The 121,896-nt window shown below is 39.7% G+C and overlaps 1 protein-coding gene, 1 long non-coding RNA gene and 1 pseudogene across 10 annotated transcripts, besides 5 other annotated features; 1 reads left to right on the forward strand and 2 right to left on the reverse strand.

Moving 5' to 3' along the window:
- On the reverse strand, positions 10,089–83,034 carry MKX (mohawk homeobox). Of its 9 annotated transcripts, none has more exons than NM_001242702.2 (7): positions 82,922–83,034; positions 80,443–80,709; positions 78,560–78,719; positions 72,436–72,589; positions 71,671–72,006; positions 12,736–12,769; positions 10,089–12,630 (listed from the first exon to the last, which is right to left on the reverse strand). In NM_001242702.2, exons 2-7 carry the CDS (start codon positions 80,628–80,630, stop codon positions 12,444–12,446), a joined length of 1,059 nt encoding a protein of 352 aa, NP_001229631.1. In that variant the 5' UTR covers positions 80,631–80,709; positions 82,922–83,034; the 3' UTR covers positions 10,089–12,443. The 9 variants fall into 9 exon arrangements, with proteins under 9 accessions (NP_001229631.1, XP_016871597.1, NP_775847.2 ...); XM_017016108.2 differs by having other exon boundaries at positions 10,089–12,625; positions 80,443–80,712; NM_173576.3 differs by having other exon boundaries at positions 80,443–80,712.
- Positions 71,318–72,517: an enhancer, noted in NCBI's record as "CDK7 strongly-dependent group 2 enhancer chr10:28023032-28024231 (GRCh37/hg19 assembly coordinates)". NCBI's record gives its function as "activates an origin of replication core promoter dependent on BRD2, BRD4, P300/CBP, MED14 and CDK7 cofactors, with strong dependence on CDK7, by STARR-seq in HCT116 cells {active_cell/tissue: HCT116}" and the evidence as "EXISTENCE:reporter gene assay evidence [ECO:0000049][PMID:35650434]".
- Positions 79,415–79,634: a silencer, noted in NCBI's record as "silent region_2247". NCBI's record gives its function as "represses an Ori minimal core promoter by ATAC-STARR-seq in GM12878 lymphoblastoid cells {active_cell/tissue: GM12878}" and the evidence as "EXISTENCE:reporter gene assay evidence [ECO:0000049][PMID:35858748]".
- Positions 79,705–79,824: a silencer, noted in NCBI's record as "silent region_2248". NCBI's record gives its function as "represses an Ori minimal core promoter by ATAC-STARR-seq in GM12878 lymphoblastoid cells {active_cell/tissue: GM12878}" and the evidence as "EXISTENCE:reporter gene assay evidence [ECO:0000049][PMID:35858748]".
- Positions 80,105–80,174: an enhancer, noted in NCBI's record as "active region_3189". NCBI's record gives its function as "activates an Ori minimal core promoter by ATAC-STARR-seq in GM12878 lymphoblastoid cells {active_cell/tissue: GM12878}" and the evidence as "EXISTENCE:reporter gene assay evidence [ECO:0000049][PMID:35858748]".
- MKX-AS1 (MKX antisense RNA 1) lies at positions 81,830–105,014 on the forward strand. Its single transcript, NR_121652.1, has 2 exons — positions 81,830–82,163; positions 104,573–105,014. It is a non-coding gene; the product is annotated as an MKX antisense RNA 1 (long non-coding RNA).
- Positions 82,525–83,115: an enhancer, noted in NCBI's record as "H3K27ac-H3K4me1 hESC enhancer chr10:28034239-28034829 (GRCh37/hg19 assembly coordinates)". NCBI's record gives its function as "activates a minimal SCP1, AML or CMV promoter by ChIP-STARR-seq in primed H9 embryonic stem cells {active_cell/tissue: H9 hESC(primed)}" and the evidence as "EXISTENCE:reporter gene assay evidence [ECO:0000049][PMID:30033119]".
- RN7SKP132 (RN7SK pseudogene 132) lies at positions 121,061–121,268 on the reverse strand (annotated as a pseudogene).

Genomic DNA, 121,896 nt, shown 5'->3' on the forward strand with positions numbered 1-121,896 from the left:
TGACTAGAAGCGAGGAAGGTTTGAAACAACAGAAAAAACAATAATCGGATTTGCAATTGCTGAACTGAGTCACCTGAACAAAGAAATAATCTGTGAGAACTAACACACTTCACTGTAAGCCACTTTAATTCCTGCCTGGGAGATCTGCCCACCCTGGAGAGAGAAGGTCTATCCTCATGTAGAGACAGAGAAGATTTACTAAGAAATATGAGCATGGTGTTGTTCTAAGATCTGCCATGGACACTGTGCCCTCCTCACCCCCACAACTATTTTTAAGCAAAGAGTATTAGTAAGTATAAAGGATGAAAAGTGAGACTTGAATGTTATTCTCAAAGAGGAGAAAAGCAAACATAACAAGGTGAAAGCAAATGAAGAACCTGCATGAAGAGCAATTCTCCAAGGAAAGAAGAAAATTTCTGACAAATATTACTCTATATACTCCAAAAAGTTAAAGAGGAAATAGATTTTGAAAAGCAAGCTCAAAGAGGGGATGAAAGAGAAAACAAGCACGGAGGGGAGAATAACAACAGTGAGCTTCCTGAGGACAAGGAAGAAATGGAAGATAATAAACAAAGCCAAAGCAAAATCAAGAGACATGAAAATAATACCATGAAAACTTGATACTGCTAAAAATAAGTATGAGAGACCGAGGCAGGAGATTGATCGAGAATTGTACTGCACTTTTTTATTCACATTACTGAATACCCAACACTTTTAGCAAAGTGCCTGGCAAATGCACTTATGCGATAAGTAACAGTTGAATAAACTGTTAATACAGTTAAATACAGGAAATTGGCTATTTTGAGAAAAATAACAGAGAAAAGGAACTTAGGAAATAATTTAGATCTAACAATTTTTTCCTGAAATTTAGATATAATGTTTTTTTTTCCAGATTTCAGTCTGTAAATCCATGACATATCCTGGTTAAGTGAGTAAACTTTAGGTATAAATAAGGAATTCTGTGTGCCCTCAGGCAAAGCAAAGACAAAAACAAAACCAAAGCCAAAACAATCCAGCAGACAATGTATCAGGCTGATGTCAGAATTTGCCACAGCAATATTCAATTAGTTGTGGAGCAATAAGAGTTCTGAAAGCAAAAGTAATAGCTCAGACTTCTATATCTAGTTAAGTTATCAGGAGTATATAAGGGAAAAGAAGACAGCTTCAAGCTGAGGGAATACAACATCCCCATGATAAACTTTAAAAACAAAATTAATGATAACATCCATCTAATCAAAAGAAAAATCAAAATAGAGACCTCAAGAAGGGGAAGTAGCATAGGGAAGTATTCCCAGTAAGCATCAAACCTATTTCAGTAACTGTAAGAGTTATAGTTTCAGAGAATAATTTAAGTAGCATAAATACTGACAATGTAAAATTAACAAGAAAGTGTTAAAAATGACATGTGAGAATGAGAAGAAGTATCAAAGTTCTAGTTACTTCACCTTTCATATTGAGGATTCAAGGTTTGTAGCTTAAGAAATTGAGATTGGAAAAATGGCCACCTTTGTGTGCCTCGACTGCCTTGCTTCTCAAACCCAACTCCAATTCAACTACCTCAGGGAAGCTGCTCTTGAAGTTGTTAGGCAGAGCCTGCAGAGTTGAACTAAGGACTTGGCTCTGCAAGGAAAGATGTAGGAGAGAGAAGAGGAGAAGAGGGAGGGAGGGACAGAGATCATTTGTTAGTTTCCCTCTGTCAAGACTAGAACCTGGATTGCTATAGAGGAGAATCCCCAAATGGGCATCAAGTTGTAAGTTCTTAAAAAAAGAATGGCTTGTGAAAATACAGAGGCCTCTGAGAAGAAGGCGGCACTAGACCGTGTGAAGTCTTGACCCTCAAAGTGCTGTGGGATTGCTGAGTAATTGGCCAAGTTCTTCTTTCATTTGCGGTTATGCAGCATGGAGTGCAGAAGGGATATGTCTTGGTGCCTTAACAAGGGAGTACGGCTTGTCAGCTAGTCTATTTCCTGATCACAAGGGCTGAAAGTGTCTGCCCCATCCCTTAACTCATAGGATTTCCACTGCTTAAGGTGGATTTGGGTTTCAAATCGAAGAAAGTCTTGTGCATGCAATGAAAAATGTTGATTGAGCAGCCGAAGAGATAAATGAAACACAATATCCCAGATACGCAGTTTCTACTGAAATGGAACCTTTGGAGGTTCTATTACAACCTGACAATAAATAATTAGTCAAACAAATGCATTTAAGGAGAATCAGTTGTAGCAAGATATTTTTCTGGAAGACATTTGCTATCTCTCTCTCTCTCTCTCTCTCACACACACACACACACACACACACACACATCTGACAAAGGATTCATATCCAGAATATATTAAAGAACACTTAAAAATTAGTAAGTAAAGAACAAACAAAAATCTTGAACAGTCACTGCTATAATATCCAAATAGTCAGTACTTATCAAAGAACACACATTGGGGAAAAGATAGTTATCCAGAATATATAAGTAACTCAAGCAACTCAACAGCCAAAAAAAAGAAATAAAATAAAATAATCTGATTTCAAAGGGGAAAAAATACTTTAAAAGACACTTCTCAAAAGAAAACCTAAACAGGGCCGACAGGTATATAGAAAAATGCCCAACATCACTAATTATCAAGGAAATGCAAATCAAAACCACAATGAGATGCCACTTAACTCCAGTTAGAATGGCTATTATCAAAAACACAAAAGAAAACAAGTGTTGGTGAGGATGTAGAGACAAGGGACACTTACGCATTGTTGGTGAAATTATAAACTAGTACAGCTATTATGGAAAACAGGATGAAGCTTCCTCAGAAAATTAAAAACAGAACTACCGTGTGAACCAGCAATCCCACTGCCGAGTATATATCCAAGGGAAATAAAATCAGTATATCAAAAAGATAGCTGCACTTCCATGTTTATTGAACACTAGTTATAATAGCCAAGATATGGAATCAAACTGTGTCCAACAATGAGTGGATGGAGAAAGAAAATGTAATATATATATACAATTCAGCCATAAAAAAGAATGAAATCCTGTCATTTGCTGCAACATAGATGAACCTGGAAGACGCCATATTAAGTGAAATAAGGCAGGCACAGAAAGACATGATTTCACTGATATATGAAGTCCATTTAAAAAAATGTTGATATCTTAGAAGCAGAGAGTGGAACAGTAGTTACCAGAGACTGGAGAGGGAAGGGGGAAAGAAGAGGCTGGGCAGAGGTTGGTCACTGGGTACAAAGTGACAATTAGGAGGAATAAGTTCTGGTATTTGATTGCACAGGAGGGTAACCTGCTTAACAATAAGGTATTGTATGTTACAAAATAGCTAGAAGAGAGGCTTTTGAATGTTCTCCCCAGAAAGAAATGATAAATGCATGAAGTGATGGATACACTACCCTGATCAGGTCATTCTACAACATATATACATTGAAACATCAAGTCGTACCCCATAAATATGTAAAATTATAATGTCTCAATTAAAAAAAAACTTGAGGCTGGGCACAGTTGCTCACAGCTATAATCCAGTCACTTTGAGAGGCCAAGGCAGGTGGATTGCTTGAGACCACAAGTTCAAGACCAGCCTGGGTAACATGGCAAAAACCTGTCTCTACAAAAAATTAAAAAAATGTAGTCACAGCTATTTAAGAGGGTGATTGGGGAGGATCACCTGAGCTAGGGAGGTTGAGGCAGTGAGCTGTGACTGTGCCACTGCACTCCAGCATGGGCGACACAGTAAGACCCTGTCTCAAAGACAAAAACTTGAACAGGTACTGCCACAATATCCAAATACGACATATTAAAATCACCAATTAAATATCAATTACATATTGATATTAAACAATATCAGTTTGTTCTTAATGTTAAATCATAAGATGCCTCTACAAATCTACTATAAAAGCTAAAACATTAACATCTGAAAATACCAAAATTAGCAAGTCTATGGAGCAACTAGATCTCTCATACCCTGCTTTGGAGATGTAAACTGGTGTTACCAGCATGGAAAAGTGTTTGATAATATCCACTACAACTGAACATAACTCAAAAAGTCTAGCTCCTGTCTACCAGAAATGCATACATAAATTTACCAAAAGAAACATATGAGAATGTTTATAGAAGTGTTATTCATCATAGCCCCCAAAATGGAAAACCCACATGTCCATCAACAGGAGGATGTATAAATAATCTGTTTTATATTCACATAATGATGCAATTATATATAGCAATAAAGAAGAGTGAATGGATGCTACAAGAATGAATTCATGCAACAAGATGGTGGAATTTCACAAATATAATATTGATCAAAAAGACCTACTCATCTGACAAAGGGCTAATATCCAGAATCTACAATGAATTCAAACAAATTTACAAGAAAAAAACAAACAACCCCATCCAAAAGTGGGCAAAGGATATGAACAGACACTTCTCAAAAGAAGACATTTATGCAGCCAAAAAACATATGAAAAAATGCTCATCATCACTGGCCATCAGAGAAATGCAAATCAAAACCACAATGAGATACCATCTCACACCAGTTAGAATGGTGATCATTAAAAAGTCAGGAAACAACAGGTGCTGGAGAGGATGTGGAGAAATAGGAACACTTTTACACTGTTGGTGGGACTGTAAACTAGTTCAACCATTGTGGAAGTTGGTGTGGCAATTCCTCAGGGATCTAGAACTAGAAATACCATTTGACCCAGCCATCCTATTACTGGGTACATACCCAAAGGATTATAAATCATGCTGCTATAAAGACACATGCACACATGTTTATTGCGGCACTATTCACAATAGCAAAGACTTGGAACCAACCCAAATGTCCAACAATGATAGACTGGATTAAGAAAATGTGGCACATATACACCATGGAATACTATGCAGCCATAAAAAATGATGAGTTCATGTCCTTTTTAGGGACATGGATGAAGCTGGAAACCATCACTCTCAGCAAACTATTGCAAGGACAAAAAACCAAACACCGCATGTTCTCACTCATAGGTGGGAATTTAACAATGAGAACACATGGACACAGGAAGGGGAACATCACACACCACACACCGGGGACTGTTGTGGGGTTGGGGGAGCGGAGAGGGATAGCATTAGGAGATATACCTAGTGCTAAATGACGAGTTAATGGGTGCAGCACACCAACATGGCACATGTATACATATGTAACAAACCTGCACGTTGTGCACATGTATCCTAAAACTTAAAGTAAAATAATAATAAAAAAAGAGATAGAAATATGAATGTAACTCTATGATTCAATTTACTTAAATTTCACAACTAGGTAGAAGTCAGAAAAATAGTTACATCTGGGGTAGGAGCTTGGGGAATACTTATAATGGTCCTAATCTTGATCTTGGTTTTGCTTTCACAATTATATTCTCTAGGTTAAAATTTGTTGAGCTGTACATTTATGGCTTGCAAATTTTTTACATTATAATTTAATAAAAAAATGTTTGGGAAAATATTCAACATCCATTTATAATAAAATATTTTAGTCAATCCAGAATGAAACAATATTGTCTTAAAATATGAAAAAGAATAATTCTCAAATCAATATCCATTACAGCTTAAATATTTAAACACTAGAAGTGATTCCATTAAAGTAGGGGAAAACACAAGAGAGCTTACCATCTCTGTCATTAAAAATTGTTCTGGAAATATCAGTCAATACCACAAGGAAAGGAAAGGAATACAGTATAAATATTAGAAAAGGATCAGTAAATTTTCATTATTTAGAAATAACATGATGGTATACCTCAAAGTCCAAGTGAAATATTTGGAATATTAATTTTTAAAAAAGAATCCTAATTAAGTGTCTGGCTAACAAAAGTAATATTAAAAAACCAATAGTTTGTCTGCAAACAAATGATAATTAAGATTACACAAAAATGGAAAAATTACACTGACAGATGCAAGACAAAAATAAACACCAATGAATGAAATTTATGAGAAATAGGAAACAAAACTAAAACTCTGCTGAGATCAAATGAAAAAAGAAAACTGAATAATAGAACTCAATATTGCAAAGTATAAACTGATCTATATATTTATGAACTCCACAAATGCCAAAGTTATTTTGGGGGCAGTAGGGATTTGATAACGTAATGTATCATGTATATCCTTAAAAGTTAAGATGTAAAAAGAGCCAAGAAAATTCTGAGGAAGAATGATATTGAAGAATTTATATTCACTACTATAGTAAGGGCCTGAAGAGAGATCAGAAGCAAATACTAAGATCAGTGGATTATGTAGTAACCAGTTTTGAGACAGCTAGCTAGATTTTCTTCTGCTGGGAGGCTCAGGGAGAGAACCAGATACCTAGCTTACTTCTTAGCCAAAATAAATCACCAATGGATACAAGATTTAAATATACAAAAATAAATCATAAAACTGATAGTAGAAAACATGGATGAATCTTTTTACAATCTTGGCACTAACTATATGCCAGGTAGCATTGTAAGTACTTTATATATAATAACTAATTTAATCCTCACAGCACTAAGAAGTAGATATTATTATCAACCGTCTTTTACAGAAGAGGAAACTGAGACATAGATGGGTTAAGTGTTTTGTGCAAGTTAATAGAGCTAGTAAGCACAAGAGAAGTGACCTGAACCTAAGCAGTCTGGTTCCAGAGTGTATGCTCTGAACTACCACATGACACTGCTTCTATGATGACCAGATAGATGCAGTAGCATGCTATGTACCCTAAATATACACACAGATGAAGCTTAGCCTTCTGCATTTCAAAATATGATAAGTGAAGTTAGAAAACCCTAACAAAGTGGGAAAACATAGCATATATTACAGACAAGGTACTAAATTTTCTTTAATATATGAAGAACTCATACAAATCACTTGCAAATGGACAAGTAAAGGGAAAAAAGAAAGAAAAAGAAAAACATTAACAAGCAGTTTACTGAAAAGAAATACTAATAAGCTTATACGCAGTGCCACTCATCTTACACAAGCACAAGTGAAAACCACGTTGAGACATAATTTTTATCAACCACATTGTCAACTATTGAAAAGTTTACTACTACTCAATGTTTTGACCAGGTTGAGGGAAAACAGGCTTATTGTTGGAAGTGTAAATTGGTAGAATTTTAAAATACTAATTTGGTAACATGCATCAAAAAACTTAATGTGCTTATCATTTGACCCATTAATTCCACTTCTAGCTGTCTATTCCATAGATGTATAAGTGTCTGAAGACATATAGGCATAAGAATGTTCATTGAATCATTGTTTTTTGTTTGTTTTGTTTTGTTTTGTTTTGTTTTTTGAGACAGAGTCTCACTCTATCGCCCAGGCTGGAGTGCAGTGGTGTGATCTCAGCTCACTGCAACCTCCACCTCCAGGTTCAGGTAATTCTCCTGTCTCAGCCTCCCGAGTAGCTGAGACTACAGGCATGCACCACCACACCTGGGTATTTTTTTTTTTTTGTATTTTTCGTAGAGATGGGGTTTCACTGTGTTGGCCAGGCTGGTCTTGAACGCCTGACCTTAAATGATCCACCCGCCTCGGCCTCCCAAAGTGCTGGGATTACAGGTGTGAGCCACTGTGCCCGACCTGAGTCATTGTTTATCAGTGCTGCTTAATGTAAATCAACTACATTGCTAAGAGCACTGTACATTCAGCTGACTTTTTTTCTTATAAGAAGATTTTCTTGAATGAAGAAAGAAGTCCATTTTGTTGCAAGCTCCTTATCCCAATGTGAAATAGCACTTTGAGTAGCACTAGTTTATAATAATTAAAAATTGGAAATAACCCAAAAGTTCATCAGTGGGCTATCTGCTAAATAAATTATAATAGATCCAAAAATAATAGATCCCCATGTAGGTGCTTTTTATCTTGTACCCTTCTATACTGTTTACAATTTTCTACAATTAGCATAAATTACATCTATAATTTTTTAAAACACTTGTAATTAAAAATTTTAATTTTGTTTAAAAGTCAAAAATATCTGTCAGATTAGACTCATTGTAGGTCAAATTTCCAGAAACTGGCTTTGGACTAAAATTTGTTGTAGAAGACCTAGTGAGACCATCTTACCTGGGGTGAATTCGCATGGAGTCATTTGTACAAAATGTAAAAACACCTCAGCTTTTTTTTTGTTTCCAAACTCAGAAATCTGTTTTTCCTCTCCTTGAGAGAAAAAGTTTATTGTGGCCAATTCACACTTCTCCCAAACCAAAGTTTTAGTCCATCTCTAAGATGGGTCTCAAAGCTCGGAGTGGTGAAGTCAGGATTCTACTCCTGCAGTGTGGCAATCTATCTTCTAATTCCAATCATAATGGTTACAAAGAAGAGCAGGACTGACTGGGCACGGTGGCTTACGCCTGTAATCTCAGCACTTTGAGAGGCTGAGGCGGGTGGATCACCTGAGGTCGGGAGTTCGAAACCAGCCTGGCCAAGATGGTGAAACCCTGTCTCTATTAAAACTAAAAAATTAGGCAGGTGTGGTGGCACATGCCTGTACTACTCGGGAGGCTGAGGCAGGAGAATCGCTTGAACCTGGGGGGGCAGAGGCTGCAGTGAGCCGAGGTCGCACCACTGCACTCCAGCCTGGGCGACAGAGTAAGACTCCATCTCAAGAAGAAAAAAAAAAAACAAAAAAAACAGGACCAAGAAGTTCTTAGTGCTCACAAGGACCCAATGATGGTGACCCTAACACACATTTGACAGAATCTAGGGGTCCTATATGCTTCATGGAAACTACAGTTTACAGTGCCAGAAAGTGTGAGACATGAGGCCTTTTAGGGCTGCGTGGAATACGGTCATAATCGCTAACATTTGTACAGTGCCATGCAGTTTGCGAAGTGCTTTTATATCGACTGCCTCATTGACTCCCCACAACAGATCGTTGGAGTAGGTAAATTTCACAGGTCTAATTTTATAGGTGCAAACAATGGGTATAGAAAGAAGGCTTATGCTTATTTCCCAAAGGTACTAAGAAGTGAAGTAGCAAAGCCAGAGCATGCCAGCCCAGGTTCTTACCACCACAACACACCGCCTTCCAAGGCATGACTTTCCTATGCCATCCCTGGCAGGACAGCATGGGTGGCTTGCTCTTCTTCTCTGTGTTTATTTGCATGCTGTGACACCACTGAGCTGGATAAGTTTAAAAGCAGGCTATGGCTGTTGCCACTGTTTGTTAAACATTGCTACTTGGAGCAGACGGAGAACACAGGCAGCAGCTTGAGTTTTTCTTAGCCATCTTGAACAGTATCAAGCAGGACAAACAGAGGGAAAGCAATTCTTGTTTATCCCAAAGAAGGAAGTGACAGCACATATCGTGTTTTCTGTTGGAATGTCTGTTCTGCCTTGGCTTCGCAACGCTTTATGCTTTTTGCCTGGAAGTTTTAAGTGATGATGCTAAAATGATCTTCCTTGAAGGCCTTTCTAACTCTGATACCAATTTTCACCATTGCACAGCAGCTTTTCTTGTCAGGCATCTCTCCCTCTCTACAGCTGTCCATTAAACTACCCATGTCTTATGTTCCATTTATTTTAAATATTTCTACTTTCTTGTGCATAAAGCCTGAATAGAGGAATTGTAACTATGCAATAATATGTTCCAGTTACCAAGCACCTATTATCTGACAGACACTGAGGTAGGCACTTTATGTATTGCATTTTATCTCAATCTTAGTGCAAACCCTACAAGGTATAGCTCCTTACTCCCACTTTGCAGATGAAGAAACTAGATAAGAATGACTAAGTAGTAAGGGACAGAGCTGAGATTCAAAGGTAGTTCTGTCTAGCTTCAAAGCCAAGGTTTTCTCTCCAGTGCAGAGCACACCACAAATAATGCTAATTGTATTAGTGAGGGAAAGAAGGTATTACCTGAAAATGTTCATTTTAAAGTTAGGTATTTTAATAGTCGGCATCACACTCCCTTTTCCTCAGTCTTTGAAAGCTGGATTGGTGGCCTAAGGTGATGAAATTCAAACCTAATACAAATGCAGCACTCCCATATCATATCCCTTAACAGTCTAAGGAGAATTGCTGAATATAATGGGCCCGTCTGTTCTACTGCTTCATCTACCTGGTCAGCTCTCAAAGGAAAACAAAATCCATACGATCATCGAGGTCTAGAAATTAACTTTTATTTTAAATCTGTCAAGAACTCCTGGCAGTTATTAATTTTATTAAAATGATTACATATGGCAAAACAAAGAATAGAGGTAATTCTATTTCTCTACAACATAAATTATGAGTTAGATTTTCAGCTGCCGGCTCAGCATTGTTCAAGATTCTTTTAAAGGACTGGGGGGATTTTAATATCCAGAAAATGTTAAAGCAGCAAAAGAAAAAATAAATTAAAAAGTCATTGCAATTGGAGATATTACCAAGGATGTGCTTACTATAAAGTCTTCTTGACATGTTAATTATAAAATCTTCCAACCTTTGGTATTAAAAAAAATCATGTGAATAGTTGTCCTATATTGCCTTGTCATCTATAATTTATAACATAGAAGAAATTTGCTGATTTTTTTAAAAAGATGGCAAACATGAATCATGACTCATTCAAATAAAATACAACCAGCATTCATTCATTTAACTGAAATATGTCAAAACAAAAACACTTTTATTAACATATTTAATACCAGAATAACTTATAATAGTATGAAAAAGAGTGAAGTATTTGTCTTTAGTTTTCATTGACATGCTCACATTTTGGCATTTTTGTATTGTTTTGCAAAGATTCCAAAGTTTTTATCAGAGATCTCTAACTATTTAAGGATGCAAACCAAAAGAACTCATACTTCATCTGATCATACAGTCATAACTTATATATTTTGCTTTGCGCTTACTGTTACTGCAAACAGCAATTTAGAAAACAAAGTAAAAATATATATATATACACAAAATATTTTTATATCAAATTATCTTCATTACACTAAATAAACCCAATCCCCAAATGTTATGTTACATGAAAAAGTGTCCTACAATTTAGATCAAGACTGATACTGTCCATCAACTAGAGCAGCCTTTGGTTTTAAAAGCATTTTGCAAAATAAAGAAAAATGTCACCACTGGCTGCACTATTGACCCTCATTCACACTGACAAAAATGCTTTCCAGTTTAAAAAAAAAATAGATTACATACCCAGAAAAAAAAAATCCCATCATAAAAAGTCAAACCCTTTTTACTTCTCTGTAGCACATACCCTCTGTTATATTTGGCATTTCCACTGCTTATTCAAGTTTCAGGTCTTCCCAAGCTGATTGGAATATTATTGTTTAGTTGAGAAAGATAGTCTTCTTTCTTGATATTGATTATTCTCACTCAATGGTAGACTAATTTAGAAACAAAATGTTTTCTTTCAATGCATGATTTCACTTCATTTTTACTTTAATGTCCAACTTGGCAAAATTCAAACTGTTCAATGTTTTGTTTTCCATATGTTTTAAATTTAAAAATCAATTTTATGTATGTATATGTATAGCCGCACAGAGATACATTTCTTTCATTCTGTTGTTCTCGCTGCAATACAAATTGTCCATCAGCAATTGTAATTTGAAACAAACCAAATAAAAGATTTTTAGTCATTCCATACGAACACAGTTTCCATCACAAAAAGACAGTGAGCTCTAATGCAAACAGGATTATGTTTTAAAACTACAGGTTTAGTTTTACACAGGAAAATTTTGAGTTATTTGTATAATAAAGTTTTTTTTTAAACTTCAGCAGAACTTGAGAAACAAATCCAGATTAATTCTAAAGGGCTTTGTGGTGCTTTCCAACAGTGCTTGAAAAAAAGTTTTCCTGGTCACCATGTGTTCAATGAAATTTTAAATTAGCTTGAAGGAATCACTTCTTAAATGTACAACGTTCTGTGGATCGCTGCACCTTGAATTTTGGAAGTTTGTAACATATCAAATATGCAGGCAAGATACATGCATAAAATTCTCACCGTCACTCTGAAAAGCACATTGAACAATTTTCAATAATGTAGACGTTTTTTAAAAGGAAGATTTCATTTGGGCTGAACAGATATCCAAGTTTTAACATATGAATTATTGAATGTATTTCAAGGGCTTTCAGCGATTCTGGTTTCAGTCCTGGAATGATTAGGCCCGTCTGGAATGATGCACACAGGCTAATAAGCATATGGCGTTGGCATTTTGAGGCATAGCTTGTTCAACTATGCCCACGTTGGAGCTTATTGTCGGGAAGCAAGGCACTTACTGTAATGGTAATGCAGATGTTTTATGCATAGTTTGAGTAACATAAAATAAGTTAATATTTTTGATTAAAATGAGTTTTTTATAATTTATATGTCTTTTATAGAAGCAACTAAATGATATATTTGGGATAATTAAAAATAAGAAGAGGTTTGGGAGAGAGTCATTTTCATCCCTGCTTCGGCTCTTAGGATGAGGGTTGATGAAAACACCGGAAAGAACATCCATTGGATCTGAAAAGCAACAAGCTCTTAAAACTGCTGCACCAGCGGCACTTTGACAGTCTTTACTTCTGCTATATGGGACGACTTCTGGATGATGCAGCTGGTAGTTCCCTGCAGTTTGTCCTTTCCCTGTGCAAGATTTGTTAAGGCCATAGCTGCGTTGATCTCCTTCCAATACGTGTCATCCTTGCTTGGTCCTTTTCTGTTAGCTGCGCTGGAGTTAAGCAAAACAGAAAGTAAACGATCAAACTCACTGCAGTTTGCATTGAAAATGCCATCGCTGAAAAGCAGGAACGGCCAATGGGAACATTTTGCTCACCTTTCACCCTTATTGGATCCGTTTTCCAGAGTGTCTGTAAAGAAAAGCAAAAATTCAATTATTTTTATGTTTTTCCTTTCTTTTCTCATCTCAGGAGTTTCATCACTAATGACCAGAAGTAAAAGTTCTTCAGGAAATATGGTTGAAAATTAGTTCGCTTTTAATAAAGATAAAGCAGTTTATATTAAGATGCAAAAAAAATTGCAAAGGGGCAGAAGTAAGATGACAGTGGGTAGTAAAGAATAAAAGGTAGCTCTCATAGATACACAAAAATCTGAAGTTATTTACTCTGAGAAATTGGGCCTTTTGGATCAGGAGACAAACAGCATAAGGAAAAGAGTGCTGACTGTACCTGGGGCCAGGTTCTGGCCTTGCCCTACTACCCACTTGCAGTGTAACCTGGGGGCAGATTATGACCTCCCACAATGTCAGGGATTCAGTTCTCTAACTATAAAATCAGGGAGCTTTGGCTGGGCACAGTGGCTCATATCTGTAATCCCAGCACTTTGGGAGGCCAAGGCGGGGGATTGCTTGAGCCTAGGAATTCGAGACCAGCCTGCGCTACATAGTGAGACCTCATCTCTACTAAAAATAAAAATAAAAATAGCTGGGTATGGTGGGTGTTCACCTATATTCCCAGTTACTCAGGAGGCTGAGGTGGGAGGATTGCTTGAGCCCAGGGGGGTGAAGGTGCAGTAAGCAGTGATTGTGCCACTGCACTCCAGCCTGGGCAACAGAGCAAGACCCTGTCTCTAAGAAAATTAAAATAAAAAAGGGGGGGGTTCTAGAAAATCTTGGGGGTGCTTCTGGCTCAATGATTCTATAATTTCATGGTTATCAAATTTTCTTTTTTCTTTTTCTTTTTTTTTTTTTTTGAGATGGAGGCTTGCTCTGTTGCCCAGGCTGGAGTGCAGTGCTGTGATCTCGGCTCACTGCAACCTCCACCTCCCAGGTTCAAGCAATTCTTCTGCCTCAGGCTCCTAAGTAGCTGGGATTACAGGCACCCGCCACCAAGCCCGGCTAATTTTTGTATTTTTAGTAGAGACAGGGTTTCACCATGTTGATCAGGCTGATCTCGAACTCCTGACCTCGTGATCAGCCTGCCTCAGCCTCCTAAAGTGCTGGGATTACAGGCGTGAGCCACCGTGCCTGGCCAGTTATCAAACATTTATTTCAGACAAAGGATGGGCAAATAGTTCCCTCTGCTAGTTAGCAAATGAGTAACGGACCCAATGGTGATAGCAATACAGGATTTCCTGGCATATTTATTAGAAGAAGCAGGCATTGGTCCTCAATTTCCAAAACAACGCCTCCTCCTGCTGCTGCAGGAAATGAAAGTTAGGATGCTAGCTTTTGCTTCTGCACTCACATCTTTGGTTTAGATTTGCTGCTTCACTCAGAACACGAATGTCTCCCAACACCACATAAATATAAAGAACCCACGAAAATGGGTTCTCAAGCTCCTTAGGCTAAAAGAATCTGGTATGAGTAACACAAAAATTTACCTACTGAAGGGAAAGATGTAGGGTGGTAGGAGAGAGGCTACTGGCATGGCATCCGAGCAAAGGAGTGGGGTTGAGACTCCAAAACCAGATAGTGGGTAAGCCCCTCTTCATCATCATCGTCATCATCATCCACAACAATAATCAATGTTACTGGGGAGCTACTGCACTTGGCACTGTGCTGCACACAGGAAACCTGGAAAACGCAAGGCCCTCTGCTAGTTCTACGGCCTTTGCAAAACTGTCTTTTCCTGCCCTTAGTCCTCTCCCTTCCTTTTACGCCCCCTGCCCCTGCCAACCCAATATTTCTCACAATTTCTTTTTCTCTGCACTGCTCAAGGCTAGTTAGGAAATGCAACCTAATTTCCAATTCTGAGCTCTAAGACAGTCACAGAACTAGAAGAGGTCTGAGAAGAATAACGTCAACATGATCGTCATATAGTCTAACCAGGGCAAAATTTCCCAGGAAGAGATAGTCAAGAGAAAATAAATTATATGCCCATGAGGCAGCCAAGCTTCGATGCCCTCTCTGAAGGAAAAGAATGGGGAAAGCCTGCTGACCTATCCTGAGTTAAGCCTTAAGGTGTAGACCACGAGACAATCATGGGTCACTCTGAGCTCTTTTCACAACCCTTCACGTAAGGAACTTAAATAAACAAGGCGAACAAACAAAACAAAAGGATTTAGTGAACAAATGGCAAGGTTGTTGTGAAGAACACATGAGATCATGTGTGTCTGGCCCAGAATGGAACAACAAGTGTTAGTTCCTTTGGTCTCCTTTCACTGACTACTCAGGCAGCATTTTATAAGGTTTTAGGGATCCTTTGGGGGAAATAATTGGATCTGTGAACAGTTAGATCGTTACCTTCTGCAGCTCTGCCAGCTTCTGGCTCTTACAGGGTCAGCCTGGATGCTTAGCTATACCTCTGCTACTTTCCATAATTTTGCAATATAAAGTAACTCATGTAAATGCAGGAAAAGAATGATCATTTGTAATTTACAGAACTCTGATATGCTGATTTACAGATCACTTACTACGTGCCAGGCACAATTCTGAGTACTTTGTGTCCTAATTTATTTACTACTACTGACTTTGTGTATGGATAGCATGTCTCCATAGTATCTGCGAAGTCATTTTTTATTGAGTTCTATTCTCCTATCTGTAAATCTTCACTCAGTAAGGACAGAGACAAGGCGCTACCAGAACAGAGAACAAGTCAAGGCTTTCGTTTGGGAGAAGGAAAGCCAGCAAATTGGACATTTTACAGAGGAAAAAAAAATGAGTTAGGCCTTTGCTCCGTTTTGCCCACAAATTGCAACAATTCTGTTGCCAAAGTGAAGCAATAGGTTATGGAGATATTTATTCAATGGAAAGACTTGGCAAAAGCAGAATAATTTCCGTGAGGCTTAAATAACGTTAGGGAAATAACAAAACATAATTTAGAGAAGACTATGTAACTGACACTCTGGCTCCCAGATGAAGCCATCTCACATAGGCGAAGGAGACCAGAACCCTGTTCCCTACCTGAACTGTCAATCTCAGAGTGGTTACTGCACAGACAAGAAGAAAGCCTGTGGCTATCAAATATGTTATGGGTTGCAGAACCCGTCAATGTATCAATGCCATCAATGCATGGAGCCTGCACGTGGAAGGAGAAGATGTAATTCACGGCTCAGGTCCACGGAGAGCTTCTATTTAAGATGAGGAGTCAACTTGTATGTCTTGCAGCCCCATGAGCTCCTGGCTGTAGCTAGCACTCCCTGTGGCTGACTCCTTGAACTTGTTCCACTGAGAAACACGTTTACTGCAGCCAACTGTGAAATTATAAAATTCTGCTTACTCTTTGGGTGTATGTGTTTGACACTTTGGTGCCTATGAAAATACCTTTGAAGTGCAAAAACGTAGACTCAAGTCCCCATTCAGGTATTCTTAATTGGGTTTTACAAATCTCAGCAATGTACTACACAGGATTCAATAGACTGAATTCTGTATTTTATTCTTCAGGCAGACGGGCACATTCAATGTCAGTAGGTATAGATTGGGTTCCTCTCCAATAACAGAAAAAAATCATCTTACATCACACACCAGGGCCTGTCGGGAGGTGGGGGGCTGGGGGAGGGAAAGCATTAGGAGAAATACCTAATGTAAATGACAAGTTGATGAGTGTAGCAAACCAACATGGCACATGTATACCTATGTAACAAACCTGCACGTTGTGCACATGTACCCTAGAACATAAAGAATAATACAATGAAAAAAAGAATTTCTATTAAAAACAAAGTAATGGAGAATAGTGTGAAAACTGCATACAACAAAGCTCAATCTCAAAGACTGAAATCAACAAGGAAAAGCTGCTTACCACCACTTGGGAAGGGCCGGGGGTGGGCAGTCTCTGTGTTCAAAGTGATTTTAGTTCAAAAAATGAATTGATGTTAGAAGGGCACGCTTTTCCTGAGGCTGTTACTGGTGGGCTGCTCAGTGTCACTAGGGTATTTTGAGTCCAAGTGCCACCTCCTGTGGAGTAACGTGTTCTGGTTCCCAGAATAGCCAACCCGGCAAAAGGAAGACAGCAAACAGAGCCCTTTGACTCTGAAACATTTGTGCTTTTTTAGGAAAGCAAGGACTCTAAAGATCTGGGAGTCTGGGGAGTTGTTTCTTTTTTTTCTATTTGTTGTGCTAAGATGAAATCTGGAGAAATGTCGCAGCTTTTAGAGAACTGATATCATTTGATGGGAATTCAGAAAATTTACAATCTTCTCATTATACTAACTGGTTGTATTAAGTGTTGTAATTTTTTTTTCTTATGCTCTTTCCCTTTGAAGTAAAAACTTATCAGCTCTTCTCTGGCTCAAGTGTGCTGTGTGTTGTGTCTTTGCAGCTCATGGTCAGTATTTGAGGAGCAGTGGGTCTGTGTACCCACCACTGGCGGTCATAGGGGTCCTGACACATCTGTCCACTGCTGACAGGTGGTCTCACCGGCTCCACTCGAGAAGTGGCACCTAGTAGCTCCAGAAACAATCAGACAGGAGAGGGAAGGATTGTGCATGTTGTGAAAGAGGGAAAATGCAAGTTGGAGCTAGCTCCTGGTATGTAGACTCTTGAGAGCAGTTCATTAGCATGCACAGACTCAGGGTCTGACTGCCCCACATTTGGCTCGGCTATATCTCTTACTCTGCAAGTAGCTTGGCTCAGCCTCTCCAAAGTCTGAGCTAAAATGCCTTTTTAGATTCCAAGGTTCCAAAAATCAGCTACACTGTCAATTACCATAAAAGCAACTGGTTGGCAGGAACAGCTTACTGAACCAGCCAAAAGAGCGTGTTTTAAGACCAAAAAAGAAAAGAAAAGAAAAAAAAAAAAAAAAGGTGTGTAGTTAGGAAAATCTTGGATGCTGCAAAACCCAAACCATGTTGAAACTTAAAGTGGGGCTATCCTCAGTTTGGACATGTGTTTCCTTCTACAGTTAAGTAGAGAAAAAATTATACAGAAAACTCAGTTCCAATGCAACTTGAGATAGCTAAGCAAAAAGCTCTGTGGCCAACTGTGAAAAATGCAACTCAGAAGCACATTAATTCTGATATATATTCCTGATGTTATATTTGTAGCCATAAAAAGAGACCAAAACGTGGCCAAATCTTTTTCTCTGAGGTTTTTAAAAAATTTAATAAATAAGCTGTAAAGGGAAAAATGTTTTTGTTTCACAGATGCCACTGAAACGTAAGTAAAATGAGGTGAGACTTAGAATTCAGGTTTTTAAATTAAATAATCCAAAAATTATATATGTTTCCCTAAATTAAAATGGAGGGAGTAGAAGAAAAAAAACTTTTGAGATCATGGAAAGGGAAGTAAATGAGTCAGTGAGAAATCATTACTGAAATAGCTCGGCCAAGGGGGAAAACAAAGACAGACCACTAGGATTATTTGAGTGGGAAGAGGAAGCCACTCATATTTTAAAACAATAAAAGAAGGTACAGTTGTGCGCCACCTAACGATAATTCGGTCAGTGGCAAACCATACATACGACAGTGGCCCATAAGATTATAATGGAGCTGAAAAATTCCTATCACCTAGTGACATCGTAATGTGGTCATGCCACACATTGCTCATGTATTTGTGGTGATGCTGGTGTAAAGAAACCTACTGAGGCTGGGGGTGGTGGCTCACGCCTGTAATCTCAGCACTTTGGGAGGCTGAGGCGGGTGAATCACTTGAGTTCAGGAGTTTGAGACCAGCCTGGCCAAAATGGTGAAATCCTGTCTCTACTAAAAAATACAAAAAATTAGCCAGGCGTGGTGGTGCATGCCTGTAATCCCAGCTACTCAGGAGGCTGAGGTGGGAGAATTGCTGGAACCCCGCAGGCGGAGGTTGCAGTGAGCCAAGATCTCGCCATTGCACTCCAGCCTGGTGACAGAGCAGGACTCCATCGCAAAACAAACAAACAAACAAACAAACACACCTACTGAGCTGCTAAATGTATAAAGTATAGCACATAAATTATATACAGTACATAATACTTGATAATAATAAATGACTATGTTACTGGGTTTATGTGTTTACTATATTTTTTATTGTTATTTGAGAGTGTGCTCCTTCACCTTAGATTTAAAAAGTTAACTGTAGCTGGGCATGGTGGCTCACGCCTGTAATCCTAGCACTTTGGGAGGCCGAGGTGGGGAATCACTTGAGGCCAGGAGTTCGAAACCAATCTGGCCAACATGGTGAAACCCTGTCTCTACTAAAAATACAAAAAAATTAGCTGGGCCTGGTGGCGGGTGCCTGTAATCCCAGCTACCTGGGAGGTTGAGGCAGGAGAATTGCTTGAACCTGAGAGGCAGAGGTTGCAGTGAGCCGAGATTGTGCCATTGCACTCCAGCCTGGGTGACAGAGCAAGACTACGTCTCAAGAAAAAAAAAAAAAGTTAACTGTAAAACAGCCTCAGGCAGGCCCTTCAGGAGGAATTCCAGAAGAAGGCATTGCTATTATCAGAGATGACAGCTCCATGCGTGTTATTGCCCCTGAAGACCTTCCAGTGGGACAAGACATGGAGGTGGAAGACAGTGATATTGATGAGCCTTACCCTGTGCAGGCCTAGGTTAATGTGTGTGTTTGTGGCTTAGTTTTTAACAAAAATGTTTAGAAAGTAAAAATAAAAAATGAAAAATTTTAATAACAGGAAAAAGTTTATAGAATAGGATATAAAGAAAATATTTTCATACAGCTGTCCAATGTGTTTGTGTTTTAAGCTAAGTGTTATTACAAGAGTCAAAACTTTTTTTAAAAAGCGTATAAAGTAAAAAAGTAACAGTAAGCTAAGATTAATTTATTGTAGAAGAAAAAAATTTTAAAATAAATTTAGGGTGGCCTAAGTGTCCAGTGTTTATAAAGTCTACAGTAATGTAGAGTAATGTCCTAGGCCTTCACATTCACTCACCACTCACTTACTCACTCACTCACCCAAAGCAACTTCCAGCCTTGCAAGCTCTGTTCATGGTAAGTGCCTTACACAAGTGCATCATTTTTTATTTTTTACTAGCGGTCCTCAACCTTTTTGGCACCAGGGCCTGGTTTTGTGGAAGACCATTTTCCCACGGACCAGGGATGGGGGTGCGTTTCAGGATAAAACAGTTCCACCTCGGATCATCAGGCATTAGTTAGATTCTCAAAAGAAGCGCACAACTGACCAGGCGCAGTGGCTCGTGCTTATAATCACAGCACTTTGGGAGGCCGAGGCGGGTGGATCACAAGGTCAGGAGTTCGAGACCAGTCTGGCCAATACAGTGAAACCCCGTCTCTACTAAAAATACAAAAATTAGCCAGGCATGGTGGCAGTCACCTGTAATCCCAGCTACTTGGGAGGCTGAGGCAAGAGAATCGCTTGAACCTGGGAGGCAGAGGTGGCAGTGAGCCGAGATCTCATCGTGCCACTGCACTCCAGCCTGGGCAACAGAGCTAGACTCGGTCTCGAAAAAAAAAAAAGAAAAGAAAAGAAAAGAAAAAGAAGCGCACAACTACATGCGCAGTTCACAATAGGTTTTGCGCTCCTGGGAGAATCTAATGCCACCGCTGATCTGACAGGAGGTGGAGCTCAGATGGTAATGTGAGCGATGGGGGAGCAGCTGTAAATACAGATGAAGCTGCTTATCTCCTGCTATGCAGCCTGGACCACTACCGGTCCGTGGCCCGGGGATGGGGGGGCCCCTGTTTTATACCATATTTTACTGTGTCTTTTCTATGTGAAGGTATGTTTAGATACATATTTTTAATGCTTACCATTGGTTCCGATTGCCTACAGTAGTCAGTACAGCAATCTACTGTACAGGTTTGTAGCCTAGGAGCAATAGGCTGCAGCATGCAGCCTCGGTATGCAGAAGGCTATGCCGTCTAGGTTTGTGTTAGTACACACTACGAGATTCGCACATGATGAAACTGCCTGATGATACACTTGCATTTCTTAGAGCACTTCCCTGCTGTTAAGCAACACATGGCTATATTCACCTTGCTCATGAGGACTGGCCTAGTGCCCTTGCAGAGCAATTAAAAATCCGGGGCCTGTGATAATGATCCAAAGCAAGTCAGAGCTCCAGATGCTTGAAAACTGTGCTTCTGCACACCTATTAAGTTTGGGGGCCATTACTTTGATAGCAGGTGTGCAGAGCCTGCGTCTAGTGTGTTACTGACCTCAGAAGTCCAGAGAGCCTCTGGGGATACCAGATCAGTTTCTGGAGTTATTCACATACTTGGAACAACTGAGGATAAGAACAAGACTCTGGTGAGTAGGGCAGGTATAAAACCTCCCTGAAGATTCTGAAATACCAATTGCTGTGAAGTTGCAGTGCCTTACCAAATGACCCCCAGGGCTCACAAGCAATCCCCAGGGCTCCCTGCTCACATTGCTGCAGTCTCCATCTCTACTTCTCCATACCTGGAGACTGAAGCTGGGCTTCCATACCCATCTACAAATTGGTTCTACAGTGACTATACAGTTCTTTCTTTTTATAAATAGCATTTGTTGGCTGGATACAGCAGCTTATGCCTGTAATCCCAGCACTTTGGGAGACCGAGGTGGGAGGATTGCTTGAGCCCACGAGTTTGAGACCAGCCTGGGCAACATATTGAGACTCCGTGTCTATTAAAAATTTTGAAAATTAGCCAGGCATGGTGGTGTGTGCCTGTAGTCCCAGCTACTTGGAAGGCCGAGGTGGGAGGATCATTCAAACCTAGGAGGTCAAGGCTGCATTGAGCTGAGATCATGCCACTGCACTTGGGCCTAGGTGACAGAGTGAAACCCTGTCTCAAAAAAGAAAAAAATATATATATATACAAACACACACACACACATATATAAATATAGCATTTGTTGTTTTTCTTTAATAAGAAAGTAATACAGCTTCCCTGCAGAAAATCTAAGAAAAAGTGTAAAATAGAAAATAAGGGGCAATCAGGGATAACTAATATTAACATTTGAATGTATGGCCTTCCAAACAAGTATTATACACATTTTTTAAAAAGGCATAATTCTGGACATGTGTTATAACCTGCATTTTCTACTGAACTTCTGTGTTCACCTTACCTTTTGTTAATAAATAAGACAATAATTTACCCCTTGGCCTTTCCCAGTGTGGCAGTGGATTTTGCCTGTGAAATAGAAACAGCCTGAAAGAATTCAAAATCCAGCTTCATCCAACTTAAACTTGAATATTAAGCAGTGCAAATGTTGCAAGAAGGAATTATCTTTAAAACAACCAGGGACTGGTTTCGTGGAAGATGATTTTTCCACAGACCGGGGAGCGGGGGGTTTGAGATGAAACGATTCCACCTCAAATCATCAGACATTAGTTAGATTCTCACAAGAAGTGCGCAACCCTTGTATGCACAGTTCACAATAGGGTTCACGCTCCTATGAGAATCTAATGCTGCTGTTAATATTTATTGAATGCTTATTCTATGCCAGACACTATGCCAGAAACGATACAAATGTTATTTGGTTAAATGCCTGCAATGACCCTGTGTGACAGCACCACCACCCTTATTTACAAATGACACTGTAGCTTAGAGGGGTCCAGGAACTTGCATCTTTGCAAGCTGTGAGACTCAGTGCCAGGTCCCCTGGCCCTGGCCCTGAAGGTCATGTTTTTAACCCCTGCATGGCATTATCCAAGTAACCTCTGTCAATAAAGCCACCTGCAAAGACCATGGCAAGGCTTAATGCATTGTATATGAAAGCCTATGGCAACAGAACCTATTAAAAATGGATTAAACTTTTCTCTGTACTTTTTGCTAGGATATTAGACCACAAAGAGACCAAAACCAGATTTTTTTCTCCTTATGATTTAATATGTAATATCAAGGAATCTGTCCAGATTGTAGAATAGGGAATTCAAGTAAGTTGTCTTGAGATCTTCTTTATACTTTCAGCAGAGTGATTTTTTTTTTTTTTTTTTTTTTTGAGACGGAGTCCCGCTCTGTTGCCCAGGCTGGAGTGCTGTGGCACGATCTCGGCTCACTGCAAGCTCCGCCTCCCGGGTGCACGCCATTCTCCTGCCTCAGCCTCCCGAGTAGCTGGGACTACAGGCGCCCGCCACCACGCCTGGCTAATTTTTTTTGTATTTTTAGTAGAGACGGGGTTTCACCGTGTTAGCCAGGATGGTCTCAATCTCCTAACCTTGTGATCCACCCGCCTCCGCCTCTCAAAGTGCTGGGATTACAGGCGTCAGCCACCACACCCGGCCCAGTAGAGCGATTTCTAATCGAAGTGTGATATCCCTGTAACCGCTCCTCTATAGCCCTGAGTGAATAACTGCTAAACAGTTCCTAGGCAGCTGCTGCTGCGTCACTTTCAGAGGAAATTTTTGTGGTTATCCTCTCTTTGGGACAGTTAGAGCTTTTGAATGAGTAAAGAGAAATCATTCTAAGTGATATTTGCCAAAAAAAAGGAAGAAAAGAAAAACCACCCAACAACCCATAACAGTTATTTGCTGATGACCAAACTCTTCTACCAGTCCCACTGACCAAAGTGAGTTTTACTTTAAAACTTTGGCATGACAGGAAGAGACTGCAACTAAAGCCTGGTGAAGATCAAGGCTACTGAAGATGAAAGAGTTATTAGAAGCCTGGATTTTGTGGATCTGGAGATAGGAGAGCTTTGGAAGCTTTCTAAATGGTGAGAAATGAATAATAAATAATAAATGAATAAAATGAAACCCACCCCATCTTCATGGATGGACCTAGTATTTTTTTTCTTCTTACAATAGACTAGCTAAATTATTTATCCTCGGGGTATAAACAATGAGAGGCATCCGAAATTATTTCAGAATTTGAAGAAGGAAAGAAAGAAAGAAGGAAAGAAAGAAAGAAAGGGAAGGGAAGGGAAGGGAAAGGAAGGAAGGAAGGAAGGAAGGAAGGAAGGAAGGAAGGAAGGAAGGAAGGAAAGAGGGGGAAGAGAAGAGAAGAGAAGAGAAAAGTCTTTTCTTTCTTCTGAGACAGTCTTGTTCTGTCACCCAGGCTGGAGTGCAGTGGTGTGATCTCGGCTCACTGCAACCTCTACCTCCTGGGTTCAAGCGATTCTCCTGCCTCAACTTCCTGAGTAGCTGGGATTACAGGTGCCCACCACCATGCCCAGCTAATTTTTGTATTTTTAGTAGAGATGGGGTTTCATCATGTTGGCCAGGCTGGTCTCAAACTCTCAACCTCAGGTGATCCGCCCGCCTTGGCCTCCCAAAGTGTTGGGATTACCAGCATGAGCCACCGTGCCCAGCCAACTCTTTTCCAAAAATAAAGCCAGTGTTGCTTCCAGCCATGACTTCCATATTCTGGCCAGAAATTATTTTCCTTTCTGCCACCCCTCATGTGGGCTGGCCCCTCATGATGGCTAATGATACCCAGATGTCCTGGATCCACAGGGTCCTCACCTTCAACTGCCTTTCTGTCAATGCATAGTCCCCCCAACTAGCTCCTGCTAGAGAATAAAAATTAAAAGCCACACCTCTCTCTTTTTTTTTTTTTGAAACGGAGTCTCGCTCTGTTGTTCAGGCTGGAGTGCAGTGTGGCACGATCTCGGTTCACTGCAACCTCCGCCTCCTGGGTTCAAGTGATTCTCCTGCCTCAGCCTCCTGAGTAGCTGGGATTACAGGCACGCACCACTACGCCCGGCTAATTTTTGTATTTTTAGTAGAGACGGGTTTCACTATGTTGGTCAGGCTGGTCTCGAACACATGACCTCGTGATCCACCCGCCTCGCCCTCCCAAAATGCTGGGATTACAGGCGTGAGCCATTGCGCCCAGCCCACACTTCTCTATTTTGAACCAACAGTGAAGAGCTCCCTAGTTAAAATGGGGATATTTTCATATCTCGAAGCTCTCAGGCTAGGTTATAATTCCATTAATAACAACAATAGGACATCTTTCTTTCTACAAGAGTACCAATGCCTCGGGTCGATGTGGGAAAGTGCTGCTTGGCTCCTTATGTTAGGGAGCTACAGCCCTGGCTGGTGGCTCTTTAGTCATTTCCTGATGTTTATTTTTTTCTGGTAAAATGCACAGCTCTTCTGGCCTCGTCAGTCTGGGCCAGTGGAGGTGCAGGAAGCGGGACTTGCAACTTAAAAGTAGCTTTTCAGAATAAACAGACCACCACCCAGTGATCGTTTTCACTAAGCACATTAAATATTCTTGATGCTAACTCATTCAGCATAGTCCCACTTTCCAAGATTGCTCCTCTGTGATCTCAAAGGCTCCATCTTCCCCAAGTTTAAAATGTTCAGCCTGAAGTTTCACTTTGAAGATTTGAATGCAGTCTATGGGGAGGCCAGTGTCAGCGGGGGATGAGAAAGAGGGTCTGGAAATGTTAAGTATTCTCGTTTCTATTCTTGGCTCTTGGTATTCACCACGAGGGTGGTCTGGAGGGAGACTTAGAGGCCGTGTAGTGTAATGGTCAGAGTCCAGACTCTAGACCTAGACAGCATGAGCTGCACCTCTGCTCTCTCACTTAGCATCAGCGTGCCAAGCTGGCCAGCTGCTTGACTTCTCTGCATTTCATCTTTATCACCTATTAAATGAAGATAATAGTACCAGAGTCATAGGGTAGTTATGTGGACCACACGAGTTCATATTTTATAAAACACTTAGAAGAGAGCTTGAGCACATATACCAAGCACTATGGAAGTCCTTGTTAAAAAAAAAAAAAGAAAGAAAAAGTTAACCTCCTCTCTCACTTTAATTTTCTACATCTAGAAAATGGAATTAAATGCAGTCACCAGAAAAATTAGTGTTATTCGATGATTTAATATGAAAACCATTATGTAAGGAGAAAATATTTTAACTCTGGGCAAAAGCCCATCAGCTCAGATTAATGGATTAAGTGTGCAGAATCTATCATCTTCAAAGACAAAAATGGCTTTTCTGATGGTCCTTTGTGCCAAAACACCACAACATGCCAAGACAAAGAGACCTGGAGCCACATTAAAGAATATCTATTAGCTTTAAGTGTCTAATGGATTTTGTTACTTCATTTTCTCAAGGGGAATATTGGAGATGTTACCCAAAGTGTTTCATCCATGAAACCTAGATTTCCAGCCAAAGTCTCAGAAAATGACTTCCTAACTATGCATGAATAACTTCTGTGTGTGCTTGTATGTTGCAAAGAGCATTGTTTATAAAAGCACTCCTTTTTACATGCAGGTTGAGCTACTAGTTCTGAAACCTAAATGCATTTATAGTGCTTCTTAGCTAAATCTTAATTTTGTCCCCACATCTTAATATTGATATTCATCCTTTCAGTTCTATATAGCCCAAGGGTTATTTCTCCCAAGATTCACTTTATAGTTACCACACTGCAGTTTTAGAAGGGTTGACTTGTTTAATAAATATACAGCTGAATGGTGTTAGGCTACAAAGGACTAATGTGACTTCAGCAAAAAAAGACTTTTTAAATGGAAAAAAATGTGCATTCATGATCTAGAAGTTGGCTGGAAAGTCTGTCTCCTCCATCTATTTTCAAACTCCTCAGTATCTCTGAAAAACCATCAAAAAGTATTTTTCCTTTGATACATGAACTGTAGTGTATCTTTGAATTGGCTCACATTATTGCCATGCTTTTCAAATTCCTCAAATTACCATCTCCAGAAATGACACTTCAGACTAGGAAATCTCCGTGTTAAACCTGTCTGACTGATTAACACCAGAAATGACACAATGAGAGAGGTGACGCTCACAAACTTCTTGGCTCTTCACAAGAGCGGCAAACGGCAGTTTTTCTACTCACTGTTCATCTGCTGTATTTACTACTAGAAAAAACCCCCACATTTTAGACATAAGATGAATACTACTACCAAGTCTTTCTTCTACATTTTAAATATGCTGCAATGTTCTTAATAAACTTAAACCTTAAAACTCTACTTGGCATGTCGGTGTTCTGGGTTCACACATTTCTATGTTTAAAGGTTCTGCAATTTTCTGCTTTTAATTTAGGAACAGTATTTAAAGCCTAAACTGGGGTGAAGGTATACTTTGAAATGAAAATTGGGAAGATTTCTGCTGATGGTATCGAAGGGTATAAATTAAAAAAGAACCATGCATAAAGGCGGGGTAAAACTCCTTGCCCGTGGGAAGGTGGCTGGAGCTAGAGGTCACAGAGCACCCCTAGTCTAGCAGTCCTCCCATGACCCCTTTTGACCAAAAGAACACTAAATAACTCATCTCCACTTTAAATCTTGCCAAGAGATCTACTCTAAATTTTGCCCAGGGATGTACATCCCAAACCAAGAAGAAAGGTAGCCTCCAAAAAAAGGAAGAGACCGGTCACCCCTACTTTTAAATGAGAACCACTCTGCTCCTAGAGAAAGATTCCCTGCCAAGGAGAACCGGTTCTGGCTGAAGGAAGCCACACGTGGGTGAGTGGGGACAGCTCTTGCTAACCGGAAGCATCTGATTATGTTCCTTTCCTATTAATCTATTAAATACACACCTATTAAATTCCGATGGCATACAGATCCTTTTTCCATGATTACCACCTAAACTTAGAATACAAGATATTGCTAGAAAAAAGTAAGGGATAAATTGCTTAAACCTAACAAGTCAGCCGGGTGTGGCGGCTCACGCTTGTAATCCCAGCACTTTGGGAGGCCGAGGCCAGCAGATCACGAGGTCAGGAGTTGAAGATCAGACTCACCAACATGGTGAAACCCCGTCTCTACTAAAAATAGAAAAATTAGCTGGGCATGGTGGCATGCACCTGTAATCCCAGCTACTCAGGAGGCTGAGGCCAGAGATTCATTTGAGCCCGGAGGCGGAGGTTGCAGTGAGCCGAGATGGCACCACTGCACTCCAGCCTGGGCGACAGAGTGAGACTCCATCTCAAAAAACAAAACAAAACAAAACAAAACAAAAACCTAACAAGTTCATCTTTTGGGAGGAAAATAAAAAACATTTCATAGATCCAAAACCACCTGCTTATACAGTATTTGTCTGAGGCACTGGATTTGTGGGAACATAGTGGACTCACTAAGTACGTGACCTTGGGCAAGTTATTTACACACACTATATCTAGGTTTCTTCACCTATAAAATGGGGATCATTGTAACACCTACTTCGTACGGTTGCTGTGGGGATAAAATGAGGTATTAAATGGAAAGCTCTTGAAACAGTGCCCAGCATATAAGAAGGGCTGTGGCACTCTGCTCCCTGACTTGAAGAAGTCAGGGTGCAAATCATCCTTTGTTAGCCAAGGGGCCACTCCAAGCTCCATAAAGGTACTAAGCCCCCTACTGGGTCTCTCCTGTCATACCTTAGGCCTTGATATGGTTTGCCTGTGTCCTCAAATCTCATCTTGAATTGTAATCCCCACATGTCGAGGGAGGGACCCAGTGAGAGGTGATCAGATCATGGGGTGGTTTCCCCCATGCTGTTCTCATGATAGTGAGGGAACTCTCATGAGAGCTGATGGTTTTATAAGGCAATTTTCCCTGCTCTTGCTCACTTTTCTCTCTCCTGCTGCCTTGTGAAGAAGGTGCCTGCTTCTCCTTCCGCCATGATTGTACATTTCCCGAGGCCTCCCCAGCTACACAGAACTGTGAGTAAATCAAACCTCCTTTGTTTATAAATGACCCAGTCTCAGGTAGTATCTTTATAGCCATGTGAGAATGGAAAAATATAGGCCTCTTACTTATTTTCTTAGGATGCTCTAGAGAAGAGAATGAAATTGTCTGGGGAAGTCTTCAAAGGGGAAGGTTCCTGGATCCCATCTCTGAGATTGTGTTCAGGTAGGTAATAGCTATGGCACTTGAACAAGCTCCTCAGGTGTTCCGATGTTGAGGGTGAAGGGGCTACCCTATGAGAACTATGGTGTGGGCCATTCAAAATGGACTGTTTTAGTAAATAACCATGCTGGAATTCCTGGTGTTCACTACGGTATAGCAGCACAAGGCACTATTACCTTGTCATAGTAAAAATATATATATATTATTGGATTTCTAATATTCCAGTAAGGGCCAACTAGCCATCTTACGCCTGTATCGAATGAACCAAGATTTTTTTTTGTAATAATTTCAACTACTATTTTAAATTCAGGAGGTACATATGCAGGTTTGTTACACAGGTATATTGTGTGATGCTGAGGTTTGGGGTATGAAGGATCCTGAAACTCAGTAGTGAGCACAGTACCCGATAGGCAGCTTTTTAGCTTTTGCTCTCCCTCTCTCCACCCTTTTGGAGTCTCCAGTGCTTATGGTTTCCTTCTTTGTGTCTATGTGTACTCAATGCTTAGCTCTAATTTATAAATGAGAACATGTGGTATTTGATTTTTTCTTCCTGTGTTAATTTGCTTAGGATGATGGCCTTCAGCTGCATCCATGTGGCTGCAAAGGTTATAACTTAATTCTTTTTTATGACTGTGTAGTGTTCCATGGTGTATATGTACCTCACTTTCTTTATCCAATCCACTCTTGATGGACATCTGGGTTATTTAATGTGTTTGGTATTGTGAATAGTGCTGCGATGAATATACAAATGCATGTGTCTTTTTGGTCGAATGATTTATTTTCCTTTGGCTATATACCCACTAATGGGATTGCTGTGTTGAATGGTAATCCTGTTTTAATAAACCAAGTTCTTGATTCTAATTAAATATGAATAGCAGATATAACACTTTTATAAGAAAATATCGCCCAGAAATTGGTAACTCCAGCTTCAAAAATACTATTTATTGTCTATCTTTGCTTAAATATGGATATAATACCTCTAAAAATTCTTTTTGTCAGGTGAGGTGGTAAAACATCTCAGTTTACTTGCATTTCTTTTGCCCAGTTCTTACAATTTTTGCTAGGCTATGACATATAAATCTGGGAGAATTATTACTAATACAAACTTGAGAACAAAGGAATTCAAGATTTTCATTGTAATATATTACAAGATACTTCAGAATATGCAAATCACCCTCCTTCTTCTAACTGGAATAGCCATGGTAATGACATACTGTTATGAGATCTGTGTTTTCTGTTTTGAAAATAAACATGTGGCCCAGTGCAAAATTGTTGTGCTGGTAGGGCCTTTTATTTTTATAAGTCTTTGACTTTTTTCTTAATCTTTCCTTTGGGAAAGGAAGGTGACAAATAGTATTCCACATGGAATCATCAGAAACTAATTATTCAACCTAACATAGAATTTCTTTCTAGGGTAGGATAATAAGCTTTTATAAACTAAAGTGAACTTAGTTTCTGCTGCTCTTGGAATATTTTATTCAGGCCTGCCTCAAAAAGAACAGAGCATTGTTTTATTATACACTGACATAGTGATGAGGTTTTATGAACAGAGTATTTGGTTATTTTTAGTCTGTTATTTCTAGGTCAGCCCTGCGAGGTAGCTGGAGCTACATGGTCTCTAAAGAGGAACAGGGACTAGGGTAGAGATCCACCAGGCGAACAGCTTGGCCACTGCTCAACCAAAACGACTGAGGCAGAGCACAGAGGTTAGGATCCTGGATTGAATTGTGATGGAGGATAGAGAGGATCCTATCTAGGCCTTCTCATGGCTTTGCTTTTGAACAGCCACAGAATGTCATAGCATCAGCTTCTGGAACCATAGGGCTGAAGAGGACTAAACTGCTAACGGTGGCCATCTGAAAGCCACCTATATGTCTAGGGACAGAGCTTGAGATCTGAGAACAACTCTTGGCTGTGTGTGTGCTGAGAGATGAGCTGGGCTTGTGCCTCCCCCAGAGCCTGTGGGGTCATTCTATGCTGAGACCACTCCTCCCAATGGCCAAAAATTAAACATAGCAGGTCTAAAACAATAAGGATCTATACTACAGAGTTAAGAAGTGTAATATGCAGGAGAGGTATTTCTGTAGGCATCACCAGGCATTCAAACTACAGTACTTAAGCATGAATCAAAGAAACTATAAAGAAAGAAAGGGAAAGAGAGAGAGAACAAACACCATGATGATCTTAGGTTTAAAAATACCCCCAAACAAGAACTGAATAATTACCAGGAAAAGGCAAGAACAAGTATAATACACAGAAAAGTTTTTGCAAGGCCATTTCATGGAAATTTAAGTACAAAAGAATGGCATGTTCATATGATTTAAATGAATTTAAATGCCAAACGACCATACATACTGTGTTACTGATGTCACATATGGTTATAAGTAAATAAGACACCTATAAATAAAAAAGAAAACATATTTGTTTTAGTCACTAAAAGTTACTGATTTAGAGAAATGGCCAATGAATGTAATACTTCTGGGGGATTAAAAGCAATTTTCTGCTTTTTCTCATCTTTTCTACTCTTTGTTATATCTTTTGATGACTGTTATGGTTTGGCTGTGTCCCCACCCAAATCTCATCTTGAATTGTAGCTCCCACAATTCCCATGTGCAGTGAGAGGGACCTGGTGGGAGGTAATTGAATCATGGGGACAGGTCTTTTCCATACTGTTCTCATGGTAGTGAATAAGTCTCATGAAATCTGATGATTTCACAAGGGGTTTCCCCTTTTGCTTGGCTCTCATCTTCTTTTGCCTGCTGCCATGAAAATGTGCCTTTTGCCTTTTGCCATGATTGTGAGGCCTCTCCAGCCACGTGGAACTGGGAGTCCATTAAACCTCTTTTTCTTGATAAATCACCCAGTCTTGGGTATGTCTTTATCAGCAGCATGAAAATGGACTAATACAATTATAGAGAGAAATGTAATATTTTAACAACCACTAACATACTCTTACCAGTTTTAAAATAAACAACAGAAATAGAGGGAAAGGCAGAAAGCTGTGCAAAAGAGAAAAGGAAGCAAACATGACATTTCCAGAACAAACCAGATCCATTTATCTATACTTTTTGGGTTTGGTTTTGGAATATACTACACATACTCCAAAGTGCTTTAAAAATTAAATCCCCAGGCTGGGCACGGTGGCTCACGCCTGTAATCCCAGCACTTTGGGAGGCTGAGGCAGGCGGATCACGAGGTCAGGAGATCGAGACCATCCTGGCTAACACAGCGAAACCCCGTCTCTACTAAAAAAAAAAAATATATATATATATATAAATTAGCCGAGTGTGTGGCGGGCGCCTGTAGTCCCAGCTACTCGGGAGGCTGAAGCAGGAGAATGGCGTGAACCCAGAAGGCAGAGCTTGCAGTGAGCCGAGATCGTGCCACTGCACTCCAGCCTGGGCGACAGAGCGAGACTCTGTCTCAAAAAAAAAAAAAAAAATTTAATCTCCCAATTCTAAATTCTCTCCAGGCATCCAGAACTAGATGGTGAATGAGCAATGAGAAACAGATAGTAGTTACTGCCTTGAATCAAAGTATCATACAAAAAAGCCTGGCACTCGTACACAAGAGTAAACAGACTACATATTTTCATCATAAAAGCACAAACAAATTGCCTTTTTTTTTTTTTTTAACAGCAGCCAGGAAAACCCTCCATTCCTTGCAAGAGTCCCAAGCTCCTGCAGGTGTGTGGTAGTTCTAGTTACTTTTCCACCACTCAGAAGGTGGAAGCAAGAGTAATTGTTATAGCCCAGCCTTGCATTCAAGGGCAGAATGGTTTCTCACAAGAAACCAGGAACTGTGAGGACCTCTGAGCCTCAAAATGTGTCCCAGCACCATTGCTCCTGACATCCTCTATTATTTTCAATGTCTACCCAGTTAGACCCCTCCCAGTTAATGGCCAGCAGTAGCGTGCCACTGTCTGCATTACATGTGGTTTGCACATGAGTCCGAACCCAAGGGAGCAGAAGACATCTACTGAACATAGAAGGAGAAACGCTCCTTCCCAGGCCACCCACAGTGGAAGCTGAAAACAAGGCATGACACAACACACACGAAGAAGTGAGCCACTGTCGCAGGCCTCTGGGCAATGTTAATTACACCGCCCACAGTATAAGACAAGAATAGGAGACAGGAAAGGAGAGATGCTCAGTAAGGCTTAACAGAAAAAAAAAAAAATCTCATATTTTCCATGCACTCAGTAACCAGTTCTATTATCCAGCCAATTTTCAGCTTAATTTAGGAGGTTTATAAAAATCATCCTACAAGATAGATGGTTTGTTAGGCAACTTAGTATATAGACTCTTATTTGGACAGGAAGATGCACATAAAATGAAAAATACTTCCAATGTGAAAGGAGCAAGGAATCTATATTTATGTTGACTTTTAGGAGCTCATGGAGAAGAATAAAGACAGGAGAGATAAGGGATGAGGAAGGGCCCTACTAAAGGTAAAAATGCATTTAATTAATTATTCACGTGACTAATCATAATGATAATAAAGAGAATAGAAAAAACAGAAAGTGGGCCAGAGTTGGAAAAAGATGATTATTTTTATACTGAAGAAGAAAAGGGTAATGAGAGCTGTGTGGGACAAGGGCTGGAAGCATGTATCAAAAGGTTACTTTAGAACTGGGAGTTTATGATTAATTGAAGAAGTATTCAAATGGAAATTCCATGCTAACTTTAGTAGTTATAAAGACACAGAGAAAAATAATAACCTATTAGCTATTTGAATTCCTAAAGCGGCTTTCTTGTAGGATTCATGCCTTTTTTGTTGTTGTTGCTTATCTTGAATTAAACACCCTTGTTTACTGCTAATCAGTACAAACTTAACCACACTCTATTCCTCAAACGGTAAGTTACACTGGAAAGATAATAGATTTGGGACCTCCGATATTGGGGTTTGAATCCCAGTTGTGCTGGGATTTTATTCAAAAAGGTTTGGGGCAAGTTACTTAATCTCTCTGAGTCTTATTTTTTCTGCTCATCTGTGAAATAGATATAAGAGTAGCAAACAATTGGTACTCTCGTGAAAATTAGGAATAGTCACTGTCAGACACGGGTACCCAATAACATTCAATGAGCTGCAGCAATAATTACTCCACAACTGCAAACATTGTTTTTGTAGAGACAGCACACTTTTAAGATTTACCTTGAAATGGATCAGAAAACAAGTAATGCAACAATCCAGAATAGTTTTTGTATTTGAATTGCCTAAGCTGGGTCAAGGGCAGTTATGTTATGTCTATGATTGATGCTTGAGTGTGGAAAATTCTCAAAAGAGCACAAGCTGCATATTACAAAGTTTCCAGTTTTAGAGACTCCTTGGAGAAGGTCACTTAAATTGGTTAGTAGCCATAATATGCAAAACATTAGGATGGAATCTTCACCGAGAGTGAGAACGTGCATACCAAGGCTAATTCCAAAATTATGTCAGCAGCTAGTCTTCTGCTGTTCTCTTTTAGAGCTGGTGCATGAACTAGCATCCTACGTATATCACCCACTCAATCATATAGGTATGTGACAGTGTTTTACTCTTAATGGCTTGGAGACAAGTTTTAAATGTAAAGGTTCTTACTCAAGAAGAGTATGGCATTTGAATGTAGGTGACACCTTTGGAAATTCCCAATTTTTAAAAGCTACTTCTCTAATCTGTTGGTAAGAATTTTCTGTGAGGATCTAACTGTTATACCCATCCTTTTCACAACTTTTCACAAAGTAACCACGTGTTACCTAAAAGACTTAAATTGTATCACTGCTTCATTCTTAACCAGTATACTTGGTATTCTCAAATTCTCAGATTTACTGGTGCAAGAATGTATATATGTTTTCAAATACTCCTGGTATTTTACAAATAGGCTGACAATCCCAAAACTTCTTCCCCCTGCCTTGCTGAATGGGAAGAATATTCAATTTTCCTTGGAATTATTGTTGCCATCCTTGGATGCCTGGCACTTAGATAGGGAATGTGTAATCACATTACAATGTATCTGAAATTATTCAAATGAGAACAAAATTATCTTTTTGTGAGTGTTGTATGGAAAACTATACTTTGCATGCAGAATGTTGCCTCTTTCTCCCCCTTTTTGATATAATAAAGGGCCAGGACACCTTAATACAACCTGTGATGATAATAACAGTATTTAGTGAGCATTTTGCAAGTCATAAACCTGCAATTTATCTCATTTCTTATTTGTGCACACTTCCATTATTTTCAAAACAATCCCCAATTTATAATGTGGAAATTGAGCCTCAGAGAAGCCCACTGACAGGTCCAAGGCCAAATTGTTAGTCAACAATAGGGCTAGCACTGGAAGTCAGATCTTCTCATTTCAAGTGTAACAGAATTTGCTCTTCTCCATGTTGTCTTTGTTTACTTATTCACAGGTTCATTGGTTTATTCAGCAAACATTTACTGAATGTGTGCTGTACACCAGGCACTGTGACAGGCCCTCAAAATACAAATTGCAAATGGATCTCATTACAAAGAAGCTCACTTTGTGGTGAACGAATGGTATAGCTCATTGTAGTAAGTATGGTGGGAACAGAGGGGGGTTGGAGCAATGGCAGGGATAAGGAGGCAGTGGTCATGAAAATTGCTCTAAAGAAGATGATACCAGTGGGGCAGCAGGGAAGAGACCCCAAGCAATTGCTTCCAGCAGCAGGCAGCCTGTCCTGGTCTTGCCAGTGTGCCCAACCAAGGTTATCATTATCTGAGTGCCAAGACATGGAAAAGATTGGAATGCCTCAGCCTGAGGTCAAGGTGAACAGGAGTTACTGAGATGAACAGATGGAGAGAAGCAGCCCAAGGAGAGGGATGAGCTGTATGAAAGTGCAATGTCTTGACTCCTCTGGGAAAGTGTTTGAGTTTTTGTTTGAGCTGAAATAAATGGAGAATATGAAAGGGCAGCTGGAAAATGAACCGAGAGAGATCAGCAGAGACCAGGCATTGAGGGGTTTGTGGTTCTGTGTGCCAAGATAAGGAAAGTGAACTCTATCCTGACAGGCATGGGGAGTCACTCACTAATATTGAAATAATAGGATCAGATTTGGATGTTGGAAAGATTCCTCTCGCCCTGGTGGAAGACCAGATTGAAGGAGCCAGGCGGGATCATGGCAGGAGCCCAGGGGAGATGCGAGGAGTCCTGGGGATTAAGGGAGTAGCAGGGGGGATGGAAAGGCAAAATTCGAGAGATATTTACAGGAGAGACTTCTGGAATGACCACATGGAGTTGGGGGAGTGGGAGCTGGGAGTCTGAAATGTTTCTCAGATTTCTGCCTTGGGTGACTGGGTGGTCGGCAACGGCATTGTCTGAGGAAGGGGGGCAAGGAAGAAGGCCAAGCTTCACTTTGAAGGACGCAGGACATAAAGTGTTTGATTTGGATGTGTTGAGAGTATGTGGTGTTTTCAGGACCTTCCTGTGTAGCTGTTGATGTACTCAGAGATGTCTGATGCAGCTTTTTGCAAAAAGAAAACCGCGATGCGAAATTACTTAGCAACATATTTGGAAAGACAGGGTGTTTTGATATTTTCTCCTCAATGCATTCCTTTTAATGTGGAAAGTCAGTCGCATATAGAAAAAAAAAGAGGTATGTAAATCAATCAATCAATAAGAGTTTTATATAAATCTAACCACAGTATAATATCTTACCACATATATCTAAATATTTTTCCATATGCTCAGCTAATATTATTCAACATGTGATTTTAAAAAAGTGTAAAATACCAGTCTTGAAAGATGAATTATTTAAAAATATTTATTAGTCACACATCCTTAATCCATACTCTATTTACTCTCAGAAAGAAATGTACACCCAAAGGGTGAAGCAGAAAGTAATAGTTTCCTTAAGCGAAGAAACAGAAAGAACAGAGGATCTGTCTGGCGAGCAGCCAGTCAGAGAATATTGAAAAGCTAGAAGTCTCAAGGCAAATCTCTACTAATCCATCTTTTACCAAAGTTCTCACTTAAAGTCCCACCTTTTGACATGAAATATTTAATAGGAGTTTTATTTTAGCCACAAGGTGCCCTTAAAAATTTAATATTGGACTTCATACTAGACTAAAAGAAGGAGTTATTCAGTGACTGAAAAGAAACATGTATGTTAAAAAGAAAAGGAGAAGAAAAAAGGGACTTGTGGAAAGTGCAAAGAAGTTAATGAGAATTTCTATTGAAAACCAAAAGTTAATGACAACACAAAGCTCCTTTCCTATGGAGGACAGATGCTTCATGAAGAACGAATACGTCAATAACGTTCACTTGCTATTGGCATATGGAACCACAGTTGTAATCTGTTGAAATGGCACAAAGACAAAAAATTGTTTTTAAAAACCCACAAAATACAAATAAACAACAACAAAAAAGGCTTTCTTATAGAAAGAGACTCCATTTAATTGGCTTCCACACGCGCCTTCCCAGTTTCAATTCAGCTCCCTAACATGGGATTAACTCCCTCAGAAAGATGGTCTTTGGGGTGCATGTGTGACGGTCATTTGTCTTGCAGCTAAAAATTAGAACATAACAAGCTTCTAATCATCACTTGTTAATTTGAAACAAAAAAATTCTTCTTTCCATTGAAAGCAGATTGTAGTAAGAATTCAGCATTCTCCAAGGTCATATGCTATTGGCAAAGCTCAGAAAAACCTTGTAGTCCAACTTGCTTATGTTCAGCTGTGTTTACTTAGACTTAACGTGACAAAGTCTGCCTCTGATTATACAGAGCAGTCATCTGCCCGCAGATAAATAGATATTACACAAACTTTTGGAGGGAATGACATTTGGCCTCCATAATTCTGGAATAATTTACTATGTACCCTCAACTTAAAACAACAAAATGATTCACAATATGTTTTTGGGATTGAAACATAAATATTTCATTTTACAAAGGGAGCAGTCTCCATGACCTTTATGGATTTTAGATGATTTACTAACAAAGTATGGTATTACTTTGGAAGGTGTGGAGTAGCCCTAAAGCAGGCAGTTTCAGGCAACATTTATTTCAGTCTTTTCAATAACCATCAAGATTTCAAGGAATTTCTGTAAACAAACTGTCACTTAAACAAAATAACTTTCCATCAATTTTTGCAACAAGTCTCCAGAACAGAACATGCATATAAAAATAAGAGTTACCTAAATTATTTCCAGAGACTACATCTTGGAGTAATGTTTACACTATCGGTAAAAATCAAAAGCTCAATGTTTTACCACTGTATCTTACACTAAATGCAAAATTGTGCTTTTGGAATAATGTAAACCATTTCTGCTGAATAGAGCCTGTTCCTCATTACCCAAGAATCGATTCTGGCCCTTCATGCTTTCTTTGCTTGCTGTTATATCTACATAACAAAAGATAGACATACTTTCCTCTTTAAACTAAGAGTGTTTCAAAGGTGGAAGTACTTATTATACTCCCTAGTGATCGATCAATAAACCGATCAATCAACAGATTTTCATTGCATTTCGTTAACAGCTAGTAATACAGTAGTGAACAAGAGGAAGGTGGTTTGTGTCCTCTGAAGTTTACTTAGCGAGAAAAATCATCCACTAAACACATACTCTCATTTTCTAGGTTGTTCATTTTAATTTATACAATAATAAAATGTTTTCCCCTACCAAAATTAACACATTGTCTTCCCTGACTCCTGTTCTGTAATTTTTTTAAAAAATTTTAATTTTTGTGGGTACATAGTAGGTGTATATACCTATTTTATTATTGAATAAACTTAGGGATGAAGCCCTTCATTTGGAGTAGTGGTCTGTTAAAGTAGCCACAAATAATTTCCTAGGCTGGATGCCTCTAGCAGTTCAGGCTATGTCTACAAAGGGGTTAAGTTTTTAATGGATTCACTTAATTGTTTCTATTTTGACTTTTATTCTAATTTACTAAATCTGCTTTGATAAGCACTCTGTGAAGTTAGTTAACGTAAGTGATGACACTGCTACTGTTGGAACAATTGCTACGTAACGTTTTAATAAACAAGGGTTTTCAAAGGACTTTCCCTCTAAAGAACTGAAGCGGTGCACATCACGGCACGCAGCGCATTCTCACGTGATTTTATCTCATTATGTTTGAGCTTTGAGAGTCACAAAAGATGATTTTATATATATATATATATATGTATAAAATTATAAAATATAACAGGTTTTACTATAGATAATATATATAAAATACATAAGTATATAAAAGATTAAAATTATATATAAAAGGTGTATAAATATATAATATAATATATAAAAGATATATTATATTTAATATCTTTGTATGTTTATTTAGATATATAGATATAAAATAATGTATAAATGTATATATAATATAAAATTATTGTTTTTAATATTAAAAATAATTAATATTAAAATAATAATATATTTATATATTATATACTAATATATTAATATGTTATTTTATATTGTATAAATATATTAATTTATATTTATATTGTATATGACATATTTATATTATATTATATTATATAGAGAATTATATATTATATATAAATTATAATATAAATATACATAATATAAAAATAAGTTTACAGTTATTTTGTGTGTGTGTGTGTGTATATATATATATATATATACACAAAGAAGGAATGTTTTCAAATGTACATGTGTATATATATACACACACAAACACACACACAAAAAGAAGGAATATGTTTTCAAATATGCTTTCCTTTAAGGTCAGTAAGCTAATCCACAGCCTGTCTGGAGACTAGAATGTCCTCCTCCTACCAATCTCCAGGAGAGAATACATTAAGACCTCATTAGCTTTCAATGCAAAACTGATCTCCACTCCTTCCACAAAGGGCAAATTCCTTCTATTCAAAGTTAGCTGTAGAACTGAATCCAGGAAAATGAGGGAGTACAAAACTCTCTTCTGAAGCCAGGCACGGACAAAGCCAAAAGCATCTCCCAAAGCCACTGATAGGCCAGGAAGCCAAGGGAAAAGGCTGCTGCTGGAAAAACAACTTTCCCAGCTGGATACGAGGTCCTAAGAGAGAGAGCTGTCTAAATACGAAGGTTAGTGGTATTAGGAGACACAGGGACATACCAATGACCACACATATTACTTTTCAAGCTAGATGCCTGCATGGGAGGTGCAGGGTGGGGGCAGTTGATATGTAACTAAAAACCCTTGAAGGAGTGAAGCCACTTGCTGGTGGTTTCTTAAAAAGGAAAAGCAAATTTGCAAATTTTATCAGATTGGAGCAGGACACAAAACTCTGCACAGAAACTAGTTATGGAAGCTCATTTTTCAAAAGGAATACAAACATCCTACATACCGAAGTTATTATATATTCAGTCAAGGCTATCAGGAGGCAGTGTTGTGTCTAAGGGTGAAAGAAGAACCACTGTCCTATCTCTAAACATGTAGTTCATTCTCTACCAAATTTAATGCAAGAGAAGGAAAGAGAAGGAAATTTAATGCAGGATCGCAGATCAGAATTAGTTTGCAGAAGACTTACAGCTGAATCAAACTTCTATGGCCTTCTCAATGTTAACCAAAGTGGAGGGGTGGGCGGGGGAAAGGAAAGATTTTCACAACAAAAAATCTTGAAAAATCTCCTATATTTTCTGGTTTCATTTTTCCCAGAACTGAAACACCACAAAATAACAACATGCCAGTGCACTCACTTCCAGCTCAGTCAGGAAGTTCTGAGGTACATAAACATTTTTTATTTCACTTTTTTACAAGAAGGTGACCAACATTTTCTTAGGCTTCCGAAAAGCTTCAGGTTTGGAATACATTTTGGTTAAATGTCAGCAAAGGAATTTGCTCATCGTTCAAAAAACACTTTTTCTTTCCAGCCTTGGAGTATATGTAGAAAATGGAATTACAAAAAGGCGCAGGACCACAAAGGGAAGTCCAGTTTTTTAATTCCTAAAAGAGTGCCATAGAAGAGCATTCTCTGTAGGAGGAAAAAGGAATAACAAGGAACTCTTATATAGCACAGTTTACCAAGTGCTTTCTCCATCGTTATCATATTGGAACCTTGAAACAGCCCTGGGAGGTGGGTATTTGTATTGCCTTCATTTTATAGAGATGAATGTAAATCAGAGAAATTAAATGTTTCACCTAATGTTTTTCAGTGATTGGCAGAGAGAAAAATTGGAACCCAGGTCCTCAAAGTCTAAAACCATAATATGAGCAGGCATTGATTGAAACCTGAAGGCCAGCAACTTACATAACACCACTAAGGTCAATGGAAGTAAAATTCAATGCAATAAGCTAGAGAAAGACATCTATGGAAAAAAAAAATAAAAGAGGTGGTAAAATCATCACTCTTTGCAAATATGATTGTACTGCTAGAAAACACAGAAAAATCAACTAAAAGACTTCCAAGTTGGCAGGGCTTGGTGGCTCATACCTGTAATCCCAACACTTTGGGAGGCCGTAGCGGGCGGATCACTTGAGGTCAGGAGTTCATGACCAGCCTGGCCAACATGGTGAAACCCCATCTCTACTAAAAAATACAAAAATTATCCAGGCATGGTGGCGTGCACCTATAATCCCAACTACTCAGGAGGCTGAGGCAGGAGAATCGCTTGAACCCAGGAGATGGAGGTTTCAGTGAGCCCAGATTGTACCATTGCCCTCCAGCCTGGGCAACAGAGCGAGACTCTGTATCCAAAAAAAGACTACCAAAATGATCAGCAAATTTATGATGGTAGCAAAATACAAGAAAACACAGAAAAATAAACTAAAAGACTACCAAAATGATAAGCAAATTTATGATGGTAGCAGAATACAATATTAATATATAGAAATGTATGGCTTTCTTATATAAAAAGCAGTTAGAAAATGCGATGGAAGAAAGGACCTGCTTATAACAATAAAACAAACAGATAAAATGCATAGGGATAATTTTATAAGAAGTGTTCAAGGCCAATTTAGAACATCTTAAAACACTGTTAAAAGTGACATAAGAGGACATGAACAGACATACCAAGTGTTTGGATAAGAGGATTCTACATCCTAGAAATATTGATTTTTCTATAATTACTTTGTAAATGTAACACAATTTCATTAAAAGTAACAAAAGCATTTTTTAAATAGACAAGTTGTCCCTAAAGTTAATATGCAAAAATAAGCTAAGACTGGCTAGAAAAACTGTGAAAAAAGAACAATGAGGAAGAATAAGCACAACCAGACATTAAACATATCCTAAAACCTCCATAATTAAAACAGGATAGGACAGAAACATGAGTAAAAAGAAAAATTAATAGAAGAGAATAGAAAGACAAGACCAAAGAAAAATTAATAGAAGAGAATAGAAAGACAAGACCAACTCAATTTAAAATATGGTATTTCCAATTAGGGAGGACAAGAAAGACTGGGCAATAAATGGTGTTAGAATAACTGGGTAACTGTGGAAAAAAATAAAGTTGGACATTTTTGTCACACCATATTATACTATACCTCAAACGAAGATATTCCAAATTGATGAAAGATGTGAAGTGAAAATTGAGACCATAGAAATCCTTGAAGAAAACTTGCAATACTCCCTTTAAAGTTTTAAAATGAGGAAGTTCTCGCTATCACTTAAATTCTAGAAGCTATAAAAAATAATCAGTGTAATTACATTTCAAAATGGCTACATAAGGAAAAAATCTTTATTAAAATAAATATATACAATGATATATAACTAATTTGGGCAAAATATTTGTTAATGAATATTACAGGCTCATCTCCCTCCATAAAGAGCTGTTCAAATTAATAAAACATTATCCATCAGAGTCCGTATCAAAAGAAATATGAATATGTGCACACAGGAAAATGGAATTATGAATGGCCCTTAAACATACAGAGGTGCTCAGACTCATTCTTCACCAATCAGATGGATAAAATAATTAATGAGTTTAATGACACTGCATCTACAGGCTGTAAGAAAACAAGGATTCTCATCCTTAGTTGAGTGCAAACAGATTCCGGGCCTACAGAGAGCTACTTGGAATTGGGATTGAATGCTACACAGCTGTAAAAAAAAGAATGTGAATACTCTCCATGTGCTATTATGGAAACATCTCTAGCATACATTATTAAATTTAAAATCTCAAAGTAAAGGGATATATATCTGTTTTTTTTGTTTGTTTGTTTTATACAGAGTGAGTCTTACTCTGTCACCCAAGCTGGAGTGCAGTGGCACGGTCATACCTCAGTGCAGACTCAAACTTCTGGGCTCAAGCGATCCTACTGCCTCAGCCTCCTGAGTAGCTGGGACTACAGGTGTGCACCACCATGCCTGGCTGATTTTTAAATTTTTTGTGGAGACAAAGTCTCACTATGGTGCCCAGGCTGGTCTTGAACTCATGGCCCCAAGCAATCCTATCACTTCGGCCTCCCAGAGTTCTGAGAATACAAGTGTAAGCCACCATGTCCAGCCATATGCTACCTTTTTAAAAAAGGTAAAACAAAGTAATTTTTTATTGTTAGTATCTGGACAGAGTACCAACTGTGGCTATCACTATTGTTTTTTCTGGCTATGAGATAAATACACTAGTCATCATAGTCCAAATCAAAGACAAATAATTCTAGCCTATTAGCAGCCTGTATGATCTGAAATCGTTTTGATGAAGACTTTCTTTAAAAAATGGTGGCAAAATATACATAACATAAAATGTATCATTTTAACCATTTTTAACTGTGCAGTTCTGTGGCATTAAGTACATTCACATGGTTGTGCAACCATTACCACTATCCATCTCCAGAAATGTTTTCACCTTCGAGACTGAAACTTGATATTCATTAAACTATCACTCCTCATTCCTCCCTCCCCCAGCCCTGAGTGACCACCATTTTTTTTCTGTCTCTATGAATTTGACTATTCTAGGTACCTCATACAAGTGGAACAATACCATATTTGTCATTCTGTGACTGACTTATTTCACTTAGCACAATGTCTTGAAAGTATATCTATGTTGTAGCATGTGTCAGAATTTCCTTCCTCTTTAAGGCTGAATAATATTCAAATATATATATATATATCACATTTTGTTTGTCCATTCTTCTGTCGATGGACAACTGGGCTGCTTCCACATTTTGATTGTTATAAATAATGCTGCTACAAACATGGGTATACAAATATTTGTTTCAGTCCCTGACTTTAACTCTTGCTGGTATGTACCCAGAAGGTGCATTGCTGGATCATATGTCAACTCTATTTTTAATTTTTTGAAGAAACACCATACTGTTTTCCATAGCTGTGCCATTTACAATCCCAGCAGTGCTCAAGGGTCCTGATTTTTCCCCATCCTTGCCAACCCTCGTTAATTCCTGTGTGTGTGTGTGTGTGTGTGTGTGTGTGTGTGTTTAATAATAGCCATCCTAGTGGGTGTGAGGTGGTATATCATTGTAGTTTTCATCTGCATTTCTCTAATGATTGGTAATGCTGAGCATCTTTTCATGTGCTTATTAACTATTTGTATATCTTCTTTGGAAAAATGTCTATTCAAGCCCTTTGCTCATTTTAATTGAGGTGTTTCTTTTTTTGTTGTTGAGTTGAATGGCCTACCTTTGATATAAAAGAGGGGAAAAGAAGTATCTATATTTATACTTGCTCTTAAATCCATAAAGAATCTCTGTAAGAATATAATAACAGTTAAATATTTTAAAGATGTATTTAGATGAGATCTCTCTGTCCCGTGCTGTATGCACCCTGTATTTCTGTGTGGCATTTTGCACACTTCCTTGTTCTATGCTCATCTACCACAAAGCACTGTTCGTCATGGTCACCGCGTCAGCCCCAACTCACAGAAGAAAGGATTCTCAATGATTATTTGTTAACAGATTGATGAACTGATGGGGAGAGATTAATTTAATACTTTAGCATACAGCGTGTTATTAGGATGCTAAACTGTCAGGTGACAAAATAGCAGTCCCTTTGGAAAGCAAAAAGATGTGCCCCAGGGGGTTAAAAAAGTGGGATCAGGACTGCATTATGACTTTCATCAGCTCTAGGTACTTGTGCTTTGGTGCACTCTTTCCTACATAAAAAAAATTAAAAATGATATTTTACAAATGCATTGGTCTATAGGTGCATATAATCCAGGCTTATGATGTATTCATTATTATTGCATTCATTTTTCTTTTGATTAAAAAAACGAAATTGAAATATTTTCATGGGTCCTGGGCACCATGCTACTGTGCCTAACTTGGGAAGTTGGCCTTGGGTAAGGTAACCCAGGAAAAAATAGTGGGTGTGGGTATCTCTTAAAGAAATCAGGTCTGTAATGCCCAAGGTCGTGGTCCTGGGTAATTAGGAGGCAACATGAGGACGCGGGAACCCAGCACTGCTGTGGAAAGGGGAGGTATTAATAAAAGCAACATAAAAATTCAGCCTCTTCCAGGCTTGCCGCCCTGCGTCCACACTGCTGCATCCTCTCTGACAGTTACTGGCGGCAACACTTAGCATCTATTGGCACTAAGTATGGGTTAATTCTGCAAAGCTAACTTAATAAGTTTTGAATTTCAAAGAAAAATGAAAATAAAATAGAACTTTCCTTCCACCCAAACTGAAATGTTCCTCTAGCTAATCCATTTGTGTTTTTAAGGGAATTTTATTTTTTAAAAAGCATATTTTTCTAAATGGAAGCTTATATCCTCTAAACAAAAATGCTTCTGTTTGAAAGTACAGTGACTTAATGTCACACAAGTGTAGATGAAGGTAAACAGGTCTCTGCATTATTCTATCAGAAGTGAGCAGGTTAAACCAAAGCCAACTTTGTATCCTTAAAATAGTGGGAGAGTGGGAGATGGTAACCTTTATACATTTTCTAAATAACGTTCTTCTACATTTTGTTCTTAAAGAAGGAAACTGTTACTTCTCTTAGTTGATTTAATTTAAAAAAAACTAAGAAATCCTTCCAACCATAGAATATTGAAATATTTAACAGCCAGTATGGCATTCACACCAAACAATCACAAGAGATGCTGGCCGTAGAGAACTCAGAGCGACAACTGGTGCATCCTGGCAAGTATCTCACCCCTTGTAAAAAGTACTTTACTTCTCACTTCACACTTTTTTTTCCCTGGTTTAGCTCACTGACCATCACAAGGCCTTCTCCCGTATACCTAAGCCCACAGAAATTAATAATGGTTTATTGTGCACCATTAATGTATTTGTTCATTTATTCATCTATACATTTTCTATTTCTTTAATGCATCAAAAAATTGACTATAGGCCGGGCGCGGTTGCTCATGGCTGTAATCTCAGCACTTTGGGAGGCCGAGGTGGGCAGATCACGAGGTCAGGAGATCGAGACCATTCTGACCAACATGGTGAAACCCCATCTCCTTTAAAATAAAAAAATTAGCTGAGCGTGGTGGCGTGCGCCTCTAGTCTCAGCTACTTGGGAGGCTGAGGCAAGAGAATCACTTGAACCGGGAGGCAGAGGTTGCAGTGAGCCAGGATGATGCCACTGCACTCCAGCCTGGGTGACAGAGCGAGACTTCTTTTCAAAAAAAAAAAAACGACTATTGCCAGATAATATGTCGAGTACCAGGGATGAATGAGACAAATCTATACAGTTGGAACTCCATGTCTGCATCTGCAGATCCAACCAACAGTGAATCGAAAAATATTTGGAAAAAAATAAACAATAAAAAGCAGCAATACCGGTTGGGTGCAGTGGCTCACGCCTGTAATCCTAGCACTTTGGGAGGCTGAGGCAGGTGAATCACCTGAGGTCAGGAGTTCGAGACCAGCCTGGCCAGCATGGTGAAACCCCGTCTGTACTAAAGATAAAAAAATTAGCTGGGCATGGTGGTGGCTGCCTGTAATCCCAGCTACTTGGGAGGCTGAGGCAGGAGAATCACTTGAATCTGGGAGGTGGATGTTGCAGTGAGCTGAAATTGTGCCACTGCACTCCAGCCTGGGTGACAAAGCGAGACTCTGTCTCAAAAGAAAAAAGTAAATAAATAAACAACAATACAACAAAAAATACAGATAAAAAATACAGTTTATAATACAAAAAAATACAAATTAAAAATAGCAACTATTTCCATAGCATTTACATTGTATTAGGTACTATAAGTGATCTAGAGATGATTTAAAGGATACAGGGGGATGCGTGCAGGTCACATGCAAATACTATGCCATTTTACATAAGAGACTTGAGCATCTGTGGATTTTGGTATTGGTGGCAGAAGTAGGGTAAGTTCCTGGAACCAAGCCTCCCAAGATACAGAGGGATGACTGTACTGTAGGGTAGTCAACATTTAATGAGGCGAACAAACCAGTTCTTCGCACTGATTTCTGGTAGGACTGGTAACAATAGCAAAACAAGGGTGAGCTGATCTGAGGATGTGGCTCTGTTCCACATGTGTGAGTGGCCATGAAGACAGCAGGGCTTCCTGAAGATGAAGATCCTGTGCCCCTCTGGAGTGGGATGAAAGGGATACTAGCCAGTTTTAAGCCAAATTAAACTCTGACTTCCCTCTCGATGCCTCTTCTTTAATATGAGTTATAATAAAAGCCCTTTCCATAAATTTCCTCCCACCACCACCACCATTTGGGAAGCCCCGTGACTCTAAGGCAGTGCTGTCAATAGAATTATAATGTGAGCTACATGCAAACCACATAAGTCATTTAACATGTTCTAGTAGATGCACTTACAGTAGAAAGAAAAAGTGAAAGTATTTTTAATAAAATATTTTATTTAACCCAATATATACAAAATAGTATCATTTTAACATGTAATTAGTATAGAAATTATCAATGAGATATTTTCCATGCTTTCTTTTCTCATATATTTAAACATATCTCAATTTGGACTAGTCATATTTCACATGCTGGGTTGCCTCATGTGGCTATTGGCTACCATATCAGACAGCACAATTCTAAGGGCTCTCTAGGCAGAATGAACAAGTGAACCACTCTGTGGGCTGTTCCTTAAATTTCATAGTGACATAGTGAATCCTGAGGATGCCTCAGAAGTTCAGAGATGCCATAGTTTCCTATAGCATTCCTGTGGAAGCAGAGATTCCTAGAATTGTCCTGCAATGAAAAAGTTGAAGATGAGCTAGGGCTTGATTTGTGGCCACATACTTTGCTTCCTATTCTTGATCCCTGGTTTAAAGTAACTTCTTATTCTGGATTCACTACTGACTGGTCACAAGGACTGGATTCCCCCTCTCACCAGCTCATCTTTAGTTTCTGCATTAGCATGAGAGGGACACACTCCCCAATGTCCTCCAATAGATCAATCAGAGAGTAAGCTAAAGCCTAAGGCCCAGAAGGGACTCCTCCTCTGGGGGCAGCATGGGCAGGGCCAATTCCCAGTTTGAGAATTTCTACCTTTTCCACACAACTGCAGAATTGGCAATGGGTCTAATTCCATTTCTGGTCTATCTCTAACTCCATATTTCTGCTAGTTTTTAATTTTTTATTTTTATTTATTGATTGATTGAGATAAAGTCTTGCTCTGTCACCCAATCTGGAGTGCAGTGGTATGATCTGGGCTCACTGCAACTTCCACCTCCTAGGTTCAAGTGATTCTTGTGCCTCAGCCTCCAAGTAGCTGGGATTAGAGGCATGAGTCACTACATATGGGCTAATTTTTGTATTTTTAGTAGAGATGGGGTTTCACCATGTTGGCCAGGCTGGTCTCAAACTCCTGACCTCAAGTGATCTGCCTGCCTCGGCCTCTCAAAGTGCTGGGATTACAGCCGTAAGCCACTGTGCTCAGCCAGTTTTTGTTTGTAAACATTTGTGCTTACCAATTATATTTATAAGTCATATTATTGGACTGGCAAGAGTTTCCTTTAGAAACGTGTTCAATCTTAGCCCAATCATATCATTACTTTTCAAGTAAGATGATAATAATTTTTTTGTACTATCCATCACAGGTATGAATAAAACTAGATGTGCTAGAATACCCTGGAAACAGAGATAAATCCCAGGCAACAGTGCTTTAAAGTCACAGACCACCAACAAGAAGAGAAGCTTCATCACTGGGAAAAGAATGCATCTCTCAGAATAACATAGCTTCATATTTGAATCAAATTAAAAATACATTAATATTTTAAAACATTTCTTTCCTAAAAGCACTATCTACTCTTAAAATGCTATTTTATGTCATTATCTATTCTTATTTCATAATTGTCACTTTTTTCTTTTCTTTCTTCCTTTCCTTCTTTCCTTCTTTCTTTCTTTCTTTTCTCTTTCTTTCTTTCTTTCTTTCTTTCTTTCTTTCTTTCTTTCTTTCTTTCTTTCTCTCTCTCTCTCTTCTTTCCTTCCTTCCTTCCTTCCTTCCTTCCTTCCTTCCTTCCTTTTTCTTTCTTTCTTTTGTTCTCTTTTCTTTCTTTCTTTTTTTCTTTTTTTTTCTGGGTCTTGCTTTATTGTCCAGGCTGGAGCGCAGTCGCACAGTCATAGCTTACTGCAGCTTCGAACTCCTGGGCTCAAGTGACCCTGCTGCCTCAATCCCTCCCCAGTAGCCGAAACTACAGGCGCCCACCGCCGTGCTCAGCTAATTTTTAAAACTCTTTTTTTTTTTTTAATAGAAATGGGGTCTCGGTATGTTGCCCAGACTGGTCTTGAACTCCTAGCCTCAAGCAATCCTCCTGCTCTTGGGTGCTGGGATTACAGGCATGAACAACTGTGTTCATCCTTCACTTTTTCTTATAAAACAGGTATCATTTCCCATAAAGGACAAGAAGCAGGTAGACTGATAAGCATGAACCAAGGTAGATTTTTGTTGGATCAACTGACCTGTTTTCTTTTTTCCTAGAAGTTTCCATACCAACCTCTGCTTCTAGATTGGCCAGGTGAAGGAGACGGGCAGGGCCATAAGCATGGGATCCCGTGGTGCCCCACACCAGCTGTCCTGGCTTGGATACAGCTCTGGAGTGGTCAAAAGAGCGCTCTGTCCCTAATCATCAACTCTGCTCCAAAAAGGAACCTGAAAAAAGCTCTAAACTCACAGATCCAAGAAGCCCAGACATTCCCATTGCTGTCTTCGAATGGGATTCTAAAGCCAGGGGGATGATGTTTTAGGGAATCCTTGAAACTCCTACAATTATAAACAGGTGTGCATGAAGAAAATACACTACCATTTAATGTCCCAAACGCCTTATAAGGAAGGTGAAGGGGACCTAGAAAGCCCCTTAAGTTCGCTTAGCATCTCAGTAAGTGGTCTGAGCATGGAACAGAGTTTGGGAGTTGAAGCAGGAGAGACCTGGGTTACACTACAGGTAAAGAACATGGGATTTTGAGGCAACTGGGGATTAGGAGGTAAAAGGAAAAGGTGGGAGGGGGAAGAGTAGAACCAGTGAGGTGCTGTGAGGCTGGAGACCCTGGGAGGTGAAGCAGGCAAGGAAGAGTCCCATGTCGGGGTGGCCAAAGGGCACTAAAGAATGAAGACAAGTAGTGCTCTGTAGGAAATCATATAAACTGCTGTGCCCAGGCACAGTGGCTCAGGCCTGTCATCCCAACACTTTGGGATGCAGAGGTGGGAGGATTTCTTGAGGCCAGGAGTTTGAGACAAAACACGACAAGACCCCGTCTCTACAAATAAAATGTTAGCAAGGTGCAGTGGTGAGTGCCTGTGGTCCTAGCTACTAGAGAAGCTGAGGTGGGGGGACGGCTTGAGCCCCAGAGCTCAAGGTGGCAGTGAGCCATGATCATGCCATTGCACTGCAGCCTGGATGACAGAGCAAGGCCCTGTCTCTAAAAAAAAACAACAATAATAAAGTCATATGAATTGCTGTGATGGAAGGTCCTCCTTCACTCCCTCTGAATCTTCCTTCAACTGTACCACGTGCACAAGCTTTCCGAGAGTGGGGATCTTCTGGCGTTTGAGGAAGGGAGTATATTTCACATCTGAATCCACGCGATGAGGAACAGGGAGCACATATGTGGAATGGCAACACGACCCAAGCACCAAATATACCATATGCTTAGAAGATGGAGCCCTTGGGCATCTCTAGAAATCTTCAGAAGTGTCTGACCTTCCATAGTGTGCAATCAAGTATTTAAGGGATTGCTATTTAGATCAAAAGGATCAGAGATACCCTTGTTGCCATCTGGGCTACACAACAGTGTCTATGTGTTTGTGTGGGTTTAAGGGGGTGGATGTGCATTTTTCTGAAGAAGGATGCAAGGCTTTTTACCCAATTTTTAAAGCAGTCCATGTACAAAAGGAAGTTAAGAGTGACTGCTTTAGAGAGTTCTATTCCGTAAATGATTTTTTTATTTTGAGTTGACTTAACCAGGATGGAAAACACAGTAAAATCAAGTGGAAAGAGCCTGAACCAGGAGCTTAGAGACTTAAATTTTCTTTCTGGCTCTGCCATTAAGTAGCTGTGCAAGAGATGATCACTCCCTCCCACCCTGCATGAAAGCAGGAATAATTATCCTTATTTTTACCTCATAGAGTTATAATGAGGATCAAATAAAATAACAGATGTTCAGGTACTTTCTACAGTACACAGTGCAACACAATATACGGTATTATTAGATCTAATCTGGCATTAGATTTGCTAATCTAATACCAGAATAGTAAGTACAAAAATGACCTTAGTAAAAATATTTTTACAATTCAACCGTGGATACCATGGATGTTATTGCCCTCTTCTTGCCATGATAAACAATGGCGTTCTGCTTTAGATGATATTTTCATCATACATTCAACATTTGGAGTTTCACTGTGTTCTAGCCTCACTTTACAACTTCTATTTTGTGACTTTTCTTACTTCTCACCTGCTCCTCTGTAGGCGAGTACAGCAAATTTGTGCAAAGACCAAAAAAAAAAAAAAAAAAAAGAGGCTTTGCTTGCTTTTTCTCTGCATGGCAACAGGCATGACATTTGATCTGACACAGGGATTAAGTCATTCATGAGTGGAGCCCAAAGGGAGGAACAGCTCCAAAAAGCAACCAGGCTCGCTGGTACTACAACATCCAGAAATTCACAGTCGCTTCTGCTACAGTTATAATTTGTAGTCTGTCTGGCACTGAGAAATCTAACTGCAGTCTCTGTGGTTTAAATAAAATGTATGTAGAGCAGCTTGGAGCCATGTTTTAAAATGTTCCATGTTATTTTAGTTCAAGGACAAGCTTTTAAAATTTAAAAAAACCTTTGGCTTTAATGATAGATTAAAAGTGAAAGTTGTTTTAAAGGAATGTCATTGAGTCCCATTGTTAGAGAAAGCGCTTGACATTTTTTAAAATTAATTATTCTCTTAAAGTAACAATCTTCATTAATACAAGGTGATCAAAAACAGAGTATGTACTCCCTCATCAAGACAACATTTTTGTGGTTTCGAAACTATGGTAGTCACAGTTTGCCCACTTAGTATTATATTTTCCAGTGATTTCAGTTATATTTTACAACCAGGATGCAATATTTTAATAGCCGTTACTGCCGACACAATGACAGACTCAACCAAAGGAAGCTGATATTTCTGGTTAACATGAAATGTAAGAAAAACTCAGTATCTTAGAACCTAAACTTATGAAACAGAAGTTGACTTATGCTGTACATATAACAAAACGATTTATGGCAAGATTAGTTTAAAACACCAAGTGTCTGCTCTGTCCTTAAACCTTGATTAGATGTAAACCTTTTGTTTTTGGAATGTATCTATTCTGAAAATCAAGGTGCAACTTTATTTTCTGTGGATTTACAGAGTGATGTGAAGTAAAGGGTGTAAGTCGAATCTACAGGCAGGGGCAGTGACTGAGGGCCTGGACCCTAGACCCCAGGCAGGGTCTCTCTTCCTTTCCTGCCTTTGGCATTCTGAGGCCACTCAGATCTTTAGGCCATAGGAAGGAACTTGACTGCAGTCTTGTTTTCTTAACAGACTTGCTGTCCCTTTCAAAGGAGCAGCTCTCCCCACTAATAAGGAGCCTGTAACCCTTGTTCCATGCAATTGCTGTACTTTCCTTTATCATAGTTTTGGCCTCCATGGCTCTCAGGAGAATTGCTGCAGGCAGACGCTTGCTTTGCCCTGGACACTGTGTTATGTTGCTGGAGTCCCTCTCCTCTCTACAGAGATGTTCAGTGTTCTCTCCTGGGATTCTAAGACCAAAATGCCACCGGCCTGTGCTACAGAGAAGGCTTGGTCCTAATGGCATTCTCTCCAGCCTCAAATGCTCACAGTGGCACTCCGGGAGAAAGGATCTGAAGTAAGACGAAGGAGGGATGAAATAAATTTTAGACTGAAAGTTGTTACTGAAGATGAGGGTGCTACGTGGCTGATCCTAATCTTCTAGAATGAGGAAAGGATTAGGATGGCCTGGAGAAGCCAAGGACTCTCCCTGCAAACTCTCTCACACTGTTAATCCCCTCAGAGATTTAGAAATTCTGCCTTCAAAATACCCTGTGGGAAATGAGGATAATAAGGTACCTACTTCATGGGGTATTATGAGGCTTGAGTAAGAAAATACATGTAGGGCACTTAGTGCAGTGCCTGGCACAGGGATCCCTAGCTATTTTTGTCATTATTATGCCCTGGTATAAGCTATTTTGATGGTGCTCCTTTCATACTTTACTGACGTCAGCTGCCTGAGATGAGAGCCTGCCATTCTCGATTGACAGATGGAAAACCACTTACTCCAGAAGATCGAAGGGCAGACAGAGGACCTATGGGATGGGCTGGGGGCTGGGCATAGCATAAAGACATAGGTTGCTCTGGGCATAGTGGGAAAAAAAGGTAGAGGAAGACATAAAAGCAGGTCTAAGGATCTCTCAAAAATAAACTGCCATCTTTTCCCAGGATTGGGAAAAAGTAAAAGATAGTGCTGAAGAAGGTTTTAGAGTCAAACAGATATGAATTCGAATCATGGTTCTGCAACATCTCAGCTTATATGGGCACATTCTGCTATTTAAGTCTGTTCCCTCATCCTTAAAATAAGGATAGTAATATGTACATCACAGAGTTATTGTAAGGACTAACTAAAATAATACATGCAAGTGTAGCACATAGCACAATGCCAGGCACATAGGAAATGCTTGATAAATAGCAGCCATTATTATGTGTGATAAACATTCATCATGCCATGGGGAATAATCTAGCCAGCTACCTTAGAAGCACATTGTCAGGCTACTAGGGAGGCTGAGGTGGGAGGATCACCTAAGCCCGGGAGGATGAGGCTGCAGTCAGTCATGATCATGCCACTGCACTTCAGCCTGGGTGACAGAGTCAGACTCTGTCTCAAAAAAAAAAAAGCAAAAAAAAAAAAAAGCACACTGTCAATTGCCTGATGCTGGCCTGCATGTGAAAATGCCTACTTTATGTTATGAGATAAAATACAAGTAACCTTAAGGAAAGCAAGATTGACTGAATGGATAAAGAGAACACGTGTTTTCTGTGCTCATATGTAAATAATTATGTAAATTTCAACTAACTTACTTAGACAGGATTTGATTACTCCATTTATAGATTAGCCATACCAAAAGCATTTAAAGCGGTACATTTTTTTGTACTTTATAAGCTCACACTCATCATAATGTTAATTGTCTAAACATTTGTGGTTGTACGGGCCAAACCTTACCCAAATCCCGCTGCCACATGATCTATGCTGGGGTAGGAAGAATTTTGCCCTCATGACTTTTCAACCTGGTATTACATCTGTGAATATGTTACGTTCCATGTTAAAAGGAACTATACAGATGTAATTAAGATGATCAATCAGTTGACCTTAAATAGGAAGATTATCTGGATGGGCTTGAGGTAATTACATGAACCCTTAAATGCAGAGCTTTTTCCTGGGGGAAGGCAGGGGGAGAAGTCAGAGAGGTTCAAGCCTGAGAAAGACTCAACATGTGGGTGTTGGTTTGAAAGTGCCAGGAGGCCACAAGGAAGGGAGTTGGGCAGCCTCTAGAAATTGAGAGGCAAGGAAATGTGGGTCTCAGTCCTATAGCCACAGGGAAATGAGCTGTGTCATTGGCCTGGATAAGCTTGTACGTGGGTTCTCTCTTAGAGCCCAGAATGACACCTTGATGTCATCCTGGTGAGACCCTGAGCAGAGAACCTAGCTATGCCATGCCAGACTTCCGACTTCCAGAACTTTGGGCTCATAAATGGGTGCTGTTTAAAGCTACAAAATTTGTGATGATTTGTTATGCAGCAAGAGAAAACTAATACATATGCATTAAAAACTGTTCTCTGATTTATAACTGTAGTCATCAGTTTTCAACTTGACATTGTTAATGAATTCAGAAACCACATACTACATTCCTGACTGCTGCATGCAAGCTGTCTGTTCCTGGCCATGTAGGTACCATGATCTCAGGCTGGACGTCTGGCATTTCTCTTGCCCTTCTTAGCTGCAGAGGTTTCACTTAATATGTTCGTAGAATATGTGTGTGGAGATGACATTGCCCATCAGCATCTCCAACAGGATATACAGAAACATTGGAAAAGAAAACCCTTCAAATTCCCCTATTCCCAGGGAAAGCCTGGTGGAGGAGTATGCTGCAATTGTTAGCTAGAAATTAGGTCTGGATATTTGCTGTTTATGATTTTTGCCCAGTGGCGAGATCAACTAGTGATAACATGTAAAACTCGACCTCATCAGCGTGATTTTAGCACCTTAAAGGATGAACCAGAGAACTAGCTCTATAATTCAGGGAAAGACCCATGCAGCATAACAGGGACTGCCTAACACAATGATGATAAGTGCCCTGCAAACAAAGGACTCTAGAAATATTAGTTACTCCACTGAAAGCTTGCTGCTCTTGGAAAGATCTTGGGAACAGTGGCTTATTTTAAATTCGTTACTGTGTAAGCATCATAGTTTCCTCCTGGTGACAGATGAACAATCAACCTTATTCCTGAAGGAAGAAAGAAAACTCACAGAAAAATATTCTGTGGTCAGTTCACCACTGCTCAGGGACATAGAAGTATGGTGAAATACTCAGTCATCTCATTCACAGTCAAACAAACCAACGAAGAATCTAAAGCGCTAAGCAAAGACAATACACTGTATTATTACTAAGAAGAAGAAGAAGAAAAAGAAGAAATAATAATGAAGGTATTAGAGGAAAGCAAAACTATTTTGACATTTTCACAATAAGCCAAATATGCAAATTTAAATATGTACTTTATTGATATGTTTTCAAAATATGATAATCTTTTCCCTCCCATGGTTTTGTTTTATTTTGATGTATAATTTTAGTCAATTACATTTGTAGCGCTAGCGAAAATTATTAAAATAACCCAAGTACAAAAGGGTAAAAAAGCAATATGAAGCATATGATATTTAATTTTCCATTAATCAATAATTTTGCTTGAAGGAAATATTGGCAAGAAGGAGTGGAATTCTTAGCTCCTTGTTTTTACTTTAAAAAATCCCAGGAGTCCTCACTCAAAGAACCTAAGTTTTCCACTGGAAAGACAAAAAGAAAAGTCAGGTCTAGTGTGCTACAAGCTTAACGACATAGTAAAATAGTATCCACTTGGACTCCAGTCACATTTCAAAAGTACAGTACAGATTAGGTGCACAACTGCCAAGTAATAATATATCATATTATTATAATTATGGCTTTTTTTATTTAACTAAATTATATTTATCTCTTTATTCAAGCACCATAGTTCAGGAAGTCTTACCTATCACAATGCATCATGTTTTTGTACATGAAACCTACCAGGAATGTTGCAACAATTCCCACTGCTCCATTGTGTGCACAGTTACTCTGTATTTATTATTCGTTGATATTCAGAATCTATGCTTAACTTTGAATGTGTGCAAATTCTCCATAAAAACTCTCAGAAGTAAGGAAAACATCTTTTACCATAAAATCATTTGCTAAAAGTCTGTGTTATAGAATTACCCTTTAAGAGGGGGTACTGAATAAGCTTTATTAATTTCTCTCTCGAAATCTCATTAAATTGCAAAATGTAAATTTGAAAACAAATACATGCTTAATGGGGCTCAAAAACAATAAAAGGTACCATTGCCAAGTCAGAAAAGTTGAGAAATTCATGGAAAGGAAAATACATATGGCATCAAGTTGGTGGGGAAATCCAAACTGGGAACCACAACTCAAAACAGGTGGAGGGCAAGACCGTGGAGAGTGTGAGCTGCTTCTCCCAACAGGGCACAGATGTTCCAAGTGCACAGTTCACAAAGAATAAGTAGCCTACCAGGGGAATCAAGAAAATTATCAGTTACGAGACAGCTGTCAGAAGAGCTAGGGCATACCTCTTCTTCCTCTCTGAGTCCACAGAGAGCTTTCTGGGTCATCTAACCGCAGCATAAAGCTGCTACAAATGCTCTTTAAATAGGTTAGGGGACCTGTCTAAGGGGGGTTCCTAGAAAAGGCTTTAAGGCCATTAAGAGGTACAGAGTAGAGATTCTAGTAACTTCTGATCTCTACAGGGATCATAGCTGCTATGACAAAGTAGTGATAAGAAAAAAAAGATGTTCTTGGAGAATAAAAATAAGACACCAAACTTAAAAGAAAAACTGCAGTAGGAAAATTGATTTATAGGGCCAGGCATGTTGGCTCCCATCTGTCAATCTCAGAACTTTGGAAGACCAAGGTAGCAGGACTGCTTGAGGCCATGAGTTTGAGAGCAGCCTGGGCAACATAGTAAGACTCCCATCTCAACAAAAAAAATTTTAAAATTAGCTGGGCATGGTGGCACATGCCTGTAATCCCAGCTACTCTCGAGGCCCAAGGTAGGAGGATTGTTTGAGCCCAGGAGTTTGAGGCTGATGTGAGCTATGATTGTGCCACTGCACTCCAGCCTGGGCAACAGAGTCTCAAAAAAAAAAAAAAAAAGAGAGAGAGAGAGAAAAAGTTGATTAAAGTATGAATGGGGGAAAAGTTAAAGACCAAATTATTAATAATAATCTAGAAGATAAAGCTAAAACTGTTCAGAAAATGGAGGAGAAAGATGAGAAACATAAGAGGAAAAGTAGAGAACCAAGGAATCTCAGGCTAAGATCCTTTCACAAGTGAATTCTTTTAAACTTTCAAGGCATCAGGAAGAGTTAATGCTAACTTTATTTAAAATTTCCTAGCATAGAAAAAGATAAAATACATTCCAGCTCATTCAATAAGCCTAACATAACTCTAATACTAAAACTGTGCAAGGAGACCATTAGGAAAAAAAAAAAGAAAGCTAAAGACAAATCTCAGTTAAGAATTTTGATGCAAAATTATTAAATAATGTTAATAAAGTGAATCCAGAAATATATTAAAAGAATATTATATTGATATGGAATAAAAACTTTCCCAAGAATTCAAGGATGATTAAGCATTAGGAAATGTACTACTGTAAATAACTTAAATAGATTAAAAGAGGACAACTAGATGACAATCTTAAAAACTATAGATACAGCAGTTTGTTGTAAATGCAATGACCTATTCAGTTAAGTGTGTGGTTGGGGAGATATCTTATTAAATAATCTAGGAATGGAAAGAGAATGCCTTAACTCAATAAAGTGATTACACCAGAAACCTTCTGCAAACATTATACTCTATGGTAAAATATGAGACAAATTCTCATTAATGTGTGTTATTACTGCTGTGAGTCAATGATGTTTTGTAGGACCTGGCCAACATGATGCAATAAATGGAGAGAGGAAGGAAGGGAAAGAGAAGGAGAGTAAATACACAAAACTTACTATCTGAAGATGAGATACTTGTGTACTTGAACAATGGAACTAGATATAAGAAAAATATACAAAATGCAACAGCTTTCCCGTATATCCATTATAGCTATTATTGAAAAGAACTCATCTGCAATAGAAACAATAAGAACAACAAATAAAAATCCAGAAATTAACCTAATGAGAAATATCCCAACCCTACGTAAGGAAAACTGTAAAAACTAAAAAGATGACCAGAATAAATGGAGAAATCTGCCATGCCCTCAGTGGGAAGATTTGATATAAATATCATGGACAAAAATATTCTCCAAACTAACATTTAAAGTCAATGAAATCCCAAATTAACTTCTAACAAGAGTTTTTAAAATAGAATTATCAAACTTAAAGTTCTACTAGAACAATAAATTCAAGGACCTAGATGAGAATATTTTGAAAAAAAAAAATGGAAGTAGACATACCCTGTCATACATCAAAATGGACAATAAAACTACACTCATGAAAATGGTACGCTATTCTGTTCACAATAGGAAACACATGGAACCAACCCAAATGCCCATCAATGATAGACTGGATAAAGGAAATGTGGTACATATACACCATGGAATACTATGCACCCATAAAAAGAAATGCGATAATGTCCTTTGCAGGGACACGCATGGAGCTGGAAGCCATTAGCCTTGGCAAACTAATGCAGGAACAGAAAACCAAACACAGCATGTTCTCTCTTATAAGTGGGAGCTGAATAATGAGAACATGTGGACATAGGGAGGGTAACAACACACACTAGGGCCTGTCATGGGGAGATCAAGGGGAGGGAAAGCATCAGGAAAAATAGCTAAAGCATGTTGGGCTTAATACCTAGGTGAGGGGTTGACAGGTGCAGCAAACCACCACGGCACACGTTAACCTATGTAACAAATCTTCACATCCTGCACATGTATCCCAGAACTTAAAATAAAAAGGAAATCAAATGTCATGCTATTAATATATGTTTAAGTTTGATAGAATACAATAGAGTCCAGAAATAGGCATACATATAAAGGAAGTCAGTATATAATGGGGGTAGTATTTCAAATCAATAAGGAAAGGTAGAAATATTCAGTAAAATGTGTTGGGACAATTGGCTGTTCATTTGGTGGAGAAAAAAGTAGTCTGATCATGATCTCATATAATTTACAAAAATAAATTGTAGGTAGATTATAAGTATATAACATGTACTTAAAATAATAAAAATGTCAGAAAATATACTTCTGATAAAAATTATCAGAAAAGTTAAAATATAGCATACTTCTATAATCTTGGGAGAGATCTCCTAAAAATGACACACGACATAAGGCAAGCATTGCCAGATGTAAACACGTGACATCTACCCTCTTGGCCTCCTACCCCATGGTCAGAGCCCAACACCCCCACTGGGCAGAGTCCTTTACCTGTCACCAGGGAGGTTTACTGGTGCCATGCTCCCCAATGCTCCTTTGCAATGTCCCTGTCTTGTGGCTCAGAGCCCAAGTTCTGTTCTAATAGAGACATTGCGGTGTGCATTTAGCTATGACTTTCTATAAACTGTGGGCTTCCTTGTCTCTCTGTGCATTGCACAGAATTGCATGCTGTCAGAGATGTAAGGTACTTATGGATTATCTTGTCATACATCTTCGTTTTACAGCTAAAGGAACGAAAGCCATGATTAATAAAGGGACTTGCCTTAAAACACACACCCAGTTGCTAACAGATCTGGCCAATACACAGAGCTGCTGATTTCTAAGGCATTGCTCTCTGCTCTGTCCACATTATAGCTTCCTGTGGTCTCATCTACAAGTGGATAATTTCGTGTAGGTAAGGAGGTTGGTTGGAGAGAAAACTGGGGCCCTACAAAGTCATTTTCCAAATCACAGTTGAAGGAGTGGGGACTTTACTATAATCAAAATATACATTTGATGTGTATTCCTTCAACCCAGCCTCTACCCAGACCTTTATGCTGTCATTTTAATGAAAGCATCTGAGAGACAACGTGAGGTCAAACATAGCACAGATGGGTCATATGCCTCTACGGTTCTTCTCTGAGCTTCCTGTGAGCATTTCACTGAGTCTGTGTGTGTTAGGGGGTGGGGATTAGAATGGAATTTAAGGGTTGGTAATATGTCGTGAAATCATAAAGTTGAGCTTTTTTATATTTTCCTAATGAGAGGAAAGTTATTGTAACTATAAACTAAATTTTACTGCTTCAATCATAGTAACCATGAAATAGTCCTCGCACACCTTTCAAGATAGTTGAGAATTACTATTCCAGATGATTTATGCTTATACTTTTCCAAGCACATTTTAAGAAAAAAATATACATACAAAATTTTCTGAAAGAAAAAAGTACACAGTTGAAAGAAAAAAAGTGCACAGTTAGATAAGCTAGAGTCCCCATGGGTTGCTGCATAAATATGAATTAGTGCCATATTTCTAAAAAGGTCTAAAATAAATGAACCCAGGAGACACCGTCAAAACTAAAACAAGACCAGTTGCACTAGTGACAAGGTTATGAAGAAACTCCTTGACCCATCTGGATAGATTTAGCAGCTCAGAAGAGAATTCTAGGAGAAGAAAATATGGCAAGATCAGATGCAACCAGAACAACAATAAGAAAAAAATGGAAAACAATCATATCACTCAATCTTGGTTGCAAATTAGCAAAGGCTGTGTGGATTCCAACAGCCAGCCACAATATTGCAACCATCCAGCTTCCTGCTAGGCTCAGGCATCACAGCAAAGACACTTGGCACCAAATAGCTTCTGGCTAGGAATTTTATGTTTAGAAATGTAAGCCCCAGTAACATTTAAGGAATTCTCTCCCTTGCCAGATAGCCATCCTCTTGCTCTGAAGCCATGTGACATACCACTTTGCCTTTTTGTGCATCTGTTGTCTACATCAGTGTAGAAACTGGGAGGAGAGACTCTGAATTTTGGCCCTTAGCAAAAGGGTACATTTTAGTATCATGACTGTCTTGGCAGAACAGGGCATTCTTACTTGAAATGTCTCTGCCATACTGGGAGATTTGTTCACCATCACCTGAGACTGGCTCAGCTGAAAGGACTATCAGTTCTTAATACACAGGCAACTATGTGAAAACTTAAGGAGCAAGCTGTTTCTTGGAAATATCACTTTATGAATGGTTGTCTCTGACCACCTTTCAGCATTTTAAAAGGTTTCATTTTCATTTGAGTTCTGTTTTTCCATTTTAATTTTGTATTACTAAAATATTCCTCTCTAAATCACATTGTAAAAAATGTTCTCTTTATTTAAATGAAAACTGATCAAAATTTTCATTTAAAACAAAAACAACACACACACAAAAAAATAAAATTGTGTGTATGTGTGTGTAATAGGACCAAAAAGTGAACACAGTGTGTAAAAGATGTACATCTTCATCACTGTGTCAAAGATACTCAAAAGTACTGAAGTCAGTGGGCAAGTGGCAGTTTTTACCCCTATCTGCAGTCCAGCAGTTCCGGAAGACATGAAAAAAGTGCTTAAGAGAATCATGGCCACTGCTAAGGTGCTGCCCAAAACCATGAGCCTGTGAAGTCTAAACTTCAACTTTGCTTTGTTTGGTTGTGTGACCTGAGCAAATGCTAAAAGTGAATTTCACCCTGTAGCACCTCCTACTGGGCTTGGAAAAACAGTTACTGACTCACTTTGGGGAAGACTCCAAACTGTTAAAATTAGAGTGGTGTTGCTGCTTCAAACTGAGACTAATCTATCTCCTCAAAACCACTTTCAAACTGGGTTGTCATCCCTCAAATTGTTTCTGGCCACTTCCTGGTAATAACTTCAATGTCTCCAGTGTTATGTACAAGGCAGAGGGGAGATGCCACCGATCGTCTTCAAAAGCGACCTTGTTTTTCCAACTATGTTCGATTTCTATTACTGCTACTACTACCTACACACACACACACACACACACACACACACACACACCCCGCAGAAACCTTTGGCCACCAGTATTAATGGTGTGGGATCTTCTGCAAACCATTTCTATTTCCCATAATAACCAAAGATGATCCGTAGGTACTGTATGGCTATTACAACCCACAATTTATAATATCAACTTGTGTAAAAACCTTTCCACTCTAGCTATTAAAAGAGAGAAACTTTTAGAAATGCACACACACATACTCCAAGTTCTCAAAAGTTCAACACTAATGATTTAAGTATTTTTTAAGTAAAAGTCATTTAAGTACCTGAAGCTGCCAAAAACCGTTAGACTTACTGTACAAAGGATCAGGATCACATCTCCAAGCAACAGAGAAACTCATAGCCAAAAGTGAACATTTTCAGGGACTTGTATAGAGGTTAAAGCAATTTCCTAACCTGAAAAATAAGGGATTGATCTGGAAGATCCTTTAAAAGCTGATTGCTGGATTTACAAAAATCCCTGTCTATTTACTTCTTTAGTACAATGAAACAGAGAAATTGGGTAACGGAAGCTGTCAAAGAGGAAAGAGAGAAAAAGTTCATTACGCAGCTGTTATTTAAACACACCACCCTTCATTTAAACTGAAAACTGAGAAAAATATTCAAATTTTGTGAAGGAAATTGGGCAAAGTGAACACATTTATTATTATATTTTTTCACTTCCTCAAAACTCACAATTATAAATGATATCATTTATAATGGAAAACAAGAAACCAGGCTTCCAAAATTAAAAGTACCAAAACTCTGGACTGGAAGAAAGCACATATTTACCCTGTGTAAAAATTCTGTTACATCAACAAGACAAATTTTAACACAGAAAAATACCTTCTTAATTTTAGAAACAAAGTAGGGAGGCAGAAAGGAAAAAACTAACTGCAACTAACAAAAAAAAAAAAGAAGGGAGAAAAGAAACCACTTCCATATTCATTAATTAGAATGTCTTGTTATTTTCATAGACAGTAAAAACTTCTTGAAATTCTTTTTAATCTTAGGCCACAGAAGCATCAATGGATCATATTTGGTCTCGTCAGTGTATAAAGCATTTACAAACCTAACTAAATATAGAATTAATGGGAGTTACGTGCTTATATTCCTTATACATAGGAGAAGAAAGAAAAGGACCCCTTTATGCCAGCTTTGAGTTTGGCTTGATTTTTTACGACTTATTTAGAAGCCCTAGGGAATGAGAAAGTCTCTTAATGGAAATACTGACACAGTCTTAAATATAGTGACATGAACAAGCACTTCTGTGAAGCTGCCCCGGGATGTGACTGACCACTGAAGCAAGTCTGAAATGCATTGAGTATCAGAAAGTCAATTATGATCAATTTGCTGATAAATATCAGTAGAACCATAATGCCAAAATACAGAGAATGCCTTTGTAAGATCAAAACTTAACGTTGGTAAACTTGTTCTTAACAGGAAAATATCAGAAATGTATGGGATCTTTGCTCTTGCACATGGAGGAGAGAGAAAGTATAAAATTTCTGTATGGACTTTCTCCTATTCTCATATGCAGCTAAAAATAGTCATTCTTAAAAAGTCACAACTTTGACTTAGGGTTCTTGTCAACCCTGACAGTAAAGGTGGCATGCCGCAGGGTTTAAATGAGTGGGTTTAGATCTGTGCTTTATTTCTTAAGTCTCACCTCCAAAGTAGTAGTATGCTACTAGGTAAACAATAAATCCCATTACTTAGTGAAGTCAAATTTGTAAAAGCTCCATTTGTTTTTATTTGTCTATCGGCTGTGCTTTTTATTCTTTGGTGGATTTTTTTTAAACTCTCTAAATTTTTCCATTTTTCATCCTTGCATTTCTCTGGAAGTCACTCCTTTACTTGAAAATCGATTTAGTTTCATTTTACTCTTTCTATGTTTTTCTTTTGACTCTCTTAAACATTTCATTGTTTTCAGCTTCATTGTTTAATTTTTTTTTTTTTACTTTACATTTTTCCTCTTTTTAAAACTTTTTTTAAACCAATTCAAACTTATTCAGGACCCTTCCTCTTGTTCTGTTCACAGACACAGATCAACATATACTTAAGTAAATTTAAATGTTTTTTATGATTTAAGGAGCAGACACACTAAATCATCAAAACACGAATTCATTCACTGAAGAAACATTTATAGAGTAAATACGTGAAAGACACGGTAATAAGCACTAGGGGAATTATAAAAATTAATACAGCACCATTTCAGGGCCTCCAGGAACTTTTAATATATATATACAAGGCAGTGAGAGCCAGTACCAAATGAAAGAGATAGGATGCGACTGCATTTCGGAAAACAATTTGCCCACATTCAGCCAAATATGAAATCAGTGTTGCTACATTTTTTAGGTACCACAACATAAAAGGACAAAAATGTCAGAAGCAAACACAACCCTAAAATATCTGTACAGTTTCTAGGCTAAACTGCCTCATACTTTCGATTTGTTTATAAGCTATATAGTATGATAGTGCGAGTCTCAGCATCTATCTACACGTAGGATTTTTCGGGCTCTCACGTGATACCAAATAACAGAGAAAAGTGAATGGAAAGCCACCCCTGAAGGAGCCAGCACACAGCTCATGTTGCCAATATTTCTTTTTTCTTTTCTTGTCTTCCATTAATCTCTCAGTTCTTCACAATGGGTGAAACCCTGGTACAATTGCATTTGAATTTTTGCAAGTGAAGCCAGAAAGAAATGTAATTTTCAAACATCAAATTAATTTGAACTTCAGAAAGAATCCATGTCAATGTGTTTTGCTACAATCATCACTCATAAATGTTTACTAAGAATCTATGGTATTCCGAATAGTGCTTAAGTTTTTATAATTCTATAGCAATCCCATGCATATTCAAAGGGTCAGCATTTGTATAAATCTCATTTTAAAAGATTCTGCTTAGAAATAAGTAATTAGAAAAGTTCTCTTTTAAAAAGGCTGTCAGGAAGACAAGGCTCTTTATTCAAAGGAGTGAGGGGCAAGTTTCCGATTGTGATTAACCCTGAGGTTACTGATTTGAAAGGGTGGAACAGTATATAAGAAATACAAGGAAGAGGACATTTAGAGAATAGAAAGATTATTAAAGTACCTCTCCAAAGCTGTGCTGAATAGTGTAAGTTTAGAAGAGAAGAAAATTCTCTATTTTTTAAATTGGTCCTTAGATTTCTGCTATCTGGAAACTGGACTTATGTGAAATACCTCATTCCCAGATGGCCTTTGTTAGGTAAGGTACAAGACAAGGAATTGGACAACCTTTCAAATATCCTTTAAATGTCACTCGCTGGACTGGTGATAGAGGCTTTTATTATTCTCTGCTGGAGTACATCAACAGTCATTTGCATGCCAGGAAAAGAATGTCTGGAATAATCCAAAAAAGGCAAAGCTTAATTCTTTCACTAAAACCAAGAAAGTGACAGCACAGAAAGGGAAATAAAATAAGAAAATAAGTATCCGAGGTAGACTTACTGGTCAACAAAAGCCCAAAAGAGAAACCGTGCGTGTGCACCGAGGCACTCACACAGGGCCCTTAACACAGATGGCTCTTGATGCCGCCGTAAGACTTTTTTAAGCTACCCCCCAAAACGAAAGCTGAAATGAAGGAAACAGATATTGTCAGGGGGAATATTCACTGCTCAAAAAGATCTGCCAAGGCATCTTTTTAAACCTTTCTTCTGGTTCGTTTAAATATGGTTTCATGGATAGAGTGACCAGCACCAAACACAGGGCTCCAGTGAGTCTAAGCCAGAGCTTTCATGGAGTGGCTCTTAATTGTCATTTTTGCATGTGGAATGAATGCACATAGGAGCAGCACCTCATATACCAATGGACTGTGTCCCAGAAGCTTGTTACATTGGTTGTTTAGAACAGAATACCTTTCTCCAAAGAAACTATGTCATAAATTAAGCTTGAAGCCCACGCAGATCCAATGGTTTATTGAACTCATGAGCATATCTAGATTTTACTACTGATACCAGCTTAAATTTTAAGGCACACAGTGTGCAGGAAGAGAGAGAAAAAGAAAAAAGAACATTTTCTCCCCTGAGGGTCATTATGAGCCAAGAAAAATGGTTTGGAGATGGCAGTTGGACTTGTTATCCTCCCAAACTTTCTACATCCTTGTTCCTCTTTCCCCAGTAACCAAAATGGCTTGTTCTCTCGTTTTGTTCCATGTCTCCAACCGCAGCAGGACATCCAAATGGATACTACCTCCCAGAGTGTCCCATGCACCAATAAACGACTTCTTTTTTCTCTCAATCAAAATCTTCATTTCTTCCCAGGGATATTCACCTCCATCAAGCAGATGGGAAGTTAGCCCGATTAATTCATACTAACATAGAAAACACTCCTATCTGCCTAGATGCTTTGCTTTATACCAGATGTGTCTAATTAAGAGGGATTTTAGAGAGTGTAACAAAATGAAGTTTAAACATTCAAACTCTTGGGAGCAGGATAAATTTATAAAGTATATGCTGACAGAGCCATGGGGCTCATAGAGCAACCATTCTAATGCACTAGGCCTTTTTTTTTTTTTTTTTTTGAGACAGAGTCTCATTCTATTGCCCAGACTGGAGTGCAGTGGCATGATCTCGTGATCTCGGCTCAGTGCAACCTCCACCACCTCCCAGGTTCAAGTGATCCCCCTGCCTCTCTCCCCGTAGTAGCTGGGATCACAGGCGCGCTCCACCATGCCTAGTTAATTTTTTTTTATTTTTGGTAGAGATGGGGTTTCACTGTATTGACTAGACTGGTCTCGAACTCCTGACCTCTGATGATCCACTGGCCTCGGCTTCCCAAAGTGCTGGGATTACAGGCATGAGCCACCGCTCCTGGCCTGCACTAGGCCTTTATAAACTGATCATCTGTGATCTGTGAAAGGGAAAAATGCAACAAGGGCTTGTCCTCAAGTCGAGCAAAACAAGAGGGGAACTCCACAGGTTTTATTTCAAGACTTGCCTGATTTACTCTTTCTTAGAATCCTCTTTCCTCCTTCAGTAGAGAAAGAAATTCCATAGGCTTGGTTCTGAGGGTAAAGTCAAAGTCTAATTCAAGTTAGAAAAGGTTCCAGTGAGAACCCACTCTGTAAGGCGGCAAAAACGGTTCCATCTGGAGAATCTGAGCCCTGGTTCAACAGGAATGGAGGTGGATATTACACCGGGGGTCCTTATCCTGGCACCACAGAGAGCAGAGAGAGCAGACCACCTGGGGGCTAGAGGCTTGGACATCAGTTTGTAAGGAAATTCACTCAGTCAAACATCTGAAAATTACCATTCGCTAAGCTCACATGATAAAAACAAATTATAATTTTAATTTAGATGACTTAATTCAACAGATGACACTGAGTGACTAAATTTCCTTTGAGTATTAATTACATTTAGATGCAATGACCTTAATAACTCTGATCAATTGCAATGGTAAAATTACTGCTGTCAAAAATGTTTCAACCCATTTGTAGTGAGAGCCTGCTATGACCCTGGCATGAAGCCAAAGACTGTGGATTACAGAGAAATAATGTCTATGTAAAATCAATAAAAATATGTTTGCATTTGCTTTGATGTTTCTAGTAATATCTTCAATTAGGATTACTACTTTATAATCTACAAGATTCTGCCCCCTAGAATTTAATAAAAATAAGTGAAGTAAAATTCAGTGATACATTATCCTTTCTCACACCAACTTTCAACTGGCTTTTTTTTTTTTTTTTGAGACACAATTTCACTCTGTCACCCAGGCTGGAGTGCAGTGGTACAATCTCGGCTCACTGCAACCTCTGCCTCCTGGGTTCAAGCGATTCTCGTACCTCAGCCTCCCGAGTAGCTGGGATTAGAGGCGCCTCCCACCACGCTCAGCTAATTTTTGTATTATTAGTGGAGACGGTGTTTCACCATATTGGCCAGGCTGGTCTCGAACTCCTAATTTCAGGTGATCTGCCTGCCTCGGCCTCCCAAAGTGCAGGGATTACAGGTGTGAGTCACCATGCCCGGCCTCAATTGGCTATTTGATTCCATATATTTAATAAAACTCATCACAAGACAGCTACTCTAACAAAAATGGATGAATAATTGGATAAAGTTCCTTGGCAGCCGGGCGCGGTGGCTCACGCCTGTAATCCCAGCACTTTGGGAGGCTGAGCCTGGCAGATCACTAGGTCAGGAGATCGAGACCATCCTGGCTAACACGGTGAAACCCCGTCTCTACTAAAAATACAAAAAATTAGCCCAATGTGGTGGCACGCACCTGTAATCCCAACTACTCAGGAGGCTGAGGCAGGAGAATTGCTTGAACTTGGGAGGTGGAGGTTGCAGTGAACCGAGATCGTGCCACTGCACTCCAGCCTGAGCGACAGAGCAAGACTCCATCTCAAAAAAAAAAAAAAAAAGGAAAAAAGAAAAGTTCCTCAGCAATAAATTGTAACAAAAACAAATAAATTGTAAAGTGTTCTTTTAAAAAATTTGAAAGTTCAAAATCTTTGTACTACTGTAGCACTGGGGGAGGGGGTGTTAATACAGACTTAGAAAATTTCTATTTAGGTGAGGAAAGAAAGATATAACCAGATGGAATTGAAAGAATTCAGAAGAAGGTTATATGCCAGAGAAAACCATAGCAGTTGCTCAGAAAGTATTTCTTGAAATCCCCTGTTTTACTATTTATACATGCCTGGTAACCCAGCTACGATTGCAGCAACACTGTCACTCAATTCCCACCAAAGACAGCCATTGATTGTTTTGACCTGAAACCTAGCAGATCAGTCTTAGGCCACCAGCCTTTCTTAATTCTCCAACCATAAAAACAAATCATTTAGTCTGCCCTTTTTAAGTTGGTGCACACGCATGTAAAACCAGAAGTTTACATGTCTAGGTTGCTTTCTCATTGCTTGCATAACTAAAAAAAAAAAATAGGCTTTTATTTAAAAATAGAATTTGGCAAATGAATAGTCCATACTATGGACCAAGTGCCTTTGGAATGCTTTAATAAAAACAAGCCACCGAGATATTTAACTTTGAAAAGAATCAACTCTACAGGCATGCTATTCACTCTGGCTTTATATTTTGTCACTTTTGAAAAGAACATGCATTTTCAGAAGACTCACCACACTGGGAAAATTGCGTAGGCATCTAATCTATGTTTTTACCAGGCAATGTTAAAAATTTTATAAGAAAAATATTTTAAAATAAAAGATTACCAATTACTCTGTCTCATTAAAATTAATGTATTTGTCATTTTTTTTTATTTGCCTATGCACATTTGTACTGTCATAACTGTATTATAGTGTTTCCACAATTTTGAATTGTTTTTCAATATTACATTATAAATATTTCTCAAGTATTTTCATAGTATCAGTATTATAAAGAAAGATCTTGACTTTTATGCAGTCTTAATCTGATTTGAGAGTAGGATAACGTTTACATTTTTTTTAAAATTGATACTTTTTATATGTTCCAGAAAAATGTATAAAACACGAGCATTAATTACTTCTTCAAAGTTTGAAAAGAAATGGATGTATTAAGTCATGTGTTTTGGGAATTGGATTGACTAAAAATCTTAATTTTTCCCTAGTTATTGGCCATTTAAAACTTTTCTTGTTTATGAACTTTTAATTTGTGTGGAGAATGCCAATTTATTTAAATACACATTTACATATAGTATATTGCCAAACAACTGTGCATAGTACTTCATCATAATTTTTTAAAACCTTTTTTGTTTAATAACTGTTTATTGATTGTTGTTTCTTTCCTTTGTAATTTCCAATTTTAATTTGCGTCGATTTTTGCTTGTTTAATTTATTATTGTTTTAAAAGAGTCAACTCTTATTTATTTTTCAGCTTCCCATTTGACCTTTTTTTATTTTATTTTATTTTTCAATTATCTGTTTGAACAATGTGATTTCTTTCCCTGTCTCTAAAAATAAACATTCATAAAACTCTGAATTACTTTCAAGCTCTTCTCTGGTCACAACAGTCAGATGTTAATATGTAGTGTCTTCATTTTCTTTTGCAACAGGGTCTCCCTCTGTTCCTCAGGCTGGTGTGCAGTGGCATGATCACGGCTCACTGCAGCCTTGATCTCCTGGGCTCAAGCGGTCCTCCCACCTCAGCCTCCCAAGTAGATGGGACTGCAGGTATGCACCACCATGCATGGGTAATTAAAAAAAAAATTTGTAGCAATGGGGGTCTCACCATATTGCCCAGGCTTGTCTCAAACTCCTGGGTTCAAGGAATCCTCTTGCCTCTGCCTCCCAAAGTGTTGGGATTACAGTTGTGAGCCACCTTGCCCAGCTTCATTTTCATTATTGGCCAAATTTTCTTTTATTTTTTCTTCTTCCTAGACCCAATTATTATTTACAAGACAATTTCTGTAATTTTGAGTGTTTGGAGTTTGTTTTTATTGTTGGAGTTGGTGATGCAAAGAGAAAATGAGGTTGATTTAAGTCTTTAGAAATGTATTGATATTTTCTCTGAATCTTTGTAGATCATTTGTCTCATATATATTTGTAAACGTTTGAAAATCAGATTGCTGGTGAAATGATCTAAAGGGTACATTAACAGAGCAACTTTAGATTTCTTAATAAAGCCCTACTGTTCATGGACCAAGCTTCTTGATATTATGAAGAAAAGATGTAGTAAAATGTGTATAGTTTATATCATAGGGCCTAGTATACCATAACTACTCTATACATGATTGGTAGTAGTAGGGATAATAATAGTGATTATAGTAGTGATGTTCTTCCTATCTCTTGTGCAGATTCAGAGATCTGGAGGAGAGTACCTACTATGTGTTCTTGGTCTGGGTTTTCTTATCTGTGATGTAATGTGCCTGGTCTAGATGTTTTCTGAGGTTATTTCCAGCTCTAATATTCTAAATCTCATTTGCTGACATTTTCAGGACCCAGACTCTGTCTACACCAGATGTTGGTCATGCATATTCCTTGTTCCAAAGTCACCTCATACACTTCTTAAGAGCAAACCTCTCTGGGAACTGAAGTCAAGATAGAAATTTTTACCAAACCTACTACTCCATCTGAAAGTTTTGGACAGGTAGGAATCGATCCTTTATTTCTGGAAGGAAAGTAAAATTTTAAAAGCTATTTTTCATCCCTGCTTATGCTTTTCAGGAATGAGAGTAAAATTTCCAGAGCAATGGAAGCCAGACCTATACCTTTCTTTCACAAAAGCTTGACACCCTATTAATTTGTTTTCATTTACCATCACTATTTAGCAATCAAAGCATTTAACAGAAAAGATAAAATACAAAGTATTTGCAGGACTGGCCACAATCCGGCACTATCCTCTATTATAAATTATTCATAAAAGCCAGTATACACCCCCCTAAACATTGTTATTCTGAAGATTAAAATTATTATAAAGAATGAAAATTCTTCCATCTTGAGTTAATTTTTGTATAAAAACAAAATGAAAATATTAAAAAATTAAAATTAAAAAATATAAAAAGAATAAAACTTCCTGTCTTTAATATGAAAACTGAAAATTTCTCAGTAAGACCATAATCTACTAACAAATGTATCCATTGGCAATTCTAAACAAAACGAAAGCTTTAAAACTGAATTATGGGCAATATGTGAATAATCTGATGTCTTTATACCTGTTAAAATAAATCCCTCTGATGCAGTTTTAATTGTGCTTTAAACAGGTATCGCAGGAATTACTACAGAAAGCACGGACTTACCTGTGCGATAGACAAAGTTGCCTTCAGTTTCTGATGACGATGGAGACACTAATTCTTCCTCAAATTCATTGGAGCTAAAAGATCCCGAGTGGTTTCTTTGCCTTGTTTTTCCCATCATGGTAGTGTTCGTGGCCATGACATGTCTCAAAGAGTCATTAAGGTAACGGTTCAACAAGCTGCTCTTGTATTTGGGGGGTGCCACGTAGTCCTCACTGGCCCGTGACTCTGGCCTCACTCCCGCTTTGATGACCGAATTCTCACTTTTAATCACAGGATGGTGAACTGGGGTATTATAGCCCCCTTCGTTCATGTGGGTTCTTGGAGGATTTTCTCCATCTAAAGTGGAACAGTATCACTAAGTAGGGTGGTATGCATACTTTCCCCCAGCCACCCAACTCTTATATTTAATCCTTAAAAATATATAAAGGAAATATATTTAAAGTATATAAAATTATCTTTGATAGTCAAGATCAATTTTTAGGCAATGAAAGCAAATATTTATGTCATCTCTCGCTTATGGTATTTTAATTTTAATGAATTTCACTGAATATGTTATTCTGACACATGGTATATCTATAAACAAGAGGAAATGGCCATCATTCCTTTGGTCATTTATAGTATTATAAAAATGAAGTTACTTCATGCAATAAAAAAGAACCGTTAAGGCACCATCATATTTTGTGAGAGCAACCTTAAAAATAGCAATTATGGTGAACTTGCTAATAGAGGCAAAACAAAGAAAGCAAAATAAAAATATTAACAAACCTTCAGAACATGAGTCATCACTGCTTACGCTAAGCCGTTCAGCATTGCCTTGAACATACTTGTTGTATAACTTTATTCTCAAAGCCCAGCTTAAATCTGGCTGTCGAACGGTATTCTTAAGCCGACGTCTTGCATTAGCAAACCAATTTGACACCTAAAACAGTATTATTTTTCAATTAACAAAACTTAAAAACATTATCCATGGTGCGATTATTTTCTCATAAAGGAGCTAAGCCTCTCTCAGCACCTCTGATCATTAAATATTCTCAGGACATAAGAATACCGGACATTCGCATCCATTCATTCATTTGACAAACATGTTGCTTACTACAGACACTGAGCATTTAGTGTATTTGTGGAATAAGGAAAAATGAAAAGGCCTTGACATCAAAAAATTTAATAAGAGAAAAGTCCAGTAAGAGAAGTAGGAGGGTATACAAATAACTAGTATAAGAAAGAATGTGATGAATGGCATACAAGACATTAAAATGATACGAGTCCAAAGGAAAGAGGGGTTACTTTCATATATGACTCCAGCCTTTTTGAGGAAGTTAAGTGAGCCTTTGAAGAAAGTCCAGAATAGGTCAGGTCAAGAGGGAAGGGAAGTGCATTCCCAATAAAGAGGACACAGGAACAAATAGAAGTGAAATTCCACAGAAATTGTAGGGGTTGAAGAAGAGGGAAGAGTTAAAGATGACCTTGAGTCATCAAACCTGTGGAACCAAGAGAAGGGTAGTGCATTTGGGGAAGGAGATGAAACTTTCTGAGGATAAAATGATGTGTTTGGCTTGGGCAATGTCTAGTTTGAGGTGCTAATACTGGTGACATGTCTGGTAAGAAAATAAAAGTGGTATCTGAGATTGAAGGGAGGGGATGAGCAAATTCAAGAGGAAAAGGCACAGAGGTAATAGTCAAAGTTGCAAGAGTAGAGAGAGTGAAAGCAGGGTCAAGGGCCAAGCTTTGGAAACCATTAGAGATGAAAAAAGTGGGATCTGTTCGCTTCCAAAAGAGGCGTTAGCAAAACAGAGGTAGAACCATGGGTGAAGAGGGGGAAAATAAACCAAAGAACTCCTCACTTTAAGCCAAAAGTCAAATGTTTCTTAGACAAATAGGTGAAGGCAAAGAAAGAAATATGTCAAGACAAAGAAAAGCTACTTCCATTCTTTTTTTTTTAAAGATGTTACTGGATTTGATACTTGAAATTTCTTCTAAAATACCAGGTTATCATCAGTGCATAGATTTTTAGAAACTCAAAAGGGCAATACTTGCCTTTAAAAGAATGAAACATGGGAAGAGAATTAAATCTTTCTGCCAGTTTGGTCCAGAACATGACCAAACTGAGGAATTTAAGCTAGGCTTTGAAGAAAGGCCAGATTACTATAATGGTTTGTGTGGCAATGTTTGCACTGGAAATTTCTACTTTTTTTTTTCTAGATTTATACTATAAATACACATTTTTTGTGCATTACTCAAGTCCTTATTATTCTACTTAAAAAAAAATCTCAAATTATACTTTTTCTCCCTGTCCTCATGGGTAAACACACGGTGGGTTTCCCATATGTATTTAATATTCAATATAGTTAATATTGTCTTCTTTGTACCTGAAGCAATGATAGTTATCCTTTCAAATTTATATGCAATGACATATTATCTCACTGTGGCATTTCAGAAGTCAGTCTTCACCAATGCTTCTTCCTGCTAAGCTATGTTACTATTACTAAGATTCAGTCTGACTTCAAATTCTCAGTCCTTCCCATTCTCTACAGACAGACAACAAAATTATTGAGTGACTATTGTACTTTAGCCATGGTGTTAAGTCCTAGGAATGAATAAGCTTTGTCTTCTGCACTCCCAGAAGGACTAGCGGAAAAGAACTACACATAATTAACTGGGATACACTGGTGAACATTAGCTGTGGAAGCACAAGGAGCCTGATCCCTTTCTTCATGAAATTTCTCAAACTCCCTTGGATTCTTCAACTCACTGCCAAAATCTTCATCCGACTACTTTATCCAGCCATACTACTAGCTGGGAATTTGAAAACATTTCTCTTTCTAACTTCCCTGTCTTCCATTCTGTTCTCTTAAATGGATCTTAGCAAGTATCATCAAATTCAAGAATTGATGCACCATTTTGATTTAGTCACTTCACTTCTTCAAATCCTCATAAATGTCCTGTTATCCCATAATCACCATACAGTGGAAGAGGGCCTGGCTTCCTGTTCTGAATTTGCCAAAAACATGCTGTGTGAATTTGGATAAATTATTCAACTTTTCTGAACTTTGAATCCTTCATCTCTAAAATGGATTTGATGGTTCCTAATATCCTTGCTAGCTCTAAAAATTAAGATGGGTGAATACATCCCAAGTTCCCCTACAGCAATGTTAATTTCCTTTATACTAGGTACTAACCTCCCTCTGTTGACCAGTACTGTCTCCAGCAAGAGTGTTTTTGTCCTTCTTTGCTCCTTTCACACACAGAGTACAGCCTGCAACTTCCCCTAGATCATTCATATTTACTAGAATCCAACTCCAAAACATTTTTGTAACTTTCTTTACTCAATGGGATATAATTCAGACTAACCTTAAATCTTAACTAACCTTAAATCTTCACACAGCAACCACACATAGTACAGTGTAAAATCCAATTCTTATGAAACTCTTCTTATAATGAAAATGCAATGGCCTTCTAATTTTTTAAAAAAGTAATACACTACCCTTCTAACAGATAAAAATGGGGGAACATTTAAATGATTTAAATGTCACAGGGGATTAACTAACTTTTCATGTATAGGAGTCATATCTCTTTTAAGTTTTATATACTCATAGTCTTTTTTTTAACCATATTATAATAGTTACACATTAGGTGATTTTCCAGAAAGGTTTGCTGATGTCTATTATAGACTGTTTCAAAACTGATTTCATAAATTGACCACCACCCAATCTGGTAATATATATATTCTGCTGGGGTTTTTTGTTCTTTTGTTTTTTCAGTACAACTTAACAGCTAGATACACTCCAAGGTCTTTAATGTGTATTTGCAGTAGGTCCTGCAAACAGCAAATAGTTAGTTAACAAATTTGCATATACTTGTTTTGCATTTCTTTCTGGATGAATTAATGCAAATTCCATCTGTTTCACTGAAGGTAAAAATATCGGTTCAAATTTTCCACTTTTAATCTACTATGGATTCCTTCGGGTTGTCGTTCATATTCTCTTCAAATTGTATTTTACATGAAACAGGTCTCCTTAACCAAGGATAGGTTCTGGAACAGAATTTTAATGTCAAACTGAATGCTATATGTGTATATACGTATAGATGTTTGGGCCTCTAAGCTTTCACTATAAAATATGGGAGATAGTTAGATATGACTAATTTATATAATTATGATTTATATCAGTATCTATCTATCTATCTCCCATATTTTATAGTGAAAGATTAGAAGGCCAAACATCTAGAAGCTGGGAGGGAAAACTAAATAATATTCATCCTACTTTAACAAAGGTGTTTACATTCATCATGTTGACAGAGCAATTGTTATAGTACACCCAAAGGGATAAACTGGCATCTGTCCATGTTTGAACACACTGAATTAACGAACTTCTGAGCTATTCAACTGAAATATTGAGCACTTCATTTCCACACCATGTAATATAACACTTGGAATAATGAATAAGGACTGATCTGAGATTTTGTTGAATATTTAACGTTACTATAAGCCTTGTAGCTGATAATGGCATATATATATCAGCAGGCACACTCAATACCAAGCAAAAACAGAGTTATGTCAACAGAGGAGACAGAATCTAGGAACATAGCAGTTTTAACAAATCGTATGTGGACATATCACAGGAATATGAGACTTTCATTATTAGAGGAGGAAGCATTAACATCTACTCATTACTCCTTGATAAGTTCCATATCCTGCAATAATACAAACCCCAATCACATACCATTTTATACTATTCCACAATAAAGCTGTTTATATTTTGAGAGTACAGAGTGTATTTCTATAGCATTTGAACAATGATCAGCCATAGGATCAGCCATAAGATCCGTTGGTAATTCTATACATTTTTATTTTTTCCATTTATCACTTTAAAGTTTCAGAAACTAGCTTCATTAATAATAAAATTTGAAATCATTATACAGTTGTCATTTATTATTATAAAAATTATCTTACCCCACTTAAAATTACATATTTCTGTGCATTTTTATTTTCTGAGCACTAGTGTAAGAGAAAAAAAGTGTTTTGAATGAAAATTTCATGTAAAGCATATTTTAAAAATGTAATAGCCTTACCAAGATCTAAATGTAAAAAGCATTTTTATTTGTATTTGAACTATCATTACAGGTGGCAAATAATTTAAAATTATAACTACTTGTATTGCAGCTCAACAAAAACCACTACATAAGAAAGTTTAAATGGCTCTCCTAATGACAAATGCTACTTCATAATTTAAAAATGTCCTAAAATATGTCATCAATGTTCTTTTGTTTTCTGTATGAAAGAATAGTCTCTATTAAATATGAAGCTCTATAATCAGCCAAAATAACCTAGTGTTTCATTGCTGACATCACTGTGAAATATTCAGATAACTCTATAAATTAGTGTATTTTAAAAATAAGTAGCATACTTATTTAAACTGAAATTTTAACATAGGTTATTTATTTTCATAAGTCAGGTTTTTCTGACTGGAATAATTTATTTCAAAACTACTTTGGTACATTGCTAAAAGATTCATAGTTTTATGTTAAACAGATATTAAGCCAAGAACACTAAATTAATTTTCCCCTCCACTGCTGCAGCAAATCACTATTAATACCATTGCCTGATAATATGAAAGAAAACAGATGTTTTTGTATATAATTATATTCTGAAAATAAGCAGAAATTACGTATTCTAGTATTGATAGCCTGACAATAAGTCAACTTTCATGCCTTGTCAAACTTTCCAGTAATTCCTAAAGGGAAATTTTAAATACTCTGGAAAGCAATCTTTATTTTATCCACTAGTTCCTTTTTCCTTTTTGGAGTTCCTGCTTACTGTAAATTTAGCGGAATGGCCAAATTTTCACAATCAGGTAATGCTACCGCAATGTGCAAAACTTTTCACCTGATGTAGCCCCTCCTCCTCTTCTTTCTGAATAAATTTGCCTATTTGCATGTAAAAAAGTTCAAGCCACCGTATTTATTTTAAAAAATTGTGACATGACGGGAAGAGCATTTGGTCTGGAATTATTTATTTCCAGGCCTGTCTTTTACTGACACAACTGCCCCAAGTCTTGATTATGTCAAGTGTAAAATTCTGATAGTAACTGCCTACAACATCGTGGTTTTGTGAACAGTAAGATTCAGTTTTGAAAAGCTAGTCAAATGTAAAGTAACGTTGTTCACCAGAGAACACACAAACTTTGCACCATTTCTCTACACTTGGCAAAGTAACCCAACCATCTGAAATCTGCCTCCTCTCCTTAAGCCCAGCAGAAAAGCATCAGGAGCAAAATGCTGTGGATTGCAGCTAATGTTTAGGATGCTTCCTATTAAAAAATAATAATAAATAAGTGTGTGTGGGGGGTTGTTGATCCAAACATCATTTCTTGTCTTTCTATCCCCTACTCCTAGCTGTCAGTAATGGTAATTTTGAAAGTTACTCTGTACCTGAGCTTTAATACTGGGCCTTAATATGGAGCGTCACACTGCGTGGTTCTCAAAGTGGGGTTCCTCCCTAGCCTCTGCTTCAGTAACACCTGGGGCCTTGTAAGAGATGCAAATGATGGTCTCACCCCAGACCTGCTGAATCCGAAACTCGGAGGTGGGGCCTAGCGATTCGTGTTTTAAGCTCTCCAGGCGATTCTGATGCTCACTAATGTTGAACCTTCTCGTAAGTCTGCAGTTTACTTTTCACTTCCCTACCTGACAGCGCATCCTGCATTCTTTCCTGCACGGAGCATCTGCACTGAACTGAGGGATGAGGGTGAGAGGTAATTCAGAAACTCCCACAGCTCGGCTCCATCCCTCTCCAGGTAGAAGCGCCACGTGGAGAGCCACACGAACTCTAAGCGTTCCCGCTCTTCAGCCCCTCGCGGGAAAACGGATCAGGGTGTTAATGGGTCCTGATTACCTGCACTAGCGTCATCTGCGAGCCGAGGGCCAAGAGTATCTTCTCGGTCTTGGTGGGGTACGGGTTGTCACGGTGCTTGTAAAGCCACTGCTTGAGGGGTCGCGCCATGTCTTGCAGGGCCTGCCGCTTGTGCCTCACCTTCCCGCCATTCTGCCGGGCGCTGGGACATGGGGAGAGGAGGCGGCCCTGGTGAGCGACGCGTTTGCCCGCCCGGACGCTCCACGCCCCGGCCAAGCCCGGGCCCCGCATCCAAACTGCGCATTCCTGCCTTGCGCCCCTGCTTTGCGCGCGCCCAGAGTGTTTGGGAGAGGCAGGAAGTGGGAGCCACACAGTTTCTGGATGGGGAGATCATTTCGATAGGTTTATCTTGAATAGGGGGATACCTTGAACCCAATACCCCAAGGTTAGAGGTTTAGAAGACGAAGGTCAAGTGATTTGAAGAATACTGCTATTCCAGTCGCGTATCTGGGCAGCGGGGCTAACTGCTACCCTTCCCTCACCCGCTGGCGCCGCACCCTCGAGTGGCCCTGGCCTGGCAGGCCTGGCAGGGTATGCGGCTGGCTCTCGAAACTTCCCTCGGGGATCTCTTGTCTGCTCCCAGAGGCTTTCCGTCGCTTGTGGTCAGGGGAAAGGTCGCCGACTGGACATAGGGAATAAAGCAAAGGAGCATTGCCGCCCCGGCTCTCTTTAAGCTATTTCCTTTGATCTTTTAGGAAAAGGGGGAAACTTTCTAAAGGAGTTGGTGGTTTGTGGAGGAAAGCTGCAGAACCCAAAAACACCGTCGGGCCGTTTCCCGACTAAGGGAGGGTTAAAAGTACGGCAAGCTCTGTCCCATCATGTAAGGTAAAAAGACCTCAGGAAAAGCACATTCAAAGGGGGAGGAGGCAGAGGCAGCCAGGAGCCTGGAGCGTGGCCTGGGGCGCTGCGCTCCCTCACGGGTCCGGGAGGTGTCGCGCGCGGCCGCCAGCGAGCCCAGCCGCTCCCCGAGGCTTGCGCGCCTGCGCCGGAGCCTCCTGGGTTTCTGCCTCTTTAAACACTTTGAAATGCAATTCCACCCGAAACGACTGGTAGTAACATTTTGACGAAACCGAATCTCTGTTTTACTAAGCAGCGACGCCGCAGAACAAGCAGCTGATGCAATCGTTCAGGTGGAGGCGGCTAGGACGGCCGCCCCTCCCCGGCGGGGCGCCCGGGGAGCCGCCGGATCGGGCCAGGCAGAGCCTGCCCTCCACTCACCGGCAGTCTGAGCAGCTGGCCCACCCGCAAGCTACCGCCCCCCCCAGCATACCCCTCACCCCGCTAAACTCAAACCCGGCCCCGCAGGCCCGGGGCCTCCCCCTCCGGGTTCGCCGCGGGCCCAGCCGAGCCGCGCTCACGCCCGGGACTCCCTGGCGGGAGGCGACCTTCCCGACTCCTTGGGCCAGGCGAGCCGCGGGGCTCTGGCGAGGGGCTCGAGTGACCGAAGAGAAGTCCGCGGAGCCTGAGCCTGGACTCCCCGACTGCTCGGCTTCGCCTGTTTCTCTGCACCGAGCTCAGTCCTTTTTCCTCGCCCTCAGCCGCGCACCGGCACCCACAGTCCGGAGAGGGGCAAATAACCCCCAACTCCGAGGTCCAGGCAGCGGAGGGCCGAGGGGCAGCTCCTGGCGCCCTTAGTCTCCACCAAGCTCTTTGGAGCTGCCCCGACGAATTGATCCCTCATGTTTTAAGATAGGAGCCCCTTAACATGAGAATGCGCGAGCCCTGGAGGGGCAGACCTGCACTCCCAGGGAACTCCGGGCCCTTTCCCGTCCACCCGCCCGCGTTGCCACGGGACCCCGTCACAGCTCACCACCCCCACCCCTCCGGGCCGCAGGCGGGCAGGGCCCCCAGGGGAGTGCGCATACCCGGTCCTCCGGTGTCTCAGGCCGAGGTTGTCCTTGAGGGGCGGGCCGTCGGGAATGCCCACCTCGGGGCGGGCGTGAGGACTGTCCAGGACACCGCTGTAGGGCCGGCCACCCCGCTCCCGCTCCGAGGCGCCTCCGTCCTCAAACAGCACCGCACCGCTGAGCTTGTTGAAGACGATGGTGTTCATGGTGTCGGTTGGTAGGGACGCGCGGCGCGGCCGCAGAGCCTCGGGGCTGGGCCGCCGGGAGCTCCGCAGCGGGGCTCGGCTTCTAGGAGAGGAAGGTGCATCTCGTTACTTACTGGCTGAGAGTGCTCAGACCCCTGCAGGTTCAGGGCCTTGAACTTGGCCGGGTCGCCGGGCTGCGGAGCCGAGGGGAGGAGCGGCGCCGCCGCAACTGGCAGGGACCCTGCGGCTCTCCCCAGTTGGCTACACGCCCCCGCCCCTGCAGGTTCCCCGGACAGGTACCTGCCCTCTTCCTTGCCTGGGCGATCGATCCCCCCAATCCCTTCACTCCCCAGAACTACAACCGGGAATCATTCACCCGCAGAGGCAAAGGAAACGAATTCCCAAACGAGCCTCTGGGTTTCAGTTTGAATCTGGGAGAGGCATACTCCGGACTGCGGAGCGCGACCGGCGTGAGGCCGCGCGTGGTTCTTCAATCACAGCAGAAGACTAAAGCCTCTAGGAACCCCAACTCGGGGCGTCAGGAGGGGTTGGATGGAAGGGAAGATTTGGGGTAATGTGCCAACCGTATCCACAAGACCCCCCAGCTCATGAGTCCCAGGCCATACCGGGATTTGGGGGATTTTCGTGTTTTCTAGATCGTGGATGGTTTGGTTGAAACCCCCGCATCTTCTGTCCGCCAAGGTCCCCCGGGGTGAGGTTGGGTTCAAGGACAGGAAAAAGTTAAGTGGCGTCAGGACGAAAGCACCACTTCTCCCCCTTCTCTCCCAGAATCTTCCTATCATCCCCCAACGCGCCCCGGGAAGTGCATGGTCCTAAGGTCCAAGGCGCCAGGACCCAGGTCCCCAGAGCCCTCAATCAGTGCCATTCTCTTCCGCAGCGCGGGTGTCAGCCGCGAGCTCGTAGCCCCTCGACACCCGCCTCTCTCTGGGGTCTCCGGGGACCCTTTCAGAGGCTGTAAAGGTGTCAGAAGCCCAAGGCAGGAGGCAGCTTGGTCGGCGCACCTCCCGGGCCACTGCTGCCACTGTCGGGGAGAGCCAGCAGCTCACCTCTGGGGTCGCGGAGGCCCTGAGCCTCTGCCTGCCGCGCACCGGCGTCAGGAGCAAGTCCGCGCGGCCGCGGAGCCGCAGAGTTACAGCCCCAAGGCGCGCGGCGGACTTCGCCCGCCCCATCTCCTCGCCTCGCGCCTCGGGACAGCTCCCGTTTCCTCCGAGCGGCCTCAGCTTCGCTGCCAGCGCCCCCTTTGCCCGTCCAGCCGCGGCATGGGCTGCTACTCCACTAACACACGCGCGCGCGCATACACACACACACACACACACACACACACACACACCCTTTGCCTCGCCAAGCGCCCACACTCGCCAACGCCCCCGCCCCGCCCTTCGGCCACCGCAGCAGAGGCCACGCGTGACATTTAGGACCACGCGTGACCACCGCGATCAAACGACGGCTACGGTCTGTGTTCGTAGGGAAGTGAAGTCAGACCTCTGCTGGATGTCGTGTGTCCCCTAGGACTGCGTCCTCCCGCGCAGACAGGTACGTGCCTGGGGTGTGCACATAGCCTCGGTGATAAGTGTCAAAGAGAATTTTCGTGCTTGCAGCCCCTGTTCTACAGTCAAGACTCGCGTTGGTGTTTTCTTTTAAAATCATGCCCTTAGGGATGTGTGTTCATGCTGCTTTATTTGTACAAGACACCCTTCCCCGGCCCGGCCTTCTCCGAGCCACCCCAGCGCGTCCTCCTAGATGCGACGACGTGTTTTTCCTAGCGAAGTCATCACGAGGTTAGCCACCTCGGACACTTCCCCGGCAGCCCCAAGCCCACGCAGAGATCGCAGACACAGACACCCGGCGCGCTGTAGGTCTGCAGGCAGCAGGCTCAGAGGCAAGCGATGGCAAAGGTCCGAGCGCTGTCCTGTCGCAAGGGGTCCGGGGGCGTGTGAACCACACTTGCTGACCCTCCCAGGACTCCCGCGCGCGGCCACCCGCGCCTCTTCTCAAATCACTTACCCCGATTCACTCCAGACTGTGGCCGGGGAGGTCACTCCCTGCAGAAGTGTCCCCCTCCCCCAACGCCGGCGAATAATTTTAAAGCAAAGGAGGCGCGGCCAGGTGGGCTCCCAAGCTCCGCGCAGACCCTTGGGCCAGCCTTGGCCGCTACCCGAGCGCCTCTCCACCAGACCTTGGAGGGAAGTTGGGGGAAGGGCGGGAGAGCACCGGCGCCCAGGGCGCAGGGGCCAGAGCGAGCCTGGCGTTCCGCCGCAGCCGGCTGAGACTCGGCGACGCGGGGGCTGTACCTGTGGCTGCGGGGCCGACGGCCGGCTGCAGGGCGGCTGGCTCTCCCGCCTCGAGACTAGGCGCACTCCCATCCCCGCCGCATGTTCTCCACGCGGGCTCCAGCGCGCTCACCACCGCCACCGCCGTCGTCTCGGCTTTATTTACCCAGCCCGGCGCGCGCCGCCCGGGAACAGGAATAGCGAGGCCTTCTCATGTTTCCTGACTGCCGGTCCCAGCCGGCGAACATCCTGCGGGCGCGGTATCCACGTTCCCGGGCGGGTGGAGAGGAAGCGTCCGCGCCCGCCCGGCCGCGGGGGCTGCTGTTAACCCCTAGCAGAGGAGCCGCTGCCGGGGAGCCCCGGGCCCGCCGAGTCCTCCGGAGCCGGGCGCGGCTCCCAGATCCGCCGGCCTTGCAGTCGTGGAGCAGACGGGGCTTTTCCCTTCGCACTTTAGGAGAGAAATTGGAGAAGCTGCCGGGAGCGCTCGGCTCCGGCTCCAGAAGCTGAGAGGCTGCGGTGCAAATCCCGTGTCTTAGCTGGCCCGATTGCCGGAAATTTCACTGCGCGTGGCTAGGCGGGAGAGGCCACTGTGACGCGCCCTGTATTTTCCTCTCGATTAGCTGGAGGGAAGTTAGAGCTCCGTTTTGCACCTACAGCCCTGGAGCGTATTGCGGGAAGTGCTAGTGCCCAGGAGCCTCTTTTCTGATGTCACTGGGCTTCTGGGGTCCTAGTTGTCTCAGTCAAAGCCAGGCACACATTCACCTCCGGGGCAAGGGCTGGTGAGGCTGCCCTCGCCGCTGGGTATAGGGATGGGGGAAAGCAAGGATGGGATGAGTTCAGCCCAGGTGGCCAACCCGCGGTGGCCCAAGTGCAGAAGAGGAAGCGCGCCCAAAGCCAAGGATCTGCACGCAGCAAAGGAGATGGAACTTAGAAGAATCACAAGCTGGGACACAGGGCAAAGAGAGAGAATGGCTACCAGATTCTCTGATTGATGATACTTTGCTTCCTAACATTACCGCAAATATAAGTAGCGAAAGCGGCGGTTTAGGTGCAACTGCAAGCTCAGAGCTTCTGGCAGCCCAGAAGATCCCCAAGGTGCCAACACGAAGCTGCCTGCGCTCTCGCCGAAGGCCCTGTGGTCCTAGCGAACTTTCGCCCTTTTTAAAGAACAAACTTAGATTTCCCCCCACCAAGCTTAAAGAAATAGCGCCATTTGTCCTTTTCCCCTCTAAATGCGGCTGGCCAGAGCCGGGGCAGTGGCCCACCTTAGCATCTTCTTCGTGTGTGTGTGTGTGTGTGCGCGTGTGTGTGTGTGTGTTTGTGTGTTGGGGGGGTCGCTAGAAGTGCTTAAAATATATACCAAAACTATTATTTTAAAGACTAATCACACCCTCAAATTTCATATGTGTCACCTCCCAAATTACGCGATAGCAAACCGTTGTGCAGGGGTACAATGTAAACCATAAAGGAAGGCCGGTTTACATTTTTGCGCACCAGGAAGATACAAAGTATCATTGGAGCACGTTCTGATGTCCTCGGTTCTCTTTTGTTATATAACTTGCTGTTGCAGCGCTTGCATCTTGTCTTTGGCGCTGCCCTTGTGGTGTGAGTTCAGTACAGGCTTCTGGTCTACAGACCTCGCTGTAGGAGCTTAAAGACAGGGGTAAATCCTAAGGTTTCAGCCATCAATTTTCAGCTAACAAATTTCACCACAGAAGCAGATCTAATTGATAATTCATAGGACAAAAGAGCCACCTTCTCTTTTATGGTCTCTATCAGTGGTGTTAGTCACCGGGAATTGTAATGAAATTAGCTCTAACATACCCCTGAAACATTTTTTGGTCAGCTGTCCCAGGTAAAGCAATAGGCATCATACAGTTACTTGCAATTTCCCAGTATTCTACTAACTTTTTGAGCTATATGCTATAGTACATGTTAGTATAGGACAAATGAATTTTGTTGTTTTAGTACTTAACTATATTTACTCAATTTAAAAATGCATTTAGAGCGCTTTTAAGATATACTTACATGTAATATTTGTTTTCTTAAAGTCTGAAATGAAATATACAGCAAAAATCTTAATGCAAAAATACTTTTCATTTGATATAGGAATAAAATACATTTGAGTAAGCCTCAACTCACTAAAAAATTAACATATGGTAATTCCCTTAGACTATGATTTAATAATTAAAATCCATTTAAAAATGAAAGAAGAGTGAAGGATCCATTCTAGAAGTGAAATGGTGTGAAATATCCCTCTGTAATATACCAATGGGCATTTATTTTATTTTTGCAAGTTTTATCCTCTATGCAAAAGGGAAGTGTTGTCTTCATTTTAATCCACACTTCAAATACATTCATTATTAAATTACACCTATTTCTAAAATAAATGTTACTCAGCCTCTTGTGCTATATCCAATGTCAGTATATGAAATGCTATATATAATCCTCAGAAGTAAAGCTTCCAGTTTCAGAAAGTTTTAGAAGATTTAAGAAAGCATATGTAGTTTGTGGAAGATGGCCTTATGCAGGGGGAAAAAAAACCCAAAACACCCAACAACTTAGACCAGAAGTCAGAAGACTTGAGCCCTAATCTTAATTCTGGTTAATTTGATGATGGTTTAGCCTGAATTTAGTAAAGTGTAAAATGACGGTAATAAGTTTTCCACAAACTGCCTTACACTATTATGAAGGGTTTCTTTTTTTTAATGTGAAAGTAAGATACTGCTTTGCTAAAGCTAGAAAGATGTTAAGTAAGAACATTTGAAAGAAATATTAATTCATTGTATTGGACTCTGCAGTTATAAATATATGTAATTATTACTTTCTGGTAAAGAAAAAAATAAGTCTTCAGTTTTAGCATTTTGATATTTTACCAAATTACCCTGACATTTCAGAATAAATATTAGTCAAAATGTTTGAAAATAATGAGTGTTTTAAAACTCCTTTTTCCAGTTATTACTTATGAGCAATAAAGCAAACTACAAAGCCAGAGAATGACTACAACTTCCTGCTCAAATGGTATAAAACAGTAAGTTAATGAACAAATAGCAGGTTCAGCTCACACGTGGACAGTTTGATGGCAGAGATACATACTGGAGTGTGTAAGGGGAACAACAGAACAAGTGGTGAGACATACCGCTGCAGAAACACTGTGAGCTAAGCAGTAGAATGAGTGGCCACGAAGGATCTCACAAGGTGTTTCTGCTTTGTTTATAAGTTAATTTTAGTTCCATAAATAACACAGAATGAATAACGCCTTCTTACAGGGAGGGTCTTTTGCATAAATCCACTCTCAAACAAAGAAGAATACAAGCGAAAGTCCCTCTCAGCCACTTCCACCCAATCACATTCTGCAGAGGAACCACCCAAAGCTGGCAATTGCAGGTTGGATATGCATCTGCTCAAGTTTTTTCTATGCATTTACATACATGAATAAAATTAATAAATTATAGTTTTGCTTTATGAATTTTTAAAATAAATGAGGCTGTATATAAATGTACATATACATACTGAGTATTAAACTAATTCTTGCTTTTTCATTCAGTGATGTCCTAAAGAACTTTTGTATTAGTAGGCATACATGTAACTCCTTCTTTTAAACTGTTACATAAGACTCCATAATCTCCTTAAACATTCTCCTATGAATATGTCTGTCTTTCCAATTTTCACTATATAAACATCAAACATCTTTGCATATGATTATTTCTGTATATGCATAACGTGTTTCTCTAGGAATAGTTACCCAGACGTAGAATTTCTAGGTTGAAGGAAACACGGTTTTTAAATTTTGATAGATACTTCCAAATTTTTCTCCAACCTACACCACTGCTGACACATGCATGCTCCAATTTCCTCACATGCTACATAGCATTGCATGTGTTCAGTCTTCATAATGTTTGCCTAAATGATGAGTAAAATAATGCCTCATTGTTTGAAAACATTTTCCTTTATAAGCCATTTGCATTTCTTAATTGAATTGCCTTTGCTTATATCCTTATGAGATGCCTTATTGATTTATAATGTTTATTTATAAATCATTTTTTCATGATATATATTTTTACATGTTGCAAATATGTTACCTGGTCTGTGACTTGACTTTTATCTATTTTGTCTTTGTCTTACAGAATGATTAAATGTAAATAGATCAGTATGTCAGTCTCCTTTTTTGAATTCTGGTTTTTGTGTCTTGCTTAAGAAGGCTTTTTTTCTTTTTGTATTTTCATCTAATACTTTAAAACATTTTTCCACTTGGCTTCTTAATAAGTTATGGTTCAGATTGAGATGGTTGATTCAATGGTGTTCTAGGATGAAGTCATTTATCAGCTTAGAAGCAGGAGATCAGTTTCCAGCAGCTGTATTTTCCACAGTACAGTGTGACTGCACATAGCTTTTCAAACACATCATGTAACAAAGAAGGGATACCCTATCACAAGCAATATAAGGTTATTTGTAAAAGTGATGAAAAAGCACCCATTGTTTGAAAAAGTAAAATGTATTTCTCTCCTTGCTCAACATTTCATGGAATGGGAATTAATTTTTTTTTCTTCACAAAGCAGCTAGTCAAGATAGGAACATTTGATAATGATTATATATGAGTCAAATTCATTCTGGCCAGAAATGCAAGTACTTTATCACCGCAATTTTAAAAACCATTAAGTATGTGCAAGTGCAGAAAATACACATAATAAGCAATCAATAGAACTGAGATCCAAGTGGGTTAACGTCTTGTTCTACTCCAGGTCTTGCTTGAGACAGGACCTGATGTGACACTGACCCCTAACAACCCATCTTTTCTCTTGATACCAAAGTATCTTCAGTGACCTCAAATTAGAGTCCCCTATATTACACACAAGAAAATATACTATACATTGGGGTCTTGAGGGGAACTGGCAGAATATTTCATCCTTAAAATACGCATTTACACTTACATACTAGAATTACTTTCAGAAGACTCTTCTAGCTTGAGAATCAATTTGCCTTTATGTCAAAAAGTGTCCTTTTAAATAAAAATAGTGAAGACTTTTGTCCCTAGGCCAGTAGGGCTCTATGTATGAAACCTAATGGACTTCAGGAAATCCGTAGATTTTAAATATTTAATCATGATATGTGCTCCAAAATGTGTCATGCTTTTGGTTGACCCTCCCCAAATCCATCTTCTCTGTTTTCATTTTCAATCTATGTGTAGGATAACTGAATAGATTCACCAAAGGACTGAATGTGAGCAGGAGTGATGTGTGCAACTTCTGCTCAACAAGCTTAGAAGGAAATTGCTGCCCTTCTCTCCCTTTAACTCTTCCTGTGTCCAACGGTTGGAGCATGGATGTGGCAGGGTATTAGTTCACTCCAGCTGCCATCACAGAATATCACAGACTGGGTGGCTTAAATGACAGAAATGTATTTTCTCACAGTTTTGGAGACTCAAAGTCCAAGATCAAGGTGCTGGCAGGGTTGGTTTCTGGTAAATTCTCTCCCCGACTTGCAGACAGCACCTTCTTACTGTGTCCTCACATGACCTTTTCTCTGTGCTCATGCTGGGGTGGGGTAGAGAGGAGGAGAAAGAGAAAGAGAGAGAGAGAGAGAGAGAGGTCTGCTACCTCTCCCTCTTTTTAAAAAGGACACCAGTTGTAGCAAATTAGGATCCCACTGTTGTAATTTCATTTAACTTTTTTTTTTTTTCTGAGACAGAGTCTAATTCTGTTACCCAGGCTGGAGTGCAGTGGAGCTATCTTGGCTCACTGCAACTTCTGCCTCCCAGGTTCAAGCAATTCTCCTGCCTCAGCCTCCTGAACAGCTGGGATTACAGGTGCCTGCCACCTCGCCCACCTAATTTTTGTATTTTTAGTAGAGATGGGGTTTTGCCATGTTGGCCAGGCTGGTCTCAAACTCCTGACCTCAAGTGATCCACACACCTTGGCCTCCCAAAGTGAGCCAACATGCCTGGCTGACCTCATTTAACTTTATTCACCTCATTAAAGGCCTTGTCTCCAAGTTCAGTTCCATTGGGGGTTAGGGTGTCACATATGAATTTTGAGGGGACACAGGTCAGTCCGTAACAGGCAGTGACCCATGTCAGCCGAGCAGCAAATAACCTAAGAAACAGCAGAATCGCAAGATAAAGGGAACCTGTGGCTTTGAATGAATCACTCCAGTGAGAGCTATCAGGCTAACCTAACCTGAGTCCAAAAACCTTTTTCTGTAAAGGGCCGGATAGCAAAAGCTTTCTGGGCCCCGTGATCTCCCCGATGATGATTGAACTCCATCACTGTGGTGCAGAAGCAACTGTAGACAAGACTTGACTATGAATGAGTTAAGGAATGAGTGTTGATGTGTTCCAATAAGACTTGATTGAATGACACTAAAGATTGAATTTGTGTCATTCTCATTCTCACTGATATGGCTTGGCTGTGTCCTCACCCAAATCTCATCTCGAATTGTAGCTCCCACAATTCCCACGTGTCATGGGAGGCACCTGGTGGGAGGTAATTGAATCATGGGGGCAGGTCTTTCCCGTGCTGTTCCTGTGATAGCAGTGATAGTGAATAAGTCTCATGAGATCTGATGGTTTTATAAAGGGGAGCTCCCCTGCACAAGCTTTCTTGGCTGCCACCATGTAAGACGTCCTTTTGCTCCTCATTCTCCTTCTGCCATGATTGTGAGGCCTCCCCATCCATGTGGAACTGTGAGTTCATTAAACCTCTTTCCTTTATAAATTACCCAGTCTCAGATATGTCTTTATTAGCAGCATGAGAAGAGACATACACATACAATAGTGTTGCTGCTTTTATTTTTTATTTCCAACCAGTTAAAGATGTAAAAGCTATTCTTACCTGAGAAATTGGAAAAGGCCATGAGCTGCATTTTGCCGGCGAGGGGTTGTGTTTGCTGACCTATGACTTGGACTACTCAGCTCTCATTGCAGGGGAGACAAATACCCCTTATTTAAGTCACTGTATTTGGGGGCTTCCTTGCTAAAGGAACTTAGTCTTTACCCTAAGTAATAGACACTTGTAAAAAAAATGATCCCAGTGGCCACAGGTGGGCTTAAGAAAAGCGCTTCCTAGATGCCTAGAGGCTGCCACACCAGGGCGATCTGGAAAGGAGATGGAAAGAAAAAGTGCTTCCTCCCCTTGCCTCCTGAGACAGTGTTGCATGTGTTTAGAGAATCAGCCTTATTATTTTCACATTTATTTGGCGCTATGGTCTTTTTAAAAATCTTAATTTTTCCTTTCCTTTCCCCTTTCCTTTCCTTTCCCCTTTCCTTTCCTTTCCCCTTTCCTTTCCTTTCCCTTCCCTTGCCCTTCTCTTCCCTTCCCTTCCCTTCCCTTCCCCCTCCCCTCCCTTGCCTTCCCTTCCCTTCCCTTTCCTTCATTTCCTTTCCTTTTTCATTTCCTTTCATTTCTCCTTTCCTTTCCTTTCCTTCTTTTCTTTACTCTCTCTCCCTTTCTCCTTCTCTCCCTCTTTTTCCTCCTTCCTTCCTCTCTCCCCCCTTCCTTCTTTCCTTCCTTCCTTTCTCCCTCTCTTTTCCCTCCCTTCCTTCCTTCCTTTCTTCCTCTCTCTCTTTTCCCTCCCTTCCTTCCTTCCTTCCTTTCTCCCTCTCTTTTCCCTCCCTTCCTTCCTTCCTTCCTTCCTCTCTCTCTTTTCCCTCCCTTCCTTCCTTCCTTCCTTCCTCTCTCTCTCCCTTCTTTCCATCTTTTCTTCCTCCCTCCCTCCCTCCCTTCCTTCATTTCTTTCTTCCTCTTTCCCTCCCTTCTTGCTTACATCCTTCCTCTCACCCGCTTCTTCCCTTCTTCCCTTCCTTTCTTTCTTCCTCTTCTTAGTTATTGATATGATACAATATGATATGATATGCCTTAGTTATTGATGTGATATGCCTTAGCGATTGATACGATATGCCTTAGTTATTGATATGATCTGCCTTTAGGCGCAGTATTGGTACTTGGGTTTTGATGCTTATGTTTTATGTAATCACGGAAAATGCTGATTAATTTTCAAGGCTTACTGTTTTCTGACTGACACCCCACCACCCCCCCTCCAAAAAACTCACAAAATTTGAGCTATTTTTTATTGTTTTCTTTTTAATAATCAACAATACGTATTTATGGAGCACCCGCATGCAAAGTTCTGTGCCAAGAACTGCATCGTATCTGATTTAAAAGACACGATCCTTGCCTAGCTTACAAACCTGTTAAGAAAGCACTGGAAAATAAATATACCTCATCTAAAAAGCCTTAGGGTATCTGATATAAAGATTGCTTGAATCCAGTAAATCTATAAGTCATCTGTAGCAATGCATGAGGGAGCTTAAAGATGACAGAATGATAATTTTATGTGTCTGCTAAAAATTTTGTAACCATATTACCAACATCCTTCCCGAAAACATGCAAAAAGAGAGCATTATTTCAGAAATTTGAGCCTGATTGAAAAACAGTATTTTCACCTCTTACATCAGGCTGTTTTGAATGTTATGCCAAAAACTTCTGGGTTTCAAGAAAGATTTTTAGGACTTCCGTTGAGAAAAAAAAATGTGGTAATGGCAGACACACAGAGGTTAGCTTTTGGCTTTTCTTCCCTGTGCATGCCTTTATCTAACCTACCTCCCTGCAACCCACTTTTATAAAACCCCTGTTTTGGAAAAGTGCTAAAGGGAGAGAGGGATTGGAACAGAGGTGTTCTGTGCATAAACTTGTTATGGGTGGCAGTGAAGTCATTCCTGGGGCTCCACTCATTCTCTGCACAAGAAAGATTAATTCTTGCCCAAGTATCTGGGCCAGGGAACCTCAGGCCAGGCAGCAGGTGTGAGCATCTTTTTGTTCTGCTTTTCACTGATCTTTGTTAAAAGTGCTTTGATGGAGTAGGCTACCATAAATCCTGCTGAGAAAGGAGTTTGGGCTAGTAGAAAGGGAAAAGGAAAAAGGCATTAGGCCAATTAATTATATACTATTTATTTATTAATGTAAATTGTTAGAGATAGGATCTTGCTCTGTTGCCCAGGCTGTAGTACAGTAACATGATCATAGCTCACTGTATCCTCGAACTCCTGAACTCAAGAGATCTTCTCATCTCAGCCTCCCGAGTAGCTGGGATTACAGATACATACCACCACACTCAGCTAATTTTTAATTTTTTTTTTTCTGTAGAGGTGGGATCTTGCTATGTTGTCCAGACTGGTCTCAAACTCCTGGCCTCGGCTTCCCAAGTTGCTGGGATTGCAAGCACGAACCACCATGCCAGGCCTAAATTGTATAATTTAAACAGCCTGAAGTCTAGGATAGGGGAAGTCTTGCAATATCCAAACGTCACAACTTTTTCTTAGACCTGCGGTAGCAGGCAGCCCAAGACATATGTCCTGATACTACTCTTCCAGACTCATAAATGGTGACATAATAAAGGATATTTTAAAAATACATAATACATACAAAGCACTTCCTATGAATCCACACACTATTGTAAGCAATTAACTCATGTAATTCTCACAGCCACACTTTAGTACCCATTTTGTAGAAGAGGACATCTAGGCATAGGATTACTGTAAGTCACAAAGTTGGTGACTAGTGGAGCTGGGATTTGAACCAAGTCAGGCAGACCTTAGAGCTCATGTGCTATATCACTTAACTCTGCCCCTTCTTTGAAGGTATATAGGAAGGGTAGAGAGAAAGAACTCTTAAACCCTTGTCTCCATAACTGTAGGCACAGCTAAACATGCAGCTACACACCTTCCGACTCCTCACTTCACAGGTAGAAACTCAACGCCAATACGTTCACTTTTCATTCTGTATGTGACATTTTTTCTAGGTGGGGAGCAGTGGAGGGTCAGTGTCACCTGTAATAGGATGATTTCAACAGCTTCAGCGTCATGGTAGAAAGGCTCCACTTCCTGTTCTTCTTCATGTGTGGGCTCACACCCAGAAGCCAATTACTGCTGAGTATTCTGAGGGTTCTCGAAATCTGGAGAACATCTTTTCCACCGGACAATGAAAAATAACAGGCTTTGGAATAGCCTCAGCGACCCTGAAGTGTTGTTTTCTTGTGGGAGTAGACATGATTATAAGTGGCTTATTCTAAGAGGGGTGAAAACCAGTAGCTTTGAAGAAGAAGGTGACAGTGGCCCTACAACTTCATGATCCTCTTTGGTTATTTTGTCTCTGTTTTGTTTTGTTTTGTCTTGTTTTCATTGTTACAGTCGTCAGGCTTACCCCTAACATTTGTGGAGCCTAAGGCAAGAGTACCAATGACACCCACGTACCATATGTCTAAATATTTAAACCCTATAAATCAAGCTAAAACACTTAAGTAACATATGCCCCGTCCTTCTACCTTGACGAACATACCATCTCTCTGGAAAATCAAAAACTATATAGAAAGTTAGGACTTTAGTTAGAAAAGTGTTAAAGACAATTAGATTTAATTGTTATTGTATATGTCTGGATATCTTGCTGTTAAGCTTGCAGTGTTTAGATAAGTAATAAAATATAAATATAAAATATATTTATTATATTAAATTTAATTTTCTTGTCTTTATTTCAGCAAAAATCAGTTATTATAATCAATATTTCTCATAATTTGTGTTCTGAAGTAATTGCAATTACTTCAATAATTGCAATAATTTGTGTTCTGAGTAAATGCAATTCTATTAAGTGTTTAAAACTTGAATTTGTTTTTATAAAGAATGTATATTAAAATAAATATGGCAGGTTTTTAAAATTAAACTCATTTTCATGTATCATTTATGAAATGCTTTTATTCTAAAATAATTACGTATAAAATTAAAAGAGAAAAACAATTAATGAATATAAAATTTCAAATAAATCTAAAATTTTATTTAATTTTTGGAAAATTAATTTAAAATATCTTTATACAAATTATTTGCATTGGTAGTGTTCAATACATGGCTGGTTTCAATGCAAAGTATTGATATCAGATTTCATGAGTTATTTGTCAAAATTTATACAATTACTGATTTAAGTGTGATATGAATTGTTTAATATTGCAAAACATTCTTTTGCTACCAGTTGCAACTATTGCAAAGCTTTGCTAAATATTGAATACCTTCACAACCAGTTGCTGGATGAGCAAAAAAAATGATACCAGGCACTACTGGGAAACAATACTGCATAAGGCAAAGATATATTGCATTCATGCTCTCTGAAAAGAAGGGTCTGTTGAGTTGATTAATTGGTCTTTTCTCCCAGCTCTCAGAAGCAGTGTTCACCTGCAGTGTTCACCTCCAGTGTTCTCAGCTGTGCAACCCAAACCTTTACAACATTTGGATGTGATCACCTTTTACTTTGAGGACATAAAGCAAACAATGTGTAGAAGAATTTCCGTGGGCCTGAATGATGTTGTCACAAGAGCAGACATTTAGGTTTAGAGTTGCACTATGCCCTGTTAAGCACGCAATCCCAAATGACAGTGTGTGTGTGTGTGTGTGTGTGTGTGTGTGTGTGTGTGTGATGCAGGCCTTTTAAAAGAAGGATTCAGGGCAGTAGCCCTTTGCCTGGGTTTAAGAGTGGTGTGGTCATTCGAAGTGTTTCTTTATCTACTCATTTTTTTAAAAATTATTAAACTTGGCCATCTCATTAATGAAAAAGAAATTGCACTAACTGAAGCCTTTCATGAGTTTATCCTCTGATGATCCCACAATGATTAACACATAATTCAGCCTCTGGAATAGCAATGGCAGGGCCACTGTCTTAGTTCTTTTGTGCTGTTATAACAAAATACCTGAGTCTGGATAATTTATAAAGAATAGAAATTTCTTTTTTACAGTTCTGGAGGCTGGAAAGTCCAAGATCAGGGTGCTAGCATCTGGTGTCTGGTGAGGGCCTTCTTGCTGCATCTCACATGGCAGAAGAATGGGAAGGGAATGAACCTACTCACTCAAGGCCTTAATTAGGAAATAAGCTCCACCCTCATGACTTAATCACCTCCTAAGTGCTCCACTTATCTTAATGTTATCACACTGGCAATTAAGTTTCAATATATGAATTTGAGAGGACTAATTTAGTTTATCGAATTGGAGAATAAGTTTCAATATATGAATTTGAGAGGACACATTCAACCCATAGCAGTCCCTATAAAGCCCCATGTGGGTAACATACATTTTTTACAGGGGCAATTATTGCAGAATCTTCCTTTAGGAAATAATTTCTTTGCTGAGGCTAAGAAGTTTATACACTTAAGGTTGGTCTTGCAAATTCAGTAAGACTAATAAGGAGACTGCTGACTATGGACACTGTATATAGCCTATGGCTGTCAGTAGAATGCCTTATTCCTAGGCACTCGTGGTCTCTATGGAATGCTTTTTATTTCCCTCAATGCTAGGCTTTTCAAGCTGTTGAATCACCTTAAGCATTGGGGTACTTGTTAGAAATGCAGGTTCCACATCCCAACTATAGATGCTCAAAGTCAGGTTTTCTGGGCTTCAGGCTCTATAATGGTACTGATACAGATATTTCTCAAACCGTACACTGCGGAAAATTGGTCTGGAGCAATGGCCTTCAAACTTTTTTGATTGTACACTCATCACTAAAAAATATTTAGGGCAGGCTTCTCTAATACATATATAGTCGTTTACTGGTAATGGTTGGTATAGATGTACAATTGGGCTAATATATTTTGTAAATTGTAAAACATGCAAAAATGGAAAGGTTTTTAAAGAGGCAACAATGAAATAAACAATATTTTTAAATAATTTTTTCTATTAATGACACAAATATGTTTTTGTTCCCACCAAAATGTTATGTCAATAAATAATTATTAATATTATCAACAAGGCTATTTTTAGTGAAAGCAATGTAATTTGAATTGCTTCATACTTAAAAAATAGTCACACTGTTTTCCACAATGGTTGAACTAATTTACACTCCCACCAACAGTGTAGAAGTGTTCCTTTTTCTCCACGACCTCACAAGCATCTGTTATTTTTTGACTTTTTAGTAATAGCCATTCTGACTGGTGTGAGATGGTATCTCATTGTGGTTTTGATTTGCATTTCTCTAATGATTAGTGATGTTGAGCTTTTTTCATATGCTTCTTGGCTGCATATATGTCTTCTTTTGAAAAGTGTTCATGCTTTTTGCCCACTTTTTAATAAGGTTATTTTTTTTCTTGTAAATTGGTTTAAGTTCCTTACAGATGCTGGATACTAGACCTTTGTCAGATGCATAGTTTGCCAAACTTTTCTCCCATTCTGTAGGTTGTCTGTTTACTCTTTTGATGGTTTCTTTTGCTGTGCAGAAGCTCTTTAGTTTAATAAGATCCCGTTTGTCAGTTTTTGGTTTTAAACAACTTTGATTTCATAAAAACTCTACACTTTTACTCTCCCCATTTTACATTTGTGGTGTCACAATTTACATATTTTTATGTTATGTATCCCTTCACAAATTGTTATAGCTATTGTTATTTTTAATAATTTTGTCTTTTAACCTGCATACTAAAGATATACATAATTTACATACCACCATCACAGTATTAGAGTATTCTGAATTTGACTATGTACTTAACATTTACCAGTAAGTTCTAAACTTTCATGTTGCTCATTAGCATCCTTTTTTTTTCATTTTTCATACTACTGCCATCCCTAAAATCCCAGATATCTCAGGACAAGACATAGATTCATACAGAAGAGGTGGATTTCTGACTATATTTACTGCCCCATCCACAAATTATACAAAGGGGCTTGCTTGAGATTATGCTTTTAAGCCTTCCTTGATATCAATCAGTTCTTCTTATAAATTAGTCAGAAAGTGTGGCACTTTTATTTTAAAAAAATGACTATCATATTCCCTGCAACTTTTAAAGAGATTTTAAAGTAGATTTGAAAATTCCTTTTCCAAGTTTTTAAGTAGAATCAGTTTTTCAATAGATAATACAAGTTATTTTCAGAAACAAAATCATACAATGACAGGTACATTTCTAAATCCTAAGTGTCTTTTGGAAGGCAGTTAGTTTCTCAATTACTGTTAAATGTCATCTTTACCTGAAGGGGGCAGATGAAGAGTGTTTTATATGTGTTTTGCTTTTATGTAACTATAAAGTAGATATCCTTGAGGATGATAGTCACATCCTCAAGAAGGTGAACAAATTATTGTGGCTTAAGGCTGAAGCTTAGGATGCATAACGGAAAGTGAAATGAGAAGACTGACAATAAATGGGCAAATGCTAGATGATGGAAGTCCTGTATCTTATGTCCATTATTTTGGTTTTCTTCCTATAAGAATGGAGCAGCCACAGATGCCACCGGGTCATTGTGGGAGGAGCAAGGTAGCCTCCAGGATGGCCTGCAGCCCTAAGTGACACAGGGGACAATGGAATCCTTCACTGTGAGAGAGAACAATCACAGGAACAAGAGCTGATATTGATGGAGCTCTCAGATGCTAGGCATTGTTCTAGGGCTCTCATGTGTGTCTTTTCATGTAATGCAACACCCTAAGCACACAGTCTCATTATTAATCCTTTCCAGATGAAAATCTGAGCTCGAGGTCATATAAAAGCCAAGAGTCCAGCAAATCTGGGCTATGTTGACAACTTCAGTTGTGGACACGAAGAGTTAAAGTGCTGACCTGGCTCTGGACCGGCTGATTATAACTCAGCTCTGGTCTCCTAATCCAAATTCTCTAGTTAAAGTCATCAAAAATGATTGCAGCGATCAGCGCTAGGTCTCAGAAAGGTCTAAAACCCTAATGTCATTGAACTGTGGCACTCCCACCCTCAGCACACAATTCTTTTAGTTTCTTAACCAATAAATACAACTTATTGTTACAAAAGCTATATCTGTGCAATAAGAAAGCTAGAAAATAAGATAAGCAAAATTAAGAAAACAAAAGCACCATATTCCTACCACCCAGGGATTATTTCTGCTAAAACTATTTGAATGATTCGTTTAGATAATTTACATATATTTATATTTTAATATAAACAAGATAATACTTTGCAACTTATTTTGTAACGTGATTTTCTATATTAATGAGCTTTAGCTTTAAAGTTAAATACATTTTTATGTTATAATCTACCCATATTTGAAATCTTCATTGTCTTCAAAGCACCCTTCAGAACCAGTCTGTCCAAACTAGAGTCAAATCTAGGCCCACATCTTGAATCTAGTTGTATTGCCTCCAAGTTTTTTCCTAATCAATCACCATCCCTAATGTTTTTTCATTACACACTGACTTGTTGGATGGGCTGGACCAATGACCCCACAGAATCCTCCACCTTCTTCGTTTGTCTGCGTGCTTTCTGGTACTGTTATTTGACTTTCCCTCATGCCCTCTGCTTTCCATAAACAGAAGTTAGATTTGAAAGTTTGCTGGATTCACATTGAGCATTTTCGTAGAATATGTCACAGGTGGTGGTTTGCATTTTATTGTGTGTCACAGCAGGAGACATGATATTTAATGGTTGCACCATAAGTGACGTTAAACTTGACCACTGGATTTCGGTGATGAAAACCTAGTCCCTCTATTGTACACTTACATTTCTCACCTGTGACTAGCAAGAAAGCTTTGGCACTACTTTGGTACTCTGCAAATGTCTGATTGCCCATTCATCTTTTTAAGTTGAATTCCAACTTAAAGTTGCTTCCAACACTAGTTGATAATTCTTGCCTGGGTCAATAATTTCATTAGGGATTGACAATGATTATCATAGCATTCAGTTTTTTATCTCTCTTCATAGATGATATTCTCTTATAAAACCCCACTAGATGAAATGGTGTTTTTTGGTTGTCCTGAAATATAGTCTTACTGGAAAAGCAGGATAAGTGTTAAAGTTTTCCCATTAGACATATATTTTTAGAATAAGGAGCTTAATTAATAACTGCCTCAAATGTGTATGTGGGGGGGGGGCTTTCTCCTTTTTGAATATCATTATTCAGTTATGGATTTTCATTGTTTCCATCTAAGAAAAATCACAGAGTTTATTGGCTTTGTAAAACCTGCCACTTCATCCTGACAACATTTTGGATCTAAGAAGTTATAAGTTGAACAACTCAGCATCAGTTGTTTTTACACTGAAGTGTTATTTAAAAGAAGCAGATACAGTCAACTTCACAATTTTATGAACACTTAAAAAAAATGAATTGACAAGAAGGTGAGAATGTCTTTTGTTACACATGATAAGCCACTCAGCCCAGAGAATGTCCTCGTCTAATGGCAGCATATAAGGCTCTGTCTATCGGCCTTGCATAATTAAAGATGAATTCACTCCTGAAATATGGGTTTATTAAGGCTGGAAAGGAAACACCATTTCAAAAACTGTTACCTATACCATCGTCAAGACAAGATGTCTCTATTTTGAGAATTTTTCTTTTTATTTAAAATGCAAATACTGAATTTTAGGTTTTACTTTTCTTAAAGATGAGTTGATAAATACCTAACTACTGGCTTACTTGCACACATAGCACATAGATTGGAAAAAGTATTATATTTGGTCATTATCCTCTAAAAGGACGTTAAACACATGGAAAAAAATAATATCAATAAATGTATCTGAACACACATGCTTATACACACATACACATCTACAGACATAAACACACACACACGCACACCATGCATCTCCACACACACACACACAGAAGCACACACACCCCATAACCACTCACTAACACACACGCAGATACACACACACTCTGAAAAATATATTGCTAAATTGTAGCGTGACCAACTGTCTCAATGTTAGCACTGAAAATCATGTGTCCCAGTAAACCCTCCAGTGTTTGGCAACGTGGGACGGATGGTCCCTACAATTGGTCCCTAAAATTGCCAGATACGAAACCATACAGGATTCAACCAACAGATCTCTAATGAATCTTCCTGCTCTTGACCTAGACATTTAAACAGGCCTTTAATTCAGATATGAGCTGATATGTCAAAATGGCAGGAAAATAACTTTTTAAATACATAGGATGTGAGTTCTAAGAGTTAGCAGGAATGTACTAAAATTCTTTAAAACTCCCAGCATAAAAGGGCCCAAGAATCTCACTACCTAGTTTTTCTTCCAAAGAAGTAATATAGTTGCCAATACTTCTGAATATTTCAGCCAAAGTTTAGAAAATAAAATGGTATAAGGTACAATGTGCTTGGGTTGATTTTCACTGTGAAATTTTATTTATAGCAAATGCTATTTGTACAGAGACTATTCATTGAAAAGAGACCTTGAGAAGCCAATAGAATCTATCTTTCCACATTTAGTCAAGGCCATAATTAAGCCATCATGGAATTCTACCCAATATATTTAAAAATATCCCCAAAAGGGGAATATCATTCTTTGACAAAAGGTTAGAAATTGTTTTTACTTTTCTTTTCAGTATTTTAATTCTAGAAGCTGTAAACTTTTCTTCAAAGTTTACATTTTAAACTTGTAGTTACATTTGCGGCTGTCCTCCAAATACCTGAAGCATAGATTTGGATGTATTAACCAAGCAGGACTGCAAGTAGAGATTTTCTCTGGAGGGAAAAATACAATTTCTACTTTGTAATACAAGTTTTTATATTCTTGAAATGATATGAAACTGACATATATGTAGTGGAAATAGTATTAAATAATAACCTATTATTGCAGACCTGTAATAAAATTGATATCTCAATAAATAAAACTATTAGTTTTATTTATCAGAATTTAACAGACTCTGTAGGATCCCTAAGAGATTCTACAGATATGGCATCTGATTGTTAGAATTTATCACTAGAATCTCTTTCTTCGTCTTCAGCTGAGGATCAGAGATGAGCCTAATCCTAGATGCTTCCTAGGAAAAAGAAGTGCTTTGAAATGAAAACATATTCTGTTTTCCCCCAACAGGAAAATAGGTGATGCTATGAGACCTATGTTTTAATTTTAGTCCTTTTTTTGTTTTGGTGCTTGGTGGGTAGTTTAGAAGTACAGAAACATTTTATTTAGGTGACTAGTATTTTTGAGATTGAAAGAGCTGAGAGAAGTTAAAGGGTATTTGTTGCTTGATGTCAGTACAGAAGAATTGAAAAGCAGTATTCTCAAATATTCTCAAACTTTAACTTGCGTGCAATTCGCCTTGGGATCTTATTAAAACCAGATTCTGATACTGTGTGGCCAGAGATTCTGCATTCCTAACAAGCTCCTAGGTAGGGCTGATGGCCCAAGGACCACACTTTGAATAGCAAGAGTGTACGGTGGTTTATATACAGAATGGAGTATTGTTCAGCCCTAAAAAAGAACCAGATCTTGCCATTTGCCACAACACGGATGGGCCTGGAGGATATTATGTTAAGTGAAATTCTCCAGGTACAGAAAGAAAAATATTGCATAATCTTACTTATATGTGGAATCTAAAAAAATTTCAAATTTACAGAGATGGAGCATACAACAATGGTTAGCAGGGGTCAGGGAGAGGAGAAGAAATGGGGACATGTGGGTCGGAGAATATAAAGTAGCAGATATGTAGCATAAACAAGTCTAGAGATCTAATGTACAAGATGAGGATTATAGGAAATACAATTCTACTGTATTTAAGATTTATGCTAAATGAGTAGATTTTAGCTGCTCCTGCCACAAAAACAAATAAAAAGGTGAATAACTATGTGAGTTGATAGACATGTTTGTTAATTTGTTTCACTATATTAACCTTTTTACTCTGTATATGTATCCCATAACATCATATTGTATACCTTAAATACACACAACATAATTTGTTTCTTTAGAAACCCTCAGCTATAGCTTAGTTTCGTCTTTCTCTTCTTAACTTAGAAAAACAAATAGAACCCAATGAGATACACTCATTATAGAGAGGGGTAAGGGCATGGACAGGGATTAGAAAAACTACCTCTATGGGATGATTTATTTGGTATAGAGAAATATTTGTATGACTAGTTAGGAAGCTATTTCTGTAGCACAGTGACTAGAACATGGATATAAATCTGAACACTATGTTGGTAGTTTAGCATACAATTGCTGAGTGTTTTAATTACAATTTTTTAATCCTTTATTTTTAGAGACAGAGTCTCACTCTCTCCCAGGCTGGAATGCAAGTGGTGCCATCATAGCTCACTGCAGCCTCGAACTCCTGGGCTCAAGGGATCCTCCTGCCTCAGCCTTCTGGGTGACTAGGAGTACAGGTGCACCCATCATCCCCAGCAAATTTTAAATTCTTTCTCTGTAGAGACAGGGTCTGTCTATGTTGCCCAGGCTGGTGTCCAAGTCCTGGCCTCAAGCAATCCTCTGGCCTTGGCAGGAATTACAGAAATGAGCCACTGTGCCAAGCCCCTGGTTATAAATTTTTAATCCACATTTTACAACTAGATTTAGACTTATTTTAATCCTCTTTAATAAGGTTTAGTTTTCTCTATTTTATATCATGAAAATACCAAATAACTGTCTACGAAGATACTTCATATGCTGAAATTTGGTATTGCAAATATATAAACCAAATACCTTTTTGCATTTTGTACTTCAGGTTGACATTTAGATCTTTGAGACAAGTCCCAATAGCCTTATTTCATGTAGTGCATACTTCAATTCACAGTCATTTATTAATCCAGCAAAAATTATGTACTTAGCAGTCCTCATTCATTTACTATGCTTTTTGAAGTTTTGCCTGATCTGTTAAGATTGTTTGGCCATAACAGAAAAACTCCAAATCAACATAGTTTAAACAACATGGTTGCTCACTTTCTTCTCACGTTCAAGAAATCCACCTGACATTCCTACATGTCAAGGATCTAGTCGCTTTCTATTTTGTTGCTTCCCCAACGCAAGGCTTTCTGTCTTGAGAGCATTATCTAGTCTAAAATGGCTGCCCGGGTTTCAGCCACTATGACCACATTCCAACCAGGAGAAAAGGAGAACGAACGGGAAATAGAAGTGCACGCTTCCTCGTTCCCACCACTTTTTAATGGCCTTTCCTAGGAGTTGCTCACACTACTTTTCCCATCTTATAGATCACAGTTAACCACTTGGCCACACCTAGCTGCAAGAAAGGCTGGGAAATGCAGTCTTTATTCCAGGTGGCCATGTTCCTATCTGCAAATAAAGGACACTATTACTATAGAAGAGCGATCAGCAAACTATGATCTGCAAGCCCAATCTGGCTCACTGCCTATTTTTGTAAATAAAGTTTTATTAGGATGACATAGCCAGACCTGTGTATAGAATATCTATGGCTGCTGTCATACTACAATTGTAGAGCTAAGTAGTCCCTAAAGAGATCACACAGCCCATGAAGCCTAAAATATTTTCTGTCTGGCCTTTTTACAGAAAGTGTTTGCTGATCTCCGCAATGGAAAAAAAGGAGGGAAAGTCTCTGTCACATTTCTTTTTTCTTTCTTTTTTTTTTTTTTTTGAGGCAGAGTTTTGCTTTTGTCACCGAGGCTGGAGTGCAATGGCACAATCTAGGCTCACTGCAACCTCTGCCTCCTGGGTTTAAGCGATTCTCCTGCCTCAGCCTCCTGAGTAGCCGGGACTACAGGCATACACCACCACATCCCGCTAATTTTTGTATTTTTAGTAGAGACGGGGTTTCGCCATGTTGGCCAAGCTGGTCTTGGATGCCTGACCTCAGGTGACCTACCCACCTCGGCCTCCCAAAGTGCTGGGATTACAGGTGAAAGCCACTATGCCCAGCCACCTCTGTCACATTTTTGGGGCCATTTTCTTCTCATCTTTCATCTTTGGCCAAGTTCAGCTAATTTATGAAATCCAGCAGCTTCTACAAAATGCTAAGAAGCAGGGCCTGCACAACAGTGGCATTTAGCCTGGTACAGGATGAAGGAGATCATTTAAGCAAGTTACCAAGATGTTCCCACATATTGCTACCATTTTCGTTTTCTTTTTATCAAGATACGATTTATAATTGTCCCACATGTGGGTCTTGTAACAGTTAGGGCTTAATTGGTGCAAACGGAATCCATTCTAGCTAGTTCAATGAGGAAAAGATTGATTACGGGACATTAAATGACATGGAAAATCATTAGGAGCATAAGAGCAGGAAGAAGGGAAGTGCTAAATTAGTAAACTCTGAGTAGATTTGGTATCAACCTGGTCCAGCTCCCTTCTGCCCAAACACACTAAATCAATCACTGTGACACATGTTTTGCAAAAGAGAGTTTATTCACAAGGCAGCCAAACGAGGAGGTGGGAGAGCAGGTCTCAAATCCACCTCCTTGAAGATGAGGCTTAGGGATATTTATGGGTTAGAAAAGCAACGTGGTCTAAAGCGTGGGAAAAGGTGATTGGTAGTAGGGAAAATTGAAGTAATCAGTGATCTGCACAAGCGTAGTCAGGGTGCCTGGCATTTCATGGGACATATGTTCAGAAAATGGCATTATTAGCATGATCTATAGGTAGAGTTTTGGGTCCTCTCATGTCAAAATGTCAGCTCTTGGGCATTTGCACGGGCCCAGTTGAAGGGTGCTCTCAACAAGTTTGAACTGGATAGGAGCTGTCCCAAGTTCCTGAAAAACAACTGAAGTGACCATTACCATGGTGACTTATAAGTGTTGTCGATAAGGTGGCCAGTGAAGGTGACATTGCAGCATTCAGCTCACGGCCTTCAGATTCATGGAAATAAAAGTGACCAAAAGCAAGAGGGTTGCTACATCTGGCAGACCTGATCAGGTTAACCCCTCAGTTCCAGGTTTTCAGAAATGACTTCCTAAGTACATTGCAGAGCAGAAGTACTGAAAGAGCTTCTGTCTCTTTCAGAGCTCCAGAGCACCACCCCACTGTGCCTCATTCAGGAAGTGCTGTGATCAAGAAACCACTACTGCTGCTGGTGCCAGGACTGTGATTCCCATCAACAGCACTGATGGCCTGCACCTCACCTCTGACACCCATGGGACTCTTGTATGTGGACACCAGAAAGTCTGCTAATTCTGGAACAAAAACCTGAAATGTCTCCATGAGATGGACTGCTGAAAGAAATAGAAAACCACAGAGGTGAGGCCTCCACCGTACTTCCAAATGCTGTATTGCACATGGAATGCATTTGATTTGTCAGATCAATCACTTTCAGAATCCAAGCTGCAAAGGAGTTTTGGAAACACAGACCAGAGTTTTCCAGCCTCTGTCAGACGAGAAGGCTAAAAAAGATTGGAATGGATGATGGGCATTCATATTCACATAAATTCGACTTCTATATATGTGATGATGTCTTCTTTCTTTTTTAAGATTTATTTTATTTTCTTGTAGAGACAAGATCTTGCTTTGTTGTCCAGGCTGTACCACAGTGGGGGGATCATGGCTCACTGTAGCCCCAAACACCTGGACCCAGGCAGTTTTCTCCTCTCAGCCTCCTGAGTAGCTAGAATTACAGGCACATACCACCATGTCCAGCCAATTTTTTTTTTTGGTGGAGATGGGGTCTTGCTATGTTGCCCAGGCTGGTCTTGAACTCCTGGGTTCAAGCAATCCTCCTGCCTCAGCCTCCCAAAGCACTAGGACTACAGGCATGAACCACCATGCCCAACCTCTTTTTTCTTGATTCTGACAAGTCAGTACATCACTCTGTTACCATCAATCTCCCTCAACTTGATCAAACCATGAAAGCACCAATTTTATATTCTCCGAAGTATACCTAAATTGTGCCATCTTAGATTTGAAATAGTCATTTTTATTATTAGATTGGTGCCTTAACACATGTTTTTCTTTTGAGCCAGGAAACTCTTCAAATAAAATCCCCCTTGGAAATATTACATACAAGTAAAGAAATACACAAATCACTGCTCTTGTTGGAGTGGGGGTCAGGTCTTGTGGCAGAAATCATTTGTACTTGCTGCGGATCCCAGGTGCTTCCTGAGGTTTCCTGGGATCCTTGGAAGTTAGACAGGGGCCATGTGATTGCATTCTGGCCAGTGGAGACTGCCACCTCCAAGCTGGCCCTAAAATCCTCCATGGACCCTCCATTTCTGCTTTCTTATTGCAGCAACAGCAGTCTTTAATATATAGTGGCGTCATACAATGGTGGCAGATGGGTTTACCAGATGAAAGAGAAGGCTTTTTGGTCTGCACTGGTGTTTGTGGAGCAAGAAATAGCATTTGTGGTGTGAAGCCACTGAGATCATATGTGATCCCCACATAGCCTATTTCTCTTGCTAATATGAGCCTAGAGGTCCTGCCCAGTCACCATCTCCCATATCACAAACTCCAGCCTCTCTCTGCTTTGATTTTTTTCCCCTACTTTCTACACACCTCCTAAGGCAACTCCGGACAACTATTTCTAGGGAAGAGTTTGTAAACCGTTGTGTTAGCCTTCTAAAATACCCTCTCTTCTGGTTTTGGAATATAGAAGACTGTATAAAAAATGAATATTCCAGTTACATGTAAATCCAGTGATATGGTTTGGCTCTGTGTTCCCACCCACATCTCATCTTGAATTGTAGCTCCCATAATTCCCACGTGTTGTGGGAGGGACCTGGTGGGAGATAATTGAATCATGGGGGTGGTTTCCTCCATACTGTTCTCATGGTTGTGGATAAGTCTTTCATTCTCTCTCTTGCCTGCCGCCACGTAAGATGTGCCTTTCGCCTTCCACCATGATTGTGAGGTCTCCCCAGCCATGTGGAACTGTGAGTCAATTCAACCTCTTTTTCTTTATAAATTATCCAGTCTCAGGTATGTCTTTATTTGCAGTGTGAGAACAGACTAATACATCCAGGAAGGACAGAAATTAATTCTGTCATTGGGATGGTGAAGGAATGTGCTGATCGTCCATCACACTTCATGGAGAACACTATTGAATTTATGTTTCACAGATAGAACCTCCACTGCTCAGAAACAGCATGAAAACCATTGTTTTCAGAATTTTAAATTATTATATATAAAATCCAGTCTAATTTTCTGGAAAGAGCAATGTTTGCTAAAGTGATATAATTTGATAGAATTTGAATCTGACTTTTCCAAAGAAAAAATGTTAATCTAGGGACTAAGGGTGTTGACTAAAAGTCCAACTTCTGAAATAAAAATGACTACAGACACTACACTTAATCAGCTAGGAATAGAATATGTGATTAGCATATCAAAATTTATTTTGATAAATTATTTATTTATTTATTTGATAAAATAAAGTCACATTATTCAAATAAATAGGAAGATGTATTAACTAGTCACAGAACATTTTATTTTATAAAAAACATGATCATCACACAGTGTAATAAACCCATCAGCCCATGAAAGGCAATCTCAACAAAGGTCACGAAGTTCAGAAGGACTTCTTTGAGAAAAGATTAACAGCCTTTTTTGGGGGGAAATTTTGGCCACAGACTTTTGACACAGGTCTCCCAAGATTTGATGACTTTTTTGGCTCATCCAACATGAACACTATAATAATTGTAGGTATCTGATATCAAGGGCTTGATCTTCCTGATACATTGAGTATTGGACAATGTTTCTGTCAACTTCTCTGGGGTCTGTGCTTGTTCATGCATGCCTCAAGGATCAGGAGCAAAAAGATGACAGGACTGAATGTATATTCTGTTTTTGCAAATTGAGCTTCTAATTCATTCAGGCCTTAGTGCAGAAGCCACCTTCTCAGGGAGATAGTCCCTGACCATCTTACCTAAAATAGCTGTGCCCCTCTTCCCCCATTGCTTTCCAGGCCTTCCTTCCTTCCTTCTTTCCTTCCATTTTCTCTTTCTCTCTTACTCTCTTCCCTCCTTCCCTCCCTCCCTTCTTCTCTCCCTCCTTCCTTTCTTTCTCTTTCTGTCTTTCCTTTCCTTCCCTCCCTCCTTCTCTCCTTCGTTTCCTCCTTCACTTCTCCCTTTCTCCTTCCTTCCCTCCTTCACTTCTCCCTTTCTCCTTCCTTCCCTCCCTCCCTCCTTCCCTCCCTTCTTCTTTCTTTCCTTCTTTCTTTTTTCTCTTTCTTTCTTCCTTCCTTCTTTCCTTCCTTCTTTTCCTTCCTTCCTTCCTTCCTCCCCGCCTTCCTTTTCTTCTTTCTTTCTTTTTCCTTCTTCTTTCTTTCTTTTTTCTTTCTTCTTTCTTTTCTCTTTCTTTCTTTCTTTCTCCCTCTTTCTCTCTCTTTCTTTCTCTCTCCCTTTTCCTTCCTTCCTTTTTTCCTTCCTTCCTTTGTTCCTTCCCTCCTTCCTTCCGTCCTTCTTTCCTTCTTTCCTTTTTCTTTCTTTCTACAGGACCTTGCTCTGTTGCCCAAGCTGGAATTCAGTGGTGTGATCATAGATCACTGCAGCTTCCAACACCTGGGCTCAAGCGATCCTACCACCTCAGCCCCCACTCCCAATAGCTAGGACTACAGACATGCACCACTATGCCCAAAATTTTTAATTTTTTTTTATAGAAATGGAGTCTCTCTATGCAGCCCAGGCTGGTTTTGAACTCCAGGCCTCAAGCAATCCTCCCACCTCAGCCTCCCAAAGCACTGGGATTACAGGCATGAACCACTGTGCCTGGCCAGGCCTTCCCTTCTCTTAGTCTCTGCATACCGCTTACCTCTAATTGAAATTATGTTGTTTATGGTCTTTTTTTCTCTACTACCACGTAAGCTCAATGAAAGGACAGCTTTTGTTTAACACCACTGTATCTTTGGCAGATAAGCTATTGGCTGGTATATAGTGGGCACTCAGTATTTTCCAGGTTTCCCTTAGAGACTTACACTTGAAATATCATCTGAGACTCTCACTTCTTTCAGTTGTATTCCCCTGTGTGATACTGGAGCCCAACTGGTGTGAAGATAAGGAGTCGAGAGGGGAGGCTTCCTCTAGTCCTGTGGGGGAGGTCTCAGTCTTGAAATGAGCCTGTGCCCCTGGGCTGCGACTTTCACAAGTGCTTCTCATGTCCCCCACCACCACCACGCCGTGGTTAGACAGGAAGGTTAGATGGGGCTGGAGTTGGAGATTTCCTTTCCTCTACATCATTTGGGGTTTAGAAAAACCTCAGTAGGTTAGGCTCTCACAAAGTAGTTTCTCTTTGGGGTTGTCTTTGCTGTGTGTTATTTCACAATGGCTACTTTCCTCACACCCTGCTGGAAGCAGGAGGAGTTTTTTCTGAGATGTTAACTGTGAGAAACTTGAGTGCTCTTAGAGGTAAAATTCCTGAAAGTGCTCCCCATTCCTTCTAAGACCAGGTCCCCAGGAGTTTTTAATTCTCAAACTTGTCCAGACTGAGCCTCCAGCAATTTGTCAATTATACTTAGGCTTTCCTACCCTGGTTCTGGTGCCCAGGGAGGTTTCTGCTTGAATTTCCTCCCTCGTGTGATGGAATTCTCTGTATCCACCTGTCTATCTCTCCAATTTTGAGGGCAGTGTTTTTGCCTTGTGATCTCAGTTCTATGATGGATCTAAGAAGAGTTGCTGGTTTTCAGTTTGTGGAGCTTATTTTCCCAAGAGAGATGACATCCGAGCTCTGAATATGCTGGACTAGAAGTTGAAATTTTTTCAGTGTTTTTTATAAGTAAGTGAATGACTGCTATAACATAGTGCATCTACCAGTTTGTTTGCTCTAGTTGCTCTAGCAACTCTTGTTTGCTCTAGTTTTGACCATCTCAACTTTAATCACAACATAACTGTACAGAAAGAGATTAATTTTCCTATCAGTGAATAGTAATTTCCAAACATGACCTCCAATGATTTTTTTACTGTAAAAGATTTTATTTTTGCACAATACAGAGAAGAGTATATATGTTATATTGTCCATTAGTCAATAACTCCTTAAATTGAAAGCAACATTTTCTTTTTTAAAAAAATTATTTTAGATTCGGGAGGCACACATGCAGGTTTGCTACCTGTGTATATTGAGTAATGGTGAAGTTTGAGCCCAGATCTCACTATTATTAGTGTCTATGGTTTCCATTTTTTATGTCCATGTGTACACATCATTGAGCTTCCACTTATAAGTGAAAACACGCATTATTTGATTTTCTGTTTCTGAGTTATTTCATTTAGGATAATGACCTCCTGCTTCATCCATGTTGTAGCAAAAGACATGATTTTATTCTCTTTTTATGGCTGTATACTATTCCATGGTGTATATATACATTTTCTTTATCTAGTCATCCATTGATGAGCACTTAGGTTGATTTCATGCCTTTGCTATTGTAAATGGTGTTGTAATAAGTATATGAGTGCAGAAGTCTTTTTAATATAATCGTCTCTTTTCCTTTGGGTAGATATACAGTAGTGGGATTGCAGGGTTGAGTGGTAGCTCTATTTTTAGTTCTTTGAGGAATCTCCATGCCATTTTATATAGAGGCTGTACTAGTTTACATTTCTCCTAATTGCAAATTGTGAATGCAATTTCTCTGCATCTACACCAACATCTGTTGTTTTTTGACTTTTTAATTATAGCCATTCTGACTGGTATTAGATAGTATCTCGTGGTTTTAATTTGCATTTCTCTGATGATTAGTGGATGTTGATCAAGTTTTCAATTGTTTGTTGGCTGCTTGCATATCTTCTTTTGAGAAATGTCTGTTGATGGTTTTTTGCCCCCTTTTTAATGGGGTTATTTGTTGTTGTTGAGTGGTTTGAGTGTCTTGTAGATTCTGGATATTAGTGTTTTTTTGCAGAGGCATAATTTGCAAATATTTTCTCCCATTCTACAGGTTTTCTGTTTACTCTGTGGATTATTTATGTGGCTTTGCAGAAGCATTTTTAGTTTAGTTAAGTCCCACTTGAGTATTTTTGGTTTTGTCGCATTGAAAGCAACATTTTCTAGGTGTATTGATTATGGTGTAGGCTAAACTGCAATAGCAGATACTTCTATACATCACTGGTTCAAACATAATAGAAGTGTACTTCTCTCTCACACAGTCTGGAAAGAAGTGGTTAACCAGCTTGGATGGGCAAAAGATTGAGTCAGGACCTGGCTTCCTTCTATGTTATTGCTCCTATGATATTGTTCTCATCCAGATGGTTGAAACTGGCTCAGGTTATCATCCATAATTTAGCCTACCAGAAAGGGATAATAAATGAATCTAGAGAGCAAGCAATTTTCTCTTAAGCACCTGCAGCAGAACTTGCACAGTCACTTCTGCTCACTTTCCACTGGCACAAACCTAGTCCAATGGCCAACGACCTGCAAGGGAGGCTGAGAATGCAGTCTCTAGCTATGTGGGCTAGAGGGAGGGGGACCTGGGGATAAATTAGCTATCTTCCACACTGTGTGACTCTGTGTGTGTGTATAAACTTGCCTAAAAGTTTCAAAATGCATTTTGAAGTCGGACAAACAGTGAAACACAAGTGATATAAATATTATTAACTTTCCATTCTTGGAAAGAATGTTTATATGAAAATCTTAAACTAAATACACAGAACACACTCCAGAAAATGAACCTGGTAATTTTGTCAAACTTTATATAGTAATAAATATGTAATCCTGATGCTGTTTAGTTAGGAAGGACTGTATATAATCCAAATACAAAGAGTATGTGTGTGTGGAGTGAGTGTGTGTGTGTGTGTGTGTGTGTGTAGAGGGATTGTTCATATGAATAGGTCTTAGTATATTGTCTCATCTGAGGAAATCTAGACTCCAGCAGCCAAAAGTAACTTGGTCAATTTTGTGCTGCTAAAGTCGAATAGCACAGACTGGGTAATTTATGGTGAACAGAAATTTATTGGCTCATGGTTTTAGAGCCTGGGAAGTCCAAGATGGAGTGGCATCTGGCAAGGGCTTTTTTGCTGTGTCATACAATGGCAGAAGGCATCATATGGGAGAAAGAGACACGCACAGAAAGAACTAAAGAGCATTAGAACCAGAAGAGGCAAATTCATCCTTTTATAAAAGCCCACTTCTAAGAAAATGCCATTAATCCATCCATTCATGAGGTCAGAGCCCTCATGGCCTAATCACCTCTTAAAGGTCTCAACCCTTTACTGTTACAATGGGAAATAAATTTTGACATGAGTTTGGGAGGGTGCAAACACTCAAACCATAGCAGTAACTTAGAAGGAATTTTAATATTTTATGTGTATTTCTCAGTTTTAAAGGGGATCTGTGTTATAACCCACAAAAATACTTTCGGAAATATCATCTCTCTTCCACAAGCTCCATATTTGTTGCAGACTCTCCCTAAACTTTCCAAATTCTCCCAACATCAATCTAGCATGGCTTTTCTGTCTTCTTCCTCCTGCCTCCACCTCAAAATCTTTCTTATTTATATCAATTTGGAATTAGGCTTCTTTTTATAGTTTCATCTCTGCTTTGCTCATTACCTGGATTCTGCACAATAGAGAACCCAGGGCCGACCCAGAAAGCAAAAATCCTTTCCCTTTTCTTCAGGCATCTCTGGCCCAGTTGCTCTCCCTGCCTCCTAATTTTGCATTACAAAAATACCAAGAACTAGACTGGCAAAGAAAGAATTCCTAAGACTGTGGGGGGAGGGGTAGAATCTGCACAGACAGGAATGAAGGAGGCTATGAATACTTACATATTAAAACGTCTTGTTTTCATCACACATATATCATTAAGAGCTCAAGTGAGGCTAATGTGGGCTGCTATAACTCCAAAACAGATGGGAAATCTCTCAGTTTAAAAATACTCACAAAGCTGGATTTATACAGATGTTCCACCTGAAGGCAGAGCTGGACAAATTAATGCTCACAGTGGACTATGAAACTCTAATCTATAAAGTGAAAAGGGAAGGGAAGGAAACTAAAAGTTATTGAGCACTTACTCAGGTATTGTGCTAAGCTCTTTAAACAATGTCATGTCATTTAAAACCCCCAATAACCTTACAGATCAATGTTCTCAGCTTAGGGATCTACAGACCATATTCTCAGTAGTACATGAGTGGTAAGATTGAAAAATGCTTGTGTTTCATGTCAGAAATAATATGAGCCTGGTTAATGTGAACATATTCTGAATCATCAGAAAGATTACTTTATAATCAACACTTATAATGAGAGTGTCACACAAAGTAGTCCATTGTGCTACTTTAACTGAAGTATGCTCATGAGAAAGGCACAAAGCCAGACTTAATATATAAATGACATGCATATACATTCATTTCATATAATATGAGGTATTTTGGTCAAGACAACCTCATTGTGTATGAAATCAATGATGGCTTTGCAGGAGTTCAAATACAGAATAGTGCTAAGATATTTTAGTTATTATCTGGCACATGTAGTAAAGTCATATCCCAAAGAACATGCATCATATTCATATTTTGAGCTATGATTTGATATAAGACAACAGTGTCACATTAAGTTAATACTGTTTCTTTGAGTTTCATTTTTTTGCTTTGATTTATATCAGTGTGGTAAATTATTCTCCTCCATTTTTTACTCCGTCTCCATTATAGGATTCTACAACCAAGCCCTTTGTCTAGACTTTGCAATACCTCACCTTAGAGAAAACAGAATGTTACAGGAGGCTGGAAAACAAGACAACCTGTACCATTGTTAGCAGTGGTGAATCGGTGCGGATCTTCAGCCACCTCAATTCTTGCCTCCTCAAAAGGGAGAATGCGACTGAGGGGCATAAGGCAGAGGGAGAGACCAAGACAGGTTTTAGAGCAGAAGTGAAAGTTTATTAAAAAGCTTTAGAATAGGAACAAAAGGAAGAAAAGTATACTTGGAAGAGGGCCAAGCAGGTGACGAGAGTTCAAGGACATGTTTGGACCTTTGACTTGGGATCTTATACATTGGCATACTTCTGGGGTCTTGCATCCCTTCTTTCCTGATTCTTCCTTTGGGGTGGGATGTCTACATGCACAGTGGCCTGCCAACACTTGGGAGGTGAGCGTGCAGTGTGTTTACTGGAGTTGTATGCATGCTCACTTGAGGCGTTCTTTCCTTACCAGCCAAGGGTTCCTAGAAGAAGGTCATTTACCTGGTAAACTCTGCCATTTTGCCTCTTAGTGTGCATGCTTGAGCCCGCTCACCCGACTCCCGAGATCTTATCAGGAAGCTGCTGATCATATTTCAGGTGTTTCTATCTATTGGGAGACTGCCTTTTCCTGGCACCATCTGCAGCCAATCATTCTTTTAGAGAGATGGTTAACAATGGCCTGACCATCACCTGATGGTCACTTGAGATTCCTGGTGGGGGGCCCTCTCCTGCCCTACATATGTCTGCCTGACGACCTACTGTAACACCATGGGGCAGTGAAATATTTGGGCAAAACTATCATTTTTGATGACCGAGAAGGCAAAAGGTGTTATCTAATGAACTTGTGGCACTGGCAAGGAGATTCTGAATCAGAATGTTGATAACGTGAACAGGCTGCAATTCTCAGCATTTGAAAAAGTGCCACAAGAGATAAGCTCAGAAAAGAATTGGCCAGTTTTCAAGCAAAATTGATAGGGAATGTAGCAAGCCTAGAAATTCCAGAAGCTGTCGAGTTGATGAATAAAGCTGTTTCTCATTTTCAATCAGTAAAATATAAAATTGAAAAATATCTTGCATTTGAAAGACTTATGAAAATAGCCTCAGAAAAATGACACAATCCAGGCGCAAACTCGTCACAACAAAACTAACAGTAGGTACTTTTCCCTGGACATAACAACTTTTAAGTGGACCAGTAAGTGGGATCACTGATGCCTGATGCACGCAAAGTACTTGTAATTAAAGTTTAGAGAGAAAGAGATGTGCCTCACAAAGAATTACAAGTGTGGTTTTTGGTACATGGAAATGTCTGAAATTAACTGCATCAAAACCTAACAGGTTTTTGAGAGAGCTGTATTTGCAAAAATGTTGCTAGATTAAGAGACTGACTTTGAGATGAAAAAAAGAGCTCTAGGCTCCCAGCTTTCTATAGGTAGGAAGTGGGTGAGAGAGCTGCTCTCACGTCCTCCAATACAGTTGGCCCTCTGTATCCACGGGTTCCGCATGGGTGGATTCAACCAATTATGGATCAAAATTATTTGAAAAAGAAAACAATAAAAATAATGCAGCAATAAAAAAATGAATAAAAAACCACAGTATTGTTTCCATAGCATCTACTATGTATGAGGTATTATACATAGTAACATCTATTACACAGCATTTACATTGTATTAGGTATTATACGTAACCTATGAGATGATTTAAAGTATGTAAGAGGATGTGTGCAGGTTATATGCAAATCCTAGGGCATTTCTATCAGGGACTTGAGCATCCACAGATTTTGGCATCCAAAGAGAGGGGGTCCTGGAACCAATCCCCTATGGATACCGAGGGATGATTGTACTCTTTTCAGATGTGGCCAGGAAAAATAATGGAAAAGGAAGGCTGTGCCAGAGACAGAGCTAGGACATGGAGAACAGTGGATTGGGGCATTGCTCCAAAGAACAATCCCTGCCCCAGTGGGGAAACTGGTCAATACTCTCATAGCAGGATTTCAGAATTCCTATGGCCCAGTAATCACTATCTATCTTCTCAGTCTTCCCCTTTTAAAAGAAGGGCATTTGCTGCTATTCCTCAACCCTGTTTCACCCTTGTATGTTGGGAATATAGGCTGACAGATACCTTGTCTTTTTAGTTTATGAATATCTCAATCAAGAAGAGCCACATCTCAGTGACGAGCACAAGATTCTGAACTTTGAGCCCCATGCCATGACTGGTTAAGGCTTGTGGTGTGTCTTGAGGGGCAGGGGAAGTACATCACATATAGGAGCAAAGTGAATAATTATAATCTTTTTTTTTTTTTTGAGGCAGAGTCACCCAGGCTGGAGTGCAGTGACCCGGTCTCGGCTCACTGCAACCTCCACCTCCCAGGTTCAACCGATTCTCCTGCCTCAGCCTCTTGAGCAGCTGGGATTACAGGCATACACTACCATGCCTGGCTAATTTTTGTATTTTTAGTAGAAACGGGGTTTTGCCATGTTGGCCAGTCTGGTCTCAAACTCCTGTCCTCGGGTGATCCACCTCCGCTTGGCCTCCCAAAGTGCTGGGATTACAGGCGTGAGCCACCATGCCCGGCCATGAATAATGATAATCTAAGAAAAATTGTGGATTGAACTATTGCTGCCAGTCCTTCCCTTTCTCCCTGTTACGGATTTATACCTCCATGATCTTTGCCATGGGTCTTTGCAGTACCTCTCCCAGGGTAAGCAGAGTATACTTCCCTGACCCATTAAGGCTGGACTTGGCTGGAATATCAGCAAATATGACACAGGAAGAGACTCTAAATGTGTATTCATAATTTGACGTGGCCTCTGCGGTCTTGGGATACATCATTAAAAACAAAACAAAACAACCATACCTCACGTAGCCTCTGATCCTGCAATGAAGACAGAGGAAGCAGAATTGAATCTACTTGCAACCTGGTGCTAATCCTCACCTGGCCCAGCTGAGATCAGCCAAACCCCACTGTGAATAGAAAACACAAATATTTGTATTTGTAATTTACCAAGATTTATGGGGTTGTCAGTTATGTAGCATTATTTCCATAGTAGCCAACTAATATAATTGGTATAAGAAGTTAAAATAAGCATAAAGAACTTATACCTAGATTTATGTTTATGCATAGCTCAGCAACATTAAATCAGAAAACACTTTGAATCAACACTCTAGGCATCTTTTTTTCCTTAAAGTTTCCATATATGAATAAAGTTTTAGAAATTCTGCTTTAAATAGTCCTGGTTAACCCCATTTTAGGAATGAGTAAACTGAGGCAACTCTGAGAGGTTGGTGGCTTCTTTAAGCCATCGGATCTCACTTGACTTGCCTGACTTCAACATGCAGATTTTTCTACTATATGCCTGGCTGTCTTTGAAAAAAAATTAATTTTCAAAGTAGCATCTCTTTTGCCTAGGTGATTATTAAATTAAAATTCTATATAAGCATGTAGAGATCAAAAGAGAAAAAAATTTAAAAAATAAAAAAAAGGAAAGATAGAAAGAAGATAAACTGCCAAATTCCGATGATGAAACCTGGCAGAGTAACTATAAGCAAAACTGTGAGTGTCCAAATCCAGTCAGATATTTTCCCCATCAAAGGATTGACATGCAAAGCTCATGTGTCTGTGCTATTAGCAGGAAACTGCTTTCAAAATACTTCAAAAACTTGTGACTGTCCACCAATAAGATTGATACTAACATCAAAGTATGCAGGACTTGAAGATCCCGCAGAATTAGACCTGGAATGAAAGGGCTTCTGGGAATAAAAGTGCAGATTACAAAACAAGTGGATTCTTTTAATGCTCAAGGGAACTTTTTCTTGTTTAAGTTTTCCTCATTGGAGCATAATTTGAGTAGTTTCAGATGTTAATCACATCACGGAGAGGAGGGAAAAACCCTCCGGAGTATTATTTTTTCATGTGGCTCAGTGTTAACAGGCCCTTTAAACCTGGAAGAAACTCGTAAGCTCCCTGGGATAGTTTTCACACACCGTCTATAAGGCCTGCCATTCGGAACCCCGTCATCCATCCGGGCAGGATGAGGGTTTTCCATTGCTTAAATCGTTGCCTCCTTTTGGTGATCAGAGACCTTAAATGTTGCAGAGCTTCGACCCTTTCTTGTCTGTCTAGATGGATCTGTCGTGACTACACAGTTTGCTTTCACAGAGGCCAGTAGGTAACCAGAATGTGTCTTTTATGAGCACGACTTCCTCAAGGAATGTTGCAGGAGAAGTATAGTGATAAAAAGAAGAGAAGGAAAAACTAGTAAGAAAAAGAAGTTAAATCCTCTCCCTTGGCACCGATACCAAATTTCCTTGCTTTGAAAAACTCCAGCTCGATTTCTGAAATATCTCAAAAGATGCCCACTTGTTAAATTGACTGACCCATTTTGTGGGTAAAAGTACTCCCCTCTTTTGTAGGACACACTTAAACACATTGCTCTGGAAGAAGTTTTGAGTCAGAAAAGGACAGTTACCCCACAGACATGGGTCTATTTAAAGAATAAAAGCAAGATGGTTCAGGCCACTGGGATGGCCCTTGTAGACTCAGTCTCAGTCGCCTGGGAGGGTCACTGTAGTTTTTGAGGTTCTCGCAATAGAGAGAGCCTGTGTCCAGGCTTCTCGGTCATTGATGGCCTTGGGTGCGGGGGCGTGCAAAGAGAGCAGCTATTTAGCAAGAGCATGTTTTGTTCTGGAACATTATGAGGAAAACAGCACTTAAAACCAATCAAATTAGCATCAATAAAAGTCACAGATTTTTCATCAAAATTGAGATGCATATGGATATTATTGCTATTGATTAACTGGTTACTCTTTTTACAACCATAGGTGAGGCCAATTCATTTTTGTCTTTTCCTAGTTTTACATTCCTCCTACTCCTTTTCTGGGAGTACTAATCTGATCCTCCACATCATGGGATAGAGACAGAGAAAAGGGAAATAGCCACAATTTTTGGAAGGAGTTGGGGTATCAGTCTTGGTGAAGTTCTTGCAGTAGACTTTCTTTAAAAGCCATGTTTAGTGTCTAAGATGTCTGAAACAAACTGACATGAACAGAATGGATATAAACACTTATTTTGCCAATGTTGTGAAATATCTGAGTTTATTAATTAAATAAAATGTCAAAATACTCTCAAAAGCTTCAAAGCACGTCTCACATCTTTTGCATTGAATTTGACATTTTGTTTTCTCTAAACTTAGATGTGAAGTGATTATAATAACTTATGTATATCTGACAAAATGTGACCTATTACTGATACATCCATCTGAAATTAACATGAAAATTAGATATAGGTATGTCTTATGTAGACCACTGCACATATCCTTATTGTTAGTCATTCATTTTGGGTAGATATATTAGAATCTTTCTATTTTAAAATCAGGAAAATTGTTCTTTATCCATCATTTTAACAAATTTATTTTATTATAAAGTAAAACTTTCTCTCTCAGAAATTTCAAACTACACAGAGGTAAATACAAAACCACCCAGTGTATGGGATTTTATGATGGCGGCATGAGGAGACAAATACAAGAGTTTTCTTTTTGAATCCCTGAGAATGCCTTCACCTGCAAGCTACAGAAAGCCCAGTTAAAAGGAGCTTAAACATTAAAGGCATTTTTAAAAACCTTTCTTGAGAATGTCAGAGTTTCACGGAATTCCAGAGCGAGGTAACTCAGTGCCTCGCAGATTCATCAAGGGCTTAGATGTCTTCATCTTTTCGCTCTCCAGTTCCATTTAGCTATTTCTGCCATTTGTCATGATTTTGAAATTGCTGTCACAGTTGCCAGTGTCTCGTTCAGACAACAGCTTTTTGAGGCAGAAATGAGAATATTCGTGACTTTTTCGAAGTGAGGAAATCTTTCCAACCCTCAGAAGCATATTTACACTAATGTTTCACTATCCAAAATTGTCTAAGCAATGAGATTGCCATAATTAACATGCTTCAGTGAGGATTTTCCCTTGGGTAGATAGGAAGAGTAAATTCAAGAGATCTATTATACAACATTACACCCTGTTTTCCAGACTGGAGTGCAGATGTGCAATCTTGGCTCACTGCAACCTCTGCCTTCCGGGTTCAAGCCATTCTTGTGCCTCAGCCTCCCGAGTAGCTGGGAATACAGGCGCATGACACCACACTCAGCTAATTTTTTTATTATTAGTAGAGATGGGGTTTCACCATGTTGGCCAGACTGGTCTTGAACTACTGCCTCAAGTGATCCACCCAGCTTGGCCTCCCAAAGTACTGGGACCAAAGTGCTGGTGACTATAGTTAATAACTATGTATTGTATTCTGGAAAATTGCTAAGAGAGTAGATTTTAAGTGCTCTCACCACAAAAAAGATAAGTATATGAGGTAACACATATGCTAATTAGCTCAATTTAACTGTTCCATAATGAATACATATTTTAAAACAACATGTTGGTCGGGTGCAGTGGCTCACACCTATAATCCCAGCACTTTGGGAGGCCAAGCTGGGTGGATCACTTGAGGCAGTAGTTCAAGACCAGTCTGGCCAACATGGGGAAACCCCATCTTTACTAATAATTTAAAAAATTAGCCAAGTGTGGTGGCATATGCCTGTATTCCCAGCTACTCAGGAGGCTGAGGCACAAGAATGGCTTGAACCTGGAAGGCAGAGGTTGCAGTGAGCAAAGATTGCACCACTGCACTTCAGTCTGGAAAACAGAGTGTAACTGTGTCCCCCAAAAATAAAATTAAAATAAAATAAAATAAAATGAAATAAAATAAAATAAAATAAAATACATGCTGTACCCAATACATCTGTACAATTTTTACTTGTCAACTTAAATAAATAATAGATTTATCCTCAGGGCTGAGAAGTCTAGCCTTTCCCAGAAGACTGTTTTAGTTATCTATTGTGACACAACAAATTACTCAGATATCTCCAAATTTAGTAGCTTAGAACGACAAACTTTTATTACTTCACTCAGTTTGTGACAGTTGGAATCTGGGAATTGATTATTTGCATAGTTGTTGTTCCGGATCTTTGATGAGGTTGCAGTAAAGGTGTCAGATGGGGTGGCTGTCATCTGAAGGCTTGACTGGGGCTGGAGGATCTGTTTCCAAAATGGTTCACCAACATGGCTGTTGGCCAGGGACCTCAGTTCCTTGCTGGCTGTTGGCTAAGGGGCTCAGTTCTTTGCTGCCTGTTGGTTGAGGGCCACAGTTCTTTGCTGCCTGTTGGCTGGGGGCCACAGTTCTTTGCTGCCTATTGGTTGGGTGTCTTAGTTCTTTGCTGCCTATTGGTTGGGGGCCACAGTTTCTTGCTACTTATTGGCTGGGGGATTCAGCTCTTTGCTGACCATTGGCTGGGGTCTTCAGTTCTTTGCTGTTGGCTGGGGTCTTCAATTCTTTGCTGGCTATTGGCTGGGGGCCTCAGTTCCTTGCTGTCTATTGGCTGGGGGCCTCAGTTCTTTGCTGCCTATTGGTTGGGTGCCTAAGTTCCTTGATAACTGTTGGCTGGGGTCTTCAGTTCTTTGCTACTTGTTGGGGGCCTCAGTTCCTTGCTGCCTATTGGCTGGGGGCCTCAGTTCTTTGCTGGCTGTTGGCTGGGGGCCTCAGTTCCTTGCTGCATATTGGCCGGGGGCCTCAGTTCTTTGCTGCCTGTTGGTTGGGAGGCCTCAGTTCTTTGCTGCCTGTTGGTTGGGGGGCCTCAGTTCTTTGCTGGCCGTTGGCTGGGGTCCTCAGTTCTTTGCTGACTATTGGTTGGGGGCCTCAGTTCCTTTCTGTCTATTGGCTGGGGCCTCAGTTCTTTGCTGGCTTTTGGCTGGGGGCCACAGTTCCTTGAGGACTGTTGGCTGGGGTCTTCAGTTCCTTGCCATGTGAGCCTCTCCAAAGGGCTGCTCATGACATAGCAACTAACTTCCCCTAAAGAAAGCACTACACAAGAGATCCAGGAGGGGGCTGCACTGCCCTTCATGACTGTCACTTCCACTTGATTCATCAGAATTGAGTCACTAGTTAGGCTCTGCTTCTTGAGAGCTTGTCTGGAGATTCTAGCAGGGGAGTGCAGCTACTCATACACCCTTGACCAAAGAAGGGACCTCCTCTATCAGGGAAGGTCGTCCTCTTTGACCAAGCATGCAATCCATCTCTTGAACAGAGGAGTGGTAAGGAATTTGTGGACATATTTCAGAACCACCACAATTGCCATCAGAGGACAGTGAATAAAGGTGAGGTTCTTTTAGGAAGAAGTGAAGCTGACTGATGAGGAGACACTCATTGTTTTTTCTACCTTCCATTCCTAATTTTCTAGGTTTGTTTATTATTAATTATGCACATTTGAATTTTCCCAAAAATTTTCTCAGTGATAGAAATGTGTTTTTCTACTTTAATATTTTAAGGTGTTTGACCACATAATTAGGTTTTTTTTCTAACATTGAAACACTTTATTATTAATGGGACATACTCTTTAATGTCATTCTGTATGAGTATTTTATACATTGCTGATTTGATTTTGCATCTATGTTCCAGGGTGGAACTAGTTTCTTCTTTAGTCTTCTATTGTACTTGTCCAGTTTTGGTTTCAAGGCTATATTAGCCTTGCAAGATATTTTGGGTAGCTTTTCGTCTTTTTCGGGCTATGCCTAACTGTCTCTCTTGCTCTATGTTTTTGTTATTTTTGCTCAGCTTTTTTTGGCTAGTGGGTATCTTTTTATCTGAAAAATTTGTCTTTCTTAAGTATGGAATTTTCTTCCACTACTTTTTTTCCCCCAATAACCATTTTTAGCCTTTGGCT

The sequence above is a fragment of the Homo sapiens genome, chromosome 10 (genome assembly GCF_000001405.40).
Source record: "Homo sapiens chromosome 10, GRCh38.p14 Primary Assembly".
In the NCBI taxonomy this organism is placed as follows: domain Eukaryota; kingdom Metazoa; phylum Chordata; class Mammalia; order Primates; family Hominidae; genus Homo; species Homo sapiens.

What these genes read in the sequence shown, in the direction of transcription:
- MKX (NM_001242702.2), bottom strand. Translation starts at nt 80,630, where the DNA reads ATGAACACCATCGTCTTCAACAAGCTCAGCGGTGCGGTGCTGTTTGAG. An exon ending in CTGAGACACCGGAGGACCGG is followed by an intron (nt 78,720 to 80,442) that starts GTATGCGCACTC and finishes CCCATGTCCCAG; the next exon opens with CGCCCGGCAGAATGGCGGGA. An exon ending in CGCAGATGACGCTAGTGCAG is followed by an intron (nt 72,590 to 78,559) that starts GTAATCAGGACC and finishes ATACTGTTTTAG; the next exon opens with GTGTCAAATTGGTTTGCTAA.